The 144,179-nt window shown below is 43.1% G+C and overlaps 3 protein-coding genes and 1 pseudogene across 3 annotated transcripts; 2 read left to right on the forward strand and 2 right to left on the reverse strand.

Moving 5' to 3' along the window:
• Positions 1–4,374: 4,374 nt before the first annotated feature.
• On the forward strand, positions 4,375–12,212 carry LOC121622006 (prolyl endopeptidase). The gene is made up of 14 exons (XM_041958773.1): positions 4,375–4,553; positions 4,902–4,976; positions 5,465–5,598; positions 5,810–5,940; positions 6,139–6,348; positions 6,661–6,782; positions 6,869–6,974; positions 7,253–7,444; positions 7,539–7,736; positions 8,042–8,145; positions 9,397–9,628; positions 9,746–9,877; positions 9,989–10,145; positions 11,207–12,212. The coding sequence occupies exons 1-14, from the start codon at positions 4,416–4,418 to the stop codon at positions 11,499–11,501; spliced, it is 2,226 nt and encodes a 741-aa protein (XP_041814707.1). The 5' UTR covers positions 4,375–4,415; the 3' UTR covers positions 11,502–12,212.
• An 8,525-nt stretch (positions 12,213–20,737) lies between these two features.
• Positions 20,738–37,438, forward strand: lin28b (lin-28 homolog B (C. elegans)). Its single transcript, XM_041959385.1, has 5 exons — positions 20,738–20,752; positions 20,991–21,010; positions 23,984–24,191; positions 34,173–34,360; positions 37,129–37,438. Exons 1-5 carry the CDS (start codon positions 20,738–20,740, stop codon positions 37,436–37,438), a joined length of 741 nt encoding a protein of 246 aa, XP_041815319.1.
• Positions 37,439–51,660: 14,222 nt separating this feature from the next.
• On the reverse strand, positions 51,661–108,644 carry LOC121622484 (glutamate receptor ionotropic, kainate 2-like). Its single transcript, XM_041959461.1, has 16 exons — positions 108,521–108,644; positions 91,007–91,174; positions 89,913–90,170; positions 87,307–87,488; positions 84,160–84,213; positions 81,999–82,172; positions 68,384–68,527; positions 67,498–67,605; positions 67,255–67,368; positions 66,925–67,131; positions 65,960–66,183; positions 62,197–62,315; positions 61,014–61,231; positions 59,954–60,179; positions 55,575–55,825; positions 51,661–51,825 (listed from the first exon to the last, which is right to left on the reverse strand). The coding sequence occupies exons 1-16, from the start codon at positions 108,642–108,644 to the stop codon at positions 51,661–51,663; spliced, it is 2,736 nt and encodes a 911-aa protein (XP_041815395.1).
• Positions 108,645–118,425: 9,781 nt separating this feature from the next.
• LOC121622429 lies at positions 118,426–121,091 on the reverse strand (annotated as a pseudogene).
• Between the last annotated feature and the right edge of the window lie 23,088 nt (positions 121,092–144,179).

The following is a 144,179-nucleotide window of genomic DNA, read 5'->3' on the forward strand; positions in this document are numbered from 1 at the left end:
AGAGGAAAACACCGGAGATACAAATTGCTGTGACTGTAAGATTGAGATCTATTTTCAAGCAATGACATCACCTTTTCTTTTCACTGGAGCTACTTATGCCATTGGTTTACCGTTAGTATAAATATGCCACGGTGCACGCACAAGCAATCAAAGACACTCTACTCCTGAAAGTTGTGTTGTTGTAAAACTGTCCTTTTATCCTCGGCTCTTTCACCAAGCCGGCTTTGGGTAACCTGAGCGCTCTCTTTCCCTTTTCAACATGATCAGTACAAACAATGACAAACTTCCCCTCTGCCCAGGGTGACTGACTTGGTCTTATTGTTGCTCCTATCATATGTTTTTGCTGCTGAAAGAACTCATGACTGTACGTCTGAATAGATACTGACAGAACTTCATTAGATCCTGACACAGACAGAAATGAAGTCACCACTGGACAACACTGGACTTGTTTGCACAGTTCAAATAAAAATGAATGGTTGCTCTTTTGTTAGCGATCAACACAAGATATTAGTCACTGTATTTCGCTTTAACCTGGGCATTAACCAGACTGGCACAGCCTCAAACATGAACCGACATTACTTTAGTGAGCAAACACACTGTATATGCCTGATGACAAACGCATTAAGCATTTCCTATAATTTGTGCGCCAATCACATCCGTCTTCCGTGCGTGCTGTAATTTCCCTGACTGGATCCTCAATAACATCCTGTTGTCTGAGCACATCTGAGGGGCCAGGTTGGACTGACCCTCCACCACATCACACACAGGACAGAGCAGAGACTATTATCCAGGCCCTGGCTAATGACAGCCGAACGGGAGAAACAGGCAGGAAGCTGTGTCCTGTGATCTCTGTATTTAAAAGCGTCTTTATTATTGCTTGTGTATTGTTTTGTCGCGCAGGGATCCCTTTGGACTACTGTTATTAAGCTGAGGGACTGTGACTTGACTGTGGCAGGTTTTTGCTGAGGTTTGGTGAGAGATTGTTAAAGGAATATGGACATACCTCACTGCTGATGATAGCATTTGTGATTAAAAATAAAATTGCATATTATTGGAGGAAATTGCCACATTAACCACATTATGTGCAACCCAGGCTCCCTGTTGCTATGAACCAATGGCAGAAAAGGTGCAGCAAATTCTCTTTGCTAGTCTGCTAAAGAACATTAGAAGGAAGGATATTGTACTCAAAGTCAAGTTTATTTACAGTATATAGCCAAAATTACTTTTTTACCTTTACAGTTCCTCTACAACACATGACAGCATCTTTCCTTAGACCCTAGACTGATATACATGGTGGTGGTGGTGGTGGCGGTGGTGGTGGGGGTAGGGGCTCTATAACCATGCCAGCAGCTTTGTGAGGCTGTTTCAACATGCATCATTCACCACGTTTACCATCTTAGTTGCTAGCATGCTAACATGTGCTAATTAGCAGTGAAAAGAGAAGCTGAGGATGATGGGAATGTCAGTTATATATAGTATTTTAAAGCTCTGACCTGTTGATGGTGCTGGATGAAAACGGTCTACCCTCATGGTGGCGCTGCAGAAAACGTCAGTGGATCCCCATTAAGATTCATCCTCTGGAATGGTTATCCAATCGTCCATCATTCAGGCTGGGACAAAGTGGTGGACCCACATTTGCATCTGTATGTGAGGCTGAAAGTGTCGTATACACAGACTAAAAGTGGCAATAACATGCAATATGGAAACACAGAACGTCATTATTAAGATAATAACACATAAAATAAAGTGGATATTAAGTGTAATAAGTGAAGCGCATTCATTGGCTGCCTTTTACATTTGGAGTTGATTTTTGAAGATGTAATAAAGAAGAAAGAATCAAAAGTAAGTCAAGATGCTGCTTGCTGCTGCTTGTTGTTGAACTCAGAATGGATCCAGAATCCTGAACCAGTTAAGAAGCCTACGTGTTGCAAAACTTTGATTGATATCAGAGTGCTGGCAACTTATCAGCATTTCCCTCCAAATATGATCTCACAAGAAGAAGAAAGGATTCCTCTGATTGTAAAAGAGGCCATTGATTGGCAAACAGGGCATATTGCTTATTCTTGGTGTGCTAGACTGGTTTATTCAATCTCATGATGATAGAATTTAAAGTCATCTCCGTTGATTGGCATGATCAGCAGCTTCCTTCCTGCTTTATCGGTTCATCAGATGCAAAGCAGTCAAAGGAACGCTTCACAGGAGCAACTCAGAGATTTATGAATGAGTTAACCTTGTGGTAACCCCACGCAGTGAAACACAACAGGTGGTCACCCTCCTTTGTCCGCCGCAACAGAGACAGGTGCTTCCGACCATGGGGGACAGATCGCTGTTGACTCTGGACAATGGAGGAAAACAGGGGAACAAGCAGGTCTAATTCATGCGTGGCCACCTCCAACCCAGGCCAGCTCCATGTCAAACACACAAACGCATGAAGCCACTCTATGAGCATAAAAAGTCCATATTTCAATGCAAACACAAACACGCTCATTCAAACTGTCAGCGTTTTTCTCCCCCTGGTCGGTTAGGGAAACAGAGGCGTCAGGGGACAATAGTTCCATGACCCATATCTGAGCCTGACTTAGGCAAACAGGAAGAGATCCCCTTTGCAAAGAGGGGTATTCCTGACTCCAGCTTAAGGAAGGGAAGAAGAATGGAGGGCGGGGGAGGGGGAGCAGAGACCATCCTTTGACCCAGAACATCCACCTACAAACATTTCCGACACCAAAAGTCGGAAAAATCTCTCATTCCTGGGAGCAGAGGCAGAATAAAACGACCTGACATCAGCACCTGACGAACGGCTTCTCCTCTCGGAAAACCATTTTTGCCTCCACCTGCACTCAGTTCCCTCTATTACCTCCACTTTCACTGTGCGTTCAGGCATGGCAGGATGCCACCGGTTGGGAACGTTCTCGTTCTTCCTCCAAAAATCTGGCTGGGCGGCGCGGCAGCTCTGACACGCTTCAAGCTGAATCTGAAAGTGACAGCACTGTGGAATCCCCTGGAGGACATCTGACTGTATGATCGGCACTGGCATCCAGACAATGTGTTTCTGTCTGACTGAAACGCTGCCGTGTAATTAACCTGGTTTCAAGGCTCCTATCTGCATAGCTGTAGAGTGACTTACAGTCACAATGCGGCGTCATGGGGGAATCGTAACCATTCAGTAATAATATAGACTGCACCTTTAAACGTAGTTTCGCATTTGCTGCAGTGGATCCGCTCATTCCCTCAAGTTACCTGCCACCTCAGTGTGCCTTATCTCATGCTATCAGTCATTGTTTAAGAGGAGGAGACGGTGATAATGATGGTCAAATCAGGATTGATTGATTCAGAAAGAGGAAGGAAGGGAGGGGAGGATGATGAGCGGAGAGAAAGAAGAGAAAAGGGTTGACCTCTATTCCCTTCTGTCACATAGATAAGAGTGGTGATGGAGATTCCCAGTGGACTCAGATAACCTTTAGGTCCAGTGTCACTATTTACAACGTCACTGTTTTCTCTGCATGACTAGATTTTTGGTTCACATAGTTGTGCCATAAATACTTCAACTTTATTTCTAGATTTAAAAAAATGTATTTTTATTCTCATTTCAGGAAGTAAAACTACTGAGTGTCCACAGTTTGGTTTCACAGATTCGTCAGTGAGGTGGGATGCAACTTGAGTTTATTTTCTGACTTGAGAGCTGGATGAATTAAACTAAATTGTAAAGACAAAAGCAAAAGTGTCATTCTGAGCTTTAGCCACTTAAACCTTGTCAAAGAATCAATCATTAAATAGATATCATCCCCAAAATATTGGCAAATAATAAATTACTGAAATGTTTCAGGTTGATTTGGATCACGCATAAAATGCAAAAAGCAAAACTTCTGAACTTTTCTTTCAATTTCAAACACATAAATAAACTTTTGCATTGCTCTGTCTCCACTTTGGTTTGAATTAAGTGAAGCACCATGATGAATTTATGGTGGATTTCACAATCATGAATTCAATTTTTGGTGAAAACCAAACTATATATATATATATATATATATAAAGAAGAGAATCCTCAATGAGTTGTAATGCTACTGAAGTGCTCCACTTTTTGCTTCATTGCACATCAATTCAGATTATCCTCATTAAAAATTAAGTTCATTAAACGCATCATAACTCTGATACTGGTTAAATTAAATTAGTATTCTAGTTTTACCCCCCCCCCCCCCCCCAACCTTAACTTAATCTCCACTTGTAGTTTATAAATTTAGTCAGTGCACTTTTTGTGCAGCTGATCTTCTGTGAGTGCTATTCTTGGTTGTCGTCGATAGAGGGCGCAATAGAACTTGTGCTGGTCCCACATCAGCCAGCGGGGATCTCTTCAAAGTGCTTGTTGGCTGTGTGTAAGCAGGGATCTGTTCTGCCAAAAGCCTCAGCGCCTTAAGTTGATGTTTTGCAGGATCCAGAGAGTGATTTCAAAACCACTATTTCAGTCACTGAGGCAGCTTTTTTTGTTACGCAGTCCCCGAAAACTGACCTCCAAAATGGCTTTTCTGTACCCACAGGCGTACCGTGACGATGCAGTTGTAAGTAAATGTGGCTAGCTAACTAGCCTAGCGTGCTAACAAGCCGGGATGCTTAATCATCATGCTTTTTCATTCATTGAAATGGGCGTCTGCTTTGTTAGCATGCTAGTTAGCTTAGCCTGGTCAGCCCACCCAGGCTGACTTTGTTGACAAATGGAGGGGCAGACGTTGCCAGTCAGCCGTAACTTACTACAGTCCTTACATTAGGATGACATTTCCTTTGCTATTTGGCTAACGCTTCTAACCAACCTGGACGTGCCGGCTAGGGAGCACTAGTCTGATATGTGTTTGCCACACCTAGCTAGCTCACATTTTTAATAACTGTCATCAATGTTTCACCTGACTCAGGTGGATGACTATCATGGCTCCAAAGTGCCAGATCCATACAGCTGGCTGGAGGACCCGGACAGTGAAAAGACACAGGTAGATCTTAACCCTTCTTTCTTTTTATTGCCATTCAGCTAGAATACCAGTTAACACTGACACAGACCTAGGACAAACACGATTTATTGTGTAAATGTTTAAATTCGTGCACTGATGCTTATCAAATCTCTTGTTTCTTGATTGTTTAATTGTGCAAATCACTCTTGCCACACACAACGTATTGGTGTTAGTTGTGTTCATTCAAAGCATTAGGATGCGGATCTGTTAACCACCACCACCTTAAAGATTTGTTTAACACCAGGGGCCTGTTCCAAGAAGCTCGTTGACTGAGTGATCTGGATAACTTGCTGAGTAAAAGCTGGGACCCCATTTAATCTCGGGTGTGATGTGAAACCACCTGTTCTGGTTTTACTCAGCAACGCTATTCTGAGAAGTCAGTACAGCAGATTATTGGAATTGACCGCAGAAATGAGCATACATTGATGTGGAAAACCTCTGTGAGTTGGTGTTGTTTCTTCTTCCACCAGGCCTTTGTCAGCGCTCAAAACCAGCTGACGTTGCCATTTTTAGAGCGCTGCGAGGTGCGAGACCTGTTCAAGGAGCGTATGACTGAGCTGTATGACTACCCCAAGTATAGTTGTCCCTTCAAGAGGGGGAGCAGGTGAGGCGAGCCACGGCAGAGTCATGATTTAGCAATTCAATAACACATCTATGTCAGGTTTACTTACAAGTAAAAGGTACTAGAGTTGACATCAAAGCTATAACGGGAATCCTGGTTTGCTTTGACAGACCTTTTACATCCAACAAGTTTAGATTCAGGATTTACCTGTGAAGATCTGTTTGATCTTAACAGTGTCTACCCTCACTTTCAGGTACTTTCACTTCTACAACACCGGTCTCCAAAACCAGAGTGTGATGTATGTGCAGGAGAGCCTGGACGCCGAGCCCACCGTCTTCTTGGATCCAAACACATTCTCTGATGATGGGACTGTTGCCCTGCGAGGTATCAAAGAAGACTGTTGTGAAAAAAAGCTTTTCATTAGTTTCTTAATGTGATAATAATAACGACTGATTTTTGAATGTGACGTGTTCACGCCGGGAAATGACCTGCTATTTACAGCATCCATGCTGACAGCTAAATAATGAGTATAAACTTCCCCTGGTGCTTCTGTTAATTTCATGTTTCTGATCATCCTGCAAGGCTATGCTTTCTCCGAGGACGGCGAGTATCTGGCGTATGGCACCAGTGCCAGTGGTTCAGACTGGGTGGAGATCCACTTCCTGCGGGTTGAAGACGCCTTGCCTCTGGAGGACCGCCTGGAGCGAGTCAAGTTTAGCTGCATGTCCTGGACTCATGATGGGAAGGGACTTTTCTACAACTCTTACCCCGACCAGGAGGGCAAGAGTGACGGTGAGGCTAAGACAGCCTGCACTCAGACATTTTTAAATCCTAAACATTGTTTTAGCTGCTCCCACAGAAACAAATCTTCTGAAAAGAGTGATTTGTTTGCTTCTTTTTTCATGTGTCTTTTTGCTTTCTATTTTTTTAATCTGATGGATGTGCAACTCTGCCTTCCCCTGCTCCTACAACTTTGATGCATCAGTGTTGTTTCTGCAGTCCGCACCCACCCACTCAACATCTTCTTACCGCTCTCCGCAGACAAATTCTATTTTCTGTCACCACTCGGGGGCGATAATGACGGTAAAATGTTTTGTCTCTTAGGCACTGAGACCTCCACCAACCTGCACCAGAAGCTATATTTCCATGTCTTGGGGACTCCGCAGTCCGAGGACGTGCTGTGCGCCGAGTTCCCTGACCACCCCAAATGGATGAGTGGAGCTGAGGTATGCTGAACAGTTTTTAACTGACTGAAGAGTGCATGTTTTTACTGATAGTCAGACGGGGTTTAATGATTGAATCCATACTGCAGGTGTCAGATGATGGACGCTATGTGCTGCTGTCTATCAGGGAAGGTTGTGATCCGGTCAACAGACTGTGGTATTGTGACCTTCAGACCACACCTCAGGGTATTACAGGTGTGCTGCTCTTATTTATTTATGTTAATTTGTGGATCTGTGCTCCTACTCTTATTATTTACCATTACCTGGTAAATTATTTGTGACTTTGTTGAGGGAAAGCAGGGCTGTACTTGCAGTTGCATTTAACTTTTATCAGATAGCAACTGAGATGACCACAAAAAATGTATCATTTTGTGTCACATTGCTGTTAAATCCAAGACGCTTCCTCGTTTGTTTATCATATTCTCAGTTTGTCTGTCGCTGTTTAGCACTTTCACTCACTAAAATATGTTTAGGACTTTTGCCATGGGTGAAGCTTATCGACAACTTTGACGCCGAGTACGAGTACGTGACCAACGAGGGCACGCTGTTCACATTCAAGACCAACCTGGACGCCCCCCGTTACCGCCTCATCAACATCGACTTTGCCTCCCCAGCTCAAAACAATTGGAAAGAGCTCATCCCTCAACACGACAAGGATGTTATTGGTGAGCTGTGGCAACACTCATGTGACCTGTAGCACTGAAATTTTAGAGCGGGTGTTAAAATGTCTTTCCTCTGCCGTGTTCCTCCCCCCTGCAGTGTTCGCCACCTGTACATACTCTAGCTACCTGTTTGTGTGTTTCCTCCACGACGTGAAGAATGTGTTGAAAATGTACCGTCTGAGCTCGGGGGAGGAGCTGAGGACCTTCCCTCTTGACGTCGGCTCCGTGGTGGGTTTCACAGGACGGAAGAGGGACTCTGAGATCTTCTACTATTTCACGTCTTTCCTCTCCCCAGGTACGAGAATATAACTGCCAGCTAAAGCCATAGTTGTAGATGCTGTATGCTTTAGTTCTCAAGAGTTTAGTGCTGCAAAATGTCCAGAGATTTCAAGTGAGTGAGGAAACGGGCTGAAGAAAACACTGCTAACAATACTGAGTAACATGATTATATAATTAGTCACACAAGATTACATCTGCTTTGAGTGCCCAGTGCATTTGATTTAATTTCTACGACAGAAAAGTAATTCCCCCACATACTGTCAAAGTGATTTAAAGATCGTTGAACAAATGAGATGACAGTGTTTCTTCTCCTGCATCCAGCCATCATTTACCACTGTGACCTGACTAGGGAGCCGTTGCAGCCCCACATCTTCAGAGAGGTCACCGTCAAAGGCTTCAACCCCTCTGACTACCAGACCACCCAGGTAAATGTGGTCCAAGTGACTAATGGAGACAACAATGTTTTTTTCAGTGTTGACAGCAGCCACAAAATGGGCTGCAATGTAATCACTGTGGGTGTGTTTTTGCCACTGACAGGCTCAGATTTTTGTTTAAGAGTAAGATCAGTTTGGTTTCAGCAGAAAAGTCGTAATATCGCTCTCACCAAAGCCACCAGACTCCATTGACAAAAACAGTAATTATGTCATTGTCACTTCATTCAAATGCAACAAAAGCAAAATAAAACTCACTGAAACCTCTTCCCACTGTTGCAACAATCATCATCAACTCTTCCAACTCAGGAGTGGAGCGAGAGAGAGGGCTGACGTCAGAGAGGCAGAGAAATACTTTCACATCTAAATCAGGAATTATTTTCACCGGACATTATGACTGGAACGATTTAAGTTACTGGACAATAGAAACTCTGGTTTTGTGACTCATGTCCTTCGTTCACTGCATTCAGTGCAGCTTTTTCCACAATCAAGTATTAGTTTTCACAGTCAAACCAATGGATTTTTTGTACAATTCTGTTATAATTTGAATTAATATATTCGTTGACAGCCTTAGTGTGCACAGTTTCCATGATTTTTAGCAAGAACTTCTACTTCTGTTCTTCTTTCCATTTTCTTTTCACCTCTGTGTGCCTGACTGCCCAACCTTGACCCAGTTGTTAAAGTACTGAACCAATGTATAACAGGTATTAATCAAGTTGTCGAGAGAAAAATCAGCTGCGGTGTGTGCTGGACCAGAACAAATCCTTCTCAGTCTGCTGAGGTGTGAATGGAGGCGTTTTGAAAACTTACAGTTCTCAGACAGGTTTTCAATATGACATTTTTTTTTTTTTTTTCAAAGTAAAGGCAGTTGAGCTCCTGGAGGTACAGCGTCTCATAGACTTATTGTCCTCTTCCTGCTGACGACAGTGACCCCAGATGTAACACTGTTCACGTAAAAATAAGCAAGAATTTCATGTAAGAGTTCCTTTGTTGTCTGTCCCGACTGACTCAGACACAAGGACAGATGAGGATTCAGGCATAGCTTCATCGTCCTTCAGCAATAACAACACTCTAAACCCTCATCAGCACCAGGATGAACACCGATAAGCATCATTTGTGTGCTAATGCCATTGTCACTGCTCCCATCTGTGCCCAATATCTCCGCTCCCCGTCATTTCCTGGCTCTGTTTCCAGTCCTGTTTGTGTTCCTGAGGGGGTGTGTGTCTTTCGCCATGTTTTTGCCAGATCTTCTATCCCTCCAAGGATGGCACTCAGATCCCCATGTTTATCGTTCACAAGAAGGGCATCAAGCTGGACGGCTCCCATCCAGGTTTTCTGTACGGTTACGGTGGTTTTAACATCTCCATCACGCCGAGCTACAGCGTCTCCAGACTCATCTTTGTCAGACATCTGGGGGGCGTCCTGGCCGTTGCCAACATCCGAGGAGGAGGAGAGTACGGCGAGACCTGGCACAAAGGTGAACTGTATAAACAAAGAGGTTTTAACTGATGCTGATGCTGTAGCATTTAGCAGCTGGTGCGCAGTATCCTTTATCTTTACTAACATTTTTCACCCTTTGTGTTTGTCCCTTCAGCTGGCATGTTGGCCAACAAGCAGAACTGCTTCACAGACTTCCAGTGTGCAGCTGAGTATCTCATCAAGGAGGGCTACACTTCTCCTTCCAAGCTGACTATAAATGGAGGCTCCAACGGGGGCCTGCTTGTAGGTACGTGTGCGGCTGACTTAAGAACAGCAGGTAGAGGAAGGAATCATTTTCAGATGAAGCCTCGAACTTTTTTAGCTGCAGTTTTCAGCCCCTGTGTGTTGCCTCTCCCAGCGGCCTGCGTGAACCAGCGGCCGGAGCTGTTCGGCTGCGCCGTCGCCCAGGTGGGCGTCATGGACATGCTGAAGTTCCACAAGTTCACCATCGGCCACGCCTGGACCACAGACTTTGGCTGTTCTGAAGACAGAGAGCAGTTTGAGTGGCTCATCAAGTAAGTACATGATATGCAGCATGTTGAATTCATAGCAACTACCTCACGGAAGCAAGCAGTTACTGCTGAACTGTCTGTAACCGTGGTGATTGAGGATGCAGGGCCCAATGAAACCAGTTTATTTATTTATTTCATTATTTTTCTCCCCCGAATTATTTGTTTGCCGATTATTTTTTTCTGAATTCTTTGTTTTACAATATTTTGCTGCTGGAGTCAGCAGAGAGTAGTAGGTGGGGTCACGGCGGCCGCCACCTACTGTAGGTAAAACACAGATGCATAACACTTCAAAAACCCCGAGCTATCTCTAATGTTTTATTTCACATATGTTCACAGAGGTGGTGCAGTGCTCCACCTCTGCTATAAAACAGTGCAGGAGACGCTGTGTTTCATATCTAATTGCAGCAGTCTTTATGGCCAACAGCCTTCATTTAGTGCCTTGAATAAAAGCAATGACTAAGCTGTGTCACTGGAGCGGAGCCATGAAAAGGCTCAGGAAGAACCGCAGAACCAAAATTACCCCCACAGCCGCTAAAGCTTCTTCATTTCAACTACACTTCTTGGTTATACTGTATTGGTGAAATTAGCTGCTTGATTGGATTCATTCAGATTAAATACTGGGGTAAACAGGGGAAGCATAGCCATGGCAGAAATAAACTCACATAAGAAATGATTAATTGATTAGGAGATTAAGACAAAATGAATATGCAACTGTTTTGATAACTGATAAAGTTTTTGAAGCAAAAATATCACATTCTGTGGTTTCAAGGTCTCAAAAGTGAGACCCGGCTGGTTGTATTTGTCATATATGATAGTAAATTGAGTATTTGGGGGGTTTTGACAGATAAAACGAGTTTTATTGGAGACTCCAGCTTTGGCTCTTGGAAATAATTTTTTATCATTTTAGGACATTTCACAGACATAATCATGAATTGATTAATTTACAATATAATCTACTCACTAGTTAAAATGTTTGTACTTTGCAGCCCAAGCCAACATACAGGTTGATTATATTTCCCGACACTTGTCCTAACGTCTGACCTCTAACTGCTCCTCTTTGCCAGATACTCCCCGCTCCACAACATCCGCGTCCCAGAGGGCAACGGGGTCCAGTACCCTGCGGTGCTCCTGCTGACAGGGGACCACGATGACCGGGTGGTGCCTCTCCACTCCCTCAAGTACATCGCCACCCTGCAGTACATCGTCGGCCGCAGCCCCAAGCAGACGAACCCCCTGTTCATCCTCGTGGACACAAAGTCGGGCCACGGCGCCGGCAAGCCCACCAGCAAGGTCATCCAGGAGGTGGCTGACACCTACGCCTTTATCGCCCGCTGTCTCAACATCTCCTGGGTCAAATAACCTGCTCCTCCTGTTAAAGTGTGTGTGTGTTTGTTCTTTTTTTGTATTGTTTTCTTCCTTTATTCAAATTACCTTTTGAAAATGGTTCATAACAGGTGTTCACAGTCTTTATAACTTTACGCCAACGCTAGTACTGGATCTTTTTTCTCATATTTACCCAGCTACCATTGCAGTCATTTTTTGTTGTCTTTATCTGTTTTGCCCTCCTCCCATAGGTCATGTTTGTAGTCCTAATGAGATAAAAGTGACTACACTATCAGTAACGGGCGTTTAAAGGGAGGGGTTACCTTCACGGTCACTGTAATCAGCCAATCAGCAGTTAAAGTCATGAGGTCGAAGTGGCAAAAGTGTATTTGGAGATCATTTCTTGCCTCCTCTGGGTGCTTCAACGTGACGTGTTATTTATTTCTCCTCTGTGCTCAGAATGGAGGCTGTGGGACGTCGTGCGATTTCAGCCAGTGTAAATGTGGAGACAGTACAGTGCAAATGATACTGCAAGTCGACAGCATTGTTGTGGGTGTGTGTGCGGAAACTTGCAACTTTGTGTGTGTGTGTGTGTGTGTGTGAGAGAGAGAAAGAGAGTGTGTTTAAGTGTCAGTCCCCAAATCTGTCAGACTGATGATGATTTCTACCTCTTGACATGTGCTGATTGTTTACCTTTTAAAGGGAACAAAACACAATGCCACAACGACAATAAAACAACTTTTTAAACAGCGATTCATCATGTGAGTTTCTGTTGCATTTAAAGAGCTTCATTAAACAACTGATGTTGCTGAAAATACACATTTTTCTGCTAAATTGGTAACATAGACAATCATTCAAAAACTGGATATTTATTTATTTATTTATTCATTCATTCATTCATTTTCTTGGATTTACCCAAAGCATTTGAACCTGTGACAAACCTAGTTACAGACAAGAATAGTGAAGTGCCTGAAGCTTGTTGCTGTGCTTCTTTAAGTGTCCACCAGGGGGCAGAAAGTCTGAAAATGACCAACACGTGCAGCAGGAGCAGAAAATGAGGGTGGTCTGACAGTGGGCCCCATGTGGATTACTCAACATACATGTTCCGTGTTCAAGAACTTCTCTGATGTCCCACTTTCATGTTCATGGAGGAAATTTTAAAGTACAACTACTTTTGAAGGACTCCACAAATTACATGTTAGTATGAGTTCTTTTTTCTTACAAGCTCATTTCAGCATGGAAATTAAATTTACAAAAAAATATTATAATAAGTAATAGAAGCAAAAGAACTGTTTTCACAAATGTTCTATCTATCTATTTTTCATCTTAAAAAGCAGATCTTCCTCTTTGTTTTTATGGCATAAATTGAACATTACAATGTGAAAAAGGCTGTAACTGCATAATTTACACATGTTCAAAACAAAAAAGTAATTAGACTAACTTATCATTTTAATGTATTCAATGGCAAAAATGCCCCTCCCATTTCTTTCCCTTAATTGAGACATTAATTTTCTCACATGACAACATTTCAGTCACTTAAGGCCAAGGAGAAAAGGCTGTTAGGCCTCGACAGCTGTGGACAAACCACAACATAAACCTCGAGAAGAGAATCTGGCAGGAGAAAACTCTGTGTCCTGGCTTCATAATATGATTTCTTTGTATTTGTGGGATTGTTCTGTGTCAAGGCATTAAAACTCTGAGCAAAAGAGCTTTAGATCCTTACAATACACAAATACTTCTCTCATTTCAGTCTAAACTCTCATAACATGACACAACATCCATTTTTCACACAAGCTCTCCAGTAAAGTTTTATAAAAAATAAATTGATAACTCACTTAAAACTTCTATTTGTTTAGAAATGCAAGAAACAGATTCAAATCATGACAATATGATAACTTTTACAACTGCATGAGGAAATAAAGTAATTCTCGATTCAGTCTATGAACAGTTAAATGTGTGTGAATTGTTTTTGCATTTTTAAGGAAATGTAAATCAGGGCAGTGAAAATTAGGACGATTTAAATGGTTATAACATTTAATTCCATTTGAACCTAAAAGATGAAAGTGAAAAAAAGTTGAGGGGTTGAGATTTTAATATTAAGATGAAAGTATTCAGACTGTTAAGAACCTCAGAATTAAATTCAATCTATTTGTAAGATTTTCTGGTGAAACAAATAAATACAAAGCAAGAGATGCATCTGTTTCATGCACATGTAAATTGAAAAAGTACCTATTATGTTTTCTCAGCTTCTGTATCAGAAACTGAAAGTAAAAAAAAAAATAATACAATTCTGAAAAAAGAAGCCAGAAAACAAACTGACTTCTGAATCATGCAAATTACATCACTTGCAATTCTTTTAACAATTTTATTAAATGTTTTGCAAAGCAAAAGTTTCCTTACACACTTTAAAACTAAATTATTCTTGAACTTTTCAGCTGCATGGATATTAATCCACCACTCATTCCCCAGCCTCAGTCTCTGGGGCTCACTGTACAACTCTCACAGTAAATGAATAGAATAATAAGTGGACTAATTAACATGTACAGTCAAAAATGTAATAAAAAAAAAGTTTTAAAAATAGACAAACTATATTTTCAGCTTCTCACATCATAGCCCATCAGTGAGTAATTCAAAGTGCAAACATAGTACGCAAATGGCTTAGATTTATTAAAAAAAAAATAATTATCCAGCCAATAAGCACCATAAAGACCGGAAATGCAAAATTGAACAGACTTGACATGGTTTGACCGCAAAATGTGACATATATATCACACATCACGAGCACAGAGGAGGGTGATCACTTTCTGAGTGAGTGAGAAGAAAAAGGAGCGCCAGAGAGAGCTCAGTCTACCTTTAATCACCTCGCCACCAAACATCAGCTACTTCTGTATGCAATGTATGAATGAGCGCGCGTGCGCGCGTGCGCGAGAGCGTGACGAACCAGCAGAGGGCGCGCGACAGTACTGTGAAACCCTGCTGCAGGCCTCCAGAGAGACTTGACTCACGTTCTGTGTGCATAAGGAGACAGAGCACTTGTCAAACGCTGCACATTATACAACGTTATCGACGCTAAAGTAGGAAAATAACCGTCACGCCTGATAAAACCGGAACGTTTCATCCACTTATGTCCAACACTGTCTCGTGAAACTGGTGGAACGGGTCCTAATTTCTGATTGGCTGACACATTTGAAGACGTTCTAAAGCACCCAATGAGCACACATCTGTGACCATACTGAAATATTAATGCGCCAACCGGAAATCGCCGCTCAGCCACCGCTGAGGGACTATATTACTCGGCGGAAGAGAGAGTACATGATCTTTTATACCTATAAAAGCTACATTTTAAAAAAACTTTTTCTGTGTTGTTGAATCTGATTTCTGGGGCAAACAGTCAACAGATTCAAACTTTTTTGTGTGTGTGTGTGTGTGTGTGTGTGTGTGTGTGTGTGTTTCTTTCTCTCAAACAAGCAGCATAGAAAATCCCCCACAAGGTAGCCAGCCGGATCTTGACTCCTGCATATTGAATGATTCAGAAATATTTCATCTTTGTAGTACAATTGATAAGAAAAATTTAGGGCGGGTTGGGCAGCAGGTTTGGTTGAGTTGAGCCCTCTGATCTTTTCACAGTTGCTTCATTTCTTGGTGCACTTTTTCTTGCTGAAATGAAAAGTGAAAGTGATGTATTCTGAGGGTTGAATTGTGTTTAAATGTAAAAAAGCCTCAAGCCTCAAGACAAACAGCAAAATCTTTTATTTTTCTCCATTCATTCTCAACATTTCAATCAATGATTTGAACTTGTTGAATGAAACCACTGTATCTATAACATGTATATGTAATGGCCTTATTACTCATTCATATAATAAAAAGGGTAATTTACTTTCAAAGTATCTATCTATCTATCTATCTATCTATCTATCTATCTATCTATCTATCTATCTATCTATCTATCTATCTATCTATCTATCTATCTATCTATCTATCCATGGTGTAGATACCACAGAGGTCTCATGGGAACCTTGTCCTTTGAACCGATGGATGGCGCTATCCACAGTTCTTTTGGGCTTATCAGCTGCCAATCACTGTTCTGGGAACAGTTTGCTTGCACTGCTGGGAGAGGACAGGAGGCTGAGTGAGTGAAGAGCAGATGTCAGATCAGTGGGGAAGGTTTGGGGCTGCTCGCGGAGAAAACACTTCATATGGTCACATTAAGGTAGAGGACGAGACCTCCTGTGTGACTGTCTTCTCGGTGAAATCATACTTTCAGGGGAATTGTGTAATTTTGTCAGAGTTTGGGAGAACTGAGTGCTGCTTGTAAACAAGCTGGGTGGGGGATGTGAGGTATGGATCCTTTATCAACAGGAGAGAAAAGAGGTGGGGGAAGGCTGGGAGCATGATGGGGGAGGTCGTGGGTGCCACATGGTTTGAAGAGTCGTGATAAAGCTCTAAGACAGGCAGAAGATTGGCTTTAAATTGTAACATCATCATCTTGGCTATTGGGAAACCTCTTCTGCTGCAAAAAAATCCTCTAATTCAGCTTCAAGAGGCCTTTCTGGTCTGTGCGTAATGCTGAGGACCAGCAGACTGACCTCCTGAGCTCAGGCCCTTTGTGCCCCTCATCTACGGATCGTTTTGGAGATGAGCGTCCAGATGTGTGCCACGGGCTCCCAGCAATCTGTCTGCTCAGTGGGACACATTTAAAGACAAATCTGCCCTGGCCCTCACTCACGCCGCCGCGGCTTATGTTACTGTGTGACTATAAAATATTCATCCATGGAAAATCTCTTTGATTCCAGCCGGTCTCTCGGCTTCATGCAGCAGGTTAAAGTCAGCATGTAATTCAGACTAGAGCGGTCCAGCAGGCTCAACTCTGCTTTGCTCCACATTTGCTCCATCAGAGGAACACCGGGGGGAAACGCTTCATCCGCCTGTGCCATCTCATTCGCTCTCGGAGGGGGGAAAAACAGGAGGATGTCCGCTCCCTCTCCTACAGGTGAGTCGCATTTTGGACTCTCAATAGAAAAGGCACTCGTTGTGTAGCCCTTTTTCTTAAATGCGCTCCAAAACGCAGCGAATGGGGCATTTGGTTGCAGCTGAGCTCGCCTATGTGGAGCTGCAGGAGCTGCCTTTCATTGACCTGAAATGACCGGCTTTTAGCAACATGCCAAAGTGATGGATCGGCTCTTTTATCAAGCCCTTTCAATAAACTTATGGAGTTAAAGATGCGCGCACATGCCCAAAGTTGAAGCCCGTGATTTAGGGGGAAAAAAACGGCACATTGAAATCAAGAGTATACCACAAGTCTATATGAGGAAATAATTAATGGAAGCGACCGAAATATCGCCGCAGGTACGCTGTTGGAAACCTTAAACATCATTTTAAGAATATTCCAGAAGAATTAGCAAATTCAGGAAATCCATCGATCAAGTCAGAAGCCTGTTCACATGATGCGTTTAACAAATGGTGAAAAACTTCATGAAGGTTAAATGCACTTGAGGAGAAGCAAATAAAGGCATACTGACCCGCAACGTCCCCGCAGAAAAATACAAGGAATAAAGACAAGTGTGAATGTGAGACGCGTAGGTGGATATTTTGTCCCATTGTGCGCAGTTTTTGGCGCACCGGCTGCAGAGGCGCTTCTTCTCCAAACCTCCCCCCTCTCTGACGTCACCCATATTTCATTCAGATATTTTCTCCCTGTTTACTTCTGCTGGGGGAGACTGATTCAGATCGAGAGAAATGGTTAAGACCGCATGATTTACATGGAAAAGTTGATTTTCGGATTCGTTTTCTCGCAGCTCACCTCTGAAACCAGTGGAAAATGATCCTGCTGGGGTCGAGAAGTGGTACAAAAAAAACAAAAACAAAGAGTCCACAGGCTCTTGAATATGTGTCGGATTGAATGCAAACACATTTATTACGCGTGCGCAGGCATCAAATGTGATTTTAAATGAACGATTTATTGCTTTTTTCCTCAAATGAAGCGAGAACATGCAGAAAATGCCCCACAAGTTTTGGGTTTCCCTTTGTGGTCAAGTATGGAGCACATGGCCCACGTGTGCTTTGGTGAGACTTGTGTAATTTTTTTCGTTGATTCAAAATATCCCTTAACGAAATCTGTGCACATGTCGAAGGAAGCACTTGGATAAAACGCAAAATCCACCGCTTGTTTCTTCTTTTCCAAACACAGAGGCAGAAATCTACAAGAATGTGGATTAAAACTAAGTGCAGTCAAACTGGCCTGCGTTTACTCTTCCAGATGAATCAAATAATTTACGTAATTGCGTGTAAAACCCTTCAAATGTGCTTTACCTCCAGTTCTACAAAAAAAAAAAAAAAAAAATGAGAGTGGATGACCTGCTGCTGTGCCCACACTGTTTACACTTCTCTGCAAAGGACATAAAAAAAGTGAAGGATTTGGTGGCTGGAATGCATGAAGTAAACGACAAAAAAAATATCCCCTTCACTTAAAAAGAAAGGAGGAAAGGGAGAGACGAACTCAGTGAACCCTTTGAACTACACTGACAGCAACAGGGTAAAGGCAAATTTCCTCTGGGAGCCTACATGGTGATGGGTGGGGGTTGGGTGGGGTTAGCTGGGGTGAGGGAGTCCAAAGTCTGCTCAGAGAGTTGGTATTCAAACAGCTCAGGAATCTGCTTCTGCACACGAGGTTAAACGCTCATAATTATCTATTTTAGTCACAGACAAATAACGGCTAAAAAAAAAAAAAAAAAAATCTGATTTCAGTTTGCACCTCTGCAGTGGACTTTCTAAAGAAGCAATAGTGGCTGGGTTGAATAGTCGGTTTAAAAAGCAAGAATATGATGTAGAGATAAAACATTTATAAGACTTGAATAGAAATTATGACCTCCAGTTGGTTCTCACTGCAGCAAACCATTACCTACATTATTAAAAAGGAGAAACATGATATTTTTCCTTTCTCTATACCTTTTTTTTTTTAAAGGTTTTTCAGTGAAAAGACCCAATATCTTCATCTGGTATACACAGGCTGTGAAAATAAGTCCAGGATTTCAGCATTATATACATGCCTGAAAAGCCTGGTATGTTGTATTTTCATAAGAGATTCGTATTACCTTGAACGGGTTTGCACAAGTCTGTCCTCATGGCAAATTAGTATAGTTACAAAGAGCAATTTCCTGGCATGCGTATGATGTTGTATAAATGTAATAATAAATGGATGATAATCGCTCACACAGGCAGTTTTTTTGACACCAAACTTAACATGACAGCAAAATCTTATTGCAAACTTGGCCAAACCAGCTTACCTAATTCATAGAAGATTAACTTTATGCAGAACTTCGTAAGAAAAGTTGCCCGTTTTGTTCATATACTACGAACTGTAAGAGTGGAAAAAAAAAAAGACTGAAGTTCAAACAAGTTTAAAAACAATCTTATCCTGCAGCATGAAGGTAAATTAAAAGGTAGATGAAGTATGACTGATAGTTGTTGGTGGTTATAAGATGAAACAACTAACGTAACCCAAAGAAGTCGCTTTTTCATCTTAATCTTAAAAATAGGCCCAATTTATAGTTATGTTACAAATATGAATTCTTTACTTCTTGCATATGAAAATTACCCTTTTGAAATGTAGTTCTTCACAGATAAAAAAGTGGAAAAAAGACTGATGAAAAGTTAAAACAAGTCTGAAAACAATCTCATTCTGCAGCATAGAGGCAATAAAAAAGTCGGTCAATGTTTGACTTCTTGTTGCTGTTGATTAGACGACAAAAGACTGATGTAAAGGAACTGAAAACATGGCTAACGTTTGACTTCTAGTTGGTGGTAATTTTAAAAAGAACAGCTAATGTTAAGAATATAAGGTGTGTTTGCATTTGATCTGAAAATAGGCCAAGTGATGTTCATGTTAGGCCTACACATGAGTCCACTACTGTTGCAAAACTCCATATGAAAAGCTGTGCTATTTGTTCATGTACTCTTCTACAGACACAGACACAGACACACACACACACACACACAAAACAGGAGGAAAAAAAGTGGACTGATGTGAAGTTAAAACAAGTTTGAAAACATTCAAAGGGCATCTTTAAAGTTTGATAAAGTAATATACACATATCTATTTACAATAATACATATGATACCATTCAAAGGGAGAGTTGCTCTTTTTATTCTATATGCTGTCCTGCACAAAAAAACAGTGAAAAAAGATTAAAAGAAGTTAAAACAAGTTTAAAACAATCAAAGGGCAAATAGAACGGTGGCTAAAGTTAGACTTGATAATAAAAAAAAACAACAATGTACACTGAAGAACTTGATCTGCAACTTTTCATGCAAAACTTCATGAGGAAAGTTGCTCTTTTTAGCCTATATGCTCTTCTGCACAAATAAAACAGTGAAAAAAAGATTGATCTGGAGTTAAAACAAGTGTGAAAACGATTAAAGGAAAATTAGAGGGTGGCTAAAGTAAGACCTGATTCTAAAAAAACCAACAACAATATAAACTAAAGAACTTGAACATAGGGAAAAAAACTTCCTACATCAGATACAGAGTAAACCTGTAATAGCGATAAAACATAGAGATGCAGAGCACATTTGTCTACATCCTTGTCTTATTTCTCCCCAGACTTGTAACTTTTCTTTTTGCAAAACCTCATAAGGAAAGTTGCTCTTTTTAGCCTACATGCACTTCTGCACAAATAAAACAAACAAACAAAAAAAAGAGACCGATCTGAGGGCAAAACAAGCTTGAAAACAATCTCATCCTGTAGCATGAAGATGAATAAAAAGGTGGCCAGTGTGTATGTATGACTTCCAGCTGGTGCTGAACATGAAACAACTAATGTAAAGAAGGATGTTCTACTTTCAGTAAAGCTTGACTCAAGGACGTCTTCTCCCCGTCCTCATACATCTAACATCAGTTTCCCCTTCATTTCACACTAAAAATATTTTTCTCATTCATATTAAGGTGTTCACGTTGAGTTCAGCTGTCTTTAAATCTTCGCTTATCTCCGTTTTTCCATTTCAGTCACCTCCTTTGACCAACAGGCACACCCATAATCTAAATAATTGTCATTAGCGTGCACACATGTCAGTGAGCTGCACTGCGGTGATTTCCACCGACGTGTCCTCATCAGAAAGGTCCTGTCAGGATATGAGTGAGTGGATAACATCTGACACTGGTATCCAACCCTGTGACCCAAACAGTAATTCTATGGCCACTGCGGAGGCCTCCTCTACAAGCATCTTCAAAAACAGGCCCTTTTTTTTTTTTTTTTTTTTTTTGCGCGGGGGCTGGGATGGATGGATTGGGGGTAGGGGTAAAGCTCGTGAATTCCGGAGGGTGGGCTCTTTAGCTCTGGTGGGTGGAGATGGGCTTGTTGTTGTTTCATTCCTCCAACGTGTTTTTCCTCTTTCCTCATACCCGGGAATAACCCCTTGAGAAACATCCCACCAGAGTAGATGTGAGATAAGACGGGGGGTTTCTCAATGAACGTACTATTTTTCAGGCTTGTTGTTATCAGTCTGCTGTGTGGCCTTGAGTAACCGCAGCTTATGGTCAGACCTGTTCTTCTCTCTGTGGAGTGTTTGTCCCACGTCGTGGACATTTAAACATGAGCAAACTGTATTTCATCCACGTTTGACTTTTTGAGGGACAGATTTTAAATGTTTTTTGGAATGACAAACCTTTTTGTGATGCACTTTTATCGCCTTTATTAAAGTAATTAGCATCAATAAAGAATTAAGCATATAGTTAAGTGAAGATAAAAGATAACTTTATGTCAATACTGGCAGTTTTTTTTCCTTTCTAGGACCCCTTTCTGAAGTCTAACTTTACTTATTGTATTTGCTTAATCTGTATTCTGCTGCAGAGAAACAAGAACAAACGATTATTCCTCAGTGTGCAGGCTCCAAACAGCCACCATTTAATTAGCTGTGTACACATCGCTTCAAGTATTTTTCTGAAAAGCTCCTGCATAGAGCCTGTTGCCTGCGGATCGATTTTCTCCTGACAACTGCAGATCACAGGACTGGACCCGTCAGTTTTCAGGTTTGTTTTTCTGGGTTTTCCAGTCACATTCCAAAGCTGTGAGTTCAGCTCTCCTCTGGTGCCCACTATGATGCTGGGAGGTAACTGGTCGTATGTTAGGAGCTCAAAAACAACATGTTCATGCATGGAAAGCATAGGAGTTGACCAGCACACTTTATTCTGTTTGTATTTTGCTCTCAGTTAAAGGGAAATTAGGTCTGTCAGCATGTTTGGTTGTTATTTCTGTAACAAAGACACGAGTTAATTGAGCTGAAATATAAATCAGACTTTAAAAAACAGGATTCTTTCTATGTTTGGAGTCAGGTGTTAGTCTGGGGAGAAATAAGACAAGGATGTAGACAAATGTGCTCTGCGTCTCCATGTTTTATCGCTATTACGAGTTTACTTTGTATCTGATGTAGGAAGTTTTCTTCCGAATGATTTATTTTTGGTGGTTTTGGCATATAGTACATGCCTGAGGACATCTATGGATAAACAATTATTTAATAAAAACTACGGTGTGTTTCAGGAAGGGAATCCTTTTTGTTTTGGCAGATTTTATATGTCGAGTGTTGGACAGAACTTCTTCGTTTGCAATGTCATGTTTTCATGTCCCGCATGTTTCACCACTGCAATGGTATTCATGGTCTTATAAAGCTAGGTGGGCTGGGCACTAACTTACTAACTCACTAACTAACAAGTTAATATGCATATTTTTAAAATCTATTAACACTTAGCTTCTAGTTCAGTAAACACAACACACAAGACACACTGTTGCATGTCTGTGCCTGCATTATAACGCCTGATAATAGTGACAGCTGCAGACTTGCAAAGCTAATGTGCATACTTAATGCACATTAATATGCACACTTGCATGCAAGTTGAAGTGCACACTTTCAAAATCTACTGTTGTCCTGCAAAGGACAAAATACAGCCTACAGACACACTGCTGCATGTACACCTGATCATGGCGAAGGTTTAGCCTCAGTGCACCAGCGCTCATGCTGTGCCTTATTTCACTTCATCGTTTACTTTTCTTCTAATTTCTTGTCTCATTTTTTCATGTTTGTTTTCCACGTTCTCTTTTTCTCCCCCTGCTGCTATGACTACACCAATTACCCCCAAAGGAATCATTAAAATGTAATTGAATCCCATCTAATCTAATCTCAGTGTGGCCAAATAGCCTTATGTAGCTACACCAGCCCCTTGTGATGCCGTTTTATTACTCCACGCATAGACAACACAAACAGTACAACCAAACGCGGCGCTTTTTTGTTGTTGTTGTTGTTTGTTTGTTGTTTTTTTCGCGTGCACCCAGCTGAGGTGAATGCCGGTGGCGGTTGCGAGTCCGATTCCCCATCTTCCCTGGAATGGCAGGGCAGAAATTAGCAGCAAGAAGGCATGTAATTGACAAAGTCACGTGTTCTCACTACGGGAACGGGCACAACCAGCTCGAGAGCGAATGAGAGCGAAGGAGAGGGAGAGAGAGAGAGAGGGAGAGAGAGAGAGGCAGAGGGAGGCAGAGAGAGAGAGGGAGAGCAGTACAGAGGTGGTGTGAGTGAGGAAGGGATTGAAGGGAAGAAAGAGAGACATGACAAAAATATCAAAAGGCAGAAAGCACGCCGTACCATGCGAGCTCAATTGGTGACCGATGGGATCGAGGATGTCGGATTAATGGTGACTACCGCAGCCCGTTTTCGCAGAGGAAGCTTCTCTATTGCAACTTGGGCGCAGAGGGTCCGCGGGGAAACATGGCCGAAGGTTATTCTGCAATTATTTTCTATTTTCTGCTCTTAGTTTTTTTCCTCCCTATCTGCTCGCGCGAGGAAGAAGAGAGGAAAGGAGGGAGGGAGGGAGGAGGGGTGGCAAGGTGCAACGTGATTGTTGTTCCAAACCATTAAAGAAAAAAAAAAGAAAAAAAAGCGGCTTGAACCGCCCCTGCCGAGCACCACATCTAACCATATTTTCGCTGCATTAAGACATATGCGTTGTTGGCGCGTGTGTGCTTGTTCTGCACGCCGGTGGAGCTCGAGGAACCATGTGTACACCTGCCTTTTGGACCCCGTAGCTTACAACTCCACAGCGGGCTGTGGATGCACGAGACCAAATCCTCCACAAGTTCCGCCGACTGAGCGTGCCTGTGCGCGAACCGGAGGCGGTCATCTGTCACCGGGGTCGCCAACAGAACTTTTTGTGTATGTGTGTGTGTGTGTATGTGTGTGTGGGGACGCTTTGCGTGGATGCACGCCGGATCACAGCGCCACGCGCCCCCCGGCCGCTTGTGTGGTGTCGAAAATAGTAGTGTAGGAAATTTCTACCGGCCCTGAACTTCACATAGCCCGTGTTTGCGAGTGGAGGGGATTCCCCCCGCGCTTCTTGAAGAAGTTTTTACGCAACAGAGTCCATTAAACTTATATAAACCGGTAGGCTATGCGCGCAGGGGAATAGCCAACCTGTGGTGATATATCTGAGCCTGTAACATGTTCTAACTTCTTTCTTGTGCACCCTCCCCAACCCCCTCCCTTGTTTCAGGAGGGCCGGGTAAAGGTGGCGGAGAAGACCCCGCCAAGTCCACCGAGCAGGAGGACCGGACTCGACCTCAGATCCTGTCGGGATCGGGCTTCTGCAAATGGTTCAACGTCCGGATGGGCTTCGGATTTATCTCAATGACCAGCAGCGAAGGGAGCCCCGTCGACCCCCCTCTGGATGTTTTCGTCCACCAAGTAAGTTGACGTCGAAAACACACAAACCACCGAGGACTAAACATCTGCTTTGTGGTGGTGATGCGGTGCGCAACGGCCTCATCCGGATTCGCTTTTCTTAAAACGTGGAGAAGCGACCGGTGATTGATTTAGCTTTATTCCACCCTCCAACAATTTCACTGTCACTTCAGATCCCACCCTGATCCCCGCAAGGCCCCTTTATTTCTTCTCCGAGCGCCAGTTAACGTTGGATCATCCGGATGTTTTGCATTACCCAACACGTTACAGTGTAATCACATGTTGTCCACGGACCTGAAAAAAAAAAAAAAAAAAAAACACGCCAAGTTTCCTCTCTAAGCCACATGCGTCCAGCTCTCCCCTCCCTCTGCACTGTAATGGGAAGGGAAGACATGTCGTGTGGCTGTGACACGGTTAGTTTCACACTTGGCCCTAATGGACAGCAGGGCTCGCTTGATATCCAGCCAGCCAACATGTCGGAAAAGCATGTTTTAAAAAGGGGAAGGAGGGGGAAAAGAGTGCGCATAGTGGCGTGTGCTCTCTGAGGCTGCTCCTTGCTGTTTGAAACCCAACATCCCGCTTCTTTAAACGCAACATCCCCTCACATTTACGCAGGAGATGTGAAGCCCGGGTCGCTCTGCACCGCGTGGAGCCTCCTGTTTGATTTATTGTGCGCGGAGTTCATGTGTGAGGCCTTGTTTTCGACTTATTCTGCAGCAAACAAAGAGAAGCAGAGTCCTCCCGTCTTTCAGCTCCTCTTTCCCTCCTTTTAATCGCCCCCCGTTTTACGGTCCTATAAAGTGGCTTTAAAATACTCCGAGAGGAACGCGTGAGGATGAGGAGAGGCATTTTCACCGTTTCATGTGACACCCTCCTCTGGAGGTGTCTTTATTGTGGAGTCGCGGGATGTTGTGCTGAACTGGTGGGCAGGGAGGGGGGGTGGGGGTGCTTATGAGGGGTCAGATGTCAGCAGTGGTGTGGAGGTGAATAATAATAATAATAAAAAAGATGGGTCCACTCACAAACAAGGCAAACTGGGAGTGTTGAGAAATTCTGCTCTCACATATCAGCCCTTTCTTGTGGAACTTGTTTAACTTTGCTGGTGTGATTTTTCTGAGTTGTGTTCCAGTCTAAAATAGAAAGTAGAAAGTGGGAGCTCTGAGTGTGGTTTGGTTTGCTTGGGGGGGAAAAAGAGGTATTTGTTGTGCTTCGGTTCTACACCAACAGGACAGCTTGCAGTGATGAAATGACGTCTTTCAATAGATTTCTGTATGATTTTCACTTTCCTTTATTTTGTTGTTTTGGCGTATTTTAAATTGTCATTGCCCTGTGTGATTTCTAGTCAGTATAAATGTACTATTAACCTTTCAGCTTATGAAGTTATTTTAATAACTAATACTGGTTTAAAAAATTACATTTAGCTGTGAGATAAAAAATAACTTGAATTCTGCAGTGTAGTTGGTGATACAATTCCCATTTTGAGTGACTTATGTTGAAGCAACGTGTTGACCTTTGCTCCATTTGTCTCCATAGTTGTGGCATGCATCATCATATGTGAAACAATTCGTGTTTAATTTACTCGTGCGTGGGTGGTTGTTGCTCTGTGACTGCTGTGGGTATCTGAAATCAAGGAGGCTCAGGAGAGTGCATACTGCAGCGTTTAGTTATCTGTTTTTGATTGATACATTCATATTGTGGCTCCATTGCTTGCATGTATCTACATACTTCTGGCTCCTAATTTCCCTGCAGGCCAGAGGTGCTGTAGAAGGGATGGGAAACAAGCCTGAAGAGGTGAGCAGAAGTCAGCAGTTTGTAACCTACAGAACAGGGCAGGCTGCTGCCATGTAGGTGTCTGTGGGACTGTTTCAAATACATGATGTATTTTGAAAGACTCAGATTTACCTCAATATTTTACAATAAAGGAGTGGATGAAAATAGTTGCAATTAATAACTGCCTGTTTCTGCTCTGGATGATGATTTTCTGAAATAGTGTGTTGCATTTTTACGTTTAGAAAATGCAAATTATTCCATTACAATCCTCATAGATGAATTAACTCGCAAACAATCAATCATGTGTTTACACTGCTGCATTTCCCCCGTGCTTCCAGCTACATGTTTACAACAATACAGCTGTCATTAAGCACAAAGCGCAGACAATATGCATTCATAAGCACATTGTCATATTGAATGCAAAACACCCCACTCTTTTGCCAGTATTTGCATTCATCTGTACACTCGCTGTGTCTCTGCTGTCAGCCTGCATCCATTTGGACACATGCTGCTATTTTGAAGGAAATATTTAGATTTGGGCACACTGAATATCGTATGCCGTGCCACAATATCCGAACTGTATATTTTTTAGTGGGGAATATTTGTGTTAGGATACAAATATTTCATCACAGCGACACACAAAAAAGGACAGCAGCGTAAAGAACAGACTTCTGTTGGAAGAGAGTTTGGCTTCACACAAAGGTCATGTAATATTCTCTGCATGTATGATGCAAGGTTAGCTGTCAGCTACTCTATGCAAAAAAAAAAAAAAAAAACAGAGGAAAGGCTGCAAATTTATTCCTGCACAACGCTTATCCTGTACGTACCAGAGAGAGGCAGAGGTAAGAGCGATGGGGAGGGGAAGAGGGAGCATGAGGACAGGAGAAAGAGAAGAGAGAGAGAGAGGAGGAGTTTTCCTAAGAGAGGGAAAGAGGAGGGATGTGGGAAAAAGAAGTGTTGGCGAGGGGTGGTGGTGCAGGCGGGCGGGGGTGGGGTGGGTGCTAGTAGTAGTCGAGGAGGAAAACATGAGCGAGGGGTTGGAAAAAGACGAGTGAGTGGAGGAGCAGGAGGTAAGAGAGGGAGGGTGTGTGAGTCAGCGAGAGGGTCCCCGCCCGACCACGAGTTCTCTTCCTGGGAGGCCTCTTCATCAGGGCTCCTATCTGATCACTTCCTATTTGGAAGGTGTGTGTGTGTGTGAATGAGAGAGAGAGTAATTAAACTTCTTCACCTGCTACACCTCTCTGCTTAGTGATTCCACACACAAAGCCGTTTCATTATCTCTATTTGTCAACCCCTTCTCTACCTGGACTGAGTGTTTTTCTGTGTGTGTGTGTGTGTGTGTGTGTGTGTGTGTTCCTGCTGGGACATGGGGGGTGCTCTCTCCTCGGGCATTCTTTAAAAAGAGGAATTTCTTTAAAGACAAAAAGGCAGGAGGGTTGGGTGGGGTGAGGGGGTGTGTGTGTGGCGGTGTGGTGGGGGGCTGCTTGCCCTTTGTCGGTAATCAGTTTGAAATGTTGAACAGTTTGCTGCTGCTGCTATTCTCCTGAAACCTCCAGAGTGTGTGTTCAATTTACGGAGCCCCTGTGTGAGTGTGTGTGTGTGTGTGTGTGGTTCTTACTTTACGCTCTTAACCACCAGGTTGTTGATGTCTACATGTGAACTGTTGTAAGATGTTTTCAGTTTTGAGTGTGTGTGCGCGCGCAAGAGAGAGAGAGAGAGTGTGTGTGTGTGTGTGTTTTGTGTAGCGAGGTTAAAGTGGGCCCCTAGTGAGATTAACCTCTGGTCCGTGTCACCGTTTGGCATGCAGGCCCCACCCATCTCTGCCTCCAGATAGCCAGTATCAGGCTTTGTCTCTCCTGCAGCAACACCACCCCCCACCCCACCCCACACCTCCTCCACCAAACCCACCCTTCTCTTCTGCACATCAAAAAACGCAAAAGAAGAAGAAAGAGTAGTCATGTGACTTCCTTTTGAGGAGCTGGCCACATACAGCGGAGATGATTGGTAATTGGAAAGGTGGCGGAGTAGAAGGCAGAGCAGGGCTAAAAACAAGCCGCAGTTCACCTGAAATACAAAGAGAGTGTCGGGTCTGTTTGCAGCCCCCGACACTTCTTTCATTTCAAAAAATCCGAACGGACGTTAATAAAAGCTAATTCGGCAAATATGTCTTTTCTGAGCTTTTACGTTTTTTATGACTCTTTGGCTGTTTTGTTTCTTCACGTGCAGACACGTGTGGTAAGAAAGATAAAAGCAGGCAACTAGCGTCGACTAAGCTGCAGATTATTTCCTTGATTCATCGCTTTTTCTTCAAAATGCACGAAAATAGTTTAAATGTCAACTTTTAACTCCCCAGAGCCAAACATGACATATTAAGATTTATTTTTTTCTCTAAGAGTCAAAGACATTCAGTTTGCTATTTTATATGAAAAACAAAATCAAAGCCTTAAGAAGCTTTAAGAAGCTTGATCTACATTTTTTGTTTGAAAAATTAAAAAGATTAATTGACTGCAGCTGCACTGCAGCTATAGAAGATATGGCAACGTAAATGTGTAAAAACATGTTTTGATTTTCCTTTTGTCTTGAACAGGTTTCGAAATGCATCAGTAATGGGTTTGACATTGAGATCGTCAATGTCACCGACACGTTCTATTTAAAAAGGCGGAGAAAGCGATAAAATACCTTTTCTAATATGAAAAACACGACAGTCAGTGAGACTCAGATGATAAGCTAATGTGTAAAATTACCGCAGATACATGGACTCACGTTTGATCCTATTTTGCTCATGTTAATCTCTTAATATCAGCATCATAAGCAAGCAAATCGTCTAGCAACCATTATCCCACCTCAGCCATGTTAATTCTGTGCTGGAGTACACGGAAGAAAAAAACAGTGGCTGCTGCTTTTTGCTGCAGAAATCAGTTAGATAATGATTTTAATCTAAACCATGTGCAATAATAATGTTGCTTATACAACTTAAAGGCAAATGCAGGTTGTGTGTGTGTAATTGCCTGTGAGGTGGCATCAGTTCCTCTGTGCTTCATATTGAATTTTCTAAAGAACACAACCATTTGTGTCAAAAACCAGATATGCTCTGCTTCAGGCTTCAATGGGTCCAGTTATTAGCAGGCTGTGTGTTTTATCACCAGTCACCTCAGCGAGGTTCATTTCCCCTCTCGTGCTGATAAACGTAGCAAGATGATCTAGTGCTTCCTCCCCCAGATCAAATATTTGCCCCAGTCATAATCGGGGGTGTTGGATGTTGTTAATTTGAGGCAGGGGAAACATGAAGGCTTTTAAGTGTTTGATGGGGGTTGGGCAGGGTTCAAGGGTCAGGGCTACTAATGACAACGTGTTGAGGAGGGCTTGGGTGTCAGCGTCATGAGAGCGGCTCTGTTGGTGGTTTTCTTCGGCGTGTTTGTGTGTGCTTTTTTTTTTTTACCTCCTTCATCCAGCTTTCTCTCTCTCCTCCTCCTCCTCTTTCTTCTTTGGTTTATATGCGTCCTGTTGGGTTATGTCCATCTGAGCTGATCTGGCCCAGCTTTGTCCACTTAGCATTTCCTGTGTGTAAAAAGCTACTTAATGGCACCACGCCACATGGTGACCGCCATCTCCGTCACGCTCACCCCTACGTACACACACACACACACACACACACCTCTTCCTGTTAACACGAGCACGATCCAGCAAGCGGCTCTGCGTGGGCCACCTCTGATTTAAAGCATCCCATAATTAGCCATTCCGTAGCTGGTGGTCGCCACGGAGAGAGGCTGGTGGAGGATGGTGGGTGTCCTCTCTCCGCTTCCCCATCCCCTCACGTTACAGCTTCCTGTATTGATTGCTGGGCCTGGTGATGACGAGGGCCAGGCTGATGAAAAGGAGGGCTATTTCTATCCAGGATGCTGTATTGATCGCTGGCTCCTTCCTACACACACACACACACACACACACAGTCACACACATGTGGAGCCATAGGAAGATATTTATTACATATAAGGAAGCTCGTAAGCATAATCAAGCCATTTTAGAGTATGTCGGTATCCATTTTGTTGGCTCAGGTTCTTCAGTTTTTAGGATGACAGTCGCTGCTGGTGGAGTTAAAGCGCTGAGAGCTGGTGTGGTCCGCCAGTCGGGTAGGGGGTGGTGCTGGGATGGTTATACCACTGACCCCCGGATTTCTGCTGCTGACCTGTGGGGCTCCTGATCAAATGGGGGTTTTGTTCCTGGGCTCCCCCCAGGTCCGGCCACTGATCAGGAGTTGCTCCTCCATTGGAGCTGAACAGAATGCGCTGGAGGCATTTCCATGAACCCCACCTCCTTCTCCTCCTCCTCCAAACTCCCTCCCTCATCCACCACCCCCCTGCTCCAGGCCACTCCTCCATTTTGTGTTCTCTCCCTCTCGCTGACGTTCTCTCGCTCCCTCTCCCCGGCCGTGCCCTTTCCTGACCTCTGTGCGTAAACTGAAACGGGTCAGGACACCCGCCAGGTCACTCGAGAGGAGGGGACTCAGGTTACAGGTCCTGATTTGTGATTTTTTTTTTCCTGCGCATACATTGACACATGTATTCACCAGCACGGAGGCACACACACACACACACACTCACACACGTAAATCCACATGCTGCGTTTTATTACGTAATTGTGGAGCGACTGAGCTGTTGCAAGCTCATGCTTCAGAAATTAAACTCATCTGAGGCATGAAGGCATGAGTGTGATACCTCCTCATATATGTAGGAGACGTGTGTGTGTGTGTGTGTTTTCCTGCATTTCTGCAGAACAAAAGGGGTTGTGTGGTTTCCTCACTGGTGCATTGTGGGCATTGACGGGGTTGGAGAGGGGGTAGGGTGCTGAGACAAACCACTCAACTTTGACCTGGAGAGACATGCTGCCTGTGAACTGAAGACAGGAGAGGAACAGGAAGGGCTCATGCGCCACACAGTCTATAGAGAGCAGTCGATGATTATTCATCATTATTCAGGATGCATGTTGTTTGGTGGGGGATGGGCGCAATTTTTTATTGGCTTTCTCCTGATTTGTGCAGCAGGAATGCCTTTCAGTCATTTGGATGGTGTAATGATGGTAATCATGAAATCAATTGGCGTTTTAATTTGAAAACAGGGTTCAGGCTGCCTGAGGTTCATCGGTTTGTTGTTCATAAAAAAAAAGAAATTCAGTTTTTTTTTTTAATGTCTGCATGTCGTAGCAGTTTCAGTTGATACATTAATAAATTATCGATTGTTGAATCTTGGAATTCGTTGTTTTTGCAGCACAGCTACTTCACTTTGATCCTTATAAGTTGCATAAAGCCGCAAGCTCACGTCATCGCCCCATTCGGTTTTATTCCATCTCTTACACGAGCTGTGCAAAATCTTAGCTTTAGCTCATTTCCATTCCCTGATCCTCGTCCTTTTCTCGGAGCCAAATCCAATACCTGAACAGCCAAAGTGGACGAGTCGTCCATCAGCAATCGACTAGAATCAGAGTGACCCTGTCTGTAACTCTCACCAACAGCAGGGAGAGAAGCAGGAAGGACATCTGAGAAAGAATAGAATGAATTAATTTTTGGCAAATTACTTGTGTTGAAAACCAGCACTTTCCTCTCTTATTAATTGTGGAAATGCGGAAAGTGTGTAAATAAGGAGGAAAAATAGCTTCAAAGAAGTTTGATGTCAAGGTACAGTTGTTCTGTTGAAGTTCTTCAAAGGAATACACTCAAAAAAATATTTTTGTTGTGCATTTCTAATTTGAAGCACAATTTGCTTTGATTCTGTAAAGCACCTTTTGAATTAAACACAATTTGTAGCTACTTAAGATCGACTCAAGCTAGATGGTTATGTTCTAAAAAAAATAGAGAAAAAGAGGGAAAAAATCCAAATAAATCCATTACTTGAAAATAAGACAAATGCATGTCCGTGTCGGTATTTGTGTTCTTCAGATGAAGGAATTTATAAATTGCATCAGTGGATGCAGTTTATGTCATTTCCCTTTAAAAACACTTAAGGTAGCAAAATCTTCACACAGTGGCAATGAGAAGAAATTGTGTTAACCAATTATTTTCTTTTAAAATTACAAATATTCTTTTTTGTGAGTTTGTCTTTCATACAAAATGATCGTCAGGTATAAAGGTAATACACAAAAATAACTAATTTAAGTCATCTAATAGTCAAAGAATGTTTTTAAAATGGAATTACATGAAAGAAAGAAACTAAAACTGATGTATTTAGTATAAACTGAGATTAAATTGTTTTATTCTGAAAAGCTTCTCGAGCATTACGTGGAAATCTTAACTATTCCACACTATTCCACACAGTGGCAGTTGTGTTTGATTTGAGAAAATATCATTAGAACAAACACAAGTTTTGGAATAAGCATTTTGCAGTGAGTTGGTGATCAAACAATCTGTATTGTGAATTCTGAAAGCTGTGCTAATTGATGCAAAGAAAATTCTTTTATTTGGATAAAACTGTATTACTCTTAATTTTTTTTATTATTATAAATTATGTTTAAAAAATAAAGAGCTTTTAATGGAGAAAGGTTTGAACAATTTTTATTCCCAGCAAACACATTTTTTAGAAGCATCGCAGCCTTACTTTTACCTGTCTGCATTGCACAGTGGTAGTCTGAAAGATATCGTCAGAGTGCAGTGAGTTCAGACACTATTCTTAGTTTGTAATTAATTCAACCTTCTTTTGTCACTTTCCCTCTTCTCACTGCTTTATACATTTTTTACTCACTTAGGTATTCATGTATATCTATGAATAGACCACCTATAGAGCACCTTTTAGCTTCCTGTAACAGCAGCCATTGACACAGACATTATAGGAAAAAATGCTGCTGAACACATTTTCTCTCCTCCTCTATGGTTTTACATTTGATTCCCTCTGCTCATTTGTTCCTCTCTCTTCCTGTCTCCTACACATCTGTCTCTAGAGCAAGCGCTGAATTTACAGATAGCCCGTGTGTTATTTTTAGGCCTCAATGTATAGTAGGTTTGCTCTGTGCACTGCGTGGCCGTGTGGGTGTGTGTTTACCTATGCAGGGATCTGCAGGGCTCGCTGCGATTCATGAAGGTCATGGATACAGTGCACATCAGCCGTCCGTTCTGTGCGATCAACAAGACATAAATCACTGTCCAGTGGTGACGTAGTAACTAAATAATTCCGATCACGTGGATGATGAAGACGGATGGTGGATGCATGGAGAGAAAATGACGGCATGGGAGCGACGGGCTCGTCTTTTCTCTCTGCAGAAGGACTAGGAAGTGGTGCCTCTGTAAAAAGTAGATAAAGGGAGAACAGCAAGGACGCTGAGATAAGTCCCTCTGTGCACAGACTGTCATGGCAGTTGGTGCAAACCACATAATCTGCCATGTTTGAAATGACGTCTTTCTGTGTACAATGTGCGCGACTGGATGTTGAGCTTGCCGCATGCAGCAGTGCTCACAAGCGCCCACAGCAAAGTTCCCAGGTCTAATAAGCGTTGCTTCTTCTGTGACAATTACACGGAGATGAAACGTGTTGATTGGGGAGATGATTCTTCTTGCTCTCAGGCTACTGCTCAATACGTAAGTGTTAAATTAGCTCTGATGGGTGTGGACTTATTAATGCTGAGCTTCATGCTGTGCGGACAGAACGTAAGAGCTAAGGCATTAAATTGAGTCTTTTCATGGAAAAAATGACCCGTTCTGCTCGCTACAGAGGCTCTCTGTACCTTTCAAATGCCTATTGAAGATAAAGCATGCAGTCTTTGTCAGTTTACTTCATCATTCAAGGTTATACAATACTAAGCAGAACCAGGCATGGTAAAATAAATGTCTATACCATTGTGGATTTCAAGCCTTTAAAAATAAAATATGGAGATACTGGAATTGCCTTTAATGGGCCCCCAAATTATTCAACGGTATTCAAGGACGTGGATATCTGCAAAATTTGAAATGACTTGTATATCCTCCTGCTGTGTTACACTGAGTATTTATTATATCAGATTACATCCTCTCATCAATCAACCCCACAGAAAACACAGACAACTTTATGCTTTGATAATGAAATTAGAGCAATTTCAAGTCATCTTCTATCATACATTTATCCTAGGACAAACTGGTCATCCCCTGACTTAAATACAGACCTCTGTGTAATTCAGGCATTATTTTTTAAGACTTCATTGAGCTATAAGCATCTGCCACTGTTTAATGGATAATTGCTTTCATTCTCCCAACAGAGCAAACTGGTGATGGAGGGCTTCCGCAGCTTAAAGGAGGGTGAGCAGGTGGAGTTCACCTATAAGAAGTCCTCTAAGGGCTTGGAGTCCCTGCGGGTGACCGGACCTGGTGGGGGACCCTGTGCAGGCAGCGAGAGGAGACCCAAAGGGAAGGTCCCACTCCAGAAACGCAAACCAAAGGGAGACCGGTGAGGATGATAAAATTAAGAGATGTAAATGAAAAAATGAATGATTTTTCCATGTCTGCAGGAATGCAATGATTGATATGCACGCATGCACGTCTCACCAGACTCGGCTTCATCGAACAAAACCTAAACGTACGTGAACGTGGTAGCTTGCGTTCGGAAAGCTGTGCTGCCTATTGAAGGAGGAGACATATGTTGTATGTACATCTCACCGCAGTGAGCCATTTCTGAGTGGGCTGAGATTATAGATTAAATCTATTCAATCTGCCCGAGTACATGCCTGTTGCTATGGTTATTGTGCACCATAATAAGGAATTGAATAGAGCACTTTGCCTGCCATTGCCGCTATTTTAAATCAATTTGCCAGCTTTTACATTAGAGACGGCATTAGCACAGGGATGGATTGGGCTTATATGCATCTCAATGCGGCAGTAGCTCAATCAATTGTTTTGTCCTCAGCAAAATCCTGAAGGGTGCTTTGCTAAAATCTGTCAGAGGGAGCCATATGGAGCTCCTTGAAAACGCCTGGTGGTTTAAGCAGAGGGAGGCTGTGTTTCCCGTCCTCCCTCTGACAGAGAATGACGTACAGCGAACCCCGCCAGGCAGAGGCGAGTATATATGCTGTAGGAAGACATCACACGACTGCAAGGATACATTTACATTAGAAAGTCCAGCTCTGCCACTCTCTATGCTGCTTGCCGTCACCTCACCACGACTGCTTCAGTGGAACGACCCCGTGCCGTCCAGTTTTTAAGGTGTGAAAAGAAAAGCTTTTGTTAGAAAGGGGGAAACAGTATCTGGGAGAGAAGGCTCCCTGATTGTTTTACACAGCTGAATAATTCAGTTGATTAGGGATAATTGATCCAGTGTTAGGTCAAGTGTCTCTGCCTTCTGCTAAGGTGGTAGCGTGGCAGTATTGGATTCAGAGATGGCAGGTAGATGTCTGTGATGTCATCCTGTCTTTGTGAGCGTGCTCAGTGTGGCTCCTGTGCCAGTTTAGATGCTCTGACCCCTGCTGGTCACTCCGTTATGCAACCCTCTATTGTGTTGTCCATTCTTTGCACTGCTGCTCTGTAACTCTTCGCCTCATCCAAGGTTTTTGGCTCAAGAATTGTGTTGAAACATTTAGCTTTTGTGGAAATAACGGAATACATTAAATCTGAAAGCAGCGATCCTTGAACATTGGCTGCTAAAGAGAATGTCTCTGTCGATATTAAACACGCCTCACATCTCTACTTTGACATATTGCAGTGTTTCAGCTATCTTGTCTTCATTAGGCTGGTGGTGTCTATTTTTTTTATAGTTCACCAATTAGTCTTAGTTTTAAATCACCATAAAGGCATAGTATCCTAGATGGTAACCTTTTCCCAATAGTATTTACAGAATCCAATATTTAATCTTAATTGATTAAAAAAACGCTTCAGAAGTGACACCTTACTGTGCAGTGCTAAAGAGCAGCATGTGTTGATGATTCTTTAGCGTCTTACTGCTAAGAAAAATGTCATTTCTGACACTGCATTGTTTTCTGTAAATGTTGACATTTCTAAAGTTAAAAGCTTTTGAATCAGTTCAGATGAGATCAAACTGTTCCACTAATCAAACCACTGCAGAATCTGAGATGTAGAAAGAATGTCGAATTTCATTTTAAGATTCTGAATGATTTCTCATATCATAAACATGTCAAAATATAACCTTAATCCTACTACAGATTGATACAGAATTGTTAATACCATTGGATTTGATGTATTACTGTCTTATGGTCATGGCTGTTAATTTATTTTTAAATATATGAATTTAGTTGTAGTTCTTTGAATCCAGGTTGTGAGGACACTTGCTAGTAACATCTTTAAACCCGTCTCCAGCTCCAGCAAAAACACATCTAAGAAAATGTTCTTAATGTGCAGTAAACATGCACCCAGCTCCTTTTATGTCTTCGTTTAATTCAATCTCCAAAGGATGTATGTTAAATGTTCTCTGGGGATAATTCCGCCTGTTTTAAAACCAATGAAGACTGAAACAGTCTTCTTTCATAAGATGGTAACGTGCTGGTTTAGCGTGTCCGTGTTCCTTTTGTTAAATTGGATGTATTTTAAAACCCAGATAGTGAACTATGGTTTCACGATCATGTGCTGCTGCTGCTGCCTTCAGCTTCTATGTACACACTTTGTTTGTCCACAACCTTCAATTAAAATCACCATGAAACCCAGTTACACAGGAACAATTTCAAAACCGTGGACGTATCACCTGCTCGAGATTTTGCGAGTGTTAAGCATTTTGTGGAACAGTGACTAATAATCATACATCAGGCCTTAAATAAGAGCATCTAACACCTAAAACAGCAAAAATTGTGATTTGATGTAATCATAAAACAGTTGGTGGCATTTTTCCCCAAACTCTTTCAGCACCCAATTGCTTCTTGTCAAATTGAATAAAACAGAGTAGTTCGGCATGGCGCAGAGTGCCACTCATGTTTGATCCAGAGCCATGTCTTGTGTCAGACTACCATCTAGTGGTGAAGCCTAGTTGGAGCAGGTATTTCAACTCCACAGCGCTGTTTGATGAAGATGTGCGAATTTTTCTTCTTTGAAAAATTGAGTTTTCAGCTCCGAACTGTTCTCAGATTTAAAACTATGAACTGTGTCTTCTGCTTCATGAAGCAAAGGGATAACGTGATGACAGTTTCTACTTTTAGGTCTTTCTTGGATATTTTTTAATGATCATCTCATTTCTGTCTTTCCTCTTGCCTCCTCCTTCTCCTCCACCCTCTGCAGCTGTTATAACTGTGGAGGTCTGGACCACCATGCCAAGGAGTGTGGCCTGCCCCCCCAGCCAAAGAAATGCCACTACTGCCAGAGCATCACGCACATGGTGGCTCAGTGTCCCCACAAGGCGCTGGCGCCCGCCACAGGCTCTCAGGACCAACATGCGTCTACCTCGGCCTTCAGCCCAGGGACCGGGCCCTACCTCTGCCCCCCAGAGGAGGAGGAGCGCTCCGGCTCGTCTCCCCTGGAGGGTTCCTCCTCCTCCCCCGAGGAGCCCCACACACGCGGCCCCCGGACCCAGAGGTGGAGGAAATCCTGAAAACAGCCCATAGAGGTGACCCTTTCACCGCTAACCCTTGACCCTCGTGTCTCCCCCTCAATCAAGGATACCTGAAGCCCCCCCTCATCTACCTCACACCTTTGATAAAATGGGAGGTCTTGATTTCTTTACTTTGATTTTATTTGTTTTTTTAATTTTTCTAACCAGCGCAGCTATGGCAACGACCACCGGGGTACGGACGTGCGTGAATGTGTGTGACTGACTTGCAGTCATCTGATGCAGTTATGGCACCCGCCGCTAAAACGGTGACTGCAGGGAATGACTGTTTTTCTTGTTTAAATCAGTGCAGCTCAAGAGTGAAACATGGTATGAGTCTTGGTTTGATGATTTATTTTTTTTTCCCTCTTGGACCTAAGTGTTGGCCATTTTGAATGCGTTTTCCTCACAGTTGTTGTCGATTTAAACCCACAAATTTATATCCTGTAGGCCCAATCATTCCGAAAATCATGATGCATCCTTTTAGCACACACGGTAGCTCATTATAAGAAGGATTAGAAGACGACTTTTAAAAGCAGGAGACCCTCTAAGCGATAATCCAGACCCGTAGGATTGTCAGCTTGGCTTATAAAGATCTTTAGGGAAACTTAATTGATTCCAGAGGGAATTTTAACGAAAGATGACGGGCTGCTAAGCACATTCTCTATAATCTTGAAACACTCATGACATACCTCTCTCTTACAGACTGGACCAACTGATTGTCAAAGAGTGAGCGTGTGTGTTTGCGCGTGCAAGGCTGAGACTGAGAGAGAACGAGAAAGTGTGTGTTTGTATGCGTGTGTTGTGCATGCTCCAAAAGGAAGCAAAACTGTCAGACTGCAGTGCCTCTTCTCCAGGTGCGCGTCAACACTATTAACCTTCAGTTTCCTATTATTAGAGATAGACACGCCTTAGATAAGACATCATATACTCCCGCTAGATCATAGATTTAGATTCGAGGTAATGAATTGATCATTAGACTGCCATTTTGGTTGTATAATTAGTTGAAAATAACATTACAGTTTATAAATCATAGTATAAGTCATTAATATATATGTAAAGTCACGAGATATAATTGAAATTCTATTAACTTTAAGTAATGCATATATATGGAAATAGCTCTGACATAGGTGAATAGCCCTGTATATTGCATGGGATACTTTGTTGTGTGAAAAACTTGTAGCTCTCTCTCTATTTAACCATTTTCATCCAAATCAAACTGACCTTTTTTTGTTTGGTTTTGCCTCAAAATTTTTACTCCACGCCGCCTTCCTCAAAGTTCAAATAGTCAGCAGTCACCTCTGACCCAGCACAAAGACCCACCTTGTTTGATCGCAGGCGTAGTGTCAGACCATTACAGTATCATCACAGCTGCTCTACTTACTTAATACCTCACCAATTCTTCCTCTCGGAAATGTACGTTTGCTCTCCCAGCTGTGTTACAGTTAAGATCGAACCACCCGTTTCCTCTTCCATCTGTGCCTACCAGTTGTTAGTTAGCACCAGCCGGGTAATGCTCACTCATCTTCGGGATGAGATGCCGTCACTGCTGCTGCTGCTGCTTCAGACTCACTGAAGAGAGAGAAAGAGAAGGAGAGAGAGAGAGAGAGAGAGAAAAAGAGTGCTGCTTTTGGTATAACTTGAATCCCAAGCATGGCTTTAGTGGCACTTATTTGTGACCTAACAACTCTTCTCTGACCATATTGAATGTGAAAAGAGCTTATCTGAAGTCGACGCCTCACAGAAGTTCACGTCGGGTCGCTTTGGAGTTGTATCTTAATGTTCTGACAAATCAAATAACTTTGTATGATGATATCAAACTAGCTTGTGTGTTTTTAAAAGCTCTATAGTAGACAACCAACTTTTTTTGGTATATTTCTATACCAAAGAGTTTGGCTTTATTTTTTGAAGGCATTTAAAGTTAAGACTTGCTGAAGTGCTTGCTATCCTCGCTCTTTCAGAATAAGAGGGACTTATCGCTGAAAGTGCAACACTGCAGTTTTTTTTTGTTGCTTTTTTTATGTACAGCTTTTTGAATGTGTGCGTGCGTTTAAAATCAAATCTCAACAATGCAGCATGACAGAAAAAAAAGTGAATGACCAAACCACATGAGGAGCACAGCCCATGCTCAAATCTTTATGGAAACAACATCTTTTTGTATGATGTATTTTTACATTTTTACACACAATTCCTCTCAGGATGATGAACTGTTCTCAGGGAATTAACCAAAAAAAGTGTATTTTATTCTTTTGGGAATCATCCACTGACTGACTCAACAAACTCTGTAAAGCAACGGTGAAGAGACATATGTAACTGATTCATGTACTGATATTAGCAACTACCTCTTGAGTTATACATAGTTGTGCATTTCTTTTTGTTTTGTATATTTTTTGATGAGCTTGTATGATTAACTGTAGGTCTCTATTGTACTGAGGTGTGAGAAGTTCCCTAGTGTTGCCACAGACTCCCTGGTCTTCCTTCCCAGATTTGATGAGTTACTTTTTTCTTTTACTGCAAACCTTTTTTTTTTTTTTGTTTACAGCAAAAGCCTACCTCATACACGCTGTTCCTCCACAAACTCCTTACCTCCTCCCAGCCCCCTCTACCTCCTCCATGCAGTTGTTTGTAAATGAAATTGCCACTTGTCGCACTAGAGTCACACGGCATTTTCAACGAATCAGCCCTGAGATGGCTCGTCACTTGTGACTCCAAATATGTCTTACAATCAAAGCTCTTTTTGAAGGTTTTACACAGGTTTTCAGAACGGGCATGTTTGTCTCACACATCCAGGGTCAAGTTTTTTCTGCCAGCTCTGTGCGATGCTGTCAGTCAGTATACACTCACCACTTAGCTGCAGACAGCCGGTGAGTTTACCTCAGTTTGTTGGGCTAGCTATAGACATGTTAAATATGAAATATTTTACATTTCCGTGTGAACACATTTTGAGAAGACATTGACTGTTGTTTTTAGTTTAAGTATTTTATCATAACCGTTTTTGTAACCACTTGATACGATGGGCTTAAGGTGGAGAAGAATAGGATTGTACTTCGCACAAGGAGTGCCTATCTTTATGTTTTGTTTGTCTGACCCTATTACCAAATAGATATTTTCCTCTTTTTGGGCTCCATGGTAATGGCCTTTGTCAGCCATTTTTACAGCCTCAGATAATCAGAAGTTGTGTGGTTTGGAGACAATGCCCCTTCTTGTTGCAAACTACATTTGTAGTTTAGAGCGGCATTTGTAACAGTTAACATGAAATCAGTAGATTTTGTACTAATGGTGACATTGCATAGACGTCATTTAAAAAAAAAAATGTTTATGAAGATGAATATTGTTATCAGTACTCTTTTAAAACTAACTTACGAGATCAAAGACTGATTTTGCATATGACCGTAGTATTATGATTCACACTCAGCTGAGAGAATTACTATGTTGCAGTGGGCCTGCATACGGAACTGAACACTTGTTTATGCCAGTTATGAACAAAATACATGACCGTGGAAAAAAATAGTGATATTATTGTTGTTAGTAGCTTTATATTTTCTTCCAATCAATGTAACTACTGATTGATCTCTTGTTTATTGTCCTGTTCAGTATTTGACACAGCCAAGAAACCCTCTCATACAGGAGAATAATCCCCTTAAGTTAGTAATAATCAAATGGTTATCGTATAGGTTTGACAAGGCTGCACGTAGGATAACAAATTGGTAGAGTTGTCTTATTAATATTTCTAAGTTCTATAAGTTCTAAATCATGCAAACATGAGACAGCACAAGCAAAGAGTCTCGTTCATGCAATCATAAAAAATGTTGCAGAGGGTTTTACTCAAGACCAAACATTTGTAAACCAGAATGTACCAGTTGAATCTCATCAGAATGCTCATTTAGAGTCTGAGGCCTTGAAAAGGGAACATCGTATTCTCAGTGGTAATTTGCTGCCACAAAATACAATTTTTAGGGACCCAAGTCCAAATTACTATGCTGTGGCTTCTTTATTTGAAATTCATACTAATTTGAGAGTCGACACTGGTGCATTTCTGCCCTGCAGTGCTGGTAATGGAGAAATTAAACTTAAGATGAAGAGGTATACATCTGATATGTGCTGTTGTGCAGTGTTCAAAAGCATAGTAAAGCAGATTATATGGCTCACATGACACCATGTTAACAAAGATTGTGATATTTATTGAGAAACTGGGATAAGTCAGATCCAACTTTTGAAATACTTTTTGCTGTAATCCTTTATTTCATAAAATGCATTTGTGTGAAGTTGTGGGATTTGAAAGGATAATTCAGGCTTTGTGGTCTTACGTTTTTTTGCCTCACAGTAGAGACCTGACGGACAGCCGTCACATCCGGGTACGACCTACTGTAATTCAGAACGCAATATTTCATTCAGCGTTTCCTTCATCGGTCTTTCTGAAAAATTAAGCGTGTTCGTGGGGTTTTATGTCCATAATCCCAGACAAATCGACATCCACTGTAGTAGTCGCTATTTAAACCCGACACTTTTGTAATTTTAACAAAGTAAAACAACTTTAACTTTGTGAGCATAGAAAAAACTCCAATGGAAAAGGCGCGGGTACTTACGTCATCACGACTTGACTTCGCCCATGTGAATAAAACTCGTCAACGCTCTCTTTTTCTGTCATTTAACTTTGTAGTTGTAATCTCAGCAGTGTAAAAGCCTCTCTATCCTGTTGTTATTATAGACATGTTTGAGCTACACACGACTAGCTTCCTTGTCGAGCCATGACGTTTATCCCTCGCGCGTCTGGGGCTTATGGGAAATGTCCGTTAAAAAGGCCGCAAAGACATACATATTGAATAAACAACGCTGTTAGATCGTTTTTCAGAACACTACCGTCCTTATCTAAACATATACAGCAAGCCATACGCTATACGGTTGATACATGCTCTCTTTCAAAACTGTAGTTACAGTTTCATCGTATTTACAAGGGTCAATGGGATTTTAAAAAGGGTTTCCTCGCTACTGGTATAGAACCCGGAAGTTCCGGTTTTACTTAAAATCTCTGAAAGGATAAAACGTAATGTGATCGCGTTCGTAAAGCTTTCTGGAAACTTTTATGTAAACGAATCCAAAAATTGGAGTGATTTCGTCGCTATCCAGTGAAGACCACGTCTCTCCAAATGTTCATAAAAAAAACATTGTTTGTAAATAATACTTTATCGTTTTGGACAGGGCCAGGCCAGCCGCCTCACCTTGCTTCCGGTCTTTGTGCTAAGCTAAACTAACTGTTTGCTGGCATAGCATTTAGGTCTGAGCATATCTCAAAAAAATATCAATCTTTTGCTTTAAGCCTTATGGCACTGTATTTTTGATACAGCTGAATTTCGAAGCGTTTAGAAACATCTTCTCAAACAATTCATTTGAAAAGTTCACTAAACTAGATCATGACTGGACACTAACTTAATTAATTAGAATGTTATCACCTAATATAATACAACTAAAACAAAAGTGTGTCAGCAGCGTCTACATTTTTTAGACAATTCAGGCATGTATAACGAAGACAAAAACCTGAATTATCCGCAATGTATCTAAAGCCTCTGAAGACAGACAGGATGTACTATGCCATGATCACAGACAGGGAAACCTCAGCAGTCTGTCTCACTGCTCCCTCTTGTGGTTGTTTGGGAGATAACTGCAAACCGACTGAAGTTCACATACCTCATGCTGCCTTTGTCAGCTGCTCTGTGCTTTGCCTTGACTGGAGAAACAATGTATTCAAGGGGATGATCATTTATGATGTTTATTTTTTTAACTGAACTGTATCATGATAGATTCATACTGTGTTTATGTACATGAGATCATACTGGAACATCAGACCTCTAAAGGACCTCTAAATCCAACCAAGGCAGTTAAAAGTGCAGATACCTCCTTGTATTGATTAATAACCTCAAATTTCTCATGTTTGTTTATGTTTTTATTCTCTACATCGTGGCCAGAGGGAGTCTTCTGTGCTCTCTTTCTCTGGAGTATGTCTAGAGCCAAGCACTGATTGCTTTTGAATGGGGAAAAATGTTCTTCTATGTGCATATCACTCATTATTTTAGCCCCAATATAAGTGTACTGCCTTTTTTATTTCTGTGAATCTTGGATTGGATTTTTAAATATGTCTGAAATGTTTTACTTGATTGGAAAATAAACATATTATATTGGCATTAAAGTATGTATAATTTCCTACTAGACATTGAAGTGGATTAATGCTTGCGTGGATATTTGTGTGTAATTCACATTGTTGAATTCACTCTCATACGCAGTTACACACACACTCACACACACATACACTTACTTTACTTTTTTTTCTGTTACCAAAAGTGTGTTTCACAGTTAAAGGAGAATTCTGCTAATTTTACACATCAGGATCAGTTTACTAATCATGGAAATGAAATCGAGCTCAAACTGTGAAAATAGTCCTGAAGCTCTGCGGGAGATTGTCAGGTCTGACAAAATAATGGCATCTGAGCTTGGACACTACAAATTTATAGCAAAGCTCAGTCTAATGAAAGTCGCTGTCAAGTTGCAGCTGCATTATGGGAATTGTAGGTGCTGGCATTTTTCAAGCTTGGCCCATTTAAGTACTAGAAATCAGGACACCTCTGCCCCCTGCTGCTTTGATTTTATCCATTATATTTTAAAGGCAAATTCTGGTATTTTTCAACCCAATAAATCAATAGAATAGTCCTTTAAAACCCATTTTTCCAACATGAATCAATTAAATCCAAACATACCGACAAGCCTAAACCTGAGACTAATCATAATGCCTAAAACTAATACCAGACCTAACCTTCTTATTACCATGCAAAAAACAAAACAAAACAATAATGAGCAGACAGACTGACTGAAAATTTGAATACAAGCAAGCATGCATCTTCGATCTCTAGGTCACTGTGGCACCCCCTAAACAAGCCATTCGCAGACGTCTCCTTGTGTTCTGAGAACATACGAGGGTAATTTTTCTTATTTACATATTACAAATGAAGCAATTTTATTAATTAACAAACTAATCAAAAGAATAATTTGTAAGGAAAATAATTAAGAAAAATGCAATTTGTCACTTGATGGGAGCTGCTGTTCCACTTGTTGTTCTTAAAGAGCTTTTTGATGCCAGTTCAGCTCATTCAGTTCCTGTCCTCTTTGTAATTTTTGACCTTGAATAAAGCCGCTTCTTTATGGATGTTCAGTTGTCTGACAATAGAAACATTAAGATGCATCAATCACAGCACCAATCTGTCACTGCAGCTCAAAGTAAGTGATGACAGAGAGCTCAAATGGATTTCTTTATTCTGTCAGTTCCCCTTCTGCTCCACTAGGGGGAAACCTAGTGCCGCAGTATCATTGTTTCCCCCTCAGGCCTGTGAAGGACGCAGCCAAAGCAGATTAATCACCTCAACACATCTGACTCACCAAAGACGCTGGTGTTTCTTCTTCTCCTGCTCCTCTTTAATGGCCCAGCGCCTTGCTTTTTATAACCAGCTGTCTCTCTCACTGCCTCCCTGCTAAACACATCCAGGCTTGAGGGGCTCCATTAAATGAACGCTCTTTGTTTGCAGTTCCCCTTTGTTACCGACCATCATTTTCCCATACGGCTCCCTTTTTTTCATGTACAATCTCTTGAGATGGCTTTGTCAAGGTCAGCTATTTTTTATGGCATACGATATTGGAGGTATCGCAGGGAGTGGGTGATAAGAGGAAGACGGGGGAGAGAGGAAAGCAAGAACTGAAGGGTAAATCCTACTGGGGCCTTTGCTGCAAACAGTACAGTGTGTGTTTTCAAGGCAGCACGCAGGCCGACAGGAGGAGAGGAGTACATATCTTCACCGTCTTTCTCTCTATCGTCCTATTCCTCATTCCTAAACTGCATGTTGACCTTTGTAGTACTGCCTCCAGGCTGTATGCTTTAACCTTTCCAGTGAGGTAGAGGGGGCCCCTGCACTGGGAATACAAGATAAATCACAACTGCTGTCTGTTAATGCGACAGACAACAAAATACACTGGCATGCAGGCACCGTTGAAACCTTTGTCCTTTCTCACAGGACCCTCCTCATCCACCAAAAACACACATACACACACACACGCATTCATGCACGCAGATGGCCATGCCGCCATAAAGATGTCCCCAGCATCAGCCCGCTCGGCTATTATATCTACAAGTGCACCCTGAATTATTCATCCCTCATTAAAATGCACTATGAGTAATGATAGCCAGGAGTGTGTATTTTGCTTTTTTTTTTTTTTGTTTGAGTAAAACACAGGGGTCATTAGGAGTCATTTCTGGTCAATTTTGTATGATCAACCATGCTCCAGAGAAAGACAGAAAAAAAAAATCCCATTTACTTTCTGTGCATTGGGAATTCATGTTGAAAGAGATCAAAGGGGACAGACAAAGAGATGAGAGAATCGACATCTTCTCGTCTCCATTTGGCTCCCTATGAGAGGAGGAAAATTACTTTAAAGCTGCTGCCTTGATGAAAGAAAAAGGCGTTATGGCTGATGTATTCCTCCAGAGGTGGAATCAACAGTATGAATGACTCAAAGGCGGAGGGAGGGGCGTAGAAAGAGGACTTTTTTTTTTGAGAGAGAGCAATTTTTTTGTTGAGGAACAAGAGTGCTATTTGACAACAGCGAAGAAAACAACGATTCCCCTGTCAGGAGATGTGACTGGTTCAACGCTCAGTGCTGTTATTTCCGATGTGTGCATAAAAAAAAAAAGCAGATTTCATCAGATAGTGAGCTCATTTGCAGTATCAGACTCCGGATTTTATCACACCAGCGAGATGCCTATCTCATAATGCCATGTGGTGCCATACCCTTGCTTTTCTCAGGACACGTGTAGAAAAGGCCGTGAAAATGAAATAGCCTCCAAACGCCCTATTAGTCTCTCTCACCCCTGCTCCAAGAGACGACCGGCACTGTCATTTTTCTGACAGAGCTGTCAAAGCATCGAGCCCACCATCCTAGTTACACATAAAGCAAATAGAAATGAAAACATTGTCAGTGGAAAGACTCATGGGGTAACGGAGACGCCAGGAGCAGGGTGAATCACTTAGCAAGCTGTGCTCCTCCATTCTGCAGCTGCCACCCACCACAACACATCTGCCACTGGGAAAAAAAAAAAACACTCAGATAGAAAACCACATCCAAACAAATTGCTACATGACACAAAAGATCATTTCTTCAAATTGAAATTCATTTGCAGCCGAAACGGGGGTTTGGCCCCCCTGGGCACGCGTGTATGTCTGCAGAAACTCACATACAGGTGGCAAATGGTGGAGGCCGTGCATACAAACGCACACGCTCGCACACAGAGGCGGCACGCAGCTCCAGTAAGACCATTAGACTTCTTCACATGGGGCCAGTGGTTCTCCCAACACGCCCCCTTGTGCTATCTCTGGGCAGACACATGCCACTGCCGGGCAGGGTCCTAACGCGTACCAAATCATCACTTTTCAAGCAGCAACGCAGTCCGGCTCAGCCAGTTACTGCAATTCCCCTTTTATTGCATTTCCCCAGGATTTCATATTATACTTGCTGAACTCCACAGAAAGGAGTCAAAGCTCATTTCTAGACCCGCGATGGCTGCAGAGGGGGAGTCGTCTACCGCAGGCAGAATATTGCACCAAAAACCTGCTCCGAGCTTTGTTGATATGAGCCAGCCACATGGCAACAAATCATTAAATTACTCACACAGGCCGTGCCAGGAATCAGTGATCTGCTTTAAGGGTGAATTTGAGGGTGAATAAAATGCCAAATTATTGATTTTTTTTGCATTTTTGTTCGAAGTGACCGGTGCTTTTCCGGTTCGCTTTTACCTGAAACACTCTGCTTAGCGCCCGATTACACGCTCATGTATATTTCATGTTGTTCATATAGTTTTACAATATGCGAATGAACTCATTTAGCAGTTTTCGCCAGCTTTCACGCAATTTGCTCACGTGTTTCCAGCGTTAAAAAGAAATCAACTGTACATTTTTCGATATTTCTAAACATTAGTTAATGTATGCGCTGTAGTGATTTGGATCTTCATACTTACCTGCAGTCTGCAGTTGTTCCTGGTGTGAGTATAGTCATGGTGAGGGGGTGAGCAATATGGATGCAGTCCGCTCTTTGTGTAAATGTACTTGTAGTGGCTCTGTAAGACTGTACACTGGCACAGCAGTGTTTTGAGCCAATTGCTAACATCAGTATGCTAACATGCTCACAATAACAACGCTAACACATTGATGTTTAGCAGGTATAATGTTGACCTTGTTAACCATCTTAGTGTGGCATGCTAACATTCGCTGATTAGCACCGAATGCTAAAGCTTTGGCTGATGGGAATGCAATGACTTTTTTCCGGGTATTCGGTCGTCAACTTAAGTTAATGGTGGCGTTAAGTAAAAAAGTCAGGGGATCAAAATGATTACAATTCATCCCGAGGGGGGCATGAATGGCTGTAATAAGTTTCATGGCAACATATTTCACCCAAAACCACCAAATGTCAACCTCATGGTGGTGCTAATGGAAGTCAGGACATCACGATGTGATGCATCCTGCGGGGACCATGAATGTGGATACAAAATTTCGTGGGAATCAATCCAAACTGTTTGCCAGCTGGTTTGTCCGTTTTATGGTTCATCAAACACTCTGATCAAGGTACTTCTAGCTAATTGGTGCAAAAAGTATATAAAAATCCTATTTTGCCATAAGCCAGTCCTGCTCATTGATTTGCGCTTTTGCCCACAGCAGTCCAATACATCAGGAGATATTAAGGGAATAAAGACCACAGTATTAAACTGTATGGCAAAACCTCTGATGGTAGACACATTTATAACATATCATGTTATACTTCATGTTGTTTAATAACCCACTCGTACTGTATGTAATGAATTTACAAACACCTGTACTGCTACAGCTACTACAGTACATGGGTTCCTGAATTATTAAAGCCACTGGGAAACGAGCAGAGGAATACATTTCCTCCTTCCCAAAACCTTCCCTGGCAGGTGCTATTAGCTTATAATATCTGTATGACAAACCAAAGTCACATTCAGAAAGCAATTTTGTGTCCACAACGCAATCTTGGCCATTAATTGCCTAATGAACAAGATGTTATCCAAGGATACCTTTCCAATGACCACTTAGGAAAAGGAGGAAGAGGACTTAATATGATGGAAATAAGTGTGACAGACTAAACGGTCCCCGGTGAACGCACTGACGCATACTGTGACCTTCCCTGTCAATCTGGAGGGCAGACAGGGTGGCCATTTATGTTGTGGCGGCAGGGCTGCAGAAACAGTTTTCATCATTACTCCCAGAAAACCTTGTCAGAAACCCAGAGCTGTCTGACCGCAGCCTGTGGGAGGGAAATAACAATAAACACTGAAAAATCAGAGAGTCAGGAGGCGTGGAACGTTCTCCGACCCTCTCTGACAGCCTGCGCCGTCTCCTGTGTATCGTTGTGAAGTCTGTATACCAACAGTCATCTGGATCCCTGTGATCTCAGAGGGGCAATTTTAGAAAGTCTGTGGCCAGAGAAAGTGATACACAGCCTGGCACGCAGCCAGGCGGATAGACGGCCCGGGGAGCCGGGCGGAAAAATGGCTGCTCAACATGCTTACAATCTTGATTTGATTAACAATTTAGCAATTACCTAATGCATTCCTTTGGATAATACAAATCACGTCTTTGGGCACTTAATCAATTAGAAGAGCCTGACATTTCAGAATATTGCAATACATAATGCTCATCATTATGCTTGATAGCATCAGTTGATGCACTCTAAAACCAGTTACCAAAACATACCTTGTCTTCTGCTCAATTGTTACCCAAAGAATCTGAAGGAGTCGCGTGAATAACACGAGGCAGGACTACAATTATGACATTTTTAATGACATTATTTGTAAAACCTTGCATCAAAGTCAAATTCCATGAGCTCATATTTGTTTTTCAACAGGACAGCCAAGCCTTTGGAGTCGCTTCTAATGAATGTTTCCAGGTTTTCAATCACTGCAGCTCGAGCCGCTAGATTTGGGCTGAGTGGAAAATGACAAGCAACGCTGGTAGAGCGCCAATGAGTTTCAGGATTATCTCCTCCCTGTCAATTCTCATAATGCGTATATGTGGCGGTTTTAAATAAGTCATTAATTACATCCACTCGTGTACAGCGGAGATGTCATCACTAGCGTGGGCCCGTGTGCGGGTGCCTGTTTTGTCTCTGAAATCCCTGGAATAACCGGTCAAATGGTCGACTGGGTAGCGTGGGAAGACAGGGGCAGCGAAGAAGTAACCTACCAAGTATGCTTGTCATTTCACAACATGGAACAGAGTCAACAGATAGGAGGTGTCGCGAGGCCACATGTGACTGCGTCGCAAAACACATCTGGAGACGATGCGTGGACGAGCGGTCCGCTCCGTCCACTTGAGCGGAGGGACGGCCGGAGCACGAGCCAATGGGAGACACACAGGAAGTGCCTCCACGCGCATCAGCTGCACTGTTACATACATTCACAAGCCGCCCATCGCTGAGGCTCAAAAATTCATCCCTGACCGTGGAGGCTTAGTAGCACTTTGTAGCTGTTCTGGAGCTTTCGATCATATCACATGACCTTCCTCGACAGATAGAGCTACCCACTGGAGAACTAGATTTTTCCTTTTTCCTTCTTTCTAATGAGCACTTCACTTAAAAGTTCACAACTGACAGTGTTGATGAAGCTCAGGTGATCTGATCGAAATCTACAGCTACTAAATGGACCTTGTGTTGCGATTTCTTCATAGCCAATTAGGAATTTTCGCTGCATGTCCTCAATGCAAAGAGCTCCACTTTTTCTCTATTATTGATTTTTTTTTGAGTCTTACACAATCTATCAGCGCTTCTGGATTATTTTTTTCACCAATTGAATCAACTAGTTTAGACTAGCACACTGGTCTGGTAACTACACTTGTGTTTAACACAATCAACAAGCAATTTGCATGTTTTACTATGTCTACATGGTGACTCATCGTAGCTACTAATAGTCAACCACACTTGTAGGACTTTGCTGACAGAAGCACTGCTCCAATTTCTAGGATGAGTCACCACCTTTCCTACTCGGAGCGCCGCTTAGCTTTCATTGTTCTTATCCACCGAAAAAGCCGCCACATTGTCCCCGGACGGCATGTGCAGCACAGCTGGCCCCGCGATACTGACAGACACAAGACTGAATCTCTGATTGATGAGAGGAATGAACCCTACACAGCAGAGTTTGAAGCCCCGTAGCCAACAGCTGATAGAGTTTGAGGGCTGAGTTGGTATCTGCTACATATTTTGTCCACAGGAGGGGCTACCATGATACAAAGTACTACAAAACCTCTTGTTCTTGTACAAAAACAAACATTTTTGTAGAAATCCTGCATTTTTTTTTAAACAACAACTGATACAGAGTGAAAACTGCAACTGCATGTAAGGACGGACATGAAGAAGGACTTTGACAGTATACATTGCGTGTAGAGGCTTTGAACGTAATAGGCATGGTAGAAAGTTCTTTACAGTGGCAGAACTTTGGCACAAGAAAGGCGTTACAGAAGAAAACGATGAGTATTTGACAAGGTCAGCATAGATGAGCCCAAACTAAATATCACTTTTATACATCGGGTCATACTACACCATTTGGCACTGACGACCGTTCCCTTTGTTGGTGTGAGATTTAGCGTTTGTTCAAATCATTCGAAAGAAACTCGAGCCACTGGAGGGAGGGGCAGATGGGGTCACACACACATGGGAGGTAAGACAAAAGGGCATTGACATCAACAGAAAAAACTACATCTGGTGTTACTGTCACAATAGAGTTTTCCTTTCTGCACAGGTGTCAGATGTCAGTATGTGTGTGTGTGTGTGCGTGTGTCTATATGTGTCACATGTAGGCGTGTGTGTAAGTCCACCTCTAGTGTGGACCGGACTTAAGTTTTGTCCCAAACCTGCTCGGATCCTTTTTCAATTTACATACTTGACACTACTCGAGTCCTTCCTTCCCAGCTCCCTTCAAAAAGTGAACGTCACAGTGAGGTGACACTGCTCAGGCATCTATATTTCCACAGGAAACATCTGTCTACGTAAGCAAGTGGGTTCAAAAGAATCCTGTTTCGACTGCTAACCTCAGTCTGCGGTTAAGTCAGCATTAACGTGACCCCTCCGTCACCCCTCCGTGGTTTTTAATTGAGGGGCGTGTTCGGGGGTATGCTCAGCGTTCACGCCATGGTTTCCTTTCCTGGGAGTCTCCTGTCGTTGAACGTGTGCATGTTAATGACCTCCTCTGTCTTAACGATGACGGGCGGCTGAGGCTTCTGTTTGAGACGGCGTTGGCACTTCAGAGACACTCGCAGCTCATCCATCATGGCGCTGCAGAATGATCGCTGCGGAGGGCAACAGGAAAGAGGGAGAAGTTATAGCTGGTGCCATGTTGTTTGTCACACTACTCAAAACTATGCATCTCTACTCCTTAAAATATAACTAACCCCAGTAGCAAATATGGGCTTTTTTAAGGTCTTGTCCCCACAGTTGAATGTTTGAGCTTCACTGTGCAGAATGATGTACGTGCAGAGTTTGACACTTTCATCTGCTCAAAGTGGAAAGTTTGTCTTGACGAGCGTGATCTTTTACTAGTTTGGAAGCCTGGTCCAATATTCAGCTTCACACAAGTACGATGTGCAAACACGAGAACTGACTTTTCAGTGAAGCAGGACATCTTCTGTCCAACAGTTAAACTTTGGAAACGAAAAATAATTACGTATTCATAGATTCTGGAATTTTCAATGAGGGAGATGTGATTTTAAAGATTTTAACAAGATAATTTAAGTTTCTTCAGGGCATCAGACACAAGTTATTATTCAAAGCAGAGTATTTTATAGACATCTTAAAAAGTCTGGACCAGATCTTTGCATATACTGAATATTGGCTCACATGAGGATCACTGGCAGCATGTTTTGATATGTAAGACAGAGATTCTCGCCCACACAAATGGAAATGTGTTTGCCTACATACAGTATGCATTCGTTGGTAGCACAGTGTTAATGATTTACTGTGCTAATTCTATTGTTTTAATGGTTGTTCGTTCACAGCCCAGTACACCCATATGTTGAACATGAGAAAGAAGCCATGAAAACAGCTCCAGAGGAAGAACACTTGCATTACATACATATAGCCCAAATAGCAAATGACAAAGGTTTTACAGTCTGTACAGCGTATAACAGCATCAATCTTTAGACCTACAGTTCAGATAAGGAGCTTTAACAGGGAAAGAAAGGAAGACACCTGCTGTGCCATGTTGGCCAAGAAAAGAAAACAATGTCTCTCTTACAATATCTATTGTAAATCGACTTGTCCAGCTGTATTTTTCTGTCTTTGTGCTGTTACTCAACAAGATAAGTGTTAACTGTCAGTTGAGTGAATGTGCCCAGTGTTTACACTCAACGCTAATTGTCACTTAGCAATTAAGCAATTTAGCATTGCACTTTGATGAAGAGAGATTTGGAGGATACAGATCATCAACCGGGTGGTGGGATGGTAAAGATGGAGCTTTTATTCCCTGGTAGGGATCAATCTGTAAAATAACATTTTTTTTTTTTAATGAAAAAATCCAGTCTAAAATGGTATTGTTAGATTTACAGGCTATGTAGCACTCCTCGAGCTCACTGATCTGGATGTATAAAATCTGTGAAGTGCCCCTTTAATGTTGCCTTTACTAGAAAATATGAGGGGTAGTCTGATACAGCTACTGAGCAGTATCACCAACAAGCTGAAAATAAGGTAGTATATAGACACTGGAAAGACCAAATCTCTTTATTTGATCCCTAAACAACATTTTTTGGAAAACCAGGCCGTCATTTAAAGGTCTGATGCGTCCCAGATTTTCCTCCTTTCAGCTGCACTGTCACACAAAGACCTGGACGCTGTTTCAGAGCCGTCTGCGGCCTGCCAAGAACTGAGAGAAACATTTGTAATGTTGGCTTGCAAGCAGAAGATGTAAAGGTACCGAACAAAGGACAAAATATCCACTTCGGCAGATTAAATCCAAAAATATTGGTACTTTCTTTCAAAACCAATCAATCACCCCCTTGCACAGTGACACTTGTTATGTAACCGCTGTAAAATGGGCCTCTCTTGTCCCGGCATTACGTGCATGGTGTGAAATCCTATAAAATATCAATATGCTTGTGCAGCGGCGTTGCCAAGAGAAATTCCCATACATTCACTTTGTGATTATGCAAAATCTAATTCAAAATCTTAGAGGGTGTAGGAGTAGAGAAGATATAAAAGAGGAGAGAGAGCAGTAAAGTACGAGGCTATTATTCTTCCGTTTGTGTATGAGCGTAGGAGTGTGAGATGGATATCTGTAGGTGGCTTATGCATCAGATATCTTTGTTTTTTCCTCCATATTTACATATGTGTGTGTCTGGTGTGTGAATGAGTTACTCTGTACGCTCGCAAGGAGAGGAGTGACGGCAGACATAGAGAGGGGCAGGAAAAGGTGAGAGAAAAAGGTGGAGAGCAACAAGGAGGGATATGAACTAGAGTGATGGAGAAAAGACAGAGGATGGGGGGGGCAAAAAAACTGGTGATGTCAGGGTGGAGGATGCTGGCTGGGAGAGAAAATAGAGAAGGAGAGGCATGTAAATTACTAGCACCTTGGCAGCCTAGAGAGTGTGGCATTTGCAAATTATCTGAATATTGTGACCCAGTCTTGCGGCTCTTGATTAATGACAGCTAAGATGAGCTCTGAAACACATGCAGACTGTAAAGAAAAGCCTATAACTAATTACCTTTGCAATAAAGAAACACGCCGCTGCGCTGCGCTAGTTCTGTAGAGGTAAATAATTAAAACACGCCACCAGACGGACTTTCACAATTATCTGGAAACACCATTGCACAAGTTAAAGTGCACCAAAATACATACTCCACACTGTGTGATGAATCATGTGCGCTCAGGACTAAAATAGAGCACAGATAGAACAGTTTGAAATATATTCAGTCTCTTGCTAGAAAGAAACATAACCGGAGGGGGCAGAAAAAAGCTGCAAATATGCCGCACTGTATGCATCTCGAGATTAAAGGATAAGTTTGCATCTTTTTCCAGTCTGTCTTAAAAGGAAACTCACAGTTCTATACGAACACTGCGAGAGATTTTGGTTGCCTGTAATCACGCTTCTCATCCACACTGGCTGTGAAGAGATCCCATCCTGATGTGTTTTCAGATTTACAGATCCTCCTGCTCCTGCATCATCTAAATCAGAGGTTAATCTGAGGAGTTAGAGAAAGCAAGTAGATACACTATCAGCCAAAGTTACGGAACGTTGTACTAACTAACTTAAATACACTTGTTTTGGGTAACTCAGACAGCTGAAAGGCCACATTAGCTTCAGCTCAAGGGAACTCTGCTCAGCCCTCGAGGGCAGGAGCTATCAGTAACACACATACATGTGGGCATGTGGGTATTGTTTCAAGGGCGTTTTCACACCAAATCAGTTGATGAGTTGGTGAGCTTTATGATCTCTCCCCTTGGTTTGGTTTCTTTTCACAGCAAAAAATGCAAACGAGCCAAAATGCAGCACTATTTGCGTGAGCAAGAATGTGAACGGAGGCAGCAAAAGGTCCTGAAGGAGGTCCACTGGGCAAATACAACACGCTTCATTGCACAGGTCCTGGTCCGATCTTGATTCTTTCTCTGGCTTTCTCCTAGAATCTGTTAAGTTTGCTCATCTGCTTCCCTCTATGCAAAGCACACCTGGTTATGTCTTTCTCTCAAACTTGTAGAGTTTGCTTAGTAGTTGGATCTGATTGAGGTCAAAACACGTTCCCACCACAAACAAACCTCTCCAGAGTTTGTTTGGGACAGGACTGAGACCACCTCCTCATACGAGGCTTGGTCTGGTTGTTTGGATGTAGGGTTCAACTGTCACACCAGCATAATGAGCTGCACTAACTGGGCACCAGGGTTCATTTTAACCGAACTGCACAGGTCAGGTGCATCCCTAGATTGGCTTGAAAAATGTAAATCCCCAACTCATTCCTGAACCTGCAAAAAGGAACAAACATGCAAACCAAAAACACACTACAATACAGTATGTTTGCTTTCTGTTTTAAGCATGAGGAAAGACTCCAGTACCTTTTCCAGCTGGGCGTTCTGTTTGGACTTATAAAGGACCTCCCCAACAGCCACAAACACTGACAGCACCAGTCCTGCAGCCAGCACGATAAAGATCCCACCGATGTTCTGCACCCCCAGAGCGCTGGCCTCCTTGCTCTCCTCCTCGGGACAGCCGTTCCCCCTCCACCACTTCTCCTTCATCATGTGCAGCTTGCCTTCCTCCTGCAGCTGCAGAATAGCTATCGTGATCTTGTCTCTGTACGGAGAGCCTGCGAGGACAAAAGCACAACATGAAACTATGGATATTAGCCAGATGTGAAAACCCCCCCCCCAATATGCCAAGTAAAGTTTTGTTTAGTAGGTATATATAAGCGTTGGTGGGTGTATGCAACACACTCTGGCTTGCATGTGATCATATAACCTGTCATGTTATTGTTGGCTGCTTAGAGGGAGTTTTTTGTAAGTCCTTCTTCAAATCCCACTAATCCCCTATATTCACAGAGTGATTCCAAAATTCTCACTCCTCTCTACAGTGTGTGAATTATAATGCACAGGGAGCTGGCAACAAAGACTTGGCTTTGTGGAGCAGAGCTGCTGTAGATTTTGACGAATTAGCTGCTGTTTGCACACGCTTTCATATGCCATAAATGGCGCGTATAAACGGAAAAAAGAAGAGAAGCCCAGTGGGGTGTACGTCACACTGGTGCATGTGTGTTCGGGATTATATGTGTGTATCTGAGATAGAGTCGCTCTATCAGTGTGTTTTTATGCATTTTAATGTCATGATGAGTAAAAGAAACCAAATCCACAGACAGTGGGAAGGCGGCAGAATTAGCGCCGAGGCATTAAGGCGCAGTGGGTGCTGCCGTGATCAAAGGAGGAGTAATCGGCGCAGAGTACCCGAGTGGGGTCGTGTTCCTCTCCCATCCACAGCGTGTGTGACACAACACACGACCGATCGAGGCGCAGCGAGCGCACTCTGCCCCAACCAGGCCAAGGAAGATTAATACTTACTGCGAGCATTCATGTTTCATTTATAAACTGCTTTAAAAGCTTGTTAGTGCATTTATGTGATTATGGAGCGCATACAAAATGACGCCGGGTTGCAAATTTCTATTTCAGGCTGCTTATCCAGAGTGACTTAAGAGAGATGGAACATCGGTTAAATGTAACATTTTTTATCATGCTGACATAGTAGAAGCCGTTTTGCGAACATGTGGGAACATTTTGTGCTAAAACTACAGGGAAAATGAGCTCAACATGGCCCCAGGTAGCATCGCTTCGTCTGTTGCTCTCATGCAGCTTTGCCTGCCAGCCTCTTTAGTTGATTCCCTCTCTGTCTCATCTATCATTTATCTATTGCCATCCATCATCCTTTCATCTCCATGTCTCTGTGTATCTAGACTGACAAAGGGGACATTAATACAAAAATGGAAAATTACACAAAGTGCTGCTGATTTTTGAACAGCATACCAGTGTTTGCTCCTTTGATCATAAATAGTCTTGTATATTTTAGTGAGTGTACCTTGTGGTCTGCTTATGAGCACATGTTCCTCTCTTTGTGACGCACACACATGCATCTATTCATCCTGTGCATATGCAGGAGATATGCACTGCTCTGCACGTGCGGTTGTGTATATGCATGTGCACGTGCATGAGAAAAACATATGCTTGCTTCATTTGAAGATGAGACATCTATCAAGTATCCAAGTCCCCTGATTCTGGCTCCGCTCATATTTCAAATGATTAATGATGGCCTAACAAAGCAGGCCTTGGATAAATGCTAATAGGATGGGTCCTTAGAGAGGAGGATATGGGCCCGGGCGAATGGAAAAGCGCTGTGCTTGACACACTGTGCATACACAACTACCTGACAGATGTTCAGCACCAGAGGACATCCATCACTCCCGTGCTGTCTGGCCTCAAGTATTAATGTGATCACAGTTTAAGTTGATAGCTTTAGATGACGCATTTCCGTTTTGGGAACAGGACGCGTGAAAACCGACACGCGCTAAGAGGTTAAGACTTATGATGCGGTTTGCTCTGGTTTATTGCCGTAACAGCCCCATGGGGAATGAGCTGCTAAACAGTGTTGAGCAGGGCGAAAGTTATAGGCTCGAGAGTGACATGAAGGCTGAGGTCTTCATCAGTGGTGGAAGAAGTATGCAGAACCTTTGCTAAGTAAGAGTGCTAATACCACACGGCAAAAATACTCTGCATTTAAAATCTTACTTCATCAAGTATAATCAGGAAAATGTGCTTAAATTGTTAAAAGTAAAAGTGTCCATGTGTCAATGTGTAAACAGGATTCTACTGTTGTAGTTGGTTGAGGGCTGCAACTAATGGTTATTTTCATCATGGATTAATTGGCTCATTATTTTTCTTGATTAATTGATTGATTGTTTGACTTAAAAACTCAATGCCATCACAATTACCCAAAGATTTACGGTTTTGTCCGACCAGTGGTACGAAATACTCACATTTCAGAAGTTGGAACCATGAAACGATCAGTATTTTTGCATGAAAAATGTCTTTTATGTTGACTAATTACTTGTCTTGTACTTGTCTATACTGCTGGTTACTCAAAATTTTAATCATATTTTATCGGCACCTCATATATCCAAAAACACCTGTGTGGATCATTCCACAGGTAAACAGGTTGATTGGTAACAGGTGATAGTATCATGATTGGGTGTGAAAGGAGCATCCTGGAAAGGCTCAGTCATTCACAAGCAAGGATGGAGCAAGGTTCACCACTTTGTGAACACATGATTGTATAAAGGTTGTTACCACATGGGCTCAGGGACACTAAAAAGGGCTGTAAACACAGTTCGTTTACTCACATCCCTCCACTGCTCTTATGGTGTTTGGGACATGGAAGCAAGAAGAACTCCTCTTGATGAAATATTCCTATTCTTCCGAGCCGACTGCTGGCATGAAAACAGCGCTCGCTTTGAATGAATGAAGCCATTAACTATCTCAAGACCTCTTCTATCACAGAAGAAACATTTTAGAGGCTATGATCAGCTTTATTTCTGTAATATTGAGCAATGAACATCGGGATTAGCGACTGAAATGAGTTAGCGGGCAGTAATAACTCTAAAAGTGGATGTTGTTAATCATTATTTTTTATGCATTAAAATGCTAAACCACTTATTGCTGAATTAAAGTGATTTGGGATGTGTTTTGAAGTCGTATATTTCACACACTCTATTAATGCATGAATGAACATACAACAGATCCACGTCCTTGCTCTGTGTGTCCATCTCAAGGGCATCAGACTAAGTACTTATACACTTAGGGAGCCACAGCGGGGCTATATTTCACAGCATCACTGCAGCTTTGTTACAGCCACGGCAATCATGGCATCCCCGTAGATCCATAACTGCCCCATACTCATCAGCAGGAGCTGGGTCCAGATGTGGACGGGCAGAATGAATCCTCCGCATTTTGATAGCCTTCATATCACTGATGATAGATGTGGCTATTACAGCTGGCTGCAGTGCTCTCCGTGGCCTCGTCATGACCAATCTAACCTCTGTGACACTGGGACTGGAGCCATCACCAGCTTTCCGCTAGGGTCCCCTGGAGGGCCTGGGCTGTAAGCTGCATGTTTATTAACCCTGACAAAAACTGCTTCATATGCAGCGAAACTGTTATCATAAAACAGGAAGTGGAAAGCTTCATATTTACGATATCATTTTGCTCAAAGAAAACATTGCTTTTGACGGTTTGCGCTCCTCTGCCTCATGATAGGATAATGGTGCATTCAGATGTCAGAATAATAATATTTGACAGGAGCTGGGTCAAATAAGAAGTTGAAGAAATGTTCTTAGTGTTCTTTTTACACTCTTTGAAGTGCTTTGTTTTTGTGGTTTAATGCTCAGATACGATCCAGACAGTGTCAAGTAAGTCACAGGGAATTGCACTAAATTGACTTTTGGGTTGTTTTCTGTGATTTTTTTCACTGCCTTGCACTCCAAAGTAGGCTAAAACACACCATTAAAAGTATTTCTGAGTGTTGTTTAACCCAGGTTTGCTGCTCCACTCTGTAAATAATCCTGTGAGAAAATCATTAAGGCTGGAAAAAAAAACACACTTGGTAAGGCAGAGCCCGACCGGAGCCTGTTTCTTGAGCCTCGGGCACTTTTTAACCTTATCCATAAATTCAACCATTCGCCTTTCATTAAGCTAAACCTTTTACACCTCACGCTGCTGAACCATTATAACCGCAATGCCATCAATAAAGGTCAACCTTTCCATTCTCAGAGCATATCCATCATCCACACTATACACCTTTATCTGTCACATAGCATCTGCAGTATCTTCCCCTGGTCTAAAGCTTTTCATACGTCTTTTATAACATGGCAGGCAGCGCAGAGGTCTGAGGTCTTTACCCATAGGTGTTCCCACTCCGTAGGCTTTGGAGTCTATGAGGCCTCCGATCTGTGTGAGGTTGCAGTTGCGCTGGGTGACGAACTCGATGGTGGTGGACTCCATGAGGAAGGCGTAGTCTGAAGTCAGGACGCGCTGGATGCCCTCCTCCACATTCTTGACCATCACAGATTGCCTCCTGCTGTTCATGAACTCCCACATCTTGTCGTAGGTGGAGATTTTCGTTTTCTACAAGATACCGGAGAACAGAAGTGGAGTGAGATTGGTCGCAGTTAGGAAAAACATGGTGGTCAACTCTAAATTCTGCTTTTCATTGTGCAAGTTCACTTATTTTTAATATATATTATACACTCACAGAATATTGTCTTTTTTGGAATATGGGCAAACAAACTAAATATTTGGTGCATCTTAATGTAGTGAATGATTGTACTAAAATGGTACTAATGCAAACTGATCACTTCCTACTGTTGCGAGTTTACATTAAGTGTTCGAAAGGCGAAACGTGGTTGTGGCTTTAATTGTGAAGCAGCCACAAAGTGCTAAGTATTTATCACCAAGGTCGGCGTGAACTGCGATCGTTCAACATAAATGCATCTTCAAAACAGCACGTGGTCATTTTCTGCGGTTTTTGACAGAGGATCATTTTTAAATATTGCAGGGAGTAATGGAACAAGAAGCAGCAGCCAAGGTGAGCTATTAGACGAAGAGCTGCAGAGGACAGGCTGCACCTCAATCTCTGCAGCAAGGTAACCAACTCCTGTGCTGTGCTCTGCTACTCCGCATGAAATCTGTGGATGTATTATTGGCCGACTTCTTTATAAAAATAGCTTGTTTGGCTGCACAGTAAACAGATACACCAGCTGTCTTTTGTGTTGTATTGATGGCAAAGTAGCTCAAAGAGCGTTCTCTGAAGTATTAAATAACACTTGCTGTTACCACCGGTGACCACAGGTGTCGCCAGTGCAACCAGGACCAAGATCTTACAGATTATAGCTTTAATTAGTGAAAAAGGAAGATCTCTCATAAAATCACTCCATAAAATGCCCTGGCACACCCAGCTACCTTGAAGAAGGTCATGGTGGCACCGTCCTCCACCACCCCGTACAGGATTTTAGTTTGCTTGGCCAGGTCATCGGCTGAGTCTATGGGCGACTCCATCCTCTCCACTGTGAGGAAGGCAGCCAAGTTGGCCGTATACGAGGAAATGATGATGAGGGTGAAGAACCACCAGATGCCTCCCACTATTCGAGTCGACAGGGCCTTGGGCATGAGCTCTGATCCTGGTGTGAGGGAGGTGGCAGAAGTTAATGGTACGCTGCAAAATGTATTAATCTCAGCAAGTCCTCATTACGATTCTCATCTTGCATTCGATTGTTAAGTTTTATTTTCAACATGGGACAAAAAAACAAGATACAAGATAAAAACAAGTCGAGCTTGTTTCAAGAACTGTCTTTTCAGCTCAGGCAGATGCGCCACTCGCGTCAAGAAGGAATCTCTTGAGAGAGCTCTCAAAACAAGACGACTGTCGGATTTCAAACAAGTGAAATTATCTTGTCTCAGTCATAAGTGAGAGCGTGAAATAATGCAGGAGACTCAGATATATGCCGTTCAACATGTCTCCCGAGAACAAGGCTTTTGCATAAATCAATCATATCAAATCAAACACATTCAGTATCGATCGCTCAGAACACTGTGGAGAAGTGACAGGCTGTTTGGGCCAGAGAGTCATGTACCCAAGGTAACCTCACATCCTGACTCCACACCCCACTGACCTCCAGGTGCTGATGGGCCAAGGGCAAGAGGAAAGGACACTGGGTATTATACTACTGTCATTACCATGATGAAAAGCACATTCAATTAACTGCATATTATTTGAGTAAATCATACTCATCAGGCTAGTTGAGCTGCTGCTGATAAAAACACTGATAGACATTTCTTCACATTTTAAGGTCTAATTCAGGGTTTTAAAACAAAGGTAATTAGATTATACTGAAGTGGAGTGCTGATCAAATCTATCCCTGTCATATCTCATTACACACATAGTTTATTCTATGTTCCCATGAGCTTTAAGTTGATTAAATTAAAAGAAACATCACATGCACATTTACACTAAGTCATTTGTTTCTAGCTGGTTTCTCTCTCTGTTGCCGCTGGCTTGGATAAAACAACCCAACCCTCAGAGACAGTGGGATGTAGAGAGCTCCAGCTCCACAGAGCAACAGCAGCCACAGGCTGAGGCAACTACCTTGCTGCATGAGAGCCCCAACTCCAAACCAGAAACTATTGAGCAGCGTAAAATTGTTTTCCACCACATCCGAGTCCGGGTTGCATGGATGCGGGTTGTACCACTCATAAGGGCTAAACCTATAAAAAAGGAGAGAGCACAGAGAGAGACATGTTAGCACAAAGCAAAGACCAGAGTGTGTTCCCCGGTGCAGATTAAACGGCACATAAAACATAAGTCTGAAAAACAGTGCGAGCAGGAACAAAGGGAATGTAAATGTGTAGGAATCCTGTGCTGTGGCCTCAGGGTCAGAGCTTGTGCAGAGACCAAAGCAAATCATTCTGGCTTTCACCGAGATCAACTTATTGGCATATTCAAATGCCATCAGTTTATTGTGAGAACAGATCAATAGGCTAGAATAACACTGTCACTGGTGATAATGTCCCGGAGCGTGATGATCTCTGGAGCTCATTTGGATTCACTGACTCAGGAGCCTTTATGTGATTCCCCCAGCAACTGCAATCATACTCTGCTGATGCCACATCCTCCTCGCACCCCCACCACAGGACTGTTTTCCCTTTTTCCTTCTGCTTTCCCAACAGCCATCTCTGTTCTCCAACTCCCTAGCTCCTTTTCTTCTTTCCCTCACGCTCCCTTCACAGCTTCATCTCTTTTCCCCACTCCCAATGCGACAACCTACACCTCATTTCCCCCCACCCCGGGTGCCTCGCTTCCCTTATGAACGTCCCCCTTTCACCTCCCGCTGCCTGCTTCGGCTGATTGTCTTCAGGTCAGCTGTGGACATTTCTCATTTATTACCCTAAGCAAAAGTGGCATGGCATTAGCGCAGGGTGATTGGGTTAGCGTTAAGCATCAGGATCTGATTGAGTTTGTGCTGAAGTGGGTGATAGAGGGAACAATGCTTATGCAGAGTTGAGGGGCCCGTCAGGTGAGTCGGTTTAGGAGCTTTTCCCCCCAACATGCTGCATGCTAATAAGCCTGTGTGCTGAATCTTAAAGGCTCAGATTGCGTAGAAATGTGATGCCATTTGTCAGCTACGCTTTTAGAGACACACAGGGACGTATATATATATATGTACACACGCCGTGTTTACAAGACACAGAGCAGCATTTCACATTACCAAACCAAATGTTATATGATGGCTGTTTTATGGCAGCGCTATTTGCCACAGAGACTGCTGCAGATCTACATACAGATATGTCATTTGATCTTTCTTTGCTGCTGCTGCAATAGCCTAATTAACAATCTTATTTCACAAGCATCGTGAATGTGGCAACATTTTTGTCATATTGTCATATATTTCCTATGCCGTGCCACATGAGATTCATCTCCGCGGATGTGGTTGTGATGACACACTATAATTCTTCCTGTCAACCCCATCAGGATGCCTGATTTGCTGGAATGTCAACGAGCTCGGTCTCCTTGAAACCACAGGCGACTGAAACGGCACTATGCGGAGCTGTGTGGGATGCAGCGTGTGCACCGCCGTGTGCTCTTATGTGTGCATGGCTTTACGACTGTGTGTATCAAGCCTCTGGCGCATGCACGCTTGCGCATGGGACTCTATAGCTGTGTGGGTGTGCACTTTTCTGTAGTGGCAACTGTGCATTTGCATTAGCTCAGTCAAATCCATCTCATAGACAAATATTTTCCGATGATTTATTGATGTTGTTAGATGTTATATATAACGCTGAGCTGCAGCCTGAGGCCAGTTGTGGGTGATATTCGATATGCGCCATGGGTCAGGTAGTGTAAATCTGTGGAAATCTATACAACACACACGCTGATTGGATTGCGTTTGTCCCCCTCAGTGTCTACACGTGTCTTCTGTATGCACCCGGCCCAATGGCTTCTCTGTCTGACCTTTGCCTGGAGTCAGCCCGTATTCCTGCGGGCCGTGTTCTGCACACTGATCACCAGGAAGAAGGCGATGTGGAACATGCGGACTTAAGGTCACCTCCTCACACCCAGCACGAGGGACATGTCCAAATGCACACAGAATTTTAAAAGGATCTCCCCCTGTTCCTCTCCTCCTTCGCCCCTCCCCGACCACAATAACACAACACACTCCCTCCATTAACTGTCTGTTGGATTCGATTACTCTGGCTGGCATTATAGATCTGCTGTCTTTCTTCTCTCAGGCCAAGTGAAGAGGCTGTGTTGGGGGTGTTAAAATCATAGGCGTCCAGGACTTGGACTGCAAAAACTGCAACAGCCTGTAATTACACGTAAACACGTTATAATGCAATTCAAATCAACCATTCTTCGAGGCAGGTGGACTTTTTGTACATGGGGAAAGGTTTTATGATCTGAGAGAATACCATTTGTTTTGTTAATAAAGAGAGGAATCAATTCAACCGCAAAAAGAGCTGGAAGGAGCCACTGAGTGAAATGTATTTCTCTGGAGCTTGAAATGAGATCGCTTATTTTGTCAGGAAAAAAAAGCGCGTATGTGTGTGGGAAGCAGTTCAAAGACGTGAATCCCCTGGTGAGATTGAGGTGTTTAGTGTTTTATTGTGCAAAACCAGGACTTCATAAGCTCCCTCCACTCACTCTATTTGCAGGGGATTAGAGAAAATAATATACTCTGCATTTGGGGGATTGACCAATCAATCGGTGGCCGTGCAATCAATACTACAATTATGAGAGAACCAGCCCAGTGAACCGTAGAAAACACTGTACTTCAGAAACTTTGCTCGATATTTTTGGCCACATAGCGTCAAGACAAGCACTATTTATTGCCATGGTGTGCAAAAAAAGGCACGATGCATGCACGCAGACAAGAGCATTACTATTTCAAAAAAAGTACCGAGGCCATTTCATTACAAGCAGAATGATATCAGTATAATTGCATGCTAATCACTTACCCTGACCGACCGTGGAAACAAAAGCGCTATAATTTGCATATTCTGAACTAACTTAGGTGACAGTTGCTGCTTTTCCTCTCATGTGATCATTTTGCCGGTAACATTTAGTGAGACGTGCATTAAACCCAAACCTCTCAGGATGAAGGCAGAGGAAGTGGAGCCCTGGGGTTAACACACATCTTTCTATATCGGTCATGCATCGGGGGTTTTTAGGGGGTGGGTTCATCAAGATATGTGTAAGAATTGCACTTGCACAGTGTCAGCATTGCACTTGTACATTTCTTTCAGCTGATTAAGAGATATATGACGGGTAGCTGGTTTTACAGTTGCTGATGTTTGTGCAAATGGGTCTGAAATAGTGTGAAGGATCAACTGATTTTAAAGACCATACCAGTGTTTTTTTCCTTTTACGGTAAGGAAATGAAATCAGAGCAGCCGTTTATTCCTTTTTACTACCTTTTTCATTCCTTTCATCGAAGCTAATTCATCAATGAATGATAATGAAGCTTAAACAATTATTATTATTATTTATATTGGTGGGTGGTGAGTTCAAGAGCTGATGGGAGACTCTGAAATTTGAGACTTGTGTGTAAGCATGTAAAAACACCAGCATGGTCCTTTAAGGCAATGTATTTAGATTTTGTTGTCGATCTACATCACTGAAGTCATCTAAAAACAAGCAGGCATGGAGCGCCCGTCGCAGGAGTGCTTTTTCCACCCGTCACAGCTTGATGATTTTCAGTGACTGAATTCCCCTCTTCGGGTCCAGAGGGAGCAACTGCTCTGTGTTAGTGATAGCAGGCAAACAGGTGGGGAAAAGGAAGTGGAGGAAGGAAGGAAGGAAGGAAGGAGGGAATTAGGCAGGAAGGAAAGGAAAGGGCGGGTTGACATGTTACCTGGCTATGACAAACAGCACACAACTGACACCCAAGCAAGCCAGCAGAATATACATCCAGATATCAGGCGAGAGGGGGTTGAGGAAGGAGAAGACCCCGGGGTTGGTGCCGTTGGGCTTGCGGTACAGGATACTTATCCCCAGTGTCATGAAGGGCTTCGAGAAGTCGATGACCTTCTCTCTGACGTAGGTGATGGCCAGAGGAGCCACCGCCAGATCTGCTTTCTGTAATGAGATAATAGGAGTGGAGTAAGGTGGGGGGTGGGGGTTAGGTGTTTGAGTCTACCAATAAAAGACAACCAATCGAATTAACATCTGATTTCTGTCAACGGCCAGTCTGGTCAACATGTACAGGAGCCATGACAGAGGAGAGAAAATAGCTGGGGTCATTAGTTCAGATAGATTAGCAGGTGGAGAGGCGGACGTTTTCTGGAAATTACAGGTTATGTGTCGGATCCTTCTTATGTATGTCAGAGGTGAGTCATGAAGGCAACCATTTCGGGATTAGATTAATCTGTGACAAATGCACCCAGTGTCCCCTCTCAACATAAGATTAGCCGTCTTTGATGCCAAGCGCTCCCTCTGAGTTATTTTTGCATAACGCCTCCAAGAAATAAGTTATTCATCAAACAGACACAGTTGAACGGCATCTTTTCTGCCTCAGATTTTTGAGATCCCGCAGGTGGTGCTCTTTGGTTTTTCCTGCTGCTCGTGCTAACAAGCGAGCTACTATCCATGGTGGTAAAATGCTTAATTTCCTATGTGCATAAGGTTTGAAATCTCCATCTTATCGAACTGTTACAGCCTCTATATGAATCCTAAAAAATGTATCATCATGAAATGAGCCTGACTTTGCTAAAAGCTTCCAGTGTAACAGCAGCACGAGTAGAGAAGGGTAATAAAGTCAGCAACTTGACTTAATAATGTTAAATATCATAAATGCAATCCTGGCGCCGGTTGACTCACATGGTCCATGAGCTCCCGCACCATGCCGTTCCATTGGCCCGTGCTTTCGTCCAGCGCGCCGTACTTCCCATCCTCCACTAATCGCACCTCATAGCGGAAGCCCAGGATGCCAGAGAGCTCCCTCAGCAGGTCGATGCAGTAGCCCTCGAAGCGGTCGTTCCCATATAGAGGCTTGTCCGACTTCTTAAACATCACATATGGCTCCTCCTGCACAGGGAAAATAAACTGGTGTACAAGCACGTCTGCCAGATTGGTATTCGATATTGAACTGCTTTATTTTTTCATGTGTGTGTTTCTGCCTGTGTGTGTTTTCATTTGTTCTGTGTCTACCAGTATGGTGGATACACGCAGGGATTTGTTAGCCAGTGAGTCTGTGATGTTGGATGTCTTGCTTTTGTGAGTCTCTGTCATATTCAGACCGCTGGGAGGATCCCATGTTCCAATCTGTTGAAACAATTCAGTGTCAAGTTTAGATCACCTGGTCTTGTCTAGTGAAAGGAAAAATGAACATCCAGAACTACGCTTCCTCCATTTCTCCTTTGAGATTCAGAGGCTAGCATCAGCTGCACCAACCTTTTCCAGCCCCTCCTCCTTCAGACTGATGACGTCCAGGTCGAAGTCTGTCCTCAGCCCATTGGTCTTGTTGAAGAGGACACGTCCGGTCAAACCATCCCAGTGTGCCTGCGGATGGAGGCGCGCAGCATAATAAACTAAAAATCCTCAGCTCTCCGCACAATCATTCCATTAACCTTAAGGTATCGTCTTTCTCAACAGTATCAATCCAAGTGCTAACCATAAAACTTTTTCTGTCCCAATTATGAATTCCGTCTGGCTCTCCCCTCACTGTCTATCTCAACAACATAACAAGAAACAATAAAGCAGCGAGAATAGAATCAGGTTTGACAGGTATGAGTTCATTATGCATGTGGTTCATTGTGCTTGAAGTTTCACTTCAAAGCCATTGGAGGAACAGACGGGCATGGAGAGCGATAGCAGACACAGGAGGGGGAGGAAGCGCCAGCTACTACAATGGCTCATTCTGAAAATTACCTGCAATGATACCATCCACAGAATGAAAGAGCTTTGTAGAACAAAGCAAATGGCTGACCCTGACTAGAGTTAAGGAGACACGCAGGCGCTTTGATATAAACACTGGTGGAGATGCGCACGGAGAGAAATTGGGAGAAAGGGAATGAAACATGGCAAAAAAACATGTTACTGTGGATAATGCAGTGGCTATTTACTGTGCATTATCATGAAGATTGCTGGGTGTTAAGATTAAGGCCAAAAAGTTGTTAAGGTTGTTTTATCTTGATGATCACAAGAGAAAGACAAAATGATTTACAATGAAATGCTTGCAAATGTGTGATTGCGCTAATCAGTATGGCATGCAGCTACAGTGCTGCGCAGATTCTGAAGGTCAGAGGTCGAGGAAGGGTGTGCCCTGACGGCCTCGTACCTCTTTGATGAGGCTGATGAAACGCCCCCCGAAGCGCCACGGCTTGTGGCGATTGCACTGCAGAGAGCTGACGGTGATCTGCTGCGACTGCTGCACCGCCACCGCCACCACGTGCACGGCGTCGTACATCAGCGCTGCATCGGTCTGCAAACAGGAGGGTAATATCATAAGACGTTTTTACAGCACCTGCCAATACATCTGTCCACATGACCTTTTAATCGGCCCATTTGTTCACCTGCGGAGGAACATAAGAAAGTGTGTGAAGTCTCGGGTGACTTGCTTTACTCCTTCTTCAGGACAAGAGAACATAAATTAGGAGTAATGCCAGCAGTAAATGCCCTGCACAAATGGCACAGTGTCTCAGCCTGTTAGTAAAAATACCCGACCACTGTCTGAGGCAATGAGAAAGCTCCGCCAGGGAGAGTCTTTCAGTGGAAGGCCAGCCTGTCACTGTGAAGACTAATGGTTCCTGATGGGTGTGCCTGTTCTCCAGAAAGAGAGAGCGCAAAAGAGGCGCCAGCGCAGATGGGACGACTCTGACTGGCAGATTTGGTGTAACATGCTAAGCACACAGCACAAAGCATATAGCTGGAAGTCATACTGCATGGACGATAGCCATCCTTATAACCCGAGTAATAAGTCATCAAAGGGAGCGAATTCCCCACCCTGACATGCTGAGATTTATCTTTACAGCTCTGCCTGGCACACATGAATTCCTTTCACGCTGTCTGTCCTCACGCTTTGAGACACTCCACATTTACTCAGGTCAACACATTAAAGCTCAGCTCAGATCCCCTTTCCATGGTCCCACACAGGCTGAAATACACTGTGGTGATCATATTTGACAAGTCCTGGGTGACCAGCCTGCGAGGGAGTATGAAAAATGACTTTGAGACCACAAAGTATCCGCAGCTATAGGGTCTTTGTGGATGTGCAGGGCTGTCAGAGAGAATGAGCGGGGCTTCGGTGCAACTAGGCGCTCAGCAGGGCACCACTGAGCTGCTGCTCAGCTCGTATCAGCTCCCTATGTTGTCTCTATAGGTGCACCGGAGCATCCATGCCATCTATGTGGGAGAAAAGGAAAGCAGGGAAGGTCTGGGCAGAAATATATGCACAATTTATCCAACCCATATTTATGGTGGCAGGTCAATTACAAAAATGAATCGAACTTCCGACAGCAAGAAAAGAGAAAATTCAAGATAGAGAGGAGGTGTGTGTGTGTGTGTGTGTGGTTGCGGCTGCGGGCAGACTGTCAGTTTTTAACTTGTCCCCCCAGTTCTCCTGCGCTTTTGGAGTTGGTGACTGCTGATGTCAAAGGCAGCAACAGATCAGAGGATGGGAAACCCATCTCTGCACTCTTTCATCCCCACTGCTTCCCCGAGAAAGGGAACAGCTAGTGCCATATCTGCTCTCCCAATGCATGCAGTGTGTGGATATGTGTGTGTGTATGTGTGTGTGTGCATCCTCGTGTTGCAAAGCTGATTAGGAAGAGAGTCTGCTAATCTATTTCATGAATAGCAGGGAGGAGTTCTACGCACGGTCCAAACACTATTTTCTCCACCGAAGGGAAAGTTCATCACGTCCCATCATCCAATTATTCTGTTAGCAGCTACACACAAAGGCACGCAGCTGGACTGAATGCAGCCTTGTTGTGTCTGTTTGTGGAGATATATTCTTAGCTCAATCTGATTTTTAAAGAAAAGTTGCAATAATCACATTCAGTTTCATTCCACTTCAGAGGCGCATCATACATTTTGAATTCATTTATTCAGCAAATTCGCTTTGGAAACGATTATGGTTTGACATGGTGGGATTCATGCAATTCAAATAATAATAATAAAAAGATCTTATTTATTTTATTTTAGCTTTACTTTTGACCTTTTCACTTTCCTCTGACAACCTTGACTTTTCCCTCAGAAGTCAATCAATATCACATTCCTATTCTTCCATCTGCGAACTCTTTATTCATCGGGGTCAAACTGCAGCATTTATGGCATATTCCAATAAAACACTGCGCATAATAATATGTTCTGTGAGGAACACTTCTGAGATAAAACATCTGATGACTTGTTTGCTAAAAGCCTCTGACAATATGGTCAGTAAAAACAGATGCAGTTTGAAGGTTCTGCTATTTATTTTTCATACTGAATTACGCCTGATTAAAAAATCCAGCTGGGATATTTGAGCACGGCCTGCTCGGTGCGTACCCCTCCTCTCGCCCACCGTCAGCTGGGATCGGCCCCAGCCCCCCAATAGGATAACTGGGCCCACTGCAGCTAATGAATGGATATTTTAGCACACCCTTGAGAATTTGGGAATTTGCAAATGACAGACTACTTTACGATGATTTATATTTGTGTGCAGTATCCTCTTTCGCTTTGAAAAAGCCTTATAACATGCTACAACGGCAATTTTATAGAGTGATGCAGTAAGAATATATACTGTGCGTGCTTTATCAGCAGCAGTGTAAAGAGATTTTTACATGGGCAACATTAGAGACGGCAATTTGTTTATTGTAACATAAAGATCAATTTGGCTTCAAGATATATCAGTTTATTTGAGAACAGGAGTTTATTAGATGTTTTACAGTATAAACACAGTCGTGCTGTGTTTGCACTCTGACGACAAACTACTCCACCGAATTCTCCATCAGCCTCTTTGTTTTAATGATTTATGTCATTCTATTAGCTCCCCCTCCGACTTAACAACCGCTCCTGGAAATATTTCCTCCATCTTTTAACTTTTGATGGCCGTGATACATCAAATATTGTCTGGCTCCCGTGATTTACATGGCAAAGATCTTTTTCCCACTTGCCTTTGGAGCAGAACAATTCCTGAAAATCCCTTTGTGATGGAAACAAAAAGAGGCTGGCATCAAGTGGAAGACAGGGAGATCAAGGGGGGAGAAAAACGTGAAATGATGGCTCACAGCTCTGGCAGATTGCATTCAATTTAGGAACAATCCAAGAGCGATCTTGATATTTATTTCACAGCCAAGAACGGATCCCTTTGGGTTGTTTTAAGTGCTTTAAGTGAAACCAATCTGGAACCCCTGGGGCACTCAGACAGAGAGGGGAAAGGGTTTCAAACAAAATGTCCAAAACTCTTGTTGCCTTCTCTTTCTCACCTCTGTCCGTCTCACTCAAACACCCACATAACCATCTGAAATCACACACTCCTCTTCTGTTTCAATGACGGTACAAGTCCAGATGCCCTCTCCTTCATTAATGACTCATTTTTCCACGTCTTGCACCTTCCTCTCCAGCCCTTGATGTCTTGCTTCACCCATGCATTTTCCCTCTCTCATAACCACGATACGTGAGGAACATATAAACCGGAACACACATGCAGGAACCAATTAGCAAGATGTGTGTACACTGCACAGACAAACAGGAACACAGTCAGACATAGCGACAAACCTCAACTTGCAAACTTCCCAGAGGCATGCCTCATTTGTCATAGTTGCATTCAGTTTCCTCATTTAGAACAGGTGAACTGCAAACTCCACTGAGCTGCCTGCCGTGTGTGTGAGTGTGTGTGATTAAACAAATATATTCCTTTTCTCTGCATCAGTATTCACACCATCTCTCCACCTGTGCATAATTCCATAAATCCTCTGATAATGTTGCACCCTGAAAAACGACATCTCTCCTTTCACCTCTTCTCAATCAGTCATCCTCTTCCTAGAATTCCTCTAAACACACAAACACACACACACACACACATACACACGCACACGCATGCACGCACACACACACACACACTACAACCTGTCTGGTGATGGACGTGTACTGCAGCTGCTTGTGTACAGTAGAACTCCACTGTTTATACATATCATATACATCTGATTAGCCCTAATGAGATTAGCACTGACCTGTTATTCACCATGCATCGCTGGGCTGCAGCTGCCAGCCACAGAGCAACAACACACACACACATTTACACACATGCACTGAGACACACACCGGCAGCATTGCCATCAGCGTCGGAGTCACAGTGTCAGCGGGAGAGAGAGAGGCTCATTGTTTTCTTGAAGCTGAAGTCACTCTGCCCTCAGATCACAGACAGACCCATGGGGTTTGATGATTTGATAGAAGAAGGAGGTAATTATTCTTTTCATTCCATAGTTTATATGCATTTGTGCTGCTTCGCTGCACAGTCGGTGCAAGTATTTGAGTCATAATTTCTGCTGTCAGATAAATTACTGCATTTCTAAACTTTGTGATTTTTTAGCAATTCAATCTTTGCTAGTCAAGTAGAGATATCTGTAAACAATATGCTGTGATTTAGCTTTTCTACTTTAATTGACATACCAAATCTCACTCAACTGTTTTATCTATTTGTTTTATCCATTAAGATGAAACTCCCATGAGGAGTAATGGACACTGGTGGGAAATCTCTGCACAAAATTAGTGATGAATTTCAACTTAAGCAAAAAAAAAAAAAAACTACCTCCTGAAGAGCAGCTGGTTGGTGAGATAAGCGCATAAAGAAAATAATTAGATGAGAAGATTGATACCACTCTCATTTCTGTCCAGCCAACATAAATCTGGAGCCAGCAGCCAGTTACCTTAGCTTATTTTAGCATAGCATAACTAGCTAACATCTCCTGGCTGCAGCTTCATATTGAACAGACAGGTATGAATGTGGTATCAAATTGTCTCATTTAGCTCTTTTAGCTCTAGGAAAGCAAATGCACACATTTCCCAAAATGTTGAGCTATTCCTTTGAACGTGTTGTTGCATACAGTTTACAGATGTTTCTCATGTCTCACAGTTGTGTTTTTGCTCCTTTAATACTACTGCAGTAATTCTCTTGTAATGTAAGTACCCAAGCATTTCCTGTGCGATGCAAACTCAGTCAGTGCATTGAGAATTGTGCAAACCTTCACTTCTAGTACAAAGAATGAAAAGACAACAGATGAAAAACCCTGAAATGTGACATATGATTTATGAGGTATATTATGGCTGTTTCAGGCCTCCTAGCAGAGGAGGGAGTACAGGCAGTGTCTTATCATTCTGGTGAGCAAAAAACCCTCGGGTGACTGCAGCTCAGCATAGTGCCATCTTTCTCCCTGTCCCCAACTTTTCCACTCAGTCTCTCTTCGATGCTTGCTTTCTGACCGCCTATGTTCTGCCCCAGTCCCTCCTCTCTTCACTTCCATCTCCTCATCCCTTTCATCCCTGTTGTCTTTCTTCCAGCGTCTTCCCTCTGCCTTGCTCTCTACAGTATTTCACTGAGCTGTGCGTGAGTGTTGCCCAGATTGTGGGTATATGAGGGGCTTTGCCAGTGCAGTCACTGTCATTTCTCCTCTTTTTCTTTTGTGCGTTGGAGGTTTAATCCCTTTCTCACATTGCATTTCCACATGCTGAGGCAACAGAGCAGGGTTGGTGCATCTTTTTCCAATGAGTTTTTTTTTTTGTCACAGGGAAGTAAGACCGGCTTCTTCCGACGAGGACCCCTGGGTAACAGATCCATTGATGGTGCTGGATTTATGTGAAAGCACATTCATGGTTTTATTGTTGATTTAAGTGCACTTTAAAGGGGGATAAAGGACTACACTGCAGAGTTTTTGGTTTAAAAGAAAGGGTCCTGTGGGAGTCGTGAGAGAGTGAGCAGAACTATGTTTGATGCAAGTCTATATACATTTATTCAGTATTGATGTAGCATTATTAAAGCGCGTCTTTCTTATCAAATACTGACAGATGCTTGAATGTTTAAAAAACCCCACTCTGACCTTATAGTATACTTTTTATCAATGCCTAAGCCATGTCTCCTTGTTTCAAGAATAATTTGTCTCAGCGCTGTGTCTCATAGGTTTTTTTTATCCATGAATGTGAATAAATAAATAGGAGGGGGGGAGAGTCACGAGGGGAGAGAGAACAAACTATTTGTTGACATAGCTAAATGGGAGACGCAGTTCAAACATGCACAGACTGCTAATGCTAACTACCGAGTCCCTCTTTTGATTGTTCTAAACAAACCTCTGGTGCTGCTGCCAGAAACACTTTCTTGCACACCAAAGGCAAAAGCATTAAGCAGAAAGTATTCATTTAATACACAACAAGATTAATAGTCTGCAGCCACACTAGCTGATCTGCATTCAGGAATAGCTGTGCTTCGAGCTAAATGCTAATGTCAGCATGGTAACTTATCACAGTGACACTGCTAACATGCTGATGTTTAGCAGGTAATGTTTACCGTGTACACCGTCTCAGTTTAGCTTGTTAGCATGCTAAAACCTGCCAATTAGCACAAAACAAAAAGTACAGCTGAGGCTGAAGGGAATGGCAGTAATTTTGTTTGGCCATAAACCAAAAGATAGGACAAATTCCACATTCGACCTCCAGCTAAATTAATTTTTCATGAATTGATTGCCAAAATAATTACAATTCATCACGACAATCCATTTGATTTCACTCAAAACCACGAATGTCAGCCTCATGGTTGTGCTAGAGAAGAGACACGGGACATTTCATTGGAAAACCATCCGATAGTTGTGGAGATATTTCGGTCTAGAACAACATTGCAACCCCTTGAGCGACGCTGCTAGCGTTGCTAAAAAATGCCACAGATTGTTAATGTAACTGCTCACAACAAACATGATACACGCCTTACTATTTTATTAAATCTGACAAAAGAGGTTGTGGATGCTCTGAGCAGTAGTGTCCCACCAGACCCTTCAGGCAACAGCATGCTGTTGGCAGCACTGTCCACTTCAGAATCCACCCTAATTAGCACCACGCTGCCCATCTGATTAAGTGGCTGTTTAACATGATGGCCTTTCCTCATATTTAATCAGCCTCCAGCTAGGTTTAGCTAAAGAGGCTAGTAGGTGCCCACTCCACAGGTTTTTCCTCCCCTTAGATCATCAGCTACACTTCTCAAAATTTCCGGAGTAATAAAGCTTTTATGATTGAAACCACTTCACCCAAGACATGGGATGTGATTAAAATGGTGGGTCACTTAAAAACTAGGCTTCGTCTGTGACAGCCACAAGTTAGAGCTGGGCTCTGCTGAGCGGAGGAAGAGAGGAGGGTTTGCTGGAGAGCTAGACAGTCCTGCGCATTTCACCACCATCTGGTGGACTCAGTGGCCAGAGAGAGGGAGAGAGAGAGGATGCAGGCAGTATGGAGGGAGTCAGCACTTGATTCATAGTGTAAACAACACAGGCAGTGTTAATTACATCTGGGTGGCTGCTAAACAGTGGGTATGTTGCAGGAGTCTCAGAATAGCTGGGAAGGATGATGCTATCAATTTCAAAAATGGGCACTTCCCACCTCTTTTGTTTTTTGCATGCTGACACAGTGTCACCTGAGAATGTGCATTAACATGATATTTACTGCACTAATAATCCCAGCATGTGCTCCTATTTGTTCTCCATTTGCGCGCACGGGAGAGATGCTTTCTTCTATTTCTCCACAGTTGTATTTGCCATCATGTTTGTGCAAGTCTATGCACAAACATGTACAGTACGTCTGCATGTACTGCATGATTAAGCATTTAAATCAAGCATTTACTGTTTGTAGCTGGTTGAGGTGTGGTTCAGTATACTATATGAAAACGGTTTCATCTTCTATTTGGTCATTATAGGCTTTTAAAAACGCAATAAGCAAAAAAGCTACTAACTATATCTGTCTAATAACTGTAGTAGAGTAAAAAGTATAATTTTCCATTTGAAATATAGCAGAGTACAATTATAAAGTAGTGTAAACTGGAATTGTACATCCAGTAAGTACATTACTTAAGAAAATACACTTAATTCATTTTCAGCACCACTAATGTTTTATTGTATATCTGCTGCTTTGTCTGTGCTGTACAGCAGTGCTGTACAGCAGTGCTGTACTATGTTCTTGTGAATGCACGTTTCCACTTAAATGATTACACAGTATGCGTGTACTGTATACTGTTCATACAGTGTAGTGTATGCCTCTGTGTGTGTGTGTGTGTGTGTGTGTGTGTGTGTGTGTGTGTGTGTGTGTGTAGGTGGGTGGGCCGGGGTCTCAAAGGATGATAACTTGCTGTGAGATCCTGAGGCCAGCCAATATCCCTGAGCACAGGTGTGACCGTGACACACATAGCTCCTGCTGCCTGCACCTGCCTCCAGGCCTGAAATGTATGATAATGATCTGGTGATGGTTGTAGACCCTGATTGCACAGGCTTTTATTGTCCTATATAACACCAACAGGCGCCTGCTTGCATTACTGTCGAGGAATGTCTGGTGCTCATGTGTGTGGAGGGGTCCTACTGTATGAGAACGCCGTTATAACCTATTTGTACTGTACTGAATTCTCTTTTTTTCCTCGTTTCTATTATATATGAATAAATGAGACATTAAAGTAAAATGTGTTCAAGGTAGCAAAATCAAATGAAAAAAAGATGATGTTTCTCTTTTAAAATCCCCCTTGCCATCTCTCTCCCACTGCCTGTTTTCACTCACAAAAGCCTTCTGTGGACCAAGGGAGCATTGGTGCTAATAATGTTGATGCTGTGCCAAGCCCAGCTGGTGGTGCCCGGCACAGGGCATCGAGTGTCTGCTCTCCACAGTTGCTGTCTTTAAAAGGCTCTCTCCTCTGCCAACTGGGATCAGAGCGAGCGAGATCACAGTGCTGTAATGGACGCAACCAACCTGTGAACCTGTGCGGAGCTCAGTCTGTTAGCTCTGTCCATTCTATATCGAATGCAACATCAAAGCGGCGTGCTATTCTATGGAGCTGCAAAAAGTAGGTGTGTAATCAAAGCGCTGGAGAGCAGGTTGCAAGAGCCCCTAATTAAAATCTGGCATATAGTATGCCTATACACATATACACATATATACACACATTACAGATCTATGTCACATAAAATAAAGAACTCTGAGCTATGTATATACTGTAGGATATTTTACAGTTGAAAAAATCCATCTTAATAACTAGTTGACATATGTATCGATACTAATCCATCTACGATAAGCAAACATAGGCAGATTATATCAGTCATGCTGTTGAATCGATTGGCCGCTGAGAATCTGCTACACAATGCTACCATGTGGATATTTAATGTGATCACTTTCAAGCTACTGTAGAACTTGATTAAGCTGCTGGGTGAAAACTAAAGGTAGTTTTGAACAAATAAAACGAATCCCCAAATACTGAAACTAATTTCCAGTAAAGCTTATTTGTGCAGTGATTCATATCAGGCAAAATTACAGTGTGTGTCCTCTATTCAATATCATATTGACTGGGCAACACCAAATTTGGCTCAACGCCCACGCCGAGGAGGGCCCTCATTTCGTTGAAATGTTGTACGACTGAGGCTCAGTGGGAGAGGAGATTCGTGTGTCGATATTCTCTTCCATTCTTCTTCTATTGTCGGATTCCAGGCAGCCATGTGCTGCCCGACAACAAGCCTGCCATAGAGGCCAAACCCGAGCCAAGTCCTCCCCTCTGGAGGAGTCAGACAGCTAATGTCTCTTGTGCTCAGTGTGCTTCACAGATACCTACAGTACGGTGCACAACACGTTCTTATGTATGTAAACATGTATGGTGAAAAGCCTTCTAGCCAGAGCGTAGCTGCCACCTAACACGCTCCTCTATCCTGTTCTCATTGTGTGGGTGGATCCTACTCTATTCCCAGCTCTTGTTAATTCAGCAAGGTGTCTGTTCGCCCCCTGTCTCTCTGTCCCCCTGAACATTTCCCTGCAACACCTCACACTGCACACAATAGTCCTAACTTGAGAGGTGAAGCCAAACTATGCTGTGAAAGTATGTGCACATACAAGTATACTTTTCCAAGGCACAATCCTAATGATTACAAATCGTCCACCGCTGGAAGAACATTACATTAAAACCTGTTGATGTAATTTGTGTTTGTTGATCTGGTGATAACAGCAAGTGTGTTTTAATAATACAGGTCCCAGGGCTCGGTTCAAAATTAAATGTGTCGACTACTGGGGACAGTGAACACACCTTGAGTGGCGAGCAACCGGTGTATGTGTTCACAGTTCACCCAAACAAACAGTAGCAGTGAGAATTCATTGTGTCATTGTTTTGACAGGAGTCTAATGCAGAAACCCAATGAACTCACGATCGAATGCTGTCTTTTGCATTATGTAAAATGCGTGCATGCTCTGGCTTTTATCTCAAGAATAACACCCAGGGGCCAGTTTGACAAAAGTGATTTGCAAACGCTGCTTGCTTGCAGGATGCAAACGGTGGCAGCGTCACGTTTCACACATGCAGAGGTGCGGGGTCGCAGGTACACTTTGTTTTGGCTTTAGTGTCAAAACGTTGCAAATTTTGTGAGATGGGACCTGATATGTGCATGCATCATATTCTGTCATGTAATGTGTAGCATGGGGAAGTATATAGGGAGGCAGTTACAGAATGTCTATACACTGACTGTTGTATTGGTGAACAAATGCTGCCCATAAACAGCATTCTATAATGAAAATCTTTAGGATTCTAAATTTAAGAATGAAAAATATACTAACTTTTCACTTGGGTGATGCTCATCTGTATGCCACTAAAACTAGCTTTAATTGTGTAATATGAGCAGTCAGACAGTGTTTAATGGCAGCATCGTTTCTTAGGGGGAAGAAAAAGGGCAATTTACAGCCCTGTGTCAGAAGCAAATGCTGCGTTGTTGTTTTTTTAAAATCACTGTCATTAGCAATTATTTGCAGTATCCAGGGAAGGTTTGCTGAGCATGCATGTTCTTATGCTGATTTAAAGTTAAGTGTCGTGCTCAAGGATATCTTAGCAGTAGCTGCTGATGGAAAGGGAAAAAAATGAGTCACATTTGCTCACATAGGATTTTCCTAACTGGCTTAGAAGTATCTTAAGTATCCTCGTGTGTTTGTTGTGTTTCCAGTGCATTTAGCCTGTGTTACGCTTACATGCTTTTCGCTGTGTCCCATGCGAACTAGCCCCTTCATGTCATACATATTACCCAAACAACTGCTCTCTAACAATAAGAGAGTCATTAGCTATTACACCAGAATTTCCAACTGCGCTGACGACACTGGAGAACATCCAGCCCTCTGTTGTGTTAATTATAACTCACTGAAATGTAGACATAAATGAAATGTTGCAGATGTAGAAAATATCTGGCCCTAAAGCCTCAGCGAAGCATACAACTGGGGAACTGTTTTTTTCCCCTCAATTAAATCCAAGTATATACTTAGCTCTGTGAATGGGGATTTAAAAGAATTCAAATTACAACGAAGCATTAAAACCAAATATCTCATTAGCCACATCCAACAATTATGCACAGATGGGACAAAATAATAATTATTATTATGAGGTATCTGTCTATCTATCTATCTATGTATCTATCTATAACTGCTGTTAATCCACACAAAGAAGGAGGGATACTACAATCTGAGCTTCAATTTTCTCCAGGGATATGGTAAAAGAGTCGACACAAACAGAGGAGATCACCCACACTTGCACGTCCACACACAAATGAACTGGACTAATTAGCATCCCTCCTCTTATTATGCGTCCCTCCACGTCAGACATACCCCTGACAAACAGAGTAAGAGGCAGGCACAGAGTGTGTTTGTGGCTGTGAGCCTGCCTGGGCCAAAGAGGGACCTCTAATTATGCATCCTTCCCTGAGACAACACTCGGCCTCACCCAAGGCACCGAGTGTCACTGTGATTATACACTACCCCGCATTAATGTGAGCCTAGTGGCGTGAGAAAACATTGCATGCACCTCTTAACGCTCGGAACATCCCCCATCCTCATTGTGGCCGCCCATCTCCCTCGTCCTCATCGACACCCCTCCTGCCGCCACCATCTCACCTTCCCCACCCCCCCTCACCCTCCTCCTCCTCCCAGCTCAGTCAATCAATCCTTCATGAATTCACAAGGTGACACAGACGGCGTTGTCCTGGTAACCATCGCTACACAACTGTTGCCTGGTCACCGAGCACAAACAAGCCCAGAGCCCAGCAAGGCTTCTGTGCTGCAGAGAGAATGAGAAGAAGGTAAGAAAGAGAAGGAATAAAAGGCTGGAGGGAGGGTCGGGGGTGGAAGGTCAAACGCTGGCTGCCGCAGCCCCCCCCTCGCATTAATTTAATGATACCCTTCAAGGTGGCTTCTCAGCCCAGAGCATAAATGTCAGGCAAATCTCTAAATTAATTAAACACATTTGAGTAAAAAAAAAACGCAAGTATAATTTCAACCCATGCATTTAAAATATAGGGACAGAGTGTTTTTTAAAATCACCAGCAGAACTGTTGCCCCGTTAAGCCTTTATTATACCATTAAAATGACAATGTTTTCACAGTACATCCATGCTGCTGCTTCTTCATTCACTCGTCATAAGGAATCCTCTCAGGGCGGAACACTCTGAAGAATAAAATACATCAGAGCCGGGATTCATAAATAGAGCGCTCTAATGAAGTACTTTATCAAGCTTATATGAGCCTCTGGACGTAGTATTTATGATTTAAAGGAGGTTCTAGCCCAGTGAGATATGTCAATATGTACTATAGGATATGACAAAATGATTCATGCAATGTAATTAATCAGTTCAACATTCGCCACTAATATTCATTAATTTCCGGCAGAGGAAAAAAAAAAAAACACGAGTGACTTAAGCTCTTTGTGTGTTGCATTAATTTTTTTTGCATAAATAACTGCTTTGTTAGCAGAAAATGGTCTACCGTATATTTCAGGAAAGACATTAGTGCATTTACAAGGCTTTTTTTTAGTAAAGTTAAGAAGAAACATGTTGGTTTCTACGACTGCTTATGTGCTTCCATTTTTCATTGCATGTAAGCGCGGATTAAGGCTGTGACAGATACATGAATAGGCACCATGCACCGTGTCTAATTCAAAAGGCTTGTCCTTAAGTCTTTGATGTAAAGACAGTTCTTTCATTACAGCGATTTCTGATACCCGATCTTAAATCTGCCAAGAAGAAAGAAAGGCTGGCTGAAGGAAGGGAAAAAAAGGGTGTTTGTCTGCAAGGAAGGTGTTGCGAGGGAGGTGGAGTAAATTGTCTGTTTACAACAACAAAGCCAGAAAGGGACCTTGAATGTCCATTCCCTTTTTCACTTTCAAATCACCTTATCCCATGCTTTTTGGAAGCCATCCTAAAAAACCAAGGCCATAATTTCCATCCAATTTGTTCCCTCTCTCTGCATGAGCACTGACAGATTGTCATATTTTGGCCACGCTCCCGGAGGAGAGTTGTGAGAAGCAGGAGGGCAGATAAACGGCCATTACCATTCACACCGGCTCATTACTGAGCATTTAGACCCAGGAGCACCAACCCAAAGGCTCAACGCAGAGGGCGGTCATGCTGCTCAAGCACCCACCCCAGGAGCCCTGCACAATGGAAGTTGTGATTGACAACCAGTGCTCATTCATTCTCCTCTAAAACTACAGTATATTTCAATATATTGTTGTTTTTTTCTTCAATCCACAGTCACCAACCTTCATAAAAATCATTATATATAAACACAAGTGCCTGCAGCATAAAGCCCTGAAAGGCGCCGTTCTGGCTTCCAATCTATTTGGCCATACGGTCGTACAAGTATGAAGTACAGTCATAAGCATGTTGTTGCAAGCACAGCAAAACATATGCATTATGTAAGCAGCATAAAAATATTTATGCCTACCGTCATGAATCCATCCAGCAGCCCCGAGTCCGGTTTGGGTGGGGCTTGTAGCCGCTCCATTGACCACTTCTCGATGATAGACGACACCTGAGAGTTTTCTGTGTTGAGGATGCGGAACCCCGTCATGTTGACTCCACTGTAGCGATACGGTTCCATGTCGAGGGCAAAAAGGTCCTGGATGCATGAAGATGAGCAGGTTAGATGTGCTTATGTGCAGAGATAATTAAAGAGGTACAGCACATTCATTTGTTTTCTGAGCTGTAAATTAGACAGTGATTAAACACATCACTGCTAGTGATTTGGGCTAATTTATATAAAAATGGAAAATTAATGCTCTTTAATCAGTACTCATTTTCTTGTCAAACCTCTACTTAGTATTTTTTAGTTTTTCAGCTTTCAATGGCTGTAGAACCTCCACCGGGCTACGTTCTGTGATGATGCTCCATGATGCACAACAGGGCTATGGCTATGTGCTAACACATCGACACACACACACACACCGGAGAGCCTCAGCCTCTCAGCTACAACACAGGTACCCCACAGAAACTTCTACAAAGGGCCATGACTGTGCTTCTAGTGACTCTGTTATCAGTGTGGACACAGAGATTTTGACTGCAGCTGCTCTTGGCTGGTTAGTGACTGCTTTTAGCTCTTTGTGGCTGTCCGGCTACACTGAGCGGTGGTCAGTCCGTCATACTGTCGGTAAGTCACTCTGGTCGGTGTCACCTTACCCCCTGCTTTACACAGTACGTAGCCATGAGGCCACACCCCCTACAGTGGTTGTCCTGTGCTGCAGCTTTTAATATGCTAGGATGGAGGGCGGTTGCAGAATTTTGGTGTGTAGTTGTTCTTTAATTTCTCTTATCTGTCCTCAATAATTAAGAGCAGTCATTTGAATGGCGGCTTTAGCAAAAGAAGAGCGCAGTTGAAGGTATTTCAGGGGTTATTTCATCTCATGCTGAGGCAGTAGCCTTGATTAAGGCAAGGCTTTCAAGGTTACAGGCAGGCTTTTGGTGGACTGCCATCTATCATGTGGAAGTGAAAGGACGACCCAATTGTCCTGCATACAGCAGGTCTGGCATCTCACCAGGCAGATGTCTCTGGGATGCAACAACACAGTTGATAGAGCAACAGCAGGTGATGGACGCAAAATAGGGGTGCCACGGTCAATGTTTGCTGTCCTATTCCGAAAGCAGCATGAATGGCTTAGCACCAGCATACAGCAGCTTTGGCCAGCGCAGTGGCCTCCATCCCGCCAAACACTGGCTGATGTTAAAGTAGGCATGTTTCCACCTCGACAAGCAGCAGCATGCCGATGAAACAGGCCTATAATCACAATTCTCTTTCCTTTCCAATGACATACCTGCTGTCACTCACTCCCCTTTCATCTAGCCAGGTTCTTATGTGGATGCACAAGGGATAGTTATGTGTCCTGTGCACTGGTAAATGTCTGGTTTTCTCCAACCTTTCCTTCAGCCTTTCTCAGCGTGCCATTTGTTTGTTATATAATGGACCAAATGGGTGACAGTCTCATTTGCTCAGGGCTGTTATCCGAGCTCTCAGTCTTGTTCTCTGGGCTCAGCGAAGACGTGCTGCTGTTCGTCTGGAGCGTAGCAAGTAATCTTTGTAGTGTCTAGATCAAAGAACTTTGCAGAACTTCAATCGCTGCCAGAGTCAGAATAAAATATATCCAGCTGCTTTTGTTTCCTACACCTGAGGTTGTGGACAGCCAGGTGGGGTGAAAAGGTTGGTGCAGAATTTGGAAAATAAACTACAAGAAGTTTCAGAACTGATGCTTCAAACTGCGAAGAGCATGTTTATAATCAGCTACGTGACAGTGAGTCAGCTTTTCGAGTCATGTTCAAAATGCTTTGCACAAAATGAAAATAATAGCATGTTTTTCCTCAACTGCCTCCTGGTTGAGTCACATTTAATTTTATTGTCAGAGAAGAAAAAACGCTATCAGACCACTCAGACAGATGGATGTATTTTTGCTTTGCAACAAGCAAAAATATGTGAATATTTGCACTTGAATGAAAAGAAAGCCATTCAAACCACGCACATTACCAAGTGGATAGTGCTGTGCAAAAAACGTAATAAACAACATTGTATATAATTGCATTTTGTCAACATAAAAAAAAAGAAATGCCAGCATACTCACCAGGGTAGTAAAAATATAATGGTAGTACTCTGTCATCATACCCATGGCCAGGGCCTGCAGGAAGAAAAGAAGAGTAACTAAAAATTAATAGCTCAAAGATTAATAGCTTGATGAGCCTTTTACTCCATCCATCCACTCCTTCATTTAGCTTTTACTGAACCTGTATAGTCTGACAGTGACACCTCTTCCCTGGCCAGGAAGGCAGCTGAGAAAGAAAAAGCTTGACATGAAAAGAGAGGCACGTCTACACCATGTTGAACTGGGCAGCCAGGTTTGGCTGGCAATCAATTAGAGATATATAAATTATTATTAAACACAGAATGAGACAGCATTTTCTGATCTGCCCCCAACAGCCCAACCAAGCCCTGAAGGAGACATTCACGTTCGGAGTGGGCTGAACCAACATCTTACAAGAGCTCAAATGACACATCGAAAGCTTCTTTGGCTGTTTTGAAAAAACGATTTTTAAGTAGATATTTTTCACACGACATGTGTTGTTTGTACTGATGTGATTTTGTTTATTTCACAGCTCCGTCTCCATGTGAAGAGGAAAAAAAAAGAAAGAAAAAAACATAAAAGGTTCCAATGTCCTTGTTATTTTCTGTGAGGACACTATTAGGGCTCTTTACAGGAAAGAAAACGCTGTTTTTTGTGGCTATAATGAATACAAGTAAGCACTGCAGGAAGAGACACTGAATTGAGCTGTTGACATACAGTATGTGTTTCGTTGTGCCTACCAAGTATTTGACATCAATAAATAATCATTCTTGTTGCTTCCCGTAGACTCAAGGCTGTATGGAGAAATAAAGCAGTGCAATAGGCTTCTGTGAAGACTTCAATTCAATAAGAACCCCCACCATTCTCATAAATAATGTGCCTCTGTTAAATGAATTTAACATGCCTGTGAGCAGAATTAGACTTTCTAATTAAAAAACCTTTATTGTCCAATGGAGAGCATCCATTATGACAGGTCCGTAGTAGAGATCTAATATTCAGCAGAGAGATTAAAGATGCACAGAGCAGAAAGTAGGTATCTGAATCATTTGCATCAGTGCTTAAAGAGAGAAAGAGTAATAAATGAACACATACGAGCTTGTTGATTAATACATAGGACTGAACTATGAGCCTATTTATTGAGCACTGAGTCTATGTTTCTATAAGGGAAAATTATGTATGTTTTTAATTCAATTCAGGAAGTGCTAAGATACAACTACTCATCTTAATCCAAAACGTAGCAGACTGTTCCATCAACTCTACTCCTCTTACTGCTGAAATTTTGAACTTAAAGGTGAATAGTACAGAACCTCACAGTGTTCAATATGAAATAAAAAAGACATTACGAAATGAATTAATATGACTAAATTGCACAAAATATATAAATGAACCAACAATGTGTGAAATCGCTGAAGAAATTCTTAAAACTCAACATATCAAAATGAAATACTTTTTCATAATTTATTTAATTTTGTTGAATATCATTTCTATTTCACTATCAGGAATTTTTATTTCAAAATGCCCCTTTTCTGGTTTGTTTTATATCATATTGGCATTTTTCCCAATTAAAATTCTATTTCATCCCAAGTTTTACTTCATTGCAATTTTTCATGACACATTTTTATTTAATAAAATAACTTAAAATCAACCCAGGACAGGCTCCTGCTATACAAAAAGCACAGAACACTGACAAAGTAAAAATACTTAGTTTTAAGCCTTATCTTACCTGCTGCTGGTACTAGCTAGCTGGCTTACTAGCTAGGCTGTCTTGTGAGCTTGGATTATCACTTAGCATTGAAGTGAAGAACCAGTTTTAGCAATCTTAGCTAGCTGATGTTGCTCAAAACAACCACAAAGACTCTTGACTTTAAAGGATAACTTTTGTTTTTTACAACCTGGATCTTATTTGTAGCATCAAATACGCCCATTTACTCACCCAGACAACTTTGGTGGCATTTGGAGTCGTTTTGAAGAAATTAGCCCCAGAGGAGCGGCGCGTATATCCGTATAATGCGAGTACTCGGGGCATCCATGCGCAGCCTCTATATAACGCATAATCTGCGGCGAAACTCGTTCATATTCCAATATTTTGTTATGATATGCTGGTTCTAATCCCCTCTGAGCTGGCGGTCGGCTAGTTCAGCTATAGTTTGGCACAGCTATGGTTCGTTATTGCGTATTCGTAGCCGACCGCCGCAAAGTCAGCAGTGTTGTGGCTGGCTGCTCGCAGCGCGCAGCGTTCGGTAATGACATCATCCACGTCAGTGGTAGTTGTCTAGAGACGCCGGATGTTGATAACATGCCACCACGGGCTCAGAGGGGAATAGCACCAGCATATCATAACAAAATATTGGAATATGAACGAGTTTCGCCAAGGATTATGCGTTTATAGAGGCTGCGCATGGATGGCCCGAGTACTTGCATTATACGGATATACGGGCCGCTCCTCTGGGGCTAATTTCTTCAAAACGACTCCAAATGCCACCAAAGTTGTCTGGGTGAGTAAATGGTCGTATTTAATGCTACAAATAAGGTCCAGGTTGCAAAAAACAAAAGTTATCCTTTAAGTGCTTTTAGAATCAAAATGCAGCCGAGGTAACTCTGAATTAACTGGCTAACACTAGCTGCTGCCGTTAACGCCGTCTCTTCACTTCACTGAATAAACCAAGCTTGTTAGCCGGCTACACAGGTAGCATGTGCAGCCTTGTTAAGATAACAAATTGTAAAATAAATAGACAGAGGTGTTGCCTTCAGTGTTTGTGTACTATGTTTATTTACAGCAGCAGCTAGATAAGTGATTCATGTTGACTTTGACATTGTCAAAACTTTAGCTAGCACGTGCTAACTGACTAAATCTGGTAGCAGATGTTGCGCTTGTTAGCTTAACAGACAGGTGGCATGTGATTGGCTGAAAGGTGAGAGGGTGGTGATATCACATTGTCATGAAAAGTGACATTATGAAATAAAAACAGCCTTTTGAATGAAAAGCTATCATTATTACTATATGGACAAGGAAATACACAAATTATTGCTTCATTTGTATATTTTAGAATAATTCATGTATCTATACATTTAATATTAATCTATTTGGGGTGCCATAAATAGTCCTGCAGGTCTGATAAACTATCATGGCTCATTAAGGTGAGTTCATACCTGTTTCAGGATCCAGGCAGCCATCTCATGTCCGCAATCAAAGATGACATGAAACTCCTTTGCCTTCTTCATCTCCTTCAGAAGTGGCTTGGCGTCCTTGGTCTCTGTGGGCAGCTGTCGGATCTTCAAACGAATGTTGTATCGTGACGGTGCCTTGATCAGCTCCTGCAGTCGAATGAGACCTGCAGACAAAGAGGATACATATAGCGTGAAAAGGAATTTTAAAGATGCAGCAACATAATGCGTTTGATCTGCTGCCATTTTGAAGTATCTCTGATGCTGAGGAGGCCACAAAAACCAACTGGATTCGTGTTTTCTCAGCAGAAAAAGGCTCATATGCATGCCTTCCTAATCCACAGTCTATTGATCCTCCTACTCATGCTTGGCAAGCAAACAGACTGCTACAGACCTATCAAGAGAATTTAACACCAACCCAGCACATTGCACTCCTTTATACCGAAAGCACAAAATGGAAAGAACCTCGATCTTCACCCGCCTACAGAAACTTCCAATCCCACAGAAGCGTCCCAAATGTCGATCCGCTCGCCTATTCCATGTTACCATACAGTAGCATGGAATAGGTTCAATTTTACCATGATGGAAAGCCTTGGTCAATCCTGCCTCTCCTGTCTCTCTCACAGACACTTCAAATGTGCTCTGATGAGAGAGCCTCTGTTTGCCCAGCTTGTACTTGCCCCTAGGGAGCCCGATGCCGCCGTCACATATTGAGCTACAATCTTCACCTTTCATTTCTCGACCACACGCTCAGGTAGAAAGCTCTCCGGGAGATGCTGTGATGAGATTACAATGAGTTTCTCCCTCAGTAAAGAACTTCAGAGTGCAGGGATGAAAGAGGCTGGATTGATGGGAGAGATGATTACTTGTCATGGGTATAAAAATGGATGGAGCGGCGAGGATAGTTTGAGAGGGAACTGGAGAGAGATAGGATTTTTTTCCCCCCGTGGAACCACTTTAAGATAGCTCAGCCTATTTTTTATTTTGAAATGAAGTGCTGGGTGAGCAGTTTAATGGTCTTACAGTGAATGGGGCTGGGTCTCCCTGAAGCCTATAGATAGATTGGTGTGAAATAGGAACATGCAGGTCTTGTTGTGAAAAGCGCCATTGTTGGGAGGAATACTGAACCTCCTAGAGCTGTCTTCAGGTAATCCCAATAGATCCCTACTCTGGGGCATGTCTGCGTCTCCCTGTTCTTGTTCGCACTGACACTTTGGGAGGTGTTAAGCAAGAAAAAAGAATCTGTCAAGGGAGCTCAACGTTTGGGAAACACTGTCAGTGTAGATGTTTGCGTGCTCTGGCTAATGCCTTCAGACTTTCCCCCTTGGATCTTCTAACGGCTGTGTGTGAATATTTTATCCCCTCCGATAGTTTTTCCTGCCAGCCGTCAGATAGGCTCCAATCAGCAGCGCGGGGCCCTGGAGCATGAAGCTGTGTGATTACAGCCTGGGACCAGGTGGAAGCGGTGGGGGGAAACAACGGCGCTATATGCAGCTGTCACACTTTTTCCGGGCGTCAGGTGTGCTGCAGCAGAAACGCTCCACAGAGGAGGCCCGAGCCGCCCCTATTGGACGGAGAGCGAGGCGAGAGGTCACCTTTTGGTATCTCACCGGGGCAGTTTGCTGGTGAACGAGGGTGTTAACGTACTGAGCTCCGAGGCAGGACGCGATGAGAGGTCAAGGAGAAGAGTAAGAATAACGAGGCAAGTGGGACGAGTCGGTGGGATGTCATCCGAGCTGAAAGTATGATTGGCTTGTTTACTGACATGCATGCAACAGACGTGACAGTAGAGATTCTGGAGGACGCATAATAGCAGCGGAGCTATTACAATGCTGGTGGTTAAAAGCAACAGAAAGGGTTTTAAATTCAGGATGTCATCTACAAGACGATATTCATTTGCTCAGAGGAGAGAGCGCATTCATTATGTAACCTGTCTAACATTTAAACCGCCTCTCAACTTTATCTAATTTACTTACATTAAGTTGTCAAGCACGTCATGCCAAATAACTCCTAAATTGCGAACGAGCATTTGAATATTGTTATCTTCTCCGGAGCGATTGCACTTTACCTCGTAAAAACACCACTGCGCTCCCGCTCAAATACGACTCGTCTTTTAAAATGCTTATTATGAGCAACTCGACAAAGTCACAGGATAGACGAAATGGCTCACAGACACATTTGATAGCCCCCCTCTGAGATCAAGTGTCTCTCTGTGTTATTAATGGCTGTTGTCAGCCCCCACATACTACAATTCTGCATTGCATTAATCTGAGGAGACAGTGGGTCATTCTGGGTAATGTGGTTCTTTTTTTTTCCACGCTGCTGCTCACTCTTCTGGAAGACTGACATGGGCAGCACCTGCAGGACTGAGGCAGAACAGTAAGCTATTGATTTCTGAATTAACTTGACAGGTTACAAAGCACTCGCTGAACTCTGAGCAGCAGTGCTGCTTTTTGTAGTTCACCTGGTCCCTCTTGTTTTTCTGGACATATTTGGGGTGTAAAGGCTGCGGGTTGCCAACAATGTCACACACGGCAGGCAAGACAGAAGCACCACTGGAAGACGAGGACAGACACCGACTGTACCTGTACCTGTGCTGTCGTCATACACCACAGTGACCGTTCTCCACTTGAAGAAGTGCACCAGGTCGAGGATGGCTCTGCTGAGGGAGGAGAAGTCGGGGTACAGGCTGACATAGTACGAGTCCCTGTTGTCTGACACTTGATGCTTCCACTTGGTCTGGATGTGGGGCACTCCCAGAGCGTTGCAGATGGACTGGACCGCATTGGCCGACGAGCTGTGCGAGGGGCCAAAAATGGCCGCCACCCCAAGAGAAAGCTGATCACATGCTGTTGAGGAAGGAAGCGGAAGACGGAACAAGTCAGCTGTGTGTTTCTGTGGCTCTCTAAATGCTTTTTGGCGTTCAGTTTTTGCCCACATGTGTCACCTCATCAAAGCACCCACAGGTGTTTGATAACGGCCACAACCTCAGCAGGCCCCTGCTTTGTCAGTTAGGACGCACATGAGCACATGTTTGCTGCTGGTTTTACACTATTTAAAAAATGATCACTCAAATAGGCTTTGTAAATATTGCAGAAGAAGGAAATGTGTTCAACACATTTCTTCCTCAAGGATACACACAATGAGTTTTGGTAACACTGAGTGTTTACAAGAAAGCTCCACAAGGCATCTTTAATGTGAATAACAATCTGCTGCAAGGACACCGTGAACATTTTTTCCATTTCACTCAACTCTTCGCTCACTCGTGGGTCAACTAGCAGCTTATTGCAGCGATTTAATGTCAAGCCTTTGTGGACGTTTTTGACGGTACAGAGAGGATCAGCGTTCAGATGATGTCAGTCAAATTGAATTCGCGGCTGCGTCCGATATCGCTGCCTTGTTCATTCGCTCACTGAGTATGATTTGCTCTGCACTGAGCAGTAAATTGAGATTTCACATGCTTGTTAGCCATTGTTATTGCACGCTGCTGTAATTTTTGCATCTATGAAATGTTACGTGTTACATTACGAGATTTAAAAGTTGTGTGCGCACATACCACACTCAAATAAAATGGCAGACAGTAAATACAATGCATTGTATATAGACCATGACTGTCTGAACTGACTTTCTGTGTTTGTCTTCAGTCTTCAGCAGTTAATTGGCATTAATGGACGTCCTGACTCACCTTTCCTGGAGGCCTCGAAGCTGTCGAAGATGTTTATTCTCTGGATGTCATAGGTCAGCGTGGTGTTGGGGAGCAAGGTGCGGTTCCTGTTGATTGTGTTCAAGGCAAATTTAAAGGCTAGTTCCTCTGCTCCGGAGGGGCCGCTCTCAATGGATTCAAATATTCCTCCTGAGGGTCGAGAAAGAAAAAGCGTTAGCGCCCTCATATTATCGACGCTGTGGTGTTCACCTTACACAGCTCTGTCACACGATGACATGAAAGGGATTCACAGTGCGGATTAGGCGATTGGATCTCATCTGATTTGCATTCTGTGGCAGTTGTCGGTGTAATTATAGGCAATTAGTTATGTAGGAAGGTGAGTTCAGGGGTGGGAGCCCTTTTTTTAACTCCCTTGCTCCGCCTTGGCAGAAAGGTTTGCTTTTCCATTTTGTCCCATTGATTTCAGTGATTCTCAAATGAGAGCAAAGAAAGACAAGAGCGCGGAGAGCCGAGGGATGAAGGCAGAGAGGAGGAGGAGAGGTTCAGAGCGACGGGGGAGGCATTTAAAGTGTTAACAGAAAGAGATGCAGGAACGGAGAGACAGCGGCAGCGAAGAAGAAGACGGCCAGTCAAGCCAGAAACTGATATAAAACATCAGGGGATTTTTAGATTACACTCTGCAGATCAAGTTATTATTTCTGAATCATACTCTGCTGTTATTTTTGTTGGTTTTTAATGGAGGAGCATCCTGATGGGACTTTCATCCCGTGCCTGCCTGAGAAATCTCGTTACCTTTCAGACACACTGCATGTGAATCACACCTCGCAATGGCCATTAATTGACAAAGTGAAAGCCTCAACACAAGAAAAACAAACAATACACGGCGTTTCACCACGCCGCGCGAGCCAGACAATATAATTACCACCACAAAGTAAGGTGTCGTCAACTTAGAACAGCTCCCTTCAGACTTGTCAATTATTTTGAGCTGAACAAAAACTATTAAAGCTCCAGATGGTCGAGCAACGTGGTTCAGAATCCGAAACAAAGGAAGGCAACGCTCCAACCGACCCACTGTAAATGTAGCACATTTCAAAATCGTGTCAAGACATAATTTACCGGCATTCATTTGACAATCACTAAAAATGCATGTTTATTACATATTCGCCTCCACCGCAGCTTGGTTTGTTTGCCACCAGGATTATAGAAAAACTGCTGGCCCGATTTTCATGAAACATGGTGGAAGGGTGTAGGATGGGCCAAAGATGATCACATTAAATTTTGGAGTGGCTCAGAATCTCGGGGCAGATATGCAAGTTGTTTTTCTTTTTCATTAATATGGCGAGAGAGGACGTTTGGGCCACAATCCACGTTCACGGGCAGCATGAGGCACCATGGGGCGGCCTTTACAAGTAGCTGCATAAGCTTCATGCAGGAAGCAGTCATCATGGAGCACTCGCGGACAGCGGTTTCACAGGAGAACCGATACATGTGGAAACGTAAATGCGTGCAAATCATGCAACTAATTATACTCTTATAGTACATCCAAATGTGAATTGTCTGCAATAAACTCAGTAAACCAGAATTCAGTATTAAGAAAAAGTTCAAACTTTGTGCTTCAAGAGGACAAGCAATCATGCATTCATTTTTCAGTATTTAACAGGCTGCCATGTTCACCATGCTATTTCAGTCTAAGCATTTGATATTTGTACATAATAATGAATATATGTTAAGCATGCGAAATATTTCCTTTTAGAAGTATACGATAATTGCACAGCTGGGATGATAAGGGTTCAGCTCTAGTTTTGGAAATATATCCAGATATAAATAGTGTTGGTGACGTGTTTATCAAGTGCCTAGTTTTTAATGTTTTTTGGGAACATTTATAAAATATAGCAAATTTTGCTCCAAGCCAGCGAGCCAGGACATATTTAATTTCAAGCGTAAATTGGGTCAGTGAGAATGATGACAGTAAGTCATGTAGTAGGTGGTGCAGTATGGCGGCGTATGCAGCATATTAAAGATTTCACAGAGAACATTTCTGTGTCAAACAGCTGAAACAGCTGTCGAGTCAAGCAGCTGCTTTCAACTTTCAATATAAACATAATAAAAAAAAAAAAGCAAGGAAAGCTAGTACACCTTTGAGGATGGACCGAATCGTGAGAAAGCTTTACAGAAATCAAACTTAAAAGAGAATGGATCGGAGGGGGGCGGGGGGTGGAAGGGGGCTTTGGGAGCAGCTCTGGGAAAAGGAGTCAAGAGGAGGGGTTCAGCAGTCCATCCACGACTCCCGTCCTCTCGGAGGACAGGGAGCCGGTTTGATGAAATCCTGAAAACTGAGAAAACTTTAAAGCCTGTTTATCGATTCAATTACGGAGAGCGAGGGGGGGAAAAGTGAGACTGAGAAGAGAAAGACGGAGTGACGCATTTTTAAAAGAGTGGAGAAAGAGAGCAAGAGCTGTACAATAATAGACACGGAGGCTATAAATAGCTTGTGGCCGTGGCAGGGAGTGATAGAAAAGGAGTGCGGGAGGGCAAAGAAGATGTCATTAATTTAGGAAAGTGAGCTTTATCACTGTCACCATCGCACAGCCATATGTTGTGGTTCCTTGCTTTCTTTTCTGGCTCCAGGAGAGAATTGAAGGAGGTGAAATGGAGGAATATATATATATATATATATATATCTGTGTGTGTGAGTGTGTGTGTGTGTGTGTGTTTAAGGCACTTGAGTACATGTTTTGTGCTTCCCCGACATGATGCGAGCATGCTGCTCTTCGCAGCTTTCCGTTTCACTGAAATGCATTAACGTTCAAAAGCCTGAATACCCGTGAATCACCATTAAAGATGATTGGAATCATGTCAGTCTGATCTAATGGATAATTATGACTCTGTTGCCCCGAGGGAGCAGACTGAGCTCCACTGGGCTCTTCGGCGGGTGTGAAAATGAGCGTCGGGGTACCAAGTTCTGCCCGACAGATTTCTGCCGAACGCTGGACGTCTTGGGGATCCTGGGTTTAAAAGAAACCACACACCTTTGAGTCCACGTGAGAGCAGAGACATTCAATTAAGTCCACAGATGTAGTATTTCCGAGGAGATGTTAAGCATCGCTTTACGCTGAAAGCACGCAGATAATGAAATGGCTCATGTCTGATTTGAACATTTCCTCCCAAACTGGACTTGCATTCTGGGAAATATTTGCACACTTTGGTATTGGGTGTAATGGATTTTGCTTAAAATCTAATAACACTCCAGTATCATCTCTCTATCCACCCTCCTCCCACTACTTGGCGTTGTGGTCCGTCTGATTGCAGGTGTGTGAGTTACAGCTGAAATAATCAGTGTGTGTGTGTGTGTGTGTGTGATTTATAGAGCCGCCATCATTGGGACTGGTGTGAATTATAGTGCAAATGAAAGCTCTGAGTGAGTTATGAGCTGGATAATCACCCTGACGAGAAAACAGGCCTGCTGATCTGAGTGTCTCAGTGTGTGTGTGTGCGTGTGCGTGTGTGTGTGTATGAGAGAGAGAAAGAGAGAGCCTGAGCTGAAAGTGGAAATGAAAAGGCCGTGTGGGAGGGCGTCTCCTCTATGTAAATTTGACTCCCTTTTAATGTTTGTTCGCAGTTCATCGAGTGCGTTTTGGATTGAACGTTACAAAGGAACTTCGTCATCGACTTCCTTTCTGACAGAAATTAACCTTGAAGTTCACGCACAGGTGATTAAAATGCCTCTATTGCTCACATGCTGCTCGGAACAAAGATTAAAACTAGCACCACATTTCTGTGACTTCGGCACTCTGTAAGCACCAGCAGGGAGAATGTATTTACTACTAAAAGAAAAGGCTTACTTACTAAACTGAATGAAAATATAATTAGCTCTTTCTACTCAAGGATGCTCTTGTACACTGGGAGATGGGAGTCAGATATGTTGCCATGGTGACCCATACATCCATGCTATGGCTGAGAGGCATCTGCAGTTTTGGAATCTGAGCAGCTGATTGGAGGAGGAAGGGCGTTGTGATAGTGCATACAGCCTGTCTCTGTGACTAATGACCAGCAGCGCAGCTGCAGGATGGCGGTGGGCTGTGGGGTGGGTGCCATGGCAACCAGCGAGCAACCCTGTCGCTAGGGCAAGTGGCCCAGGTATGAAGTCACTCAGTTAGGCTTGAAGACCTCGACTCACCACACCCCAACACCCTGGCCTGCTTCTGTCTCCCTCCATCTTTCAGCCGGTGAGTGTCAGCGCTCGGAGCCAATAAGCAGGAGGCAAAAGTGATGGAAACGCTCCGTAAATATCCCCGAAATTCCCGGTGGGAGCGCTCCCTGACATGTTTGGCGGTGAATGGGACATGATGCATGAAGGCCTGCGGAGAGTCGCCGCCCCTGGTCATTAATCTGAAGCTCCCTTTGCGGTAGACTGACCTTCCTACGCAGCACAAGGGCCAATTCTCTCTTTCCCTGAAGATCCCCAGAAATCTGACCACGGGCATGGGCCGCATCGCATTGTGCAGGATGCTCGCCAGTGATATCACACAAACAAACTATCATCAGTGTAGCCTGCAAAGGAAATGAAGTTCTGGTGTGTGACCTTCTTTCTCATAAAAGCATCATTTAAGCATTATTTGTGCGCTGAAGTCTGACATTCTAGGCTATTCTATTCTATTCTACATGTATGGGCAGAGCCACACGCTGCTGTAATACTGCCGCAGAGGTGATATATAAGAGTGTATTCTTTGACCAGCTACAGCCTAGAGATAACATCTTATAGAGCCTTGGTTTTGTAGGAGCATGATAAGGAAAAGCAGTAAACTCAGTTAATAGAGGCACATTTTCTAAGAAGATACTTGATAGAGATCTTGGTTGAGTCTAGTAAACTTATTTAGGAGCCAAACCTGAGCTCAAATCAAAGAGAAACAAGAGCAAAAGCAATAATAGGTAGAAATCCCCGAATAGGAAATCAGGTGTTATACTGTGAGAGACCAAGTTATAAAGATGTCAAAAAAGCACAATAAAGCAGAATAAAAAGCCAACCATTACAGTGAGTCAGCAATCAATCAATAATAATCAATCACCCTGTTAGAGTTTTGGAATCTGAACATAAAACCATTAGAAAAGCAGCTTACGCGAACAACAGTTCAGCTCTTATAATCTGACTTGTTTGGCTTGTTGTGTGTCTTCCCTCCAGAATAGCATCACTCCTGTCACCCTAAAGCCTCTTGACACCAGACCGGACCGTCACCTGCCACTGCTGGACGCTAAGCCCCGGGCTGACTCACACACTTGAACATACACGTGTGAACACACGCACTCGCGCTGCGCTCCAAAGATTGAGCCTAAGCAAACCTGTCAGGTAAGAAACAACTGAGTCCAGGGGGAAAAATGTGACCGGTGTGAGGATTTAAAGCCCCCGCCAGCGGCGTTCAGAGACACCTACGTTCAGCTACACACAGTAATAACCAGCTATACCATTGCTGAAAGTTCAATCCCATCAATCTGTTGTAATGAGCACACGCAGTCCTCAATTAGGAATGTGTGCCACCACCCTCGTCCCTGACCCAGCTCCAAGTGGGAAACCAGTGATCATATAACATGTATTAATTCTGAGCGCTGGCAACAGATGTGCTAATTTGCCTGGCTCTCTCTATTCATAATAATGTGCCAGCTCCCTCCTCAAAATATGTGCTAATTTGCAAGTGCTCATTGTGGATGTGCTAAACTACCGGCTGACATTTTGTGTGCTAATTTGTCAAGCAGGGACCCCTTTTGGTACTAATTGTGCCAAACTGTGAGTACACTTCCACAGGCCTTGAATTGCTGAAGTCCCAAATGACTTCTGTCTGCTCACAGTTTCCAACCTCTCCACCGCTCTCGAATAGTGAATGCAGCTGAAAAGAAATACTACTGTGAAAATAAGATGTATAAGTGCGCGCACACACTCACGCACACACAGACCCACACGCAGAAGCACGCGTTTCACAGAAATATGTGCCTGCTCTTGAGATTAGACGAGCTCCTTAAAGAAACATAAGAGTGCGGCTAGAGTCAAATGCTATGTAGTTCTGTAATATCATCAAGCACACACACACGCACACGTGCGCGCACACACACACACAATGCAGAAATAACAGCCTGTTTCTGAGATTAAAGAGGCTACTTAAAGAAACATAAAGTCACAACCCGGGTTTACTATAAAGATGTGTTATATTAAAATGAACCACTTTGCTGAAATGCTTCTTATTATCGCCTGTGGATCCTTCAGCAACAGCTGAGGCATGAGCATGCTGACATGTGAACACAGTCTGGACGAATGTTCTTGAGCTTCAGCTTCCTGCTCGGACAAACATGGAAACATAGTGAGGCCAGATGATGAGTTCAAGGAATTAGGAGCCATCAAGCTGATTTTTTCCCCCTTTTCTAACTGTTAGCATATCCAGTTAAAATTGGGATCTGAATTAACAGGCGTGCAGAAAATTTGATTACCTGAAATTCATCACTCAACATTTCACAACAAACACTGATGATTCTATTTAAGGCTCCAACTTATGCAACACTGTTGGCTGCAACAATGAAAAAATGTGTATTTCCAATGTCACCTAATCTGCCAATTTGTTTTCTTTTAATTGGCTGATTAACGATAGACAGCAATTAAATGAATAAGGCAATAAAAAGCCATTTGAGACATGATGAGCAGATGAAAAATGTTCTTCAGAAGGAATGCAGTGCTTGCAATTTTTTATTTGATTTGATTAATGAGTTGTTGTCTCATTGTTAATTCTTTTCAACACTGACATTAAGCCACTTTGCAAGCAAAGGTCAGAACAGTGGATCGTTTTTCTAAAAACGCACTTCATCACACATTCTTTTGTGTAAGAAAGTTTTGTTTGTGGAGTAAAACAAATATTGCACCAATGGTTTAACAGTGGGTACAAATCACGTGTACTTTATTTTACTATCAACCATTTTGCAGGCATAGAGTTACAATATAAAGTAAGTTGCTTGCAAAGAGTGAAAAATGTTTTTTTAAAGCTTCAGATGCACACAAATCAGCAGACGCACAGAAGTTGTAAAATAACATGCAGGAAGGTGGCAACGCCTTATTGAGCGCTGCCTGAGGAAGAGCCGTCAAGCTTCAATAAATATTTTCACTCTTAGCAAGCAAAGACTTTTTAATTGGCTTTATGTTTCACTGTGGGCCACTTTGGGAATCTTTTTCCTCCACTGCATCTGACAGATACCAAAGCTCAGAGTCTGGCAGATTTTTGAATGCATCGTCTCCACCTGGGGGAGGATAGCATTGCTTTGCCTCTATCCTGATTGGATCTGACCCGTGGTTGTGACTTCTCGATCACAAGGTGGCCAGTACCCTGCTTTATCGTCTATTTTATTCTAAATGTGACCTTACCAAATTTACCAAATAAACATTGCGCAGTTGAAAACGACTTGAAACTAGCGATTAAGACCATAAACTCATTAGGAAACTGTAATAAATCAAGAAGAAAATAGGGACATTTTCCCATAAACTTACATACAATCAGACTTCTATTTGCAGCCAGTGGAGTCGCCCCCTGCAGGCCATTAGAAGAATGAAGGTTTAAGGCACTTTGCATTATCTTCACTTTTCAGGCCCGGAGGCTCCGTCCACTATTTATACAGTTCATGTACCTGCACAAATACTCCAGATAATATTTGAAATATTCAAGATATTACCATGGAAACAAGATTTACACAAATAAATTCTGCAAATGGGGGCAACCATGCCTATTAGCATATAACTGCCAATGTTATCATGCTTGCCACAATAGCACGGCACATATAAATGTATTCAACAGATATAAACCAGGAAGTTATGATGTATTGTACATCGCAGCTGTGGCAAGAAATCACTGTGTTTTAGGGGAAAATATAGCGGCTTTCACACATTGTGGGTTTTATGAGCCTTCGAGCGCTCGCACCTCCTGTCTGACTTCCACGCATAAACATGAGTATTCCCAAAACCGCAGTCACAAGCTTATAAGTTCAAGTAAATAATACAAATCCCAAAACTGCACTCAGGAGCATTTTCTGCCAACACACAAAATATGTGATTTGGCTGTAATATACAGGCCAGGGAGGGAGGCCTGGCCAGTTATTGAACAGAATGCATCCTAATACTTCATGCCTCACCCATCTCTGCCATTTCTCTCCCTGCGCCCCGTCTTTTTCTCTCCTTTATCAAACAGCCGCGCGCGCACACACACACACACACACACACACACAGAGCGCCTTCCTCACTCCCTCCGACTAGAGTACATCTCATGGTGGCCTCGGCAGGTGACAGATGGCGACCTCACAGCGCTGCTCACTGTAAACTGAGTTTTAATCAAGCCTAAGCACGTGTGAGAGATGCTAATTATCCACTGCAGGCTAAAGGAGGAAGGAGTCCAGCCTGGAGAACATTGTGACTATGCATGTGCAACGTGAGCCCCTGCTTTATAATCATTTTTTCCTATTGTGATAAAAACTGTTAGGGCATTATTATCCATTTATGACATTGCGGTGCAGATATGTCAGGCAGGATGAACTGGGTGTCTCCAGCGTCCCTCTAACCCTCAAGATGCATCGCTCACCAAAATAAATATAGATGAGAACTTGACTAACAGTAATCTTGGAGTCTTAAAACTAACTCTCTGAAAGTTAAACAGCGGGATTTCCAACTGTCTCTCAGCAGGCTTTCCAAAAGACTCTAACACTACTGTGCCTTTTCTGATCATTTACATTTCAGACGTGAGACCACGGCTCTCATTTGAAAAGAGAGTGATAGCATGGGCAAACCAGAATTACAACATCTCTAACACGCATTAAACATATATCATACACCGCCGACCTTGGTGCAGAGCTAAAAAGAACTTCAATTTATAATGATGCAATTAGGTCACGGAAAATTATGTGAGACTCTATCGTCCTCCTTGCTCCCTTCGCCGCACTCATTCTAATTCTCGCTGTTCTCCTGCTCATCAAAATGGCCCTGTATTACACTCTTCCCATTGTCATTTTGAACAAAATGGCTGTAAAATTAGACTTTCTTTCTTGTCGAAGGGCAGATGTTATCTCCCGTCAGAGCCAAAGGTCAAGAATTAATTCAGGAGGCGGCTCTTTATTGCTCGCAGCCTGGTTTTTGAAAGGCGGTGGATGGAGGTGGGAAAAAAGAGACATTTCACAGGATTTTGATAATCTGATTATAGTAATTTTTAATCTTCATTTAGAGATCCTTGCACAGAAGGCGATTATCATTTTTCAGATAGGAAATTACACAGGAGCTGGTAACCCTGACTATAATATGCTGAAAATATATGAAGTAAAATATAAATATATACTGTAGATTGGGCAAGAATGTTCTCACACACAAAAATTTAATTACAGCCCCTGGGAGAATCATTGCGGTTTGCAATGCATTATAATTCAAAGCCATTTCTGTCATTAAAAGAATATGAACATGAAGGAGTAGACTATATAAGGGCTGCTCAAGCCTTGAGACAAATAGGCATTGTACACAAAGGCCTGCACCATGTCCTGCATATGTTAAGACACATTATAAAGTAAGTCATGGCGCTAAAAGCTGCAGCACAGCGCTCTATTCCACAATTGCTGAAGTCCAATGGAAATCTCAGACTGAAAAGGTATTGTTTGCTTTGGTACAAAAGGAAATAAAGGTGTGGAACGTATATGCCATATTCGTGCCTTTGTGTGCAAGGACACTGAGACCAGTGGGAAAGGCAAAGGAAGGCATGATGACAGCGCGAGAGAACAAAGTGGAGGGGAAGGACCGAGAGAGAAGCGGAGACAAAGAAGAAAAGGATGGAAGGACAGCGAAGGACAAAGAGCCGAAGAAAATGGAGAAGAGGGAATGGACACAAAACTCGATTCTGAAAGTGCACCTCGATGTCGTACTGTTTGCTCACAGCCCGTCATGTGCTTAGAAAACAACAGGTGATGGCTGCGATGCCTAAAGTCAGAGTAACCTGTAGGATGCACGCGGATGGCAGATGGGTCTGCTGTCAGACAACCAAAAAGGGGAGTTTGGAGAAGGAGGGATGGAGAGGGGGAGGAGGGGTGGGGCGCGGAAAAAAATGGATGAGCTGAAGGAAAGGAAGAGGGAGAAATGGAGAATAAAAGAGGTCACTGGAGGCAGATAAAAGACACTCAATTAAACGACTGAATGGATGGCCCATTAGACCTGAACGGACACCTGCACCCCCCCTCTCCTCTCCCTCAGCCACAGGGCAGGAAAATGTCAGCTCCTGGTTTGGGTTCATCAGCATCCCATCAGCCACCGCTGTACACAAGCTGATAATCAGAGCTACAGGTACAAGTCAATATGCTACACTTTGCGGCAAAGGTGTGTCAATTTGTCTCGCTTGTTCTGCAAACACACACAGGCAATTGCAGAGCAGCAGAGAGAGAGAAGGAAATGAAAGAGACCTGACTTTAGAGAGGGAAACAGCCAGAGGCTCCCCGATAAAAAAGAAATGACTGAATAATGAAGTTCCTCAAATATGCACGCTCATTTCTTCGCAATAAATAAGAAAAAGATCTTGAGGATAAATGCGGAAAGAAAATAAAGGTGAAATTGGTGGAAAATTCGAGAGTCCTCTTCCAATCTTTCTCCTGATCTGCCGTCGACTGTTTGTTTCAGCATTTCTCGTATTCATTCACACCCTGCTGGGTAGGAAATTCAGCGTCTTTTGTCATGTTTGGCAAGCAGTGGCCGGGTGTGGGTATGTCTCACTGGGAGCCGCGCGAGGGAAACGGATGCGATTGGCTTCATTACGTCTCCTCAAAATCTTGAAACGGATGCAAGACGGGAAATCAATGCAAGTCTGCCCCAATCAACCGTTACGCTTTGTGCATGTGGATGAGGGCGGGACTGGTGGGTCACATCAAACAAATGTAGCTTAGCATTACAGCAGCTTCGGCCTAAAGACTCACTCGTGTGCTTCACGAGCTAAAGCCGCTACAAACGAACTGCTTTTTTTGCCTGGGCATGTTTATCCTCTCCTCTCACCTTTCCTTTTAACAGTGTCTTCGAAAACAAGGGGGAGGCAACACAAACACTCGAAAAATCCCTCCGAGCGAAAGCAGGGAGGAAGGCCGGAAAAATGAAATTCAACATAGCAGGAGGAGACGTTTTGCATAGCCCTGGTGGATCATGGACAAAAGAGTGCCACGCTGACTCAAAGAACATGATTTTAAGTAAGCCTGCCTCAATACGTCCTCCCACAGAGCCCATTTCCCCCTGTGTCCTTGGTTCACACAGAGAAACGTTCGTACATCCGACCGGCTGTGCTGTCAATGGGAGCCCGAACTCTGCTTTCTTTCTCTTCCAGTCAGCGGCTCGCCCTCCTCCTCTCACTCCTTTATTCAGGCTGGCTGGAGATGAAGGTGAATCACCACGTTCTAACCTGATACAGCACAGGACGGCTCTCTGGAATCAATTGACTTATGCATCCTGTGCAGGTTGGACGTCGATGCCTTCGTTTACGCCCCCCCCCCCCCTCTTAATAATCCAGGCCGCGTTCTTTAAAATTCACATGTAATTGCTTCCATTTTACAGAACGCGTCAAGAGACAGCTTTAATCGCCCTATAGCACATCTAACAAAAGCCAATCAATGACCCTCCTATGTATTAAGCATAGAGCAAATACACAGTAAACATTTACTCTGGCTCCCAATTAGCACTATCACCAGCTTCCATATTAAACCATTGACAAGCTATGTTTGCTTCCCTCAATTAAGCAATCACTTAATAGTTAATTACCACAGTTGAGCTCCCATGAAGTTAAAGGGCTCGCATGTTCCTCCCACATACTGCGGCAAGTGGAAGGTCTATTTTTCACACAACGCATAGCGCAGCCAGTTCAGGATGCACGTCACACTGAGAGCAAATGAACGAGTCCGACTGGGTTTGAACTGGGATAGGAAGACAAAATGTGATAATGGCTCCATGTGTACCATGCAGACCTGCAGAAGCTTGTGGCTGCTTTAAGTCGTGCATTATTAACCCAGTCCCACACATCCTTCTTACAGAACACATTTGTTCTTTCTTTTTTTTTTTTTTTGAGTTGATGTGTTTGTATTCTCACAGATGGAAACCTGTGATAGATACACACAGGATGGGGCCAGCCGGGACTTGGCACTGGTTACTTGCGAGGCTGCCAGTTTCTCTCTCTCTTTTTCTTTTTTTTCCCCACATTATTCCTCTCAGCAAAACAAACATATTGATTTTTATTGATTCCCACCATTTTAAAGTCTCCTGGAAGTGTAGACGGCCAAATATGCAATGAGAGAATATGGATAAATTCATGAAATCCTAATAAAAACAGATTTGGGGTTTAGCTCCCAAAGGAACCTTGAAGGATACATGTTACCTACGTTTTTCTGCCTGTAAAAGCTATTTCATGCACATCTGTATGGCCCAGGTAAATTTTCAGCTTGCTAATACTATACCGCTGACATTTATTCAGAGCTGCAGTGCACGACTCCTGGTCTCCTGCTATATTTCCACAGCACTCTCTCCTGTCCTTTTTGTCTCTCTTCACAGAGGCCATCAGAAAACAGTAATAAAAAACCACAACTGAGAGTGGGCTGAGAGTGGACTGCTCAGAGGCAAACTAATCTATCTTTACTCTGTATCTGCTGGCCTCAACACTCACTGTTTTTCTTCTCACTCACACTTTACACAGACTCCCTCTCCCCCCCATCTCTAACAATCACTCTTGTTTTTCTTACACCTCTCAGCGACTTCAAATGTTCTCCCATCTCCCGTGGCGAGATTCGGAGAAGGACAGCTCCACATGTGTTAAAAGATGCACAAAAAAAAAACAAAAAAACATGATTCCTTGTGAGCGTTTTCAGCTCTGACCTTCAGTCAGCTCTCACCCAGACAACCAGACAGCAAGACATGCTGCAGGGCTCTTCTCAAGGGACAGTTTCGCAGAACAATTGCACACATAACCCCTAACCCATCTGATATCCAGGGAAATCCTTGAGTGACAATGACGACGAGTGAGAGGCTGTGAATAATGAATGCCAATACTGAAGCCAAGCCTCGCACGAGGCAGCGCAAGAATACGGCACTCACATGCATTTTTTTTTATTTTCAAAAATAGACAGTATGTCAGCGGAGGCAGTTGTGCCCAAACTGATTACCCTGCAAAGAAGGTCAATCATCTAAAGCCTCCATCGTGTAAATAATCTTCTCAAATATAGCCGGTAATAGCACAACAAGAAAACTAATTTCATACCTCGCAGACATTTTCCGTTCGAAAACGGCAAAAAACCATCTGTACCCCGAATTAATCACCATTGAGCCTTTTGTAACCGAGGCATGACAGCAAGACCTTCAAAGACTGAGGAATGTAAACATGTTTAAAGAAATCCATCTAGATAGCTCCCTCCTTGAAACCCATGTGTGGTGCCGCATGCTAATGTAAGACAGATCTCCTTTTTGTTCTTGAAACCCACGTTGGGTATTTTTAAACCATGGAAATCATTTGCCAGCAGAGAGGAGATAGTTTCATATTTCTATAAGCTATAGCGGGGCCAAGTGACACATGAATATTTTAAGCAGCTTTGTGCCTGTTTAAATGTGTTTGCTGTGAACGCGCTGGCAGTGGGCCAGGGCACAGGGTGTTATCCGTAATTCCTGCAATCCTAAACTAAACTCCAGCATGCTGATAATTCAGGCTGGCGGAAAGCAAAAGCAAATAAAGTCAATTAACTACAAACTCCCCTTGAATTTGCTCCCTCTACCCTTTCTTGTTCTTGACGAGCCTGTAATTTTGCCACCGCAACACAGTTTAGAGGATGAAAAGAGCGTTAAATATTAGAAATGCAATAAAGGACCTTTATCCTGGCACAGCATTGTGGAAGTAGTTAGATAAACATAGCTTGCACCAACGGGGATTGTGGCTTTTGCCAGAGGACTAGCTGGGAAAAAAGGAGGCTTGATTTCCTTTCCAAAATGAAAAACAATGATGTGTTTTTAGTCATAAATATTCCCAGACTTGTCTGTGCAGGGAAAATCTAAACACAAGCAGGAAATAAACAAACAAAATGAGCATCTCTGAGTCAACAATGCTTTCAGCAGCAGTTGACAGCCCAGGGACATACCGCGCCTGCCAATGTTGTTTGAAGATGGCGGCGATAATGTTATCGCTCAACCTCAGAGCCGCAGACCAACTGTAGTCATCAGAATTTTAAAGCATTTTATCGTCGGTTTCTCTTCTGTTTAAACGTCCTCCCGAGGCGTTTTACGAATTAGACACATGTCTTGAAGTGAAACTTGATTAGCTCTGATGGAATGGCAGATGCGATGACTCATTGTTTGTATGACTGAACATTTGTTTTGGGGACAGCTAAATAAGATCGTGTACATATGGCACTATTTTCTATGGCGGAGTGTAAAATTAACTATGACACATAGCGATATATATAAATACACTTTAATGCAACCCTGAATGTCCAACTCGCTTAAACCCAATGACCCATCTAACAAGTGACAAAGCTGAACTTTGGAAACAGCTCGTTAAAACACAGCTGTATTGAAAGCCTCTCAGAAAGAAGGTCAGATATTTTCACAAGCTCTCCTGACACCCCCATCAGAACATGCATTTCTTCAAATTTAAGGAGAACTGTTAGCATGTTAGCCAACCATAATTCAGCCTGCAAATTCCATTTGTCTTTGCACCACACACCTAAACTGCTTGATTTCATTTCATGTTCAAAGTGGACGTTTTAGAGCTTTTGCTTTTAGCCTTCAATGCACAAGTGGAGGTGGAGTGGCAATTGAAACGCACGCACGCACGCACGCACGCACGCACGCACGCACACACACACACACACACACACACACACACACAAACATTTTGTTCTGGGTTTCTGAGATCTTTTGCAGCATTGGCAGCCACAAAGTCTCATTCAGTGCATGCGTGAACTACTTCTAAAAAGTGAATCTCCTCTCAAGCGTATTTTATTACGCCTTGTAAGGGCTGCACGGGGTCCAGTTCAGCATCAGACTAAATGAATTACCTGCAAGATTTACAAACGAGGAACACAGAACGCCATAATTCAATTCTGTGTGGAAATTAGCTCAGCATATTCGCCTGCAGCTGGTGGCCGGAACGCTTCTTGTTTTTTTTTTTTCCTCTGACACTTGTCGCTCTGCGTGGTGAGACCGATGCTGTGAATGTGCGAGGGCTAACTTTGCTTTGGTGTTGCCCTGCGCGTGTACGTGTGTGTGTGCGCGCTTGTGTGTAAAGGTCTCAGCCTGACAGGAGAACAGTGGTTGTACAATGCGAGCCGCCTGTCTGGGCAGAATGGAACTCGGGGCAGGAAGGGAACAGACAGACCCGGAGGAGCTGACCTCCTCATTTAGCCAGCCTCCTGCAGGAGCAGCTGGATTATCTGCTGAGCCAGCACATCCTGCAGGACAGGACATGCACGGGGGAAAAGGACCAGTGGGCTCCACTGTCTCTCAAGGAAATGTTGTATTTCTACTCTCTCTCACACACACATACACACACACTTAGACACAATGACATAGATTTTCTTCTTTTGATAAAATCACCCGCAGCTCTATCGCAATCCATCTTTCTCTTCTGGAAACGCGGCTCCTTTGCGAGCAAACGCAGGCAGATAAGCACATCATCTTTTCTAAAGAGAATTAATTACACCGCACGAATGTTTCAACGGAAGGGTGTGAAGTGGATGCTAGTAGACTGACAAAAAAACCCGGAGACCAAAGCTTCTCCAGATCGCGTTTTAGTTTGTGCTTGTTGTTCAACAAGAGGCCGGTGAGCCGGGTCGCTGTCCGTGGTGCTGAACAGGCGAGGACTCTCGTTCAGGACCGCGGACAGAGACCCGGTTCATTGCTGCCACCTGAACGCGAGCATGCGCGTCACCTCAGTGACATGAACCACCTCTCATCTAGCACGGTTGTGCCTGTCGTGCCCGCCGGCGCCCTGCAGATCCAGCCTGTCGGCGCAGGCGGCATGTTGGGTGGCGGAGGAAACAGGTGAATACAGTGACTCCAAATAATCCCTCATTACCAAACACACACCGATCTGAATACACAACGCGGCGGGATCAGCTACCAGAATTCTCCTCAAGGTGTAACAACGCTTGGCAGATATCTTATCAATTTATCCCAGGAATAAACTCATCATGTGCCGGCTTGGAAACTTTCGTGTCAAATACTATTACGCAGGGACTTTGCCGCCCCCCGAGGATTACAGAGTAGACGCCGGGCGTCTGTCAGACAACGTGTGAGACGGGAAATCGCTCATCTGGCTGAGGATGCGGCAGGAAGACAAGCAGCACATCCCGTTGCCATAGCGGCGGCTCTTGCGGACGCGGCCTGACTCTTAAACAGGACCCTCGGGGGAATTGGGGATTGTAAGGATGTGTTGTCAACACTTGATGACATACGCGATCGGGGAGTAGGAGGTGAGGGGGGGGGGGGGGGGGCACCCCAGTCACCCCCACGATGCCGTCCGCGCAAAGCCATCCTGAGACGGATCTAATTAAGCAACAGAATCCGCCAGAGACTGTGATTTAGCCGTTTCACATCAGGCGTTAGCGGCACTGTTTTAAAGTTGTGAATCAGCAGCAACGCGCCGGAGTGGCAACTGTTGAGGAAGTACTTTAATCACCAACATTAATTAGAACATCTGTCCTGTCAGGCGATATTCTATGGTTCTTGAAGAGAAGTGGCTAATCACTTTTTAGGGTAATGGGCGACACTTGCGTGAGTGTGAGAGATGCTTTTCGGCAGGTGCGCGCACCGGTGCCGTTCGTGCGGCTCCCGACGTGACTCAGCCCGTCACCGTGAGCCGGAACTATCCGTTTCATCGAGGCTAATATAGGCATGAACGAGCAAGAGCACGGGGATCCCCGCTGGAGAGCAGCTGAGCGGAATTAGACATGAAAAGTAGGCTGCCGACCCGGCGTATTGACTGGCCCCGGCGACAGATCACACCGATTGATCCGCACTCCGGGGGTTGTGTTTACATGTAAGCGTTTACTGCAGAGGACGTGTCGGGGTGTTTAAAGGCCGTGGAGGTGCGAGACTGCGAGGGTGCTTGAGAGGAGACGTGAGTCTGGGGGTTGATGCTTTTTCTGGAGTTTCATCAGCTGCTCATATCCGTGAACTGTTGCATCCTTTCACGGGTCAAGCTACAGTTGATTTTCTTGCAAAGTTACTGTAACACTGGTTTCAAGGATCGCGGCGAGCGCCGTTCAACCTTGTTGGCGCGGTGCACTCGGCGGAGAGCCTTCGAAACAAGTGTTGCGGCGCATTATGAGATTATAAGGATGGAACTGTGAAATATTCATCTGAATGTTCAGCCAACTAATTAGAAAACAAGACCACAGCGCGACAAAATGTCTCCATAAACCTGCGCGTGCTTCCCGTGAATGTCATTCGGCTGTGGACAGTCGTGCCGGCAGTCCGCGTGATTGGACGTCGTTGCATGATGGTATATTATCACAAAACAGAATTCTTACCAAATCTTAAAACGTGTGGCATCCCGCGAGAGTAACCAAGAAACAGCAGCAGAAGCGGGATCAGCCTGAGGTTGGACCTGAAAACGAGACTGGTTATCATCAGATGATGGGAGGTAATCTTCATGTTGTTTTTAAAAAAATGCACAGTGGTTTAATCCACCCGGTGCGCGGGTTCGATTCCCCCGTAATTCTTCTACGGTCGTTGGGCAAGGCAGGGTGACGGCGGCCCTGGATGCGCAAGATCACGGCATGGTCACTTGCGCTTTCCCTAAATCCATTAGCAGTCCCGACATGATTCCTTCCCCTTCTCCTCCTTCACTGCGCCAAGAAACAACAATCCTCCGGGTCGAGGGACGGCGGGACATCCATGTCGAAGGGTACGGATCCAGTGAGGAGGGGGGGGAGCCCGAGCATGGGCTATGAGGTGAGGTGCTGGAGAGGGTTGGAGAGGGGCTAGAGAGCGCCAAGCAGAGGATACAGCAGCGATATGCAGCCCCCTATGAGGCGCTCTGGGTTGCTTGCGCTCCCATTATACTGCACTGCTGCACAGGCTCTGACGTCGAGCCAAGGTTAGTGTTGTGAACGCGCACCAGAGAAAGACAGAGAGAGGGAGAGCGAGGGAGAGAGAGGGAGAGCGAGAGAGATGGATGTACAGATAGAAAGCGATGAAAAGGAGGGAGGGATGTAGAGAGAGGGAGATGGATGGAGGGGGAAGAGAGACAGAGGGGAAATAAGGGGGAGGGAGGGGTGGGGAAACTTTATTTCATCCCACCTTCCTCGGTCATAGTTTCTCCGTTTCCTTCATAACTTGCCCTCAAGCTTGCGTGCATTTGAAGATTTGCCGGTAAAAAAAAAGAAAAATACGAGCTCTGAAGCGCAAAAAAGCAACAGTAACTTCAGGGTGAACCCTCGCTCGCTGTCCGTCCGGATAGGATCACCTCACGGCGGCAGAGACACAGGGACGGAAATAAACTCAGTTTGCCATTGATCAAACGCATGGAGTTGCATGTGAGGAGGGGGGCAAATGCAAGCTGCGTTTAACTCCATACATTCCCGTCGTTTGTGTTTGTGTTCGTTAGCGTGGGATCTGCACTCAGCAACACCGGCCGCAGAAAGCAACGAGAGCCTGCTCCATCTGTCTTCCTCAGAGTTCAAACAGCCAGCAATCATTCAGCCGCTGTTAAGCGTTCGGCCAAGTGTTTGGCACATGAAGAAATAACTATGTACACAGTGCACTGCACACAATAACCGGCCAAACCTGCGCAGCAGCGACGCAATCTCCAGCCTGCAGGCTATCATTGTTTTTTCTCTCTCTCCCGCACACACGAGTGGGATAAATTGATAAATATGCCCACTTTTTTGGGGGGGTCATTCACAACTTCACTTTCTAAACCTCTTTGGCGGCATCTCAAGCCACCACCTTTCGACGATTTCCAGCATCATTCCAGGAATGTGGGAGGAGTGGGATGAAAGGAATTAAAACTGGCAGAACAGCGAATCCGTAATATCGACAGGAGCCGCTGAAAGGCACGAATATTTAACCTATGCAAATAACTCCACTTTAGACTTGAAAGCCTTCCAGCTCCAGACTATTCTCGAGTGTGAGCCATAGATGTGAAGGTGTGAGTGACACACACACAGAGGTTCCATCGCTGCTTACATTTCGCGGGGGGAAGACGGGCGGTATCTCTGGGGAGTGCGCGCAGGCCTATCACGCTTCTATCTGATTAGCGTGCTCAAACGAGCCTGTGTCCTATAGGCCGCGACGCGTTGCATCTGGATGATAGACATCTGCAGCTCTTGCGCGGGCCTGCATGCTATTGATTTACCACTACATGCGCCTTATCAGCGGCCGCCCCCCAACGAGCCAGTGCATCAGCTGGAGGTGGAGGCATACAGCGGTGCGCCGCTGCCCCAAGAGGGTGGAAGGCTATTTAATCCCCACGGAGACGTGAAAGGAGCTCTTTGATGGGCGCCACCAGAGTCCAAAGCCTGAATGAACACCGTCATTGTGTGACTCGAGTGTGAATGGCTGGCCTGTGTGCGTGTGTGCGCGCGCACTGTAGAGCTACTCCAAATTAAAGTCACTATAATATTCCTGCATGGTTTTACAGCGTGTTTAAAATTGGGCTTTCGGTTGACCTTGGCGTACTTTATGGTGTCTTTATTTCCTCTAATGTCACTAAGATATTCCTGAAGTGCTCCATTACTGTGTTGTGTCTTCACGAGGCTGCAGAATAGCGAAATTATGAGCAAATGCGCGACGCGGGAGGAAAATGATTCTGGCACCAACTCGCTCTTTTGTCGGGAGTGACACTCTCTCATACATCACCAGATCTGTCAAATCCCCTTCCCCAAATGAAGGCAAATGCATTTAACGGCCACGAGCTCGCTTGTTTCCGGCTGAAAAAAAGAAACACCAAGTAATGACACGGGATCGAGTGGCTGCGTGGTGTGAACGCCGACTTTGAACGTGTGTCAGCCTGCGTGGGTCTGCACACTCCGCGGCGCGAGAATATCAAAGAGAAAGGCGCTCATCATGCCATGCCATGCGGAATAGAATTCAGGCTGCCACAAATGAGTCTAACTTAATTTTTGTGATATAAATGTAAACAGCATTGTATGTCTGCAGCTGAGCACGGGGCATTTAAGGACAAAAGAATCAGCTATGCTCCCCCGTAAGTATCCCTCACTGATATCTTGATCACCAGTTTAACAAACTTTTCACATCCCCTTAAGCCAGTCAGGGTGAGATAAAGCAGCGAGAAAAGAGGAGGTGATGGGAAGGGAAAATTGTCTCATTATGATGTTAAAATGACTCCTGCTCCTTTAGCTCTGTTGTGACTAATAGGAAAATACCATTTGGGAGATGTACTCTTTTTTTTTTCATCCATGATCAAACCGTGTCGTTTTTGAAGGAGACCACAAATTAGATTACTTTATACACACCCACTCGCTTGTAACCCACGGAGGCTTCCACATGAGCTGGCTGGTGTGTTTATTCAGACGGCATTCATGCACCGGGTAATGCAAAGGGGACTTTATGCAAAGGAGAGATAACCACTGCTAAAAGCCTTCTGTCATTCTCTCTCTCTCTGTTTCTCTCTCTCTCTCTCCCCCTCCCTCCCTCGCTCCGTCTCGCAGTCAGACTGGTGGAAAGATAGCATTGGCACAGGGAAGGAAACCATGGAAACGAGAAGCTGATGCACTTTGAATGGTAAGACCCTGAAAGAGAAGACATTCATTCAGCTCAGTCTCCCTGTACTAAAGGCTCATCTCCGCTGCATTATTCTGAATGCTACAAGTTTATTTTAACATTGTTGACTCCAGAAAGCCAACAATGGTCTCACTTCATCAGCCCATTATGCCAAGATGACTGAAGCCAAGGGCGTCTTAAGGTTTTGGCGAGTTGAAGAAGGGCCCTTTAAAAACAAGCACACTTTCTTCTTTAGCACTCACGTACAAAACCTGTACAGCATCCGTCCCTGCAAATGTTAAAATACCACGGGCGCCTCACTCGAGCCTGTAATCGCGGCGGTTTTTGAGTTCCCACTTGTGGCTTTGCTCCAGCATTGCCTTTGATAATAACAGCATGCTGAAGTCAGCAGTGGCCTATATGTCTTGAGCAGTGCTGTCAATGAGATCCCCGGGACCTCAGTGGGAATACATTCTTCAGAGACGACAATTAGTCAAGTGAGACAGTAATTAGGACCTCTCTGCACACTGTCACTTCCAGTTAGGGCTGACAGATGCCCGCAAATCCCCCCCTCCAGCAGTTGCAGTCAGACCGACTTACTTCTGAAGCTGCAGGCTGACTTTGCTGTGACAGCCATCTCTAACTTCTATCCGCCATGGCAATGCTTTCAAAAAGTGGCATGGAAATATGGTCAGCAGTGCGAGGGTTCAGTAATATGGAAATTCTACCAGTTTCATGGCCATGGTCACCAAATTATCAATTTAAGTCTGTGGCAGTATGCTTGTGCTTTATCACTGTTACACAGTACTACAGCATTCATACGATATTGTAGAATTACTGAAGAACTACTGCTTTGCCACACAGTTACATGTGACGGCTAACATTACTTACAGTATATGCCAATATAAGTTAGCACAGGGATACAGATCTGACAAGAAAATACAATTATAGCTAATTGGCTGGCAAAGTGAAATACTGTCACAATTTGGTGATAGTGAAGTTTGATGCTATTTGTAGCCCTGTTTATGCTTCAGGTAGCCTTAAAAGCTAATACAAGCTAACATTTAATGTCCGTCACAATAATACATGTTGTGCGACGCTTTCTGACGTCCTGAATCGACGCCAATGTTTTATGACTCAACTTCATGTCATAACATGAACGCTAAATCACAATTACTTCTCCAGGATCACATGATGTTAACCACTTACAGATGCTTTGAAAGGGAAAAGCAGGAAGACAGATACTATTCAAGGCCATTTGAGAGCATGTCCAATCAGGTTCCTTGCAGGCGTGGCACGTGGCGTGTCACAGCAGGACAAGCACAGGTGAAATCAATAACATGAATAACAGCCGCTCCTCCAGCCAGGTCTCTGGCATTGTGCATTCTGGTTCACTGGCTTGCTGGCTGGAACTGAGCCATTGTTAATGTGACTAGTTCCACCTGCGCTCTGACAAGTCAAGACGTCTGCTGTGGGGTCTATTCACGCTGAAAGCCCCTGTTTCTACTTATTCTGCCTGATTAGACCTGTGCTCACGTAGAGGATAGGAGGGGCCGTGTTGGAATTACATGAGTGCACCAAACTTTAAAATGCTAAAGGTGCAACTTTTCTCCCACCTAAACAGGTACGGCGATAGAGGTGTCCAATCAGGCAGGATAAGTGAAAACACCTACGTGGGTGCATGGACCATGGGTTTTAAATTGGCCGCTGTCCAAATTTGACTTACACTGTGTATCTTAAATTAAATCGATTTCACTCTCTGGATCCATTATTTTAAATTAGTTTTACTCAAAGATAGCATCATAATTTCAGACAAGAATGAGCAAAGAAAATAAAGGATTATGCCTCAGAGTCCTAAAGGGCCCCTGTCTGTTTGCACCAAAGTTCAAAATAAAAGCCAACTGTGTTTTCAGCATTTATAAATGATGACCATTGGTGCCATTATTAAAACACATCTGTACCTTACTCTGCAGAGGACTACTCCAGTGAAATCCTACATATTGAGTTTTTGAACACATTAAATGGTGGGACTGAAAAGTCCATGGTAGTCAGTTAGGATTGACAACATTTGCATTGGATAGCAAAGCTGACCCAGTTTTCTGGTGTAAAAAAGTCAGAATGTCCAGGAAACTTCTCAAACTTCTCCTGGAGCATAATCCAGTTCTGTCCGCCTGTATGCTCTCTATACACCAACTCGAGTTTATTTTTTCATTTCATTTGTGGTCCTCGGCATAGCTGTGCCAATGCCAACAGCATTATTTATAAGAGAAGTGTATATTTGCTGAGATTTTCTAATAATAACCGCTCAACATAATCACATAACAACACCAATGTGTTGTGTAAGTGTAAATAAATAAATATCTTCCTTTTCCCTCTTTATTTTTTAGGATTTTTTTCATGTCTTTGGTCTTGTCTGGAATGAATAAATGCTTCTTGTGCTTTGTGGTTTCAGATCTTAGGAGAGAATCATACATATTCACACACACAGACCCACAAAAACACACACGCACATACGTACACAGCAGTGAGCCCGGCTGATTGGATGGTGGACGGCTGGAGTTGTTATTACAGAGCATCCAGCAGAGTCTGGTTTGCAGGATAAGGACGTCCTTACAGGGCATTTCTCAGTGTGAATGATGAGGAAACAGCCCCCTGTGCGAGTGTGTGTGTGTGTGTGTGTGTGTGTGTGTGTGTTAGAGAGAGAGACTGATAGAGACCCAGAGAGAAAGTTTGAACATGAGGAATAGACAGAATGTGGACAGATGCATCCATCTGCCTACATAGTATTTTGGCCATCAAATAGAAACGTTGGCAGCGCTTGCAAAAACGAACTCTCCCCATTGGACGAGTCGGTGCCAGGGGTTTGCCTGCAGAGAAAGAGGCTGGAGGACAAGAGAGGAACTTTGTATTCTGATACATGAAAGCCTCCAATGAACCTCTCTTTCTGCAAAGACATCTCCATCTTTGGTGTCCATGAACAAGAGGAGGGCCTTTCAAAGCCAGACGTGCACACAAGTGTAAATAAAGAACACACACAGTTGATTTGTGCATATCTGGGGCTTTGTTTTAGGCCTCTCTTGGCGCCCATTAGTAAGTCATTAAGGCTTCATCTAATTCTCACCATTTTACAGACCATTGACGAGAGAATGCCGCCAACACGGCGATGCAGCAAATGATAATTAAAACTAGATCTGAGTCGACGCATAGGAGGAGATGCAGGAAAACAGATTTCAGGCATGACTGTCGAATTCAGGCGAGAATGCCTCAGCTTGCTTTGCAGCTGCACTGTGACCTGCACATTTGAAGTCTTCTCAGCGAGGGGTTACAGCAGGCACACATCCCTGACCGTTTTAGACTTCCACCTCAGTAATGCAATCCACTCTGTTTCCACAAAGATCCAGGGATCAACTGTTGCGGCAGGGGATGAGAGGGCCAAGCAGTCGCCTCAGACATCCAGGATCAGAAACTCCAAACAGGGATAACACCCTCTCAGCATTCAATGTTTTCAATCAAGGGATCAGCTACTGTGACTGGAAACAAAATGTCCCAGACAGCTATCACGTAGCAGTTGCCGGCAGGCAAAAGCTGGCACGACTAATATGGCTTGTCAGAGTGAAAATAGCCTGGTATTGTTCTCACCTTCCGGAAAGGTACAGGCATAACACTTTTGTCTTGTTCATCTCTCAGGAGTCATGCTCTAATAGCTTTTCAGGCTCATATTGCTTTGGTAAGAGGGATTTAAAGTTGCTGTTTCACTACCCAGAGAGTGTAGTGATGGAGGTTGGGTGCATTCATTTACACATAATTCAGCATGAATCAAATTTATAGCATCATAAATGTGATAAATTTGTGTCTTTTGAATAAATAGCATTTGACGCATGGATTTGAGAATTATGAAATTGCCTGGTTCGGGATTTATTAAATATAACTCAAGGTACATGGACTGTGCCTTCTACAGCTCAAGTGTTTTCATGGGTTGCCAAGACTGCAGTGGTACAAAAATATATTGGACAGATAAACAGAAATACTAAATAGTGTGACAAATTTGTCAAGCACCGGCTGTTCGGTCGCTGCAAAGAACCATGAGAGGTTTAAGGACGTATGAGATGTCTTCAAACGCAATAAAAGTAGCTACTTTCAAACCCAAACTCTTAGAATTAGTGACAGAAAGACACCCCTGTTGCTCATGCAAGCAAATTCACTGCACAAGAGATAAATGGTCGCATTAACTCTCCGTATGAAATTCTAAAACACTCACAATTATATGCACCTTTCCGCTTCTTCTGACTGACAAAATGGTCATTTCAACATATTCAAGCCTCGTGTCTTCCGAATTACTTCCTTGCACAAATCTTTGGATTTTCATTTTACTAGACAAATACTTGTTACAAAGGTCCTCTGCATCGACAGTAAGCCCTGCACAAAATCCACCCTGCAGGAAAAGGTTGCCACCTAAGCCCCTGTAAAACCCAAAGAGAAATCCGGACGTGGACCCGCGGATCGAGTGTCAGTTTGGAAACATAAAGAACTGTTTGATCTCATTTATGCCCTCGCTCTTCTGGAGGTGATGAAACGAGGCCGGCCTTCAGCTCAGCGAGGTCGCTCCTTCCCTCTCCTCCCCTCTCCTCTCCTCTCCTCCCCTCCCTCTCCCCCATTAATCACGTCTGTACACATGAAAATGAACTAAACCGTTTTTCATGTGCTCCACTTCCACTCAAGGACACCTTGCTATAGCAGGTATAAGCAGGGATCTCTCTGCGCATATTTTCCTCCCGCATTAATGGACACCCCTCAGTCTTGATCCAGCTTGACTTAGCGATGAAAACATGCTGTATGGCGGTTTATCCTCTCTTGTTAAGGCTGTCACTCTTCCTCCTGTAGCCTCATAACAATTAACGCTTCCATAAACCCTTTTGTCAAATGCTTAATAAAAAAAAAGGAATTGAAGGACTTATTCGTACCCCCTTGAGACTAAAATAATTTAACTGACAACTAAACTATGTGAAAGAAGCTTGGTGTGTAATACACTGTATATGCTTGTGAAAAAGAGGAGGATGAGCAAGAAGATAAAGACACAGAGGGAGGGTATGAAAGAGAAGTAGGTAGAGAATGAGTAAGGAAGAGAAAGGGTGCAAAAAAGAAAATGAGCTTGGTTCCCTCTGTGGCACAGTGCTTCACTACTTAATCATCCCCTGGTCTATAAATAGGCCTCCACAGCCATGGAATATTGGGAGATTAATGGAAGAGAATGGAGCACCATAATGCTCCAAAGCTTCAACACTTCTGCTGCACTTCAGCGGGGCAGATTTCATTTTACTTCACCACCAATGGCAGAGTTTCTCTTCTTCAGCTTTATCAGAAGAAAAAAAGTGGAGCAGGGAGAAAGTTCACCAGATTGCATCCAGTTGACTCCCTCCTCCTCCTCTTCGCTGTCTTTTCACATTTCGCCTACTTCAGCACAGCCTTGCTGGAGGACAGGCATGCATACTCGAAGCTAAATGACACCAATATATATATACGGGCAGAAATATTGATGCAGTGCAAGCATGCAAGCATTAGGAAGGCACCCAAGGAACACAAGGTTTTCCCACAGAAGACAGTGGGAAAGTTTTCTCCCCCTCATTTTAAATTCTGCACGGCACTACAGCGTTTCTTTTCAGCACCTATCACGAGTGCTCATCTCCTGAGGAAATGTTGACGGTGTTGATGTAGCAGGAATCACCTTGTATCTCCCCGCCTTGCTTTGCGCGTGTATACGCGTGCACCTTTTTGCCCATGTGCGTACATTCAAGGGTTTACCGGAGTTTGTGTGGGTGGAGGATTGCACCAGGAGCATTTGACTTTGAGGGAAACATGGCAGAGGTGTGATTTAGGTCAGGGAGAAGAGGTCGTAAGGACACTAAACCTGCACTCAAAACACAAACCCTTGCTTCTATAAGCAGAGCGGAAGAAAGAAGGAGACACACCAAAGCCGGCTGTCTTAACTGTGCTTCTTAATGCATGCATGTGTGCATTCAGATTCACTGGCTTATGCTTTCCCACATTTGCTGTTGAGCAGCACTGCTACCCAGCACCTCCTACTGTCTGTATATCATATCACTTCCCACCATCTGTTCAACACACATACAGTAAGTCTGCATTACTCACACAAAGCCTCTGAGCCCATTTGTACAGTCCTAATTAGCTCGGTAGAGCTATGAGCGAAGCTTAATGACAAAAGGGACTTGCTGTTTATTAATGTTTTTATTGCCGTTAACTGTTGATTTATATCCTACAATAGTTGTACAAGATAATGATTTCATAATCACAGAAAAGACAAGACTGATAAAGCGCCTAATAGGTCTTTTTTTTCCGGCGGAAGACATCTTTGCACTGCAGGAAAAGCACAGGCGTGAGTGATAAAATGAATTATGGCTGAATTCCATTTAGCTGTATAGGCGTCAGGGTCCTGGTGTCACACATGCTGCCTCACTGTCATACTGTGAGGATTTACTGGGACACTTGAATAGACCAGAGCCATTGTCATGGATTGTAACACCTTTGCTTTTCGTGCAAGTCAAAAATTCTGGCGTAAAAAAACGGCCTATTATTCGTCTTTCTTCAGGCACAGGAAAAACTAGAATCTAGAAACTTGAAAGCAAAAGCAGAGAAAAACTGAAGGGATTTGAATGCCTCCTCTGCGCCTCAGCGTCGGTTGCGGAGTCGGGCCTTAATAGCTGCACGGGCATCCAAAGCGAACTTTGTAGTCACGGCATGTGCCGGATTTCTGGTCAATCTTGCGGCAAACAAATCCCTGAGTTGGATTGTAGCTGAAAAAAGATTGCAAGCGTTCATGAATCAGCATGATATCAACTGATATTAACAAGTGATATGATATTAATTCTACAAGGCAAGCTTCTTTTTAACAGGGTATATTGCTAAAACCATAAATCATTGTTGATAAAAATGTGATGTAGTGTGTGAAACTGCGGTTGCTAGTCCATAAAAATGAAATCACCCTCATCTGTTCTCATTTTGTTCTTGCTGTCATTTCATCAACATCACGTGTGGCTCCTTCTCAAATGTTACATGTCTCAGATGTCCAGGGAAAAATAAATATCAATAAATCGGGTTATTCGTGCTTCATGCTCTCCAGAACATGAAGACTGCAGCATGTTTTCTCAGGCAAAACTGTTAGCGCAAGCATAAAGTTAGGCTCAGCTAGGTTTAAAACTTTCAGACATTATGTGCCTATTATCCAGTTTCCTCATGGGGCTCATTAAAATTTCATCTCATCTAATGTAAATGTACATTTACAAAGTTTCCGTTCACTCTTTAAGCAGTAGCTGCGGGCAGTACATCTTGATGATGTGAAAACTTTGGGAAAGAGGTGTTAATGTTGAGAAGTATTGATAGATTGGCGGGATAAAATTACTACAAGTAAAAAAAATGTTTCCCTAAGAGGCAACTTACATGTGTAAGATCTCCCCTGTTTCGATGGCTGGGGTAAGTGTATCAGTGGTAACGGCCTCGATGTACAGTGGGTAGTCACAGATTTTTCCTGGGTTTTCTCCCTTCAGGTTGCTCAAAAGCTCCCAGTCGCCGGTTCCACTGGGATCGTCCCTGTCATACCACTTGGTCCAGCACACTGCAACGAGCGATAAACGAGAGACGGGATGGCTGAAAGCACCGTTGTAAATGACTGCTTGTGCACAGGAACAATGAAAGGGAAGGAGGGAAATCCACTTTGCAGCGGCAGCTTAACGCCCCACATGTACAATGTGCTCACGCAGTACCTCCACCACAGAAGGGGGGATGGCAGCTGAAACGAACACGGTAATCGTTGCACATCTTCTTGGACTGGTCCTCGTTTCTGCAGACGAACCCCAGAGTTGTGTCACTTCTGAAAAAGGAGAGTGACACTTAGTGAAAATAATTGAGCAGATGCACCCACTAAGTACCTCTCAGCTATGCTTGTGGCATGGCTCTAGGGAAAGCGATGTCTGTTGATATTTCATATTTTCAGTCATGTTATTAGAAAAACATTGAATGGGTTGAGTTTTAAATAGATCAATTGTTTTGCTGATGAATCAAATATGAAAAGTGGGAACAATAGAAATATGTTAATGGGTTATCTCAACAGGTGCACAAACACATACAGTAACAACAATAATGCAACACATTCGGTGGAATACAGTTTGAATCGTTGCATAAAACAAATTCACATTATTCCTACGTACTTATAAATCACATCCCCTGCTGCAGCCACACTGAGCCCAGACAGAGTCTTGGCCTCAATATCTGCTGGTTTGGGGCAGATCTTTCCTGGATTTTCTTTACGAAGATTGTAGAGGGTTTCCCAGTCTCCACTTCCAGAGGGGTCATCTCTGTCAAACCAGTCTGTCCAACATTCTGGACAAAGTAATTTTAATAGAGATAAGTTAGCAGCAAGTTATTTGATAGCTTTCTGTATTTGCACTTGTTTCGATTTGGTCAGGATGGGATTTAAATGTCTGATAAAAAAAAAGATACAAAGACAGATGCAATGTAACTAAAAACCAAAGGCGGGATCTACTTACGAATGTGGGTGGGAAAGTAGCAGGGCCATCCTGAATGGAGTGAAAGAAATTTAAAAGAACAGGTGTCAGACTTTCCATACAAAGTGAACTTGTGAATGGTTTAGTTTCTACTTTAACTGTCAGGATTGCCACTGAGAGGAATCTCTAACCTGACCCGATTGTAGGGAGGAGGGATGAAAGACCGGTTTCTGTGTGACAAATGAAAATGAAAAAGATTACAAGAAAAGAAAGTCGTACTTTCCTAACACCTTACAAGAACCTGACGAAAAAATCTTCCCACTCCAAAAACACACCTCTTAAGGTGTTACAGAACTTGACTTCATATCAAACTGACAGTCTTTCTGTCAGTTTTCTCAACTGCGTGTAATGAGACTTGCTCTGCTGCAAACTCCAGGGTTTGCAGCCGCAGACCAGAGCAAACCCAGTTTTATTTCTTCACACATGGAGGTGCACAATGGTGCACAATGGGTGAGAAGTCTTACCTTTTTCATCAGTCGGTTTGATGACCTGCTGGTTGCTTTCTGCTAAAAGTAATCAGAAAAACGTTGCATACTGTGACTGTGTCTATTTCTAATTATAGTCACAATTGTACTCATCATCATGACCGTTGCAGTTACAGAGATAAACCTACCAAAAAACAGTCCTGCAACAACGGCAACGCTTAACTATTAGAGAAAATTCAAAAGGTTAAAATCGCAGAATATGACATACTGCATATAAAGAGCTTGCAAATCTCTATAGAAAATATAAAAAAACATATTTACATCGAAAAATTTAAAATATAATACAAAAAGTCATACATTACCAGTTTGATCATGATTGCAGATAACGAGGGACCCGTAAAACTGCAGGGAAGTTGTTTGTGTTTATGAATACAAATAATTGTGTGCAGCATCAAAATAAGTTTTCAGGCAGTGCATGAAATAAAAGGAGCATTCATTGAGATGTGCATGCACAATATTGCAGTTTTTTTTACAGTATTTTTTTTTAATTTAACACATTTAAATTAAAAAAAAAAGTACATTTTCCTTTAACAATTAAACATAATAAAATGCCACTTTATTAGTGTGTTGGTCCTCATTTTTAAAAGTGAATGAGAGACTATGTGAAGTTTAGAAGAGAAGCTATTCTTAACGTTTCTCAAAAAAAACAAAAGCGACTCACCCACAGGACCTCTCAGTTGAACAGTATGGTTTGCGTGAACCTTTGTGCAGCTTAATGAGCCCCTCTCCTGTCTCTCTCCTTAAATACAGACATGCAGGTAAACAGTCACGTTCACTGGGATTATGTGCTGTGAATCACTCCCAAAGAAAACAATTCCCCATTCAAAAAAAATGAAATTCTAGAACAGAACATGTTAGAAAATGATATTTCTCACATTCAGAAGGGTTAAATGGGAAAATAATTGTTTGGGATAAGGTGTATGGCTCCACCTGTCTTCTGCAGCCACAGTCAACCTCATTCCCTCACATACCTGTTTTACAAACACAAACACAAACACACAGGTGCATTAAAGTTTGAAAGACTTGTCAAAAAAAAGATATCCCATTTCAAAATTTTCTAAACCACAGCATTGCCGCTTCCTGAGAAGCTCAATAGATCGCAGACAAGGTGCTAGGTGGGGGACCAGATCATATGGCGGAGGTCCACATTCTCACAAAAGAAACTGTAAAAGGATCTGTATAGATGAGCAAAAGCCAGATCTTATTGCCCGACACTTTTGTTTCTGAGCAAAAACCTACAAAACTCCCAGCAGCCTCAGCAGCAGCTAGCAAACATTGGCACATTGACACAACGGGCTGAGACGACGGACGCAGTAAACAATACACCTGCTCAGTATCAGCACGTCACCAATCACCATTTGCACGTTGTTTTATTCGTGTCAGGTACAAAATGCAACAAATGCTTAAAAACACAAATCATTGTTTATATATATAATATATATATGAGAAATAAAGTGTTGATTGCGAAATACATTTGTAACAGTAAAAATTTGTAAAAAAGTATTACAATGTTCATAGATAGATAGATAGATAGATAGATAGATATGGTCTGAAATATGCGAAATCCCACATTTTTCACACTGAACACATCTTAAGACCGCTTAACTGCAGCCATGATGATAATGAAGCGCAGCAGCTACCTTCTTGTCCTTTGCAGAACAGTGGGTGAGAGCTGATACCACACAGCTGCAGCGAATGCCCTAATCCAGACAGAAATTTGGCTGCGTCTTGCACTTAAAGGCAGCTGTCATGCTATCTTTGCAATTATGAAAGGATGATTCAGGTGCAAGTGGCTGATAGGAATTAGCGCACAGCACCTGTACTCTGACTTTGTACCACCATTACAGTTATTTTAGAGGCTGCTTCGGTGCTGTGGTTATATAAGATGGATAATTTGTGACAGAACATCTTGACATGTGGGTACATTCTGTTTGAGAGGTTAAACTAAACTAGACTTGTGAAGAGCTTTCTGGGTTCTACCTTCACTACACTGATAATGACTTACTGCCAGAGTAACTTCCAGCCAGTCTGTCCAACACAGAGACCGAACAAGCCATCATATCCCAGCAGCTCCTGAGGGATATATCTGCTTCTTTAGGCGGTATTGCTCACCAGCTAGTGGCTAACTTCATACAAAAATGTGCATGAATACTTTTCTGCATTCTCTGAATAAGCTGAAGGGCAGTGCTTCTTAGAAACTGTGAAGACTGTAGCCAACCTTTTTGGAACTAAAACATCATGAGTAATTTCTCTTGGAAGCGAGATGAAAATAAATGAATAGAGAATAAATAATAAACACATTCTCCGAAGATTTCAAGTGAAAGAGATTTCAACACACCTTGTGAATTTCTTGGAAAAAAGATCTTTTAAATCCACAACCTCTAATTATGTCAACGTCAGAAGTGCAAGATGCCTGTAAGTGTTCTCACTGAGACCCTTTAGGTTCCCACCGCCTCTCACTGTTTCTAATCATCTAATATCACTGATCACTACATTGACTTGTCTGTATTTTGCTGTTGCAGATGCCCTTTTTCAGTGTCCATCCTCTGCAGTGGTTGTGTGTACGCTAATTAATTGCCCTTTGAGAAGAATAGCTACCTCCCTCTGTTCAATAGCAGCTGGGGATAGTCTCTGTCTATTCATACATCAGCATTAAACTTTGTCATCTGAAGGGGCCAGTGTAATATTTTACACTAAATTGTGCTTTGGACTGGATGCCAAAGTACAAATGACAGCATGGTGTAGACTCATTTATCATCCTCCAAACATACACACACCTCGCTCTATCTCTCTACCCCCACCCACCCCCCCTCTCTCTCTTTCCTGGTCTCCATGGAAATCATTGGTGTCTCCATCCTCCTGTGGTGGAGGAGCTGACTGCAGACTTTCTGTTGACCGTCAGCCCCATTTACACAGTTGGAGCTCTGAGAAAACACAATTTTTAGGTGGCATCTCAAACACAGAAATTTTCTCGCTCATTTGTACATGTGGGCGCCTTCCACTGACCCACTGACTGCATTCATCTCATGGCACGAAAGAGGCACGCACCTAACGCACGCCACATTCATCACGCAACTGCTCAAATTATGTTCACGTGCAGCTAATCTGCATTAGCAGTGGATGTCTATCTGTAACACTCAGCACCAATCAATGCAGGAAGTAGGATGATGGTCATAAAGGAGAGTAAACAGTAGGAGGAGGCGATCAAGTAGTGGATGGGTGTGTACTGTAGTAGTCAATGCTGATTTGCACAAGTGCACAATCTTCATATTAATCATGATGGCTGTGATAATTATAAGTAATTGAGGGGAAAAAACAGTCCGACAGAATTGTCAGGCAGCAGTTAAAACTAATGCATGGCTTAAGAGTTTAAAGGCATCTTTTAATTACGAAGAAAGACAGACTGGTAAATGTTTGGGTTAGTTTAATGAAATGAAAATTACCCGATAGATGATCGTGCTCACTGTCAATGTCTTCAAATTAACAATTGCTTTGGCATACAGTAGTTCCAATGAAAATTTTAAAGAAGAGTCTGTGGATTAATAAGCATAAAGGGGCACTTTTTCTAAAAAGCCAGTTCAGTTAGCTCAGTTTTGGTCTCCACCAATATCTAGCTGCTAAATACGCCACTGTGTTCACCAGCAAGTCCCTAACTCGCCTTGGGATCAAAAGTAGATGCATGTATGGAGGTGCAGTACCAGCAGGGGAGGATAATGATGGGAGAAAAGGGTGAACGCAGTATAAAAAGCAACAAAGTCCATGCAGAGAGGAGGTCGGGGGTGGGGGGAGGTCAGGGTGGATGCACGGCTCAAACACAGGACTTTCACACTGGAGACCTGAGCTCATTTCCTGTGTGAAACCAATAGTCACTGTTGACTGTTTTAAGGAAGTAGTTATTTTAACAATAGGCTATGAAGTCGCTATGAAACTCCATAGATCTCTGGAGAGCTGCAGAGTCTGGAGTTAAGTCTCTGAAGGTTCATCAGTATATATCAGTAAAATATATCTTTCACATACAAGAATCCTGCAAATTCATTGTTATATAATATATATTAAAAAAAAGATTAACGATGCTAATTCAGCTTCATTGTGAAGACAGAAATCTCAAAGACTCATTTTTCCCACCACCGGATACCACCAGAGGCTTTTAATATGGGTGAAATAACCCTTTTTGCATTACAAATACAGCATGCAACATATATTACGATGGTTTGGATATGTAGGGTGTGCTGGAGTTTTAGCTATTTATTTTCATAACCACTAATAATAGAAGTATTCTGCTTTATCCATTTTATCAACTGTACATTTACTGTGCCATACAGATGCTGTGTGTCTATGCAACACATCTGTGACCTTTCAGTGCTCCACACTCACCTCTAATGAAACAGGATGTTAACAGGGTCATAAACTTAGCCATCACATTTGCAAACCACTTATGCAATTGGTTTGCTCGATTGCTGCTTCCAGTCACTTCCTGATAGTGCACATAACATCTGAGTTGATTTGGACTGTTTTGTTTTCCCATGAGTGGTTTTGCTTGTAATTGTTGGTGACAGTGTTCCTGGATGTTAGCCAGAGTGACTTAATAAAAGCTGATTGCTGTTTTAAAAAGAGATGTGCGGGTTTTATTCACATAATGTGGCTCGAGAGTTTAAAGTGCCTTAATGAATGTCCACAGACGGTCAAACGTGCCACTGATAATAGCTATGAACTAAAAAGTCTATTTTCTCTGTACACATATTATATCCTTTGAAAGCTTTGTCTTCGGCAGCAAGCTGCTCTAATTCCTTGCAGTAGAAAGTGGCTGAAGATAATTATGCAAAGCAGAGGTAAGAAGATGAAAATGTGGTAAGGGTTTAATTATCACTGGGAATTAACTTCACATTGCATAAAGGCAAGGAAGACATAGCACAGATTTTGATAATGTGCCTTTTAACTGCAGCTCCTTGTGCCCGGTACATCTTCCGCTTGCACAAAATGTTCATCTACTGATATCTCGTCTCTCATTTATTGGTTTTGCTTATTAGTGCGCGAATGCAAGAAGTTGGCGAGAAACAGGCGAATGATTCAGGTTGTTACCATAAATGACAGCAATGCTTTTTCAATTTGGAGAATGATATCTCGTGAACCTCTGCACACCATTGTTAAAAGATATTATTGTGTTTGCTGCACATGATAATGGGACTGCAGCCAGCGTTTAATACGTGCACATGCAGTGATGGGTTATTTTATTGATGCATACACTAATTCCTGGAGAATCCATGCCATTAAATATGCATACATGTATTTCCAGGACGGGGAGTGCGCTAGAGTGTGAGGACTCATTGATATTTTTCTCAGGCCGGTAAAATCCTCCTAGACCCCCCAGTGACCCGCTCTTTAATGCATGCTGTACACACACACACCTGCACTACGCGAACACACACACACAAACCTTTTATTGCTCTTAACTGTGCCTTGTGTGAAGTGTGTCTGTCAGTACGGCTCTAATACGTCATCATTCGTCTTGCATCCTGACAACCATTCAATCAAACGGTGGCCTCCGGGATTGAGCCGGAACCCTTCTCCACGGGGACGGCTGTTACCATGGCAACTGAGGAGGTGTGCGACCCACCAACAAGCCCAAGAACGCAGTGTTGTGTTGTTTCTCTCCCCGAGAAAACATCAAGTTTGTGTTAGTTTATCCGTCTCTCCCAATTTCTTTCTTTCTGGCTTCTCCCACTGTGTGTGTGAGTGTATGTACCTCTTGCTCTCACTTACAATTCTGGGCTTTGTGGGTAATCATGTTGTGCCACAGGTGTGTCAGAGTACAAGGTTTCCTCCATCAGTTGTCAGCTTGCAAGATCTCCACACTTGTATATCAAAGCAGGCTAGAAACACTGCAGATGGCAGCACCATATCCACGGGGAGCTGAGCAACATGGTGGTGGCATTTGATTACATTTGAATTATGGCCAAAAAATGCAAACTGGAGAATAAACATAACTCCGTAAAAATGCTCGTCTAAGTTCATCCATACAGACATTCTTGCAGCTCTGTGAGGCTGTACTTAAAGGTAGTACAATGGTGCTTTGAGCTAAATGCTAACATCGGCATGCTAACATCCTCCTAATGTCAATGTTAACATGTTGATGATAAGCAGGTATAATCTTCGGCATCTTAATTTAGCATGTCTAGCATGACGCTAATTAGCACTAAACACAAAATACAGCTGAGGTTGATGGGAAAGTCATTAGTTTTGCAGGTGTTTGGTCGTAAACCAAAGTAATGGAGTAATTAATTTTTTTTGACCGGATGGTGGCGCAAGAGTAAAAATAGGAGAGTTATAACAATTCATCCTGAGTGGGACACAACTGTGTGTGCCAAATTTCAGTGCAATCCATCCAAGGGCTGTGGCGACATTTCGCTCAAAACCGCAAATGTCAGCCTCATGGTGGCGCTACAGGAAAATTCTTGGAATCACTAAAACCATTAGGACTTATCATGAGGGAACCACGACTGTCTGTTCATGACAATCCATCCAATAGTTGCTGAGATGGAAAAAAGTGTCAGTCAGTCATGCTAGCGGTATAGCACCAGCCTAAAATGAAATACATGAAATCGAATAGAATAAAAATAACTGCTGCTTAGATTCTGCTATTAAAATTCCTGATTTAACCCTCTTATGCTACTACCATAATTTTTTTTTTGCATTCCACTCTGTGATGGATTGCATGTGCAAAGAATCCTTCCCGCCGCTGTGGTCTGAATCTCTGCTGCCCCACAGCAGAAATCATCCAGCATGTCTTCCAGCGAGCCTACTTGCTATTTTCACTTGACATCCTCTTTTCTCTGTGAGTAATTAAAGAGAGGGTTTGGGCACACGCAGTGACAGGAGGCCCGTTGAGATAGCCAGTGGTCTAATTAGAACCACATATCTCCTTCCTCATCTATAAAAACACCAAGTCACCTATGCTTTTTACGCCAGCTGTGATTTAAGTATCCTGCTGCAGAACGGGTGTTTAATGAAGCCCTTTTGCTGCAGGAGTTTCAAGGGTGCCGAACAGCAAACACAACAACACTCGAGAGAATGAAGGTGTTTTTACACTTGTGTATGAAATTATGATTAATCACCTTGGAAGACGAGATGGTGGAAAACAAGCTGTGCATCTCACAGACAGTGAAGAGAGGGAAGAAATGTGGAGCAGCATATGGTCACCGTTCAGATGGATGCTGGTTCATCGTTTGTGGTGTGTCATGTGGATACAGGGCGGGCGTAACTGATAAAATATTAACCAGGGAGGATATTTATGCATGCGTTTTCATTTATACCCGACAGGCCTCTGTTGTCAAGGAAGTGCTATGAACTGATTCATTACGCCGGAGGTTCGTGTTTACTCAACTCGGCTCAGTATTATTTCTCATTCACAGCCCCTACGGTGCCTACGCTCGTTCGCATTGAACGCCGTTACAGTCAACTGCCAATCTGCACTCGGTTGCACGGGGCTTGCCTGCTGACAAATGGCCTGGAGGAGAGGTCCAAGGAGAGTCCTGTCAGAGCCAGTCAGCACTGTGCTGCTGCAGCAATCTGAGAAGATGTAGGGGGGGGGGAGTCAGAGACAGACAAGATTTTCACAAAATCTATCCTTAAAAAGCTCAAACATGCATAGGTTCATCCTCTGCAACAGACATTCCAATGTTCCAATTTATTTAACGAGATGTCTGCACTCCACTGTCTGAAAAGGATTTGCAGAAAACTGATTAAAATTCCTTGCAGCGGGCAAAATGCATGAATACAATAAGAGCAAAAGCTACAGAATGCTCAGTGATGATCACGACTCACGTTGTTTTACACTCTATGCTCGGTGTAAGCTATCGCCGTGGTGGAATGGATCTGCTTGGGGGTGAAGCAGTTTGCAATTGAGAAACCATCCACACCAGCTTGATTTACAGTTTTATCGGCTGATTATTCAGGTCAAAACTGCTGAGTCTGGTTATGATCCAGGGAGAGAGAGAGACAGAGAGCAAAGGTTCGAATGGAGACTTGACGTTTGGCGCAGAGGGAATAAAGCCTCTAATAATCCCATAATGTGAATGTGAACTGTATTCCTCAATGCTTGATTTCAATCAGGGGACTATTACCAGGGGAGTGAAAGGGTAATAGGCTGGGCTCTGACACGTACCACTGCCAAGAAGCAGCACAGCTTTCACAGGCAATTTGTTTACCCACCATCAATGTTCAATTTATTGACCTGTTGTTACATTCAAATGTCAGATGATTGCAGCTTTCATGCACAAAACGCAGCTCACAGTGCTTTACAAATGAAAACAGAGGAGAGCTAATGATGTAGACCACAGTTAAAAAATTAACACAAGATAACTGATGACATGCTGAAACGCTGTGGTGGAAAACCATGGAGGAAATGTATACAAGCATTTTATTAAAAGTGGCTATAATTAATTTTTTCCACAATAACAATGTGTGAATGTATGTATGCATAAAAAGTGAGTATAAAACAGCATATAAAGTCTGTTTGACATGAAGAACCTTGAAGATGACATTTTTTGAAGTGTTAAAACACAATGGTGGAAAGTTATGAAGTGCCTTTACTCAAATACATGTTTGACTATCATTGGCTGGTGTTCTGCTTCTAACACAAATGAAAAGACTTGAACAGGAGCTGAGCTTGTACTTGCTTCTTACTTAAATTACGTCACTCCGAACACTCTGCATAATGGTTAGTGTCATGTTTGATATGTTAGTTATATGTTGCTGAAAATATTTATGAACTTTTACTTACGTAAGATTTTGGAAGTATATTTTCACACTGCGGTTTTCCTTTTCCTGAAATAAAGGATGTGAATGCCTCTGTCTGCCTCAGCCGAAATGTAACTAGAATGCACATTTTACAAAGTGTGATGCATGTTTTGGATTATTTATATTTTCCCCATTTGACCGCCGGGTGGCAAAGTAAACAGCAAAACAGTCCTTCATCCAAGCTGCTGATGTGTCCTTGAGCAAGACACAGAACCCCTGCGAGGCGGAGGCCGAGTTGGAAGGTCACGCAGAAGTGATTCTCTCCTCTGGGAATCAGGCGAGTCTCAGTGAAAAAAAAAAAAAAAAAGATTTAACAAGATAATTTTGAGGACATTTCCGCGTCACGCGCAGCTCAGGGAAGAGACGGGGGGGGACAGCGGGTTGCCACGTCCTACAGCAAGGACTCAGGTTTAAAATCCATGATGTGCTGAGTGCAGCGCTTTCACCTTAATGCTACTGCTCCACCCTGATATTGCGCATTATGAATCATTTCATTGTAAACATCCCGCAGTCGTGCTCCAAATTCCACACTTGGTTCAACAGCCTGAAGTGGTTTGTGTGTCGAAAACGCTGCCTTTGTGCAGAATAACTACTGAAGCCGTTCCGGTGGGAAAAAGCACATGCACTTACAGCAATATCACAGCCAATGTTTTATAACAGGGGCAAGGCAGAAGAAGTAATACACCCATAAGCCCTCCCTCTCTCCTTCAAACAAATGCGAGTACACAGGGACACACGCGCATTAACATGAGCGCACACGCTCTCACTCCCTCTTGGCTTGCATCGCAACTATATGATAGAAAGATGTCTCACTGCAGGGGTGCAGTATTGCACTGTCAGAGGTGTGTGACAGATATTAATGTCATGCAGGAACATGATGGATGGAATTCCTTTATGATGTTGCTTTCTATCTCCGGCTCTGTCTCCCAGAGCCTGGCATGCCGCAGACAGCCCTTTAATGAGCTCTGGAAGCATCCATATCCACTGACAGCCCTTCCTTAGCGGCCTCTTTGCCTAAAAACGGTCTGACGGTCGCTGAATGCCGGGGACATGGGGGAAGACCACGAGAGAGCACCCAGACGTCTTGTACCCGACATCAGGAAACGTGGCACAACAAGGGGGCATGCTTTGGCTTTAATTATGACTGAGATTGTGATTGCGGAAGTTTAACACAAGCTTTGTTCTATTAAAAAGAAAGTAGGCAGAATAACCAATATCATGTGTCATATTGTCAGTTTCGGTGGTGACAGGAACACATGAGGGCGCCTGTTTGACACAGTATCACCATGTTTACCCTGCCTCTCTGTCTCATACCCATTCTGACTGTGTAGTATTTTTACGACAGCATTTTCTCTATAATTCATGTTAATCATGCTGAGAGGAGACTGTGAAACTGCTGGTTGATAGACAGTGCTGTTAATCAGCTGATAATAACTGTTGTCTGTGCTGATTACCTGTCTATTAGATAAAAATGGTTACTGATTAGAAGAAACAGAAAGAGTTCAGACACTGATTGCTACCTGCGTTACTTCTAATTTTAGACTACTGCATCTCATAAATACATTTATTTAAATACAAACATGTTGCTTTACACAATTAAGTTTATCCTTTGGAGAAAATAATACTAATAATACTAATAATAATAGTGTCATGCTGTTTGCAGTGCTTTTCATTTAATGTCACATCACTTTGAGTCTAACGTTTAGAAGATCTTTGCAATGATTAAAGGAAAAAAATGAATCATTTTTAATATGAGACAGTGGTGGAATGTAACTACACTACATTTATCTGACACCTTTATTTAAAGTTACTTTACAAATGAAGATTTCTGCACACAAAGCACATGAAGGGTTTGTAAGATATCATGCTTTGTTATAAATGAAACCACCCAGCAGCATACACAAGAACAGCTGAAACTACCGGCTGATTAATCAGAGACTCGATTGACATTTTATTTGGGGATTTACTGCTTTTTCCATGTAGTTTCAAAAAAATCATTTTATTGAACAGACATCGTGGCGGCGTCACTTTGGGCTCTGGGTAATTGTGGCAGGATTTCTCATCATTTTCAGACGTTTTTACAAACAAACAACAGATTAATGGAGAAAATAATCCGCAGATTGATCCATGAAAATAATCAAAGATGATGGAAAATAGTTCAAAAATTAGCTCCACTTGTTTTAATTAATGTATCAGTAAAAGTAACCATCTAATATATAATAGCATCTGTTTACCGTCATATGGGACTTTTTTCTGCATGTACTTACATGCATTTACTTAAGTAACATCTTCAATGCAGGACTTTTACTTGTAACAGAGTATTTCAGTGCAGCGTTAGCAGTGAGGTGAAGTATCTGAATACTTCCTCCTCCGCTGGACACACAGTAAGTGAAACAAAGAGAAGCAAAGAAAGAAAATGAAGAAGTTCAATGTTTTTAATAACTGCTGCTGGTGCATCATTGCACTGGCTGCAGAGGAGGGTATCCAGCTCCAAAGCAGGAATTTCACTGCCTGTGTCCCTGCAGTTTTACAGTAAATCTGAGCTGACACCTAGTGGTGGACATCGTTACCAGCTCCTGTACACTACGATTCTCTTTAACCTTAAGGTGCTTTATTGATCCCAGTATGGAAGGTCTCCTCTTATTCCCCATCCTCCAGGGTGATTGGGGGGTCAGTATTAATTACAGAACGGCCTCCCTGCGGATAAAGGGATTCAGTGTCTTGTCGAAGGACGAATCAGCATGGCTCCAGGCAATGCAAAGACTTAAACCCTGGTTCTGTGGTTGAAGGACGAAAACCACTTGAAAAAAACAGCCTTGGTGCCCAAGGAGACGGTTATTTCCGGTAATAGCATGAATTAACCGTTCTGTTACTGTTACCACTGCTTAAAGCATTTCTGCTTTATTATATTTTGCATTTGTAGTATAACGTAATAGCACACGGCACCCAGTTTCACAAGTACTGAAGAAACACATCATCTTCCAAGATTGATAGACAACCTGAATCAGATGCATAGGTGGATGAAGTATTCAGATCCCTTACTTAAGTTAAAGTACTAATACCAAACAGTAAAAATACTCCAATACAAGTAAAAGTCTGCATTCAAGAGTACTCATTGTGCAGTAAAATGTTCCCTCTCAATGTTTTGCTATCATATCTGATGTTTCTGGATTAACATGATTGCTGCTGTGTCTGTTGCAATTGGCTAGTTTAATCAATAAGTTTGTTTTTATCTTTGGGACAATGCATTTTCCAGCTAATCCAAGAGAGGTTTAAATAGTTTATTAAGAACAAAAAGGAACATGTAGTCTTTCAGTTTATCAGAAAAAATCACAATAGATTACAAAAAGGCTTAATAATCTGAAAAGCAACCTGTAATTAAAGATGCCAGACAAACATAGAGGAGTAAAAAGTATCTCTAATTTGTACTGAAGTACGACACTTGAGTAAATGTACTTAGTTGCATTCCAGCAGTGATCTCAAAGGAAAAAAAAAAAAAAAAAACCCGGATAAAATTCCTGATCACCTGAAAAAAAAGTAATGAAAGGCTGTGAAAAAAAGGTTAAAATGAAAAGATCAATGAAATGTAGATGGTATATAGACAGAGTGATGCACTGTGTGCCAGAAGATATACTTTACTGTACATGAGGAGCACTGACAGGCTTATTCTTATCCTGTTATCAGCCCTGACAAACACAAACATTCTGCATAGCTTCTTGGTTTACAAAGACAAGCCCAAATCTCTTCAATCTGTCCTTCAGTCTTCAGTGTGCTCAGGCCACTTCAACTCACACCCACAAAGCTGAATCATATATGACACAAGAGGGCGCTATAGTTCTACAGGTGATCTTACTGTGTTTCTGAGCCTCATGTGCTGCATGTGGCTAAACGTAAACAAAGGAGTGTTTCACTGGCTTTTCTGTGTGGAGGAAAATGTTCACAGTGTAAAACATTTCTCTTCATAGATCAACTCAAAATTAGCTAACACGCCTCCAGCTTTTAATCCACTTGTCTGAAGGATAGCAAGCCATTCTGTGCCCAAGCTGAGAGCAGCCTCAGTGGAGGTCAGCAAAGCGTGCAACTGCTTCCTTTCTGCAGGATATTAACACCTGCATATCTGCCCATCACAGGCCTCACACCTCAACAAGTGAAATCATCCACTTCCTGTGAGCGCCCTCTCTCTCACCCCTCCGCTTTATTGTTCATCTGTGATGTGTGACGGCGTGCATCCGAGAATGTCTCCTTGCTGACGCATGATTGGTAGAGCCCCCCCTGCTGCGCCCGTCTCCTCCAGGAAGTAGGCATTTCTGCCCGGTTCCTGCCTCCCTCGCTGACCCCACAGTCAAACATGTGCATATTTACAGGCAGGGGAGCAACGGGGGAGACACTTTAAATTCAGATAGAGGCTGAGCCTAATGGCTGCATTGGAGGGACAGTGATATCTGATGATTTGTGTTTGAGCGTGCAGGAAGGCGCAGAGAGAGTAGGGATTATAAATGGAGAAAGAGAGCATGGCAGGACTGGCAAGGTTGTCAGAGGAATCGTACAGGTGAAGGAGGTTAGGGTGTAGAAAAAGACACAACCCTGTTGTTTTGTCTGTCTGGTTCAAGGGATCTTGTGCCAGATTAGCACAATTATTCCGTGTGCAGCTTTAACTGCATCAGCAAATAATCAATCGCGGCCCATAAATTGAAAGCCAAGCCTCTCTGTATCTGTGGACCACATCACTTCCTCGCCTCAGAACCAAAAGTGGGTCCATCCTCGTGTTCCTCGCCCGAGGAAGAGAGGAAAGGGCCCAGGCGCTGGAGGAGGGTAAATATTTGTTTTGTGGTCTCTCCGTTGAGCTCCAGACCTCTGTGTGCCTCTTAAGAAAACTTTCTCCCGCACGGGAGCAACTAAAGCAAACAGTCCCACATCATGCCGTCTGGCTCGCCGCGGACCCTCGTGTGTTTGTTTGTTCAGTCAGCCGCCATGACAGACGGAGGAACACTGGAGAGGAAGAAATCTGAAGAACGAGAGAGAGAGAGAGAGGGAACAAGAACTGGAGAGCAGGAGGAGGAGGAGGTTGGGCTGTTTCATGAGATAGACGACTGATGGAGGACTACACCACAGATGGTGCGCTTGTCCTATTCCCAAAAGCTTTGCTCTCTGCAGACATGGGGTGAACAGTGTTTAAAAATAATTCTAAGCATATGTTGTAACCTGCTTGGTGTCTGCAGAAGATGAAATGCACCACACAGGAAAAACAGGAGTGAGAGAAAATTTAGGGATGCTTCACTGGTCCTTATGTTGGGGCATCACCTTCGTGAAGTACGCGCTTCAACAAAAACAAAAAAAAAACTCTTTCTGAAACAGAAAAATCTACTAATTGTCTGCACCAAATTTAAGAGATTTGCTCTTAATTTAGCTCTTTCATTCTGAAGCTTTTCATGTGAATTACTTGAATGAAAACCAGTGTCTTAAGGCAACGATCCATCTGTTTGTGTGTGTTTGCGTGACTCCCTCCTCCCTGCAGCTCAGGCCTGTTTTGTTGTGTGTGTGTGTGTGTGTTTGGGGGGAGCAGAGGGGTTTGAAGGAGCAGATCAGAGGACGCTGTAGAGGCTCACTGAGCACTGGGGTGAGATTAGCTCCCTCACAGAGGAATCAAACTGACCTGGGAGGCATGCCATCAGAAGGACAGATGGATAAGAACTATTGACCTGCTGACCTGCATCAGATTCTCACTAACTCATGCTAATTCGCATGCAAATTGGTACAAATGCCCACTCTGACTTTTTCTCTCCTTGTCTCTGTTTCGCCCTTTTTCGTTACTACTTGCACACATATTCCACAACATATATTTTGCATGCATACAGAGACATATAATGCATATGCACAAACACATAGACGCACACGCATAAACACGGCAACATGCAAAAACATTCTCCCTTGTGGCATGCCCTCATGGTGGTCGGTTGCACTTCTAAAGGCTTAATCTGTTGGGCCCACCTCCCTGGTTAAGAGAACAAAGGCCCCTCTCCCCTGACACAAAGGGAGCTCACACACCCCTACACACACGTCCGATTTCAGCCCCAGACGGACCACCCATCCTTGAAGACCATTGCCTCACACAGGGAGGGGAGACAGCAACAACGGCTGCGTATCAATGGCCACAGTGTCGAACAACTCCACTTAGGTCGTACCAGACATTAAAGTCTCCTTTCTGTTTTTCCCAGAGTGGCCAGTTCACACACTCTTTGGGGGCATTTTGTTTTTGTGGTAGAAAAGGCAATCAAGGGACACCATGTTGAGGAGACCCTGGCAGGCTTTGATCCGAAGGTGTGCTGGGATATGTGGTCTCAGTGGTGGAGAGATTAGATTGTCTCACCACTGAACAGAATTATCGCCATTCTTGAAAAGAGAAGGATCAGATAGCCAGTTTTGCCTTAAAGAGCAGCTACCCAGTACACACTTTAAAGGTCAGTAGATGCTGCATCGGAAGATGTCAGTCATGCTTAAAATGACAGTTTGCATTACGCAGCCAGTCACACACTCTGCTGTGTTCTGTGTTGATTCAATTCTCCCTGCCGTATTTTTAAATGTAATTGCATGCTTTTTTGTGGAGCCTGAGGTCGAAGGGAAGTTGCCATCCCAGCTCGAGTCTCTTCTAACCTCTCAACTATGATCTGTTCATATTAAATGTCAGGCAACACTGTTGGACCCTTTAGGAGAGCAGAGTGGATGAGAACAGCCAACACTAAAATGACATTATATTTATAAAATATTATGCAATCCAATAGGGGATTCAGGTCCCTCTGTAGATAAATCAGCAAAGTACAGACGTGTGGTTTCGTTTAAGATGCTCAATGTAACCATGACGCTGAAACTTAAATCCCAGCTGGCAACCTTCGCATGTTAGCGGCCCCCTCTGTCGCTGTGCTTCCTGTGCTTCCTGTGTTTGGGAAACACACGTATTAGCCTGATGCTATTATTCAGCTCTGACTCCAAAAAAACTAGAATGCTGGGAAAAAAAATAATAAAACAAAATGTGATAGTTTGACTAAAAACAACGCAAAGACAAATTATTTAATTTATTACTTATAAAAAGTTGGGACAGGAGTGACAAAAGACTGAGAAAATTGTGGAACACTCCAAAAACCCCTGTTTGGAACATTCCACAGGTGAACAGGTTGATTCACAACAGGTGATAGTATCATGATTGGGTATGAAAGGGGCATCCTGGAAAGGCTTAGTCGTTCACACGCAAGGGTGGAGCGAGGTTCCCCACTTTGTGAACACATGATTGTATAAAGTATATTACTATAAACCATTGCTGGTAAACACTGTTTGCAAAATATTGCATTCTGTTTTAATTTACATTTTATAGAGTCACAGCTCTTTTGGATTCGTGGTTGCTATCTGTATGTTGAATGCAAGCTGTTCATCTTAGCTTAGCAAAAACACTGAAAACAAGGGGAAACAACTAGCCTAGCTCTGTCTAAAGATAACAAAAGCTACCTACCAGCACATCTCAAGTCCACTGATCAACAGGTTGTGTCTTTTCAGAAAGCAATTCTCAGCCTGATGTCTGGGATGTGGCGACCTTGCGCTGACAACACAACTCCAGGAAGTAGATGTGCCCGCCCAAGGAATAGTCCAGCTCTTATTCCTGGTATAACCACAGCTTTTTACACTTTTGTTTTTGCATGTATTTAACAAACAAATGTGCACTGCATTCGTGAGCTTTAAAGGTGCTCCTAGGCAGAATTTGTTACCTGTGCACAGAACAAGGCTAGCTGTTCCCAGGCTTTGTGCTAAGCTAAAGCTAACCAGGCCCTAGCTGTAGCTTAATTACTGCGTAAGTATGAGAGTAGCATCAATCATCTCATTTAACTCTTGGCAAGATGGCAAATAAGTGCATTTTAAAATGAACCATTCCTTTTATTCAAACTCGCTGAATCTCCAAATACAAGTATGAATATTAGCTAGCAGACACTTAAATCACCTACAGTGCACTGTGAGTGCTAAACTTCACAGAAGCAATAAAATATTCCTCCTCAATAAAGGTAATTAGAAACTCCAACAGCAATTTTCTCAGTCTGCCTTTGATTACTCCTGTCTGAGGAAAAACTGCCTGACATGGAACAATTTTTCCACATGCTTTAAGGTTGTTTTTGGCTGTGAAAGGGTCCACACACAATCCAGTTATTTCTAGATGTTCATGTCGTGCACATCTTAATGATTGAACCAACCTTACCAGCAGAGACTCTCCTGGGCCCGCAAGCTGGATGTTCCCCCAGGGATCACGCCGCTGTGTGCCGTCGGCCTCGCGCCGCTCCGTTGGCTGAGTAACTGCATTTGTTTGAGCTGAGCTTTCTCCGCGTTTACTCACAGCCTCTGCCGAGTTGCCAGCCAGATCTCCATAATCCGCAAACAATTATCATATTTGCCTCAGCGGACGACTCAGGTTTTTGTTTACTGATTCAAAATTAACAATTTACACAGCTGGGTTTGTAGCGAACACCTTTCTCGGCTGGCAGCGCTCCATCTGGAAGCAGGACAGGAAGGTTGATGCTTGATAAATGAATTTTAAAAAATTAAGTAGACAAATTCAGTCATTTTTTGAATAAACTGAAGAATTTCTTAGATATGACAATAAGCAAAGTTAAGGGCAGAAACAAAAACTGGATTCAATGATTCAGCTTTCACTTTAGCAGCCAGTGGGATAGCAAAATACACAAGCAACATTAAAATGTATGTATGCGCATATAGAAAGTTGATGGTGTTAATTCTCCCTAAAAACAAGAATAATCAAATTGCTCACACTCATCTCGAAATGTCGACTCATAAACAGAAAACCTCGCCAGAAAACACAGATGAAGATATGTTTATAACGGTTGGAAAATTTTCGCAAGTGGCTCGACTTTGGGTTTATTTGCATTCATGAGCCGGCCTTTTCTGTGTCAGCTAGTGAGCAGTAATCACGTCCTTGTGTAAACCATGTTAAATGAGGCATAGTCGCAATGGTCATAAAACTGCCAAAGCGCAGAGAGAAAAGTACAAGATGACTTCTTAAGCTCGAGCAAACACATCTGAATTCCAAGTAGGCCTGGATGTCGTTTGAAATTGTATACCAGTGTCAATATTTAGTTTCAGTACAGATGACAAACAATACTTTTTTGATGCTTCATTTCAAGTGACAATAATAGACTTTTCTTACAGCTGTAGCACACCAGAAAGTGAGTCCAAGTGCAGGATCTTTTGACTGTTAATTCACAGTTATATATCTTACTTTGAGAAATATAAAACTCCCTTTTTACGTGTGAAAATGTGCAAAACGTGTATTTTTTGTCTGATCACGAAGCAGCTGTTTAAGATATTTTCCAAATTCTAAAATGATCTGATCAGATCAGGTAATATCTTATCCAAGATAGTAAATGAGGCGAAGAATCTGACTGAGCCTCAGTGCTTAACAGTTTCTGATGCTTGGAGCGAGAGCCACATTTTAGCCAGTCAGAAAAAAGTTTGTGAGCTCAATTATGAGACTGTCCACCCAAGAAGAAGGACAGCATCAGTCTTTTCAGGAGCAAAGGTGGAAGCCAGGTCACCGTTTCAACCCAAACATGTCTATGTTGGTTTTTTAGCACGACCACAATCATTGTAGAGTTTTAACCATATGTACTGTATTTTATTGTGAACATGACCGCACAGGTCCCCTAAGCTACACAAAGTACTTATTTAAACCCAAACCCTGGTCTTTCCCACCAAGTCGTTTTTGTGCCTAAACCAAACCAAGCTTTAAACAGAGTGTCGTCATGACAACGTTGTCAGGGATTTCTGTTGATGGTTTAGGAAGGCACCAACAAACTTGAGTGAAACGATGCTGACTGGGGCGCCCTCTCACTCCCACCGCTTCACACATGAACACATGGTCAGGACCCCTTGGTGGCACTTTTTAAGGTGTTGGACGCTATGTTATAAACCTGATCCCTTTTATTTTTCAACATGCAGGCTTCGAACAGACTGTTTTCACTCCCAATGCATCAAATGACGTAGTGTAAAGAGGTGGGGTGGCTGAGTGGATTAAGCACAGTGCTTTCACCCAAGAGCCTGGGGTTTGTGCCCGGGGCAAAACGAAAAGTGAAGGTTGATTTCTTTTGGAAGTGAAGTAACGTAACGTATGTCAGGAACATACGTAACTACCGTAATTATTTTAAGCCTAAAACTATTTTTCTAAATCTGACCATATAGTTTTGTTGCCTAAACTTAACCAAAGTGTGTCTGTTTCACAACACACAAGTGTTTATTATTGTTGTAAGAAAGCTTTATTTTGAATGTCTAACTGGTCGATGCTAACTGGGCGTTGTATATCTGTCATTGCTAACTCAACCGCGGAGCATGTTGAGAAATTATGCTAAAAGTGTAGCAAGTGCTTTAAAAAGTGTTGCTCAAGGTGGCATGGAGAAACAAGGTATTTGTTCTCAAATGTAATACTTTTATAGTAATCATTGCATTACTTGGCCTGCCCTGCAAACATACTGCAGGTCCAATATGAGCAGATATCAACTATCTATCACCTGCAGACTGTAAATGCATTTGTCAATGCTGTTTGGCCAACTGTGAAAGGGAGCAGGAGGATTTGGACACTGGATGTGTTGGGCAACAGGTATTATGCCAGCTCTGCCGACAGTGCCAAGTCATAAATCTGGGAGGAACTGTTTGGCATGCAACTCCCCGTATCAACCAGCAGATCTCTTGCTTATCGGCTGTGAGATTATGTAAAAACATGCACTCACTCTGGTCTGCTGAGCTGCCAGTGGCTGGAGTTGGGAAGAGGAGGAAGAAGGCATGGACAGAAAGGCAGAAAAGGGAAGGGGTGACAACAGAGACGCAGGAAACCTGAGCTCAAGAGAAAATGAGACAGCATGAAGAACACCAAGCAATTATTAGCGACACCTTCAGCCTATTCCACTGTTTCACCCGTCTATCTTCCTAATACGAACGGAAAAAACACTCACTTTTTCCCTCATGTCGCCCATTATTGCACCAGCAAAGCCAAATTCTAGTGAGTCACACTAGGATCCGCTCGGTAATTACACCAGAGAACTCATTCACCCTGAAGTGTTCATGACTGGTCATTTTAAATGACCACTAGCTTCTCTTCGTCTAATACTCCCCCCGTTCTTTAATCCCTCTTTTTTTTCCAGCTCTCTGCTTGGTGATGAGTTTGTTGTGTGTTGTTCTCAACATCAATGTCCCTAATGAGATGTGTATGTGCACTATGGCAGATTATTTAAAGATGTCAGTGAATCTGTGGGCACATCCTTCACAGGCAAATTATAAGCATTTAATGAAACGACAGAACAGCATTACCCTCGTTCCACGAGTTTGAAAGAGGAAGAAACCTGGACTGGAAAGACTGGACTACAAGCCTTATTTCTCTTAATAGTAATAATTCTTCACTGTCTGCGGTTCCTCGACACCTGGACTGATTTCAGTCACTGTTAAATGCTGAGTCACAAAACCAAAATAAAGCAGCTGATGACACACTCACATGAATCACTCCTTTTATGTTCAGTAACTAAGATTTTCATTTCTTTGGGAGGCTGGTATCATTGTGGGTCAATTACTGCTGTGTACTGAGCTTACATGCCGAGATAACACACTCATATCTGTCTATTAAATATGAAGCTACAGCCAGCAGCCGGCTATTTTAGCGTTATGGTGCACAGCCAAAGGGCAAACGTGCTGCAATGGCCCAAAACATTTCCATTAGGAGAACCACGCTGCAGCTTCAGAAGCGATGCCAATTCAAAAACACATACTAAAATCCAAAACATGTGCAGCAAACCGAAATGTGCTGCAAGTGAACAAACGTGCTGCAGGAATCAAAAACAAATATCTTAACCGCAAACATGCTGCAAACACAGAAACTCCAAATGCAACAGGATAACGCTGCATATCTAATGAACACAATGGAAGACCTCCAGGCCTCCAGGGGGAGCAGTCAGTGAAGCAGCTTGATTTTCAGGGGATATGAGGTTGTTGACTGGCAACCAAGTGAAATGCATCATTATCTTGAATAAAAACACAGATTTCTCGTGGGTTTGAACATTGTTGGAAACATTTGGGACAATATAAGTACATAACTCAACAAAATATGTAACAAATCAAGTCATTTTTAGATATTTTAATGAAGCAACATTAAATATCATTCCTCTATGATTATGTCCATAAACCCCTCATACTACAGGATCATCTGGGCGGATAATCTGTTCACACCAGCCTTGAATCCAGAGCGCCCTGTGAATGTCGGGATGTGTATTGGACCCAGAATCTGCTCAGTGATCCTCTACTGTGGGGCCAGCTTTAGATGAAATGGAAATCTTGTCATCTGCCTGTGGTTACGATGGCAAACATGAATCCCAAAATGCCAAGATGTGCACAACTCTTATGTTTGGAATGACTTTGCAGGAAAAGATTCGCAGTTCTGTGGATAAATAAAGGTTTTAAATAGACTGCTGGCAAAGATTCATGCTGTTTACCATGACTTCCATCCCACACACTGACTCTTGGCTAAGTCTGCACCCTGAGAGATTGGAAGATTGATTATGGAGGCCTGTGTGGGTGTCTCGTGTAAATACATGCTTGTCTTCTTCCTCATCATGGCCGTTCCTCAATCCAAACCAATGAGCCACTCTTTCCAGGAGCACAGGCTATTATTTTCTGGCCCAATTGCAGGGTTTTCATGCTTTTCCTTGTTGCATTCCAAGATAAAACGAGGTGACATTGACATCTTGGTGCCCTCTAAGTCTGTCTACGAAATGGAGCATGTGAACTTGGAACCACACAACTCCAGTTCCCTCCAGCTAGTTATTTTGTACGCGTAACATCCGTCATCTAAATGAGATGTGGCGTTCACATGGCTCAGTTTCATGGTTAATAACCCACTGCGATACTGTGTTTAACGTTCGAGGATATGCAGCGTGTGTCTTAATTGTTTAGTGCAGGTCTGTATGTTAATTATCGTTGCACTTGGTGGGAGCATTTGTTAAGATGTGCATCGGTGAAAGTGTCAAACACTGCGTATGCCAAGCAAAGGTGTTCCCAGAATTCACATTTTGATGAACACAATCCCTTTTGAGATTGCTGCTAGTGTGCACACTCATCGCCTCACATACGAGGTCTGTAACACTGTAAAGATGCAACCAGAGCTCAAGGTTTCTCCAAAAAAAAAGGAGGTTGAAGAAATGCCATGAAGCCTGGGTGTAGATTTGTTGCTCACTGCCATGAGAGATAAATATTGTGTTTGCAGCTAATTTTCACTATTAAACAGAAATCCTGATATGCAGATGCAATGAGCACAAACTCTAAAAACACCTTTAACCTGAATCACGAATTAGCATCATGTGATGAATGCAGGAATGCATTTTCCTCTCGTTACAATTAAAAAATCATTATTGTGCGGATTAAGGTTTGGATTAATAAACTTTGGGTAACAATTACAAAGGGTTTTTCTCATAGCTGAACAAGAAACGTTTAGTGAAAAATGATAATGTCTCTTAGAAAACTACCCCAAATTAGTTGACAGCATTCAACTCCAGAGTTGAATGTATGCACAAGCCTGTCTTTGCATGATTTGCTTTGCTGAATCTTGCAGGTTATTCATAGAAAAATGGATTGACATGGCTCAGGGTTTGGATTCAAGGGGCCCTGCATTGCAGTGTTCCTTAAGGACCCCAAATTACACCTCAAATCCAGCCCTTTTCAGGAAATAACTGGGCCAAACCTGCACATGCATAAGCACTTTCTGTGCAAACGTGACAGTATAGTGCTGAGTATTCTTTTGTTTCTATTCCTCCATTGACAATCTACTAGCTGACAATTAACCTTTACCTTATAAACGATATTTGCTTCTGGGCGTCACGCCTGTGTAAAATCAATCATACGAACGGCGCTACTTCAGCTGTCAGAAAAACGTTGCTTCTTTAGCCGCACAAAAGTCTAGGTGTGACTCGAGGGCAGTCTCGGCTTTGTCAGGCAAATTGTGAGCTGGACTGTGTGTGTTCCAGTGATTTATTCACCTCTCCTGCTGAATGCCATGTAGTGGCTGGACACCCTGCTGGCTGCAATGACAGGCTCCATAGCAATCTGCCAGACACACAGCAGGACAAGACAAGCTCCCAGCTTCTGTTCTGTGTCTGGAACGGCATATCCATCCCACTGCTTTTCTCTCTCTCTCTCTCTCTCTCTCTCTCTCTCTCTCTCTCTCTCTCTCTCTTTGATTCAGCATTTGCATCTTTTTTACTGTCTGGTTACAGAGTTGCAGTGGTTGTTCTGTTTGAACAGAAATAAATCACCGTAGCTACTGCACCAACCAGGGTAATAACTAATGTTTCTGCTGCTTAGTGGCGCTAAATGTACCATTTCTGTATGTCACCATTATCATTAACTCTGCAGGGATAATCAATGTATCCAGTATCCAGACAGACATGGAGGTGAATCTGCTGTTTTTATAACAATTAATGTTGATTATATACTGGTGTCTTATGAAATGCATGTTGGTGATTATCTTTCTGTTGCTCCTGAACGCTGTTACCTGAAGTGACATTAAGGTGGTGAAAACA

Source organism: Chelmon rostratus, chromosome 18, assembly GCF_017976325.1.
Source record: "Chelmon rostratus isolate fCheRos1 chromosome 18, fCheRos1.pri, whole genome shotgun sequence".
NCBI lineage: Eukaryota > Metazoa > Chordata > Actinopteri > Chaetodontiformes > Chaetodontidae > Chelmon > Chelmon rostratus.

Excerpts from the sequence above, each read along its gene's own strand:
- LOC121622006 (XM_041958773.1), top strand. The coding sequence starts at position 4,416 with ATGTTTTGCAGGATCCAGAGAGTGATTTCAAAACCACTATTTCAGTCA. Across the intron at positions 5,941-6,138 it reads TGGGACTGTTGCCCTGCGAG|GCTATGCTTTCTCCGAGGAC; the intron begins GTATCAAAGAAG and ends TCATCCTGCAAG. Across the intron at positions 8,146-9,396 it reads CTGACTACCAGACCACCCAG|ATCTTCTATCCCTCCAAGGA; the intron begins GTAAATGTGGTC and ends TGTTTTTGCCAG.
- lin28b (XM_041959385.1), top strand. Across the intron at positions 21,011-23,983 it reads CTTATGGTCAGACCTGTTCT|CCCCTCCCTTGTTTCAGGAG; the intron begins TCTCTCTGTGGA and ends ACCCTCCCCAAC. Across the intron at positions 24,192-34,172 it reads TGGATGTTTTCGTCCACCAA|AGCAAACTGGTGATGGAGGG; the intron begins GTAAGTTGACGT and ends TTCTCCCAACAG.
- LOC121622484 (XM_041959461.1), bottom strand. The coding sequence starts at position 108,644 with ATGAAGATTACCTCCCATCATCTGATGATAACCAGTCTCGTTTTCAGG. Across the intron at positions 84,214-87,306 it reads CTGCCTGGATCCTGAAACAG|GCCCTGGCCATGGGTATGAT; the intron begins GTATGAACTCAC and ends TTCTTCCTGCAG. Across the intron at positions 55,826-59,953 it reads CGGAGTGGGAACACCTATGG|GCTCTCCGTACAGAGACAAG; the intron begins GTAAAGACCTCA and ends TTGTCCTCGCAG.